The following is a 144,179-nucleotide window of genomic DNA, read 5'->3' as shown; positions in this document are numbered from 1 at the left end:
AAAGTAAGAGATAGGAGAGAGAGAGAGAAGAAAGAGAGAGAGGGGGGGGAGAAAGAAAGAAAGAAAGAAAGAAAGAAAGAAAGAAAGAAAGAAAGAAAGAAAGAAAGAAAGAAAGGAAGGAAGGAAGGAAGGAAGGAAGAAAGAAAGAAAGAAAGAAAGAAAGAAAGAAAGAAAGAAAGAAAGAAAGAAAGAAAGGAACGGAAAGAAGAAAGAAGGAAAGAGAGAAGAAACTTGCTGGAGGAGGTGTCACTGGGGGCAGATCTTTTAGTGCAACCTTAGGCGTGTAAAGAGCTGAGTTTGAACCCTGGCTGTTGGTCTCTCTGCTGTGGATCTATGGGAGCAAGTCAGCTTCTTCCACCATGATGAAGCTTGCCCTGGACCTATAAGCCTAAAATAAACCCCTCCCTCCCATAAGCTGCTTCTGGTCAGATGTGTGTCCCAGCAGTAAGAAAGTAGCTGCAACCGTGCTTGTCTTATGGGGTCTTATGAAAATTAACTCTATAAAGATGTGGGATGCTTAGAATGAGTGTATGTCCTCTGGGTCACCAGCATTAGAAACTCTTCATTTGCAGTCTTTCTGACTTTTGGGGGTAAATTATATTTCTGTCCAAATTCTTCCAGATATATATTAAATTTCATCTTAAAGTATTGTGTAGTTTTAAGGTAAGTTTCTTTTTATTCTCAGTTTGGGTGTACAGAAAAACTAAATTCACAATAGGGAATTCTTAGTACTGCATTTTCGTTGATTTTACTCCAAGCGCACAATGTGTAACCACAGGCCTTACACTGAACTGAAATCAGCCATCCTTTATTGAATTCAGTTTAATTCAATTCACCGTAAGAGACAGAAAGATAAAATTAAGGACCTAACTTTCTAATAATCTGTACAGGAACATTAGCATACATCTCCTGCATCCCTCCTGATCCCTAAGAGATTACTTCTAGTTCCCCCCACATTCCAATATCCACAGATGTTTCAGCTCCCTTATTGAAAATGGCATCGCACGTGCATGAAACCTATGCCATCTCAATCATCTCTAGAAAATCTAAGACGATGCTCCTGTTCCAGAAATTACTGCTCAGTGTTGTTTAGGTCATAATGTCATGGTAGTGTGCACACTAAAACTGATCTAGTATTGGAATCTGTGGGTGTGGAGGTCCCACTGCATAATCTTACAGAAGAATATACATAAGCATGTGCAGGGCCCATTTTACATAGTTCACTGGCTAATATCTGCTACCTGCAATGCCACACGTGTTCTATCTATGTATTGTATCTCCAGGCTTCTGTTCTCTACATCTCCCAGTCATTTGTTTTTAATGGTTTTGATTGCATTTGAAGCAGTTTCTCCATTTAATAGGCCCCATAGGACCCTAGCTACAGGCCGCAACCGTGTGCTTACTGAAATGGCTTGTGAAGTCATGAAATTGTGTCCCTTAGTCTTTAACCTCAAGGCCCGTGCCTAGTATCCATCTTCATCAAATGACTACCTCACTCCTCAGCAGTATTGGTGAGCTCTGGTCCAACCTGATCCTGCCCATCCTAGTTGAGACGCGGGGAAGGTTCCAGAATGGTCTCCTCCGCTGTGTCCTGAGACACATGACAAGCTGTGCCATTTCTCCTGGCTTCCCAGATCCCCCTGTAGACTAGTCTCCCCTCCACGCCGCCGTTCTTAGGAGACAACACTCACATCTGTTCGTCATTGTGATGCCCATTTAATTTTAGAGTTACTTTCATAAGTGTTTAATCAGGTGTGCAGGTGAAAAGATGGAAAGTGAAAGATGGATGTTTCTAAATATTTCTTCAGAAAACAAATTAGGCCATATTCACCCCTGCCTCTTCCCTGTCTCCTCGGATTCCTTGCTGGCCCCAGACACTTGGTCCTTGAAGATGAAGCCTGGAGTTACAGCTTAATACCCATGAAATTAATTGTGTTTTTTTTCCTCTCATAATAGTGTCTTCATCCCACACTCTGGATAAACAAACAAGCACTGAAGTGGTTGATAAGCCAGGCTTGTTTTACTTCTGAAAGATGATCCTTAAAGTAACTTCAGAAAACAGCAGGTCAACTGGAGAGATGAAACGAAGCTGTGATTGCATTAAAAAGCCTTTCAGTCAACTAAGGTTCCGTTGACAGAGCTGTAAAGTAATCTTCCACCAGTTGCTAATGATAAAGTATTTTAGAACAATAGGAAGTACAAGGAAATTGAGCAAAGATGCCTAAGGGGAATGAAGATGAAATAAAGTTCATTCATCATCTGATACTGGCTCACTGGAGGATATAAACCCTGGGTGTTGAACTCCTGGAAGGGATTTAAAGAATGGGGCATTACAATTTGGACCTTAAATGTTCTCCAAAGCTCCTGTGTGGAGGGCTTGGTCCTTCACACAACAATGTTTGAAGGCAGGGCCCTTGGGAGGTCATTGGCTCATGAGGTCAGAGACCTACTGGACATATTCATCCATTTATGGATTCAGGGCTTAATGAGAAAGGGGGAGGTGGGGGAAGACCTTGGGAAGGAGGGCTTAGCTTGAAGAGGTGACCCTTAAAGTAACTTCAGAAAAGGGTCCTGGGGGGAATGCCTTTGTAGGGTATATCTTATCTTTGACTCCCTCCTCCTCCTCCTCCTCCTCCTCCTCCTCCTCCTCCTCCTCCTCCTCCTCCTCCTCCTCCTCCTCCTCCTCCTCCTCCTCCTCCTCCTCCTCCTTCTTCTTCTTCTTCTTCTTCTCCTCTTTCCTTTTCCTCCTCCTGTTCCTCTTCCTTTTCTCCTCCTCCTTCCTTCCTTCTTCTGCCCCTTCTCCTCCTCCCCCTCCTCTTTCTTCTTCTCTCTCTGTTTCCATTCCTGACTTCTATGCCACGAGAAGCTTTGCACTCCCTTCCATAATGTTTATAGGCTCAGAGACAATGGTGCCAACCAAGCACGGCCTGAAACCATGCGCCGAAATCAATCTTTACTTATTTAATATGATTTGCTCAGGTTCATGGTCTCAGTAACATAAAGCTGATTAACATATGTGAGATGACAACACGGATGACAACAGTCACCACAGAGGTTCATTTTCCTGACAAGTCAACAGGGCTGACCGTGAATGGTCATAGACTTACTTTAGCGTTTAAACTTCATGTCTGGGGCACCTCGGGACAGGGATTATGGATCTGCTTTATTCAAAATGTGCTCGGTGCTTTTGGTCTCGGGTCTAGCAACGGCAGGGGAAGGAGCTGCACACAGATAAAAGCTCTGGCCTGGAGATGCTGGGCGGAAGGTCAGGAAGCAAAGAAATGCATTCCACATAGCTTGAGAGATGCTTCTTCCCTAGGAAGCCATAACCAATCCATGATCCCAGGGCTGAGCCGTGCCCTTCTCCAGATCACAGTGCAATAACCATGCACTTTATAAGTGAGAGGGTAGTGCATGATTCTCCTGGCCATCTCCCAGTGGGCCATAAAGTTGAGTGAAGCAGGACTTGAGATCACACACTCCAAAGAGTTCAAGGAGGTAGGCGAGAGCTTCATAAGCGGAGAGAGAAACGGGATCTGCAGTGATCTTTACCCATGCTGCCCAGCAAATCAGCTGTGCCAGGTGAGATGGCACTTTCACAGGACCTGAACACAGTTTGCCAGGATCACCTGGAAAGTGGAGTGTCTATCTGTTTTGTTGAACAAAGGCTCTCAGGAACTTCACTAAAGTAAAAGAGGAACCTATTTGATCAGCCAGAGCCAACTCACCATATACCTGAAGGGAAGTTAAAATCAATACTCATTAAAACAAAGGCCAGTTCCTTAGAGCCCAATGCAAGCCACGGCAACCCTTGCCAGAGGCAGCGAGAAAGAGTTCATACGTGAAAAGAAAACAAATGTGTCTGTGTCCAGTTCTAACACTTCTGCAAAAGGGGTGTCGATATTTTTTTAAAAAAGAAGAAAACCAGCGATATCAAATATTTTTCTATTACGTTGTTTAATCTTTCAACAGCATGTGAGGTTAGAGAAAAAGATTACATGGGATTGGAAGTAATCTGTGTGAAAGGCGTGGCTGAACCGATGCTAGGCAGACCCTTATGAACAAGACTGATGGTTTAATAAAAAAACAACAATAAGGACCAAAGTATTTCTCATACATGTTTGAAAACGTAATAATGAGGCTCATTATTTTATCATTAAAATATTTTAATTAAAAGGAAAAAACAACCAATAGAGACCACAAAAAAGAGGACCATGTTAACACTGAAAAATCAAGCCATATGTTGGGAGGTAGAAATCTCTACTAATTGTAGGTTAAAAGGAACCTTATTAAAGAAACATAATGGTGGTCTGTCTGGGATTTCCCTCATAAAGCAGAAAAGCTCCAGCAGCCAGAGGGAGATGAAAACAAACCTATGTGATTCTCTTTCGCAGAGGTACGATCCATCTATGCAGAATCTAATGTAATGGTGGGTGTTGTCTTTTGACGTAGACAGAGAACTGTTTCTTATCTCACCCTACCCTAAGTGTCTAGATCTCTTTGGAAGTTACAACTGCCCTAAAATGACATGGTGTGTGTGTGTGTGTGTGTGTGTATACACAGGCATGCATACAAGTAGTATACGCATGCTAGAAAGATAGCTCCTCATAAGTGTGTGAGTGGAAAATAAGCAATTATTCTAATAATTACAACCTTTTTCCTGATTTTTATTTGTTTTTAACATTTTCATCATGCTGTTCCCCCATTACTCTACCTTATCCTTCTTCCAGTCCCATCGAAACCCTACTTCTTACCACCACCTGCCTGGCCACACCATGGGGAAGAAAAAAATTCCTCCCCCAGAAACTATTGGCTGCCATTAGCTACTTAGGAGAGATAGGGCCTCGTGAGCCCTTCCCTTCTCCGTGATGGAATGTTGACAAACCCTGTCATGGGTATGCCTCCATGCAGGTAACCTCAGTTGCCTTGAGGTCTTAAGTGCAATGCCCATGTCATGTCCAGACAACAGAGTTCCACAGCCCTCCTCCATCTCCCTCACCTTGACAGTTCTTCTGCAGCATTCTCTGAGCCTTAGGGTGACACAGATGTCCCATATAGATCCGAGCCCTCCGCAGCCACTTATTTTCAACCCTCTGAGAACTTCGCCTCATCATTATTGTCTTTTAATGCAACTTGATCCAGCCCAATCCAAAATCCAAACAGGACTTTCCGAATGCTGACATGACGCTGCAGTGGGAAGTTGGGCATCGCAATGCTTGGTTGCATTGTCAAGATTATTAGAAATACTACATTACTTCTGATTAAATATATGAGCTTTATGTTAAGGATACATAAGTTCTGTGTTTAGATTTGGGTCCCAATCCCAATGCAGCTCAAGATGCCTATGCAAACATTCCAAGATCTGGAAGAAAAAAAAAACTGAAATCCAAAATAATTCTGGTCCCCAGCTTTTTAGACAAGGGAAAGTTAGCCTATCATAGTAAGAGGAGTGACGAATTTTTTACAGCACCTGCTTTAAGTCCTTTATACACTAATTATGTTGTAGCACAACTTAATTTTAGAGCGGCATCAATTAGATTGTGGGAAAAAGAAGCTGGAAACTCAAAACTTCCAGTAATAAGTTATCACAAGTTTACTTCTTGCTTATGCAAAAGTTGAGTCAGGTAAGCAGACACTCTCCTCTGCCAGGTAGCCCAAGGATTCTAGCTCATTCCACCTGGTAGTACCCCCCAAGGACACCACAGAAGTCAGCAGTCCAGCTCTGAACAAAGGCACGTGGCACTTCCACCCTCAGTCCATGAGCCAGATTTAGTCACATGGCCTCACTCACAGCAAGGGCATCTGGGAAATGAAGTCCAGTGAGTGCAGACTGTCTCTTCCTCAACCCCTGGGGAGGGCAACTGAAAAATCCTCAGAATATGTATAGATGACAGAAAACTAGCACAAGCAAAAGTTATCATCCAACTTCACACCATTAGTAAAGAGGCAGACGTGATATTTAAACTAGACAAACTGGTTACAGAGGACCTGCTTAATAAAAAAATCATATTGCCTTTTGCAAGTAACAGACAGGCAAATGACATCGCTAATGAATTGAAGCAAGAAAGGTACAATGATGAAGATGAAAAAGTCCTGTCTTGGTATACCGAACAATACTACCTTAGCCCCACCTAGACACTGAAAATTAAGAAGCAAAAATATTAGTGACTTGTCTACAAAAGGAATTTTCAGAGATGGAATTCAATACATAGGCTAATAGTCAATAAAGGCCAGTAAGGGAAATAGAGATGATTCCTGTGTCCTACCTATGACAGTCTAGACACAATTCTGGTACTGAAGTAAGAAGGGGAATAAATAAATAAATAAATAAAACCACCTGGAGGGGGTTGGGGAGATGGCTTAATGGCTAAGGTGCTTGCCTGTGAAACTTATGGAGCCAGGTTCAATTCCCCAGTACTCCAACCTGGAGTTCACTTACAGTGTCTAGAGGACCTGGTGTGCCCATATTCTCACTCTCTCAAATAAATAAATAAGTAATTTTAAAATCACTCAGAGACATACTGGGAAAGTACTTTCCTAAAACAAGAAGCTAGTATAAAGAGAATAATAGACTAGCAAATGCAGGAGTTTGTTTTCTAGAACAGGTGTGGGAAGATCATTTGTAAAGGTCTAGATAGTAAGTATTTTAGGCTTTACAGAGCCATATTATTTCAGTCATGATCACCCAGTTTTAGAGAAGAGCAAGAAACCAGCTGTAAACAGCACCTGAATGAACAAGGCTATGTCAATGCCCCAGCAAAACTTTATTTACAGAAACTGTCCGTGAAATCAGATTTGGCTCGTGGGTTATATGTTTGTCTAAATCTGCTCAAAAGAAAAGGGAACCAAAATGACATAAAATGAACAGTATGTCTGTGGGGAAAAATATCCAATTTAATAGTAAACTAAGAATTAAAAATCTAAATTGTAATATAATTGCTACATAAGAAACAATAGACAAGTATTTGAGGGTTTTTTTTTTAAAGGGTTCAGTTAGATGCTTTCACATATTTCCTTTTTAAAGAGAGGTTGTTTAAAGTTAAAACCAGAACTTTTATTTTTAACTTACTTCACAGCTATTAATTACAGTATGTGTATATATGTGTGTGTGTGTGTGTGTGTGTGTGTGTATGTGTGTATATATATATATATATATATATATATATATATATATATATGAAATATGTAAAAGTTTCATTATTTGGTTTTCCTGCAGAAAATGAAACTAATTCAAATTCAATCGTCTTAGTAGGTTTGAAGAATGATGCAGGTTAATGGTGGTTTTTGCATACTTCTGGTTAGCATATATGTAAATATAATTTCTCTTTAATAGGTTTATATGGATAAAGGATCTTGAAAGCATAATACCATTAGCATTTTACTTGTAATTCTCTAAGAAAATAAATGGGTTCCCAAGAGCTTTCTATAACCACTGTTATCATGGGAATAGGAAAATGGTTAAATATTATATGATACAACCATGAAATGAATACTGTATTTCATCAAAAGTCTTATTTTCAAAAACTTAGTAATAATAAAATAATATTTATACTGCAGTGTTAAGTAAAAATAGGATATAAAGCTATGTACATATGTATGTAAACTATATACATGCATAGCTATGCACTAACTATATGAATATGTATTGAAAACTGTAGATGACAGAAGAGAAACCATAAATATTTATAGTAACAGGATGTTGGGCTATAAAAGGAAGTGTCTTTTTCTGTATTATTTGCATTTTACACATACACACGCACACACATATATATATATTTCATAAACCAAAAAAGATAATAAGATATAAAATGAAAATCACCTTATGCCTTTGAACCTTAAATTTTTTCATTAAAAAAAATGGAGACAGAACTGGGGTGAAAGTTCAATGGTGAAAGGTGCTTGTATGTAAAACCTGCAGGCCCCGACTCAAATAAATACCTGGCACCCACGTAAGATGAGATGCTCCAAGTGTCTGGACTTGGTCTGCAGTGGCAGCAGGCCCTGGCACACACATGCTTCCCCCCACCTACTCTCTCTCTTTCTCTCATAATTACATGACTTTTTAAAAAAAGGTTTTATTTATTTATTTATTTGAGAGTGACAGACACAGAGAGAAAGAGGGAGAGAGAGAGAGAGAGAGAGAGAATGGGTATGCCAGGGCCTTCAGCCACTGCAAACGAACTCCAGATGCACGTGCCAACTTGTACATCTGGCTTACGTGGGTCCTGGGGAATCGAACCTGGGTCCTCTGGCTTTGCAGGCAAGCGCCTCAACCACTAAGTCATCTCTCCAGTCCTGCAGACAATTTTCTTGGTCATAGCTTAGCAACCTATTCTTAGTAGAACAGGAGACTGGGTTTCATCATAACTCAGAGACTCCTGTCTGCTTGACACTACAGGCCATGGGCTGTGCTGGGTGTCTCACTGCAACCTTTAAGGTGGGCGCTGCTGCTGGGGTTTCACGGATGACAAGATGAATAGTTTGAGTAAGTTGCCCAGCGTCATGCAACTCTCAGAATTTGAAAGAAGTATTTCTGTCTTGGCCTAAGGACGCTGCTAAGAAGCATGGACAGACATAAAGAAAGCGGAGATCAGCAAGAAAGCCCAAAACTTAGGAAGAGACCGAACCTCGAATTAGATGCTCAACCGTGATGGCAGATGACTTATCTAAAAAGACCAGGATCCGACTGGATGATTGATAAGTGTGCAGGCTTTGACAGCCTTATGTTGTAGTGGCAGCAACCCCAGACCTAACAGAACGTGTTAGACGTTGACCCCAATTAACTCCACGGGGCAGTGTGGGCTTGACTGTAATATCATGTAACCACTACACCATCCTTAAAGCTCCAGGTTTTGTTTTCCAGGGTCACTGATGACAGTTTTGTTTTCAGAGCAAACAGAACAGGAATAGGCACTCCCAGTGGACTTAGTCTCTGGAGAAGTCTATGAGTAAGCCATACATGAAGCCCTAGGAATAAATACCGTCCACTTGCCAAATGGTCTGCCCATCACCTTAGTTCAAAGATAAATCCAATTAGATATAAGCAACAAATTGAGGAAACTTGCTGAGTAGAAGAAAATTCCATACCACTGAAGAGACAGCACGACCAATGTACTTTTCTACTGGTTTAAGAAGGCCTGGGGTGAATTGGATTAACCCTGACATCTGTGCTCAAATTTGAACCTTTAGTGGAAGAAAAGCTTATGGCTTAATTTTGCAAGACCCAGTGTGGAACTTTTGTTGGCCCCTAGGGAGATGGGGTCTGGGAAAATTGGATTAGAGCTCCTGATATGAAGACCTGAGAGGAAAGCCAAGTTATATGCGACTGTAACAGATCAGTCTTCCCCCTGTGTGACGTTCCAGTCACAGACTATGACAGGCCGGGAAAACCAAATTGTGCCTGGCCTGTTCCAGCCAGCACGTGAACTAAGCCAAGGCTGCTACGACTTTTTCTCTTGGTAACTGGGAAAATAATCCCTTTAAAGACAATAATTTTGAACTCTTATTCCTCCTTTTAATAAAAAGAAACAGTCACTGGAGGTTAATTTCAAGAAGAAAGACTGCCCATCTTCTTGTGTTACGAATAATGCTCATGCCTCTATCTTTCCCCCCACTTGGTCAGGAGCTACTTCTCCCTTATTCCAAATATACCCATGAAATGCATCAAACTGTATCAGTAATTAACACAAACACAAATACATTGATTCTCTAGTCAATAGGTAAAGATTGTCAAGTTTTGAGCCAGGCGTGGTGGCGCACACATTCAATCCCAGCACTAGGGAGGCAGAGGTAGGAGGATCGCTGTGAGTTAGAGGCCATCCTGAGACTACATAGTGAATTCCAGGTCAGCCTGAGCTAGAGTGAGACCCTACCTAGAAACAAAACAAAACAAAACAAAGATGTCAGGCTAAATAAAGAGGCAAATCTATCTATATTTTATTTATAAGAGACCCAGTTAAAAACAGGCACACAATTTAGGACTAAAACAATGAAAAAATATTATCATATAAATATGAAATTAAATGTAAATTGTAATCCGAATAGATTTAAAGGAACAAAACGCTTAAAGACTATATTAAATCACTATAGCACTCAAAGTTATTAAGGCATAACAGTTATAACATTAAGAATTGTACCATGATAATGAGAGATTTTATTATCTCTCTTAGAAATGAATAGGTGAGTAGATGAAAGAATTAGTAATATGAATTAGATAGAGATCAATTCATCTAAACCTTGGTTAATCAACATTGCTTTCAAATGTACATAGAACTTAAGTGAAAAGCAATCATGTGTTAGAATTAAGCCATAAAAGTCTCAACTTGCCAGGCGTGGTGGCATATACCATTAATCCCAGTGCTCAGGAGACAGAGGTAGGAGGATCACTGTGAGTTTGAAGCCAGCCTGAGACTACATAGTGAATTCCAGATGAACCTGTGCTAGAGTGAGACCCTACCTCCAAAAAACAAAACAAACAAACAAAAAATCCACAAATTTTGGAGTGAGAATTCATTCAAATCAAGTTATTGGACTCAAATGCAATCAAACCAGAATCAGTAACAAAATACAATCATATCCCCTATTTAAATTTGAACATATTTCTAAATAAAATCAGAAAAGAAATTATGTAGAAAAAATTAAATATGAAAAGATAATGAAATCATTGTTATATTCTTAAAGACTACAAACTTGAAGTGCATTTCTATAAGAGGAAGACTAAATAGTTATCAATCCAACCATATAACTTAAGAATTTAGTAACATGGGTGGAGGAGATGACTCAGCAGTTAAAGCACTTGCTTGAAAAGCCTGACTGCCCAGGCTCTATGCCCCAGTACCCATGTAAAGTAGCACATTCATCTGGAGTTCATTCTCTCTCCTTGCAATAAATAATAAATTACATATTTAAAATATTTTTAAGGGCTGGAGAGATGGCTTAGCTGTTAAGGCACATGCCTATGAAGTCTAAGAACCCAGATTTGATTCTCCAGATCCCACATAAGTCAGATGCACATGGTGGCGCATGGGTCTGGAGTTCATTTGCAGTGGCTGGAGGCCCTGGCACACCCATTCTCTCTCTTCTCTCTCCCTCTCTCTGTCTCTGATATATAAATAAAAAATTAAAAAGCTAAAAAAAGAAATCAAGAGAAAACATAAGCAATGATCTTAATAAAACAAAAATCTTTTAAAAAATTTCAAAATGAATTTAGTAGCATAAAACCAGAGAACATATAAAGTAGGAAATAACACAGTCATAAACATAAACTCTATCCCTCTCCACAAATTTACCCAAGGAGGTGAAGGAACACTAACTGAAAGCTGCAAAACATTGAAGACAGAAACTGAGGAAAACATGAAAAACATGGACCAAGCCAGGTGTGGTGGCATATACCTTTAATCCCAGCCCTCAGGAGGCAGAGGTAGGAGGGTCACTGTGAGTTCAAGGCCACCCTGAGACTCCACAGTGAATTCCAGGTCAGCCTGGGCTAGAGTGAGACCCTACCTTGAAAAAAAAAATGGACTAATATCTTATGTTCATGAATTGGAAGAATTAATATTGTGAAAATGTCCACATGACTCAAAGTGATTTATAGATTCAATGCAACCCCTATCAAAAAATCAGCATTCTTCACAGAAATAGAAAAAGTCTTAAAATTCACATGCAACCACAAGAGATCACAAATAGCTAAAGCAACAAATAGAAAGAACGAAGTTTAAAGGCATCAGACTACCTGACTTCAAAATATACTATTCTACAAAACACTATTTGGGAGGTAGAGGTAGGAAGATCAGGAGTTCAGAAGTTCAAAACCTCAGAAACACAGACTACATGAGATCTTGCCTCAATCAACCCCCTCAAAATGAAATATATATGCTATAGTAACCCAAACAATACACTATGACATTAAAAAAAGACATAGGCCAATGGGACAAATTAAAGAGCCCCAAAATAAAACCGGGATGGAGAGATGGCTCAGTGGTTAAAGGCACTTGCTTGCAAAGCCTCCCGGTCTGGGTTCAGTTCCCCAGTACACACGCAAAGCCAAAGTCTGGAGTTGATTTGCAGTGGCTGGGGACCCTGGCACACCCATGGGATCTCTCTCTCTCTCTGATAAATAAAAGTGTTAACAGTAAATAAATCCATGTATTTATAATCCACTTATTTTTGACAAAAGTACCAAGAACACACAAATGGGGAATGAATGGTATGGAAAAACTGGATATTACTGTGTAGAAGAAAGTCCCTACATTTCATCTTCCACAGAAACCAATTCAAAACAGACCAAAAGGTGTCAGATCCAAAACTGTGAATCTAGGTGGAAAAAAAAAAAAAAAAAAACAGAAAAAATTCCGTGGCATAGGGCTGGGCAAGGACTTTTTGAATAAGACCTCAAAAATATAGTCAACAAGTGACAAAATCAATGAAGCTAGATGAAAATGACAAAATGTCTGCAGAGATGACAGTACTCAACACAGCAGCAGCCTACAGGATGGGAGAAATCGTCTGCATTCCTATATTAAATAAGGAGCTAATATCTGAAACAAACAAGGGACCCAAACTGCTCAACAGCAAAAATGGAACCCGATTTAAAAATGGCAGAGAACCTAAGAGACATTTTTCAAAAGCAGACGTGTGAAAGCAAGCCAACAGATATAAGAATAAATGCTCAGTATCAAAGAAATACGAATTAAAACCTCAACGGACCATCACCTCATGCCTGTGAGATTGGCTCTTGTCAAAAAGATGAGGGCTAGAAAAATGGCTCAGTAGTTAAGGTGCTTGCCTGAAAAAAACCTAATGACCTGAATTCAATTCCCCAGCACCCATGTATAGCCAGATGCACAAAAGGAATGCATGCATCTGAAGTTCATCTGTAGCATCTGGAGACCCTTAAGTGCCAATTTTCTCTCTCTCTCTGTTTGCAAATAAATGCATAAAAATATTTTTCAAAAGATGAATGACGCTGGGCGTGGTGGCAAACACCTTTAATCCCAGCACTCGGGAGGCAGAGCTAGGAGGATCGCCGTGAGTTCGAGGCCAACCTGAGAATACAAAGTGAATTCCAAGTTAGTCTGTGCTACAGCGAGACCCTACCTCGAAAAACCAAAATAAATAAATACATAAATAGATAAAAGATGAGTGATAACAGGTCTTAGAAGGGAAAAAATCTTTACATATTAGTGAAAGTATTTTTAATTAGTATAGCCATTTGGAAACAAGCTAAAATGAGAATCATCACATGATTCAGCAGTCCATGTCGTGGGTTTATACCCCAAAGAATTGAAATTAGCATTCTGAAGAATTGTCTGTTCTCCTTGTCCTGTGAATAGTGAAGACCTAGAAATTCCCTACCAACACGCAAGTGCTGAAAAGTAAGAGAAGAGAATTCTGTTATTTGAGACAACAAACATAGGGAACCATTATGCTAAGCGAACCATGCCAGAGCAAAACACTGTATGATCTCACTTATATGTGGAACCCCAACATGCTGGGAATACAGAAGTGGAGGATAAAATGGTGGCCACCTAAAACTGGAAGAGAATAGTGGAAGGGCAAAAGAGACGCTGATCGGTGAAGATGAGCTTACAGAAGGAAGAAATTCTGGTTTTCTATTGCACAGCGGAGTGTCTAGAGTGGGTGATGGTGTGTGGCAGATTTCAAGCTGGCTTCAAGGACTCCGAATGTTCTCATAACAAGGAACTAATAAATGTTTGAGGTGATGCACATGCTAATTCTGCTGACGTGATCATGACACAATGTATTCATGTATTGAAACATTATATAATATTCCATAAATATGTACAATTATCATGTATCAATTAATAATAATCTTAATTACTATCACTATTAATAATCCCAATAACGTATGGTGAACACTAACCATACTATTGATGTTGACTATGCCCTCTTCCTCAGCTTCTACCCTTCTGCCTTCTCCAGCATAGCTGCCTCCATGAACTTTGTGTTTCGTTTGCTTTTTTTTTTTTTTAATTTTTTATTATTTATTTATTTGAGAGCGACAGACACAGAGAGAAAGACAGGTAGAGGGAGAGAGAGAGAATGGGCGCGCCAGGGCTTCCAGCCTCTGCAAACGAACTCCAGACGCGTGCGCCCCCTTGTGCATCTGGCTAACGTGGGACCTGGGGAACCAAGCCTCGAACCAGGGTCCTTAGGCTTCACAGGCAAGCGCTTAACCGCTAAGCCATCTCTCCAGCCCATCGCTTGCTTTTTGAAACAAGAGGTTACAATATAGCTATTCCCTAGCAATCTTTGCTGATATCATGAGCATTGCTCATATATATCCCTGGCACATGAGCAAGTTTTAGCAGAGTGAATATACCCCATGGAGTGGTGGTGTTGGGTCATAGAACTGCCAGCCTTACCTATGCTAAATAATGCCAGGTTGTTTCCTGTTAAAGTCTCATCATAGGAACATAAGATCCTCTGTTTCAACATCCTCATCAAGTCTTGCTGTTGTCCATCCTCATAATTGCTCCTGCCCATGTGGTGGGTTATAAAATGACACATCTTTATTTCAATTTGCATTTCTCTGATTTCTAATGAAGTCTAAATATATGAATAGTCATTAGTGTTTCCTTTGAGAATTGCCTTGCCATGTCTTGGGTGCATTTTTCAATGGGTTTGTAAGTGTTCTTTTTTTTTTTAATTCTTGGTCCTAGCTCGTTGTCATTCACATACAACCTCAAGATTTCCTCACTGTTTATGGTTGATATTTTTACTTTCTATGAAATTTTTGGTTTTAAAAAACAGGTATTCATTTTAATAAAGTGAAAGTTACTAATCTCTTCTCTCTTGGTTTGTATTTTTCAACTGCATAGAGGAGGAGCTTGTATAAAGGGAAAGTCTTGAAATCCTTAAGAAAAAAGAACAGAATATCTTTATGGTCGCTACTGAGGGAAGGATTTCCTAAGATACACAGGGGCGGGGAAGGTTCAGTGATGTTACCAAATATGTCTAAGGGTTGTAACCAAGAGGGTGCTCTGAGCTCAGTCACTTTTGATTTCATCACCAACTAGGTTCTTATAGACTGCTGTCGGACATCAGGACAGAGGACCATCTACAGCCAAGGGAACCCAGTTCCACCCAGTCTCTCTTGCCCCCTTTGGCTGCCACCTTCCCAGCACGGCACGGAGGGATTTGATGTAATTTCTTTGCCCTTAGTTTTTCTTTTTTTTTTTTTTTTTTATGTTGTTCACAGCACTGCCGGGGGTCTGTTTCCGCTAAGCTCAACCATGGCAAAATGCTCCAGGATGTCTATTCTTCTAGCCACATACGGAATTTCCTGGACTTCAGTTGATTGCTTGGGATGGGGCTGATTAGATGCAGCTATTTCCAGGCATCTTTTTTTTTTTTTCTTTTCTTTCCTGAAAAAAAACAAGACCAATTGTATTAGCAACATATTTTTAGGTGGGGTTACAGTATTCACACAGTCTTTTTTCACCATCCAATTTCAAACCCAGTTTTTCTTTCAAGAACACAGCGCCCACATGCAAACGCACCTCCAGCTACCGCTGCTGTCAACAGTTCTGCTAATTATTACTTATACATTCGTTGTCAGTTTATACACCGTGACTCTCTACTTTGATCGTTTTTAGAATATTTAAGCCCATTTTTTTTTTTCCCCTGCGCAATTTCATGAGACTTTCTCCATCCTTCTCGGCCCCTTCCATACTTCTATTTTGGGGTCATTATCCGCTTCTCCAGCAACATCTCAGCATAGCTGAAGGTCCCAGAGGACCTGGCTGGTGTGAGGCTCTGCCATGATGAATGGATTTTTTTTTCTTTTTCTTTCACTCTTTGGTAACTGGCTGGCTTCCACCAGGGGCAGCTAATTTCTTTGTTGCTACTTGGGGCCAGTAGATTAGGTTACCAGTATTGCAGCTTATCTCCCTCTAGCATCAGTGATCCAATTCACATGGTCACCAACAATAAATCTGGGGAAACTATTACACAGAAGCCCTAGTAATTGATTAGTGGGTATTTCCTGAAACGAATCGTTCACAAAGCAATGTGATGGTTCCGAGCCTATTTCTAGGGCAAATAGGAGTTATGGAGTTATTTATTTGCTTACTGTTTGATGACCAGCGTTTTTTTCTAGTCTAACACCTAAAACTTACCCCCCATTTCTCAATGTTCTGGTCATCAGCTTACCGTGTCTCTTCTCTTTCTATTCCTCTGTCTCTTTCTCTTCTCTTTCTATTCCTCTTTCTCTTTTCTTTGTCTTTCTCTTCTTCTCTTCTCTCTCTCTTTCTCTTTGTGCTTCTCCTTCTGAAACCATTTTCAGCTGACTCCCAGTTTGTGACACAATTATTTTCAGCTTCCATCTTTGAGGTCCGCTAGCCCACTGTAAACCTTGGGTCAAATTGTAGCAGGATCAGCTGCCTCCTGCCGCCGCTTCTTGAGTCTAAAGGCTGAAGGAGCTGAGGCAAGGACACGTGCTCAGAGCTCCCTGACTTCTTCGCGGGAATGGGGCAGGGTGACAGAGGAGTCATTTCTTCCGTGTTGGGGTCTGCTCGAAGCTGGAATCCTTGTTTTTCTTTTCCAATCAGATAAGCTTGAAGCATTAATGAGTTTTGGAACTTGGTCCCACCAAATTACAGACTGTACCTTAAGAGCTGGACAGAATGGAAGTTGGGTAATAATTTCTACTAAACCCCAAGTGCTTTCTCTGAACAAGATGACTTGTGCTGGGTTTTACCTAAAGCAGCTCCCCATTCACACGGATGACTATCGTACACCTGAGTGCCGTCATCCACTGGACAAAAGCAGATCTGAGCAGGACTTGTGCATCTTCTAGGCCATTCTATCAATATAGAATATCAGTTCAAACACAGATTTAGCTAACTCAAGGGTCCTTCTAGTGACTATAGTGTCCTACCTCCTTCTTTAAAAAAATAGATGATAGGCTAGAATTAACATGGAATCTTTTGAAATGAGGTCATAAAAAGAACCTCATGGTGGGCTGGAGTAGAGGAAGGCTTTCCTATGTAACCTCTTCTCAAACTAGTTTTTCTTATTGCAATGAAAACATAAGAAATATATAGAATACTTCATGAAGCTGCGTGTTAATTCCTTCACAGCGGCTATGTAATACCCCTCACCATATATATCCAAAACCAGCATCCCACATTTGTGAACTTGGATCCACAACACAAAATCATTTTATATCATGAATCAGTACTCACATATATAACTGAAACAAAATTTTACTTTATAACGCTTGTCCTTATTCTATGCATGGGTATTTGTCTATTTTTAACTCCTTTGCTAAAAATAATTCTGAGGGTTAAAGAGATGGGGCTCTGTGGTCATTGTTGCTTGCAAAGCCTGAGGGCCTAGGTTCAAGTTCCCCTGTACCCACATAAAGCCAGGTGCGCAGAGTGGTATATGCATCTGGAGTTTGACTACAGTGGCTGGAGGCCCTGGCGTGCCCATTTCTCTCTCTCTCTCTCTCTCTTTCTCTATCTCAGCTTGCAAATAATAAATGAAAATGTAATCTTAATAAAGTTCTGGCCATTGCCGATGAAAAGGACTTTTATGAGCCAGGTGTGGTGGCTCATGCCTTTAATCCCAGCTCTAGGGAGGCAGAGATAGAGGGATCACCATGAGTTTGAGGCCATGCTGAGAATACACAGCAAATTCCAGGTCAGCCTGAGCTAGAGTGAGACCCTGCTTCGAAAAACCAAAAAAAGAAAAAATGACTTTATAACCTATAGAGTCTGATCTCTAATCATCAAGAGATGGGGAAACTGAGGCTCAGATATGCATTGAATTCCTAGCACAGCATCCTGGGAATAATAATCCAGGTGCCTTCACCTGATTCCTCTCTCTCTCTCCCCAGTCCCAGGCAGTGCTCTTGCAGAACAGGATGCACTCCACGCCACTTCACTCCTAACCCAAGTATTTTCAGTCAAGGACAGTTTGCCACGGAGGCAGGATTCTCTCATGGAAGTTTCTCCACAGGGAACACATGCAGGAGGGAACTGTGAAGGTGGGAAGAGTCTGCCCTCCATGGATCTTGCCCAAGGTCACAGGATGTGAGAGCAGACGGACTCACTCCAACGCCACACTCTCTGTGGTCCTCTACCTTGATTGCTCAGTGAAATCTCATGGGCGATCTTCCACCACACCAAGTCTAGGCTATATCAAATCAATTGAATGAGACCTTTACTTAGGACTAGGGTGTTAACATAGAGCTGCCACGTCAGTGTGACATAGAGAAAGAATATCGCTTACAATTGTTCTCATTAATCCTTCAGCACATCCCCCCCCCAATAGTTCCCTGGGAACCCCAAGAAGTCAAAAGTAACTGTCTTCTGTCGATTTCATCTGGCATTCACAGATCCCTTTAGCCTGTGTTTATCCCCCTGCTCAGCGATGGACTTAATAAATGCGGGGCTTATGCCTTAATCAGGGTCGTATCCAAGGGTGCAGTAAATATTTACAGAATGCCCTCTGCCCACACAGACGGCTCATCTCTCCATCCCATCCAGGCTTCTGGAGTCTACTTCCATCCAGCTGTTACTCCTAAGATGGGCGATTAAAATGCTCCCTTGAGTCACTTCTCCCAAGGACCAAAGAACACTTGATTCTTAAGAGTAGCTGAATCCTGAGCGGTGAAAACAGCAGTTGCTACAGATGGTGAGAATATGTGAAACAAGGCCCCTACCCATGCAGACGGGCTTTCTCTTCCCGTCCATGCCCCCACTTATCTCCTCTGGATGATGATGATTATTGTACAAATAGTGTCATATATTTGCTAGCGAAGAGAGACAGAGAGAATGGGTGTGCAGGGCCTCCAGCCACTACCAATTAACTCCAGATGCACGTGCCTCTTTGTGTATCTGGCTTTACGTGGGGACTGGAGAATCGAACCCCAGTCGTTAAGTTCTGCAAGCAAACGCTTTAACACCTAAGCCATCTCTCCAGCGCCTCCTCTGGATTTTTAAGTCCTCTGGAGTCTCTGACCAGAAAGTGTTGCCCAGTATGCAAAACTCTAGACAGGAAGTAGAGAAGGACTTGCTGTCCTGGCTGTGCCCATCAGTGTACCGTGGGGCTCGGGGCCCTCCCCTGTCCATTTTTATTAGCTGGGAATGGCAACATTCCCAGCTCGATTGTCACCCCCTCACTCCTTTGTCCCTTGGGGATTACATAAGACCGCCTTATACATAAAAACAAGCTTCTTTCAGGTCCTTGAGCTTTCTTGAGGACAACTTTGTATAAATATAAGATACCTTTTGTTATCGTTAGTTGCCCAAGGGATTAGTAGGAAGAAGTAAAGGAGCCAGTAATGGTCATTTTTATAGGCAGAAAATAGCTGTTGGAAAAAAAAACAACAACCTGATGTGTGGAGCACAATGTTCTCATCCAGTGGACAGAATTATCTTTCCCGGGCAGCCATGAACAAAAAACACCTGGGACACACGTTTCCTGACCCTTCACAGATTTTGAAAGAAAGAGACCTTTACCCTGACCTGTCAAGCGATGCTCTCCATGAACTTCTGTCCATGGACTCCGGCCGTTGTCTTGGCCCGCTCCTGTGGCTTGAAATGGTAAACATCGCTGATCCTCGCTAATCAGACATCTTCTTCTCCAGCTATCACTCAGGCCTTATCAGATGCACAAATGCATCTCTCCTTCCCTCGGATGGAGCAGACACTGGATGGGAGCTCTTCCCTGAGGGCAGGAGCGAGGCCCAGCACCCTTAGCTTAGGTGCTACTGGGGAGACAGGGATTCACGACTTGGCCTTACCCTGACAATTGGTTAAAATCTTTTGGAAGCAAACAAAACAAAAACTAAATTCACTGAAAGCCTTGAAGGAATAATATAAATCTATTCATGATAAACACTGATTGCCTGGGGCTGGAAAGATGGCTCCACGGTTAAGGCATCTGCCCGCTGTTGCAGTCAAGTTTGCATTGCTGGCAGAAATCACCCATTCCAGAGCAGCTTATGAGGAAGAAAAGAAAAATCAGAAGTTTATTTTTGTCTTACAGGCTTGAGGGGGAAACTCCACCACGATGGCAGGGGGAAATGATGGTATGAGCAGAGGGTGGACATCACCCCGTGGCCAACATAAGGTAGACAATAGCAACAGGAGAGTGTGCCAAACACTGGCATGGGGAGACTGGCAAAAATACCTATAAGCCCGCCCCTAACAATACACTGTCTCTAGGGGGTGTTAATTCCCAAATCTCCATCAGCTGGAAGCCTAGCATTCAGAACACCTAAGTTTATGGGGCCACCTGACTCAAACCACCACAGCTGCAAAGCCAAAGGACCTCAGTTCGAATCCCCAGGACCCATGTAAGCCAGATGCACAAGGGGCACATGCATCTGGAGCTCATTTGCAGTGGCTGGAGGCCCTGGCGCACCCATTCTCTCTCTCTCTTTCTGCCTCTTTCCCACTCCTAAATAAATAAATAAATTTTAAAACCTGATTGCCTACCTGAAATCCACTTCTCCCCACCCGTGGAAGGCAAGGCCATGGTATAGCGGAAGGGGCTCAGTGAAGCAAATGAAGGAGGCATGAAAGGGGTGAAAGACCCCGGAAATGGTGGGGGAAGGAGTGGAAAGCCATGTCTGGGAACACCATGCACACAATGATGCTGCTTTGGACGCCAGCAAAACAGAGTGACTTCAGGGTGTGCCCCTGGTCACCTATGTGACGCTGGGAAAGCTCTGTAGCAACTCAGCACTTGACTTTCCTCTTCCACAGTAATTAGCTCATAATAATAGTGGCACTTGCACCACAATTTTGAGGAAGACTTAAGATAAGCTAAACACAGGCAAAGCTCTCAGCCAAATGCCAGGCATAGAGTACCTGCCCAAAGAGTGTTTGTTATTGCCGTGTATTAGTGTTCTTAAAAGCATGAGGGGGTTGGAGAGATGGCTTAGCAGTTAAGGAGCTTGCCTGCAGATCCTAAGGACCCGGGTTTGATTCCCAAGGACCTGCATAAGTCAAGTGCACAGGTGGCACGTGCGTCTGGAGTTCGTTTGCAGTGGCCAGAGGCCCTGGCATGTCCATCCTCTCTCTCTCTCCCTCTCTGCTTCTTTCTCTCGCTCTCAAATAAATAAATAAATAAAATATATTAAAAAAAACATGAACACCTTTTCCAAAGACAAAAGTTGGTTTTTCTTCTCTTCCTTCCTTCCTTCCCCTTCCTTCCTCCCTCTCTCCCCCTTCCTTTCTTCCCTCCCTCCCTCCTTCCTTCCTTTCTTCCCTCCCTCCCTCCTTCCTTCCTTCCTTCCCTCCCTCCCTCCTTCCTTCCTTCCTTCCTTCCTTCCTTCCTTCCTTCCTTCCTTCCTTCCTTCCTTCCTTCTCTCTCTCTCTCTTGCTTTCTTTCTTTCTTGTAGTGCTGTAAGTGAACCTAAGGCTTTGCCCATGCTAAGCAAGCGCTCTACCACTGAGCCACACCCTCAAATCAGGAATGAATCTCTATAGGGGAATTCTATACTTCCTTCATAATAATAAAATAATCAAAATTCTTGGTACTGTGACTTCAATGAATTTGGACAGTGCCTTCTTACTGTGATATTGTATATAAGAAAAAAATATATAGACTTTTTTTTAATCCCTCAAGCTTGGATTTCTTTCTCTTCTTTTCATCCACCCCGTTCCCACCACTTCCACTTTGCACTGCTCCGCAGGGGACTCACCGTCTTTCTTCTCAGCCTTCCCCAACCCCTGTGCTCTCCCCTCCCACCAGAACTGCAAACCCCATTCCCAGGCTATCGAAGAGCCTCATGAGTCACAGGGGAGGCGTCTGCAATGCTGGCACCTCAGACAGTGATGACCGCATACAAAGCCTAGAAACAGAGATTCCCGTGGGTGCTTCTGGACCCATTAGCAGTATACAGGTAACTACCCGCTTCTAAACCAGGAAGTATTTGGCAGATTTTTATGGCCCTTTACAAATCCATTTTTCAACAGGGAAAGTTTAAACACTTCTTCATTTTCCTTCCAGGAGTCACGTGAATTGGGCCACGGAAGATGTAAGTACACCATGAAGCAGCAGGCCATCCAGCTATCATACACTGATGTGGACTTAGTTGCTTTACTGCACATGAAAGCCTGATACGACATCTGCCCATCAGGCTCACTGCTGGGAGAGCCCTTCCCTTTCCCCTCCTGCTTTGCTCTGTGGATCATAGTCATGTCCTTGCTGGAATGGTCTTGGCCTCATTGCTAGGTATGATGGGTTGAATGTAACATTTCCCTGAGAGCCTCGTGTGTCTGTGCTTAAGCCTCATGCTTCATGCCCAGCTGGTGGAGCCTCTGGGAGGTATAGCCTTGCTGGAGGAGGTGTGGCTTGGGATGTTATAGCCCAGACGCGCTTTCTGCACTTAGCTCACTCTCCTTCCTCCCTGCTGATGAGAAGATATGACACCTTGCTGTCTGCTCCTGCCATAATGAGACTTCCCCTCAAAACCTCTAAGCTGGAAAGAACCTCTTTTCTTCCATAAGCTGCTTTGGGTTGGGTGTTTTGTCCCAGCAATGAGAAGGTAGTTGATACTCTAAGGTTATAAGACTCTCTTGGCTCCAATCTGCAGGACAAAACATAAATGTCTGCGCCTGGCAGATAAAGCTCTTCATATCCATCTCTTCCTTTCTCTCTTCCTTCTTCTGGTCTACCTTGATAAATGTCTCCCTTATTTCCTCCAAGCCCTTTTAAGACACTTCAACATCTTCCCTATCCATCAACTCTCTCTGGATCACACTTTATCTAGCTTTTTTTATGGAAGGGTTCTTTGTCCAGGGTTCTTTTTGTTTGTTTGTTTGTCTGTCTGTCTGGTTTTTGAGGTAGAGTCTCGCCCTAGCCCAGGATGACTTGGAATTCACTATGTTCTCTCAGGGTAGCCTCAAATTCAGGGCAATCCTCCTACCTCTGCCTTCCCAGTACTGGGATTAAAGGAATGCACCACCACACCTGGCCCCTCAGAGTTCTTTTTTTTAAAATTTTTTTGTATTCTATTTATTTATTTAACAGAGAGAGGCAGAGAGAGAATGGGAATAGCAGGAACTCTAGCTGTTGCAAATAGACTCCACACCCATGCACCACCTTGTGCATATGGCTTACGTGGGTCCAGGGGAATTGAACCTTGGTCCTTTGACTTTGCAGGCAAGCACCTTAACCACTAAGCCATCTCTCCAGCCTCAGGGTTCTTTATATACCCAAAAAGTTTAAGCACATTAAGGATATGTAAGAAATATTTAAGCAAATGAGTTCTGACTTCAATAATAAGCATTTATCCTGATATAAGGCAATCATCCTATGTCTGTGGTTTCCTCATCATTCTGTGAGCTTGTCAATGTGGTGAGGGAAGAGGAGACTGTCTGGTTTGTCAGTTCCTCAGGCCCTAAAATAGTCATTCAAGTGGCAGTTTTTAAGTCAAAGTTTGACCAGTGAAGTGGGAGACGCTGCCTGTTGTAGACCAGAATCCCTTGGAACCAGAGGCCTAGATGGAAAAACCTTCTCCAAGTGAAGGTAGAGGAAGTCTTGGCAGAGGGCCAGTCAGCACAACAGAGCAGGGAGAATCAAAGCCCTCACCCCACACTCCAGGGGATCAGAAAGTATTCAGCCCGAGCCTACTCCCACCAGAAGCTCAGCCACTAGGACTGCCCCTATGGTCACACCTTGAAACAAGGGGCTAGGCCTTGAGACTTCAGGTTTGGGCGGCTGGCTGTAATACACACACAGGTGGGGAGTTAATTACCCAGGCATTTCTATGGGCCCCTGTCACCCGCACTCACAGTAGAAGGTGGAGGAGAAAGCTATCCCTGGCAAAGGGAGTTCAGATGCATGCTCCAGCCCCACCGCACGCACACAGTAGGCACTCTGCTCACACAGTAGGGGCCTAAGCAGGAGGAGCGCAGAAGCCTTGGAAATAAATAACTGCAAGGAAGCTATGCAGAAACAAGGATGCCAAAAAAGGCACCACAGTCTGGATTTTAGGGTTGAGAGCCCCAGAGGGTTGTGAATTAAGGAGAAGTCTCAAAAGATTGAGATATATAAAGATACACTAACCTGGGCCAGAGGGATGGCTTAGCAGTTAAGGTACATGCCTGCAAAGCCAAAAGGACCAAGGTTCAAATCCCGGGGACCCACGTTAGCCAGCTGCACCAGGGGGCGCACGCGTCTGGAGTTTCATCTGCAGTGGCTAGAGGCCCTGACGCGCCCATTCTCTCTCTCTCTCTCCCTCTTTCTCTGTCAAATAAATAAATAAAATTATTTTTAGAATTTTTTTTTAATAAAAAAGATACACGAACTCAAAGAGAAAAGGTTAAATAAGCTATGCCTGGCACTCTGTGTTTGGGACCATAAGCTCATGAGCAGCATTCTTTGAAGAGATTTCTTCTGAAATTTGGAAACTTAAGGTATGTGAATAATTACATGGTCATTGAATTTTTTTTTTTTTTGCACCTTTATTGGTCCCGCCAGGGATGGGAGGGGCTGTTTTGACTGCACACTGGGAATCTCTAATGCCCAGGGAATTCTCTGGCTCTATTCAGGCTGGGCCCTAACATTCAGACGTATTTAAAAGTTCTGACGGTCTTAATTCTACCTAGCATGTAGACCGAAAGGATCAGAGTGCATTGAAATGTTCTGCAGTCTCTGCATTACACATAGTTTAGGAGAGAGAGAGTCAGAGAGAGCGAGAGAGAGAGCGAGAGAGAGAGAGAGAGAGAGAGAAAGAGAGCGAGAGAGAGAAAGAGCGTACTAGTCAGCTAATCTGGCCTCAGACAAATGGAGGCCAAGTTCCTCCGGTCATTGACGTCGTGTGACCCTGAGCAAGTCACTTCACATCCGGGAACCTTCATCTGCCAAGGGGGAATCCTAATATTAACTATCTTCAGAAGAACAGTGATTGTATCACATATTATCCCAGTGCGTTTCATCACTGGTTATTATGCTTAGTATAGTAACAATATCATAAGACTGCCTCACCCGTCTGTCATGACGAACAGCTTAGGTAATGTACATAAAATTGCTTCATAAGGGGCAAAAGTTAAAAAATAAATAAAAGTAGAAAATTTGGAAAAGGACCTGTTTTGATCTCCCTCACCTTCCCAATGAAACGTTTGACAATCTTTCTGAATCCATAAACGAGTGAGATACCCAAAGGCTGTCATCTCCTAAGGGGCTATCATGTCACCATTCGCTTCACGTGTGTCCCGTGCTGGGACCGACCTGTCCCCCATTTCTCGCTCCTGTTTCAGGATGACTGCTTTGGGAGAGAACAGGCTCTCTCAGGAAGGACATTGCACAATCAGAAACGCTGATCAGCCAAGGCTGGAACTTTTTTTTTTTTTTCCTGGAGCACTTTCAGGAATGTGTCACAGGAGACAGGAGGTGGAGGAGATGGGCAGGGGAACAGAGAGTCCTAGGCACTGGCCACCAGGTAATAAAATGTCTGAGCATTCCTTCTCAAAAATTTAATGAAGACATCAATCTTCATTAAGTCAAAAGGTCTGGGGTCCAAAGCAGTGAAATTTTCTGCTTCAAGGAGATGAAGGGAACAACAACAAAAAAAAAAAAAAAAAAAAAAAAAAAGTTGACCAAAATACAGGTCATAGAACCAGAGGCAGAGAATTCTGGAACTTGGTGATACCTGTTTTCAACAAGGGTTGGCTGTGCAAATAGGTCTCTTTCTAAGCATGAGCCTTGGGCTTGGCGGTGGTTCTGACGACCCCGTGTTCACCAGTCACACTGGTAGCTTACACTCCACCCCAGCGGCAGTGTTGACACTAAGGAAATCAGCAGCTGGTGCAAGAAAGCTGTCCCTCTCTCCAACCCAGCCATCTGACCAGCATGCAGCCACTGAGCCTTGTTTCTGAATGTCATCAAGATGTGTGGGATCCCGAAATAGCTTTCAGAAAGGCAATGTTGTTCTTGAATTCCCATGAGCCATTGTGGGGAAAAGAGTGTGTACATATAATCAGAAGTTCTCTACTTTTATGCTCTAAGTTCACCCTCTTCATATGGCCTTTCTTTTTCTTTGGGCAAAGGATTGAAATTGGCCCTCTCCAGACTGAGAAGAGCCCAGGGCCCAGTTACCTCTGTGGCGCTGTGTTTTTCATGAGTGGGTCCCTGGCTCTCACTGCAGGTACAGTGGAGGCCTGCGGTCAGCATTTTTCCCCAGAGCTTGAATGATTCCCCATGAAAAATCAGTCAGTCAGGCGTGGTGGCACACATCTTTAATCCCAGCACCTGGGATGCAGAGGTAGGAGGATTGCTGTGAGTTTGAGGCCAGCCTGGGATTACAGAGTGAGTTCCAGGCCAGCCTGGGCTACAGTGAGACCTTTCTTCTAAAAAAATAAATAAATAAATAGAAATTTAAAAGAAGTAAAAAGTCAAGGTTAACATGCTGTTTGGAGGAATTTAAAAAAATATTGACAATTTTATATATACACACTTATGTTCATTTCATTTAAAAATATTACTGGGCATAAAGGGACAGATGAGTCAAGATACAACAGTAAGGGGTGCTTTCAATACCACTTTCTCATCAAAACATAGATTATCCAGACCAAAGAAAAAAATCAAAGAAACTTTAGGGCTAAACTGCCTCATAGATAAACTAGATTGAACAGATATCTACAAAACACTACACCCAACGTCTCAGAATATACATTCTCCTCAGCAGGTCATGGTATTCTCTAAAACTGACCACATTTTGGCCATAAGGCAAATCTTAACAAATACAAAATAATTTCTGGGTGGGAGAGATGGCTCTGCAGTTAAGGTGCTTGCCTGCAAAGCCTAACAATCTTTGCCATCTGCATCTCTTATAAGGGATTACTATAAATAGCTATAAAATTTAAATGCCAAACTATTCAGTCAATAAATGGGCAAATTTGGGCTGGAGAGATGGCTTAGCAGTTAAGCACTTGCCTGTGAAGCCTAAGGACCCCAGTTCGAGGCTTGGTTCTCCAGGTCCCACGTTAGCCAAATGCACAAGGGGACGCACGTGTCTGGAGTTCGTTTGCAGAGGCTGGAAGCCCTGGCGCGCCCATTCTCTCTCTCTCCCTCTGTCTTTCTCTCTGTGTCTGTCGCTCTCAAATAAAGAAATTAAAAATTAAAAAAAAATAAAAGGACAAATTAGCAATAAATAAAAACAGTCAATATCTTTAGCTACCACAGAAATACAGACTGAAACTACACTTAGACCCTGTCTCATACCAGTCAGAATGACTACCATCAAGAAAACAAATGAGGGCAGGAGAGATGGCATAGTGGTTAAGGTGCTTGCCTACAAAACCAAAGGACCCAGGTTCAGTTCCCCAGGACCCACATAAAGCCAGATGCACAAAGGTGGCACATGCTCATTTGCAGTGGCTGGAGGCCCTGGCATGCCCATTCTCTGTCTGTCTCTTTCTCTCTCTCTCCATATATATGCCTCTCTCTTGGATAAATAAATAAATAATATTTAAAGACAACAAATGACAAAAAAAAATGCTGGTGAGGATGTAGGAGGGATACATAAACTAAGTGAAACCACTATGGAAATTAGTATTGAGGTTCTCAACAAGCTAAAAATAGAATGACATATCACCCACAGATATCAGTGGATTTATACGCAATGAATCAAAGTCAGCATCTCACAGAGATATTTGCAAATCTGTGTTTACTTACTTCTGCCTGTTCACAATAAACAAGATATGGCCCTACACTCGCCGAGATGAAGAATAAAGAAACATGGCATATATATGTATGTACTCTCCCTATATATATATACACACATATATATAGCCATGAAAAAGCATGAAATTTTGTCATTTGCAAGAAAATAGGTGCAGGTGAAGATTACTACGTTAAGCAAAATAGACCAGATTCAAATGACCAATTCATTTTTCTCTCATGTATAAAATCTCAATATATATGTGATCTATATTACACATTATTATATGTATAGTCATAAAAGTCAAATAGGGACTGTTTGGGGAGCAGGGACCAAAGGAAAAAGGGAGGGGGAAAATATGAACAGAGTACAATGATCTCATATATGTGTGTGTGTGTGTATCATGAAGATGAAATAGTGAAATGTGTTAACTAAAAATAACATATTTAAGAAAGAGAGAGAGAGAAAGAACCAGAGTTAGATATGCAGAAACTCTGGAATTATCAGGCCAGGAATCCTTTTAAACTATGATTAATATGCAAGGACTTCAGTGGAAAAACAGTCCAGGCTAGAGATCAAGCCACTGTCACCAAATGAGGAATGTCCTTTCTGGGATCATTATAAACTGGGCATGCCTCCAGAAAGAATCTCCACGCTTGGCTACATGAAAATAAAAATCTACAAAAGTGACAGGCAAGCTGAAGAGATGGCTGAGCAGTTAAGGCATTTGCCTGCAAAACCTAAGGACCTGAATTTGATTCCCCAGTGCCCACATACAGCCAGATGCACAAGGAGGCACAGGAGGCTGGAGTTTGTTTGCAGTGGCCGGCGGCCCTGGTCTCTCTGCCGCTTTCTCTCTTTCCAATAAATAAATAAATAAACTATTTTTTTAAGTGAGAAGTAAAAATTAAAAAGAAGACTGAAGAAGATATAAAGCTGACATCTGAGAAATCATGCAAGCCAGAAAAGAGTGCAGTAAAATATTCAAGATATGCTCAGGCTGGATGGAAAAAACCACATCAACCTAGAAAACTATACTTCGTTAAACTATCCTTCAAAAATGATGGATAAGGAAAGATTGTCTCAGATGAAAATTGAAGACTGGAGAGCTGCGCAGTGGTTAAAATGTTTGCCTGCAAAGCCTCATGACCTGGGTTTGATTCCCCAGTACCCATGTAAAGCTAGATCCACAAAGAGGCACATGCATCTGAAGTTCATTAGCAGTGGCTAGAGGCCCTGGTGTGTCCATTCTCAATCTTTCTCTCTCTTCCTGTATCTACTTGCAAATAAATAAATTAAATACATGTTTTAAAAACATTGAGAGGATTTGTTACTAATAATCCTGTCCCACAAAAATATGTTATGAGGGCTGGAGGGATGGCTTAGCAGTTAAGGCATTTGCCTGCAAAGCCAAAGGACCCAGGTTCGAATCCCCAGGACCCATGTTAGCCAGATGCACAAGGGGGTGCACATGTCTGGAGTTCATTTGCAGTGGCTGGGGGCCCTGGTGTGCCCATTCTCTCTCCCTTCCTCTCTCTCTCTCTCTCTCTCTCTCTCTCTCTCTCTCTCTCTCTCTCCATCTCTCTCCCTCTTTCTTTGTCAAATAAATAAATGAATTTTAAAAATATGTTATGAGAAGTTCTTTAGAAAAGAAAAACTGTAGGTGAGAAAATCAGATCTGCATTCAGAATGCTGAAGCATCACAGAAGGACTGGGGGAGGTGAGATAAAAACTTGTATTTTTTAAAACTTTAAAATTTTTATTTATTTACTTACAAGGATAAAGGAAGAAAGTGTGTGTGAGAGAGAGAGAGAGGAGAATTGGTGTTTCTAGGTCTCTTGCCACTGCAAACAGACTCCAGATACATGTATCCCTTTGTGCATATGGCTTTATGTGGGTACTAAGGAAATGAACCCAGGCCATCAGGCTTTACAAGCTGGCATCTTTAACCACTGAGCCATCTTTCCAGTCCTTAAAAACCTTTTTTATTGACAATTTTCATACATAGTGCAGTTTGATCATAATGTCCTCCTATCACTTCTCTTATTTCCATCTCCACCCCCTGTCACTGAATTCTTACTTCTTTCCAACTAGTCCTTCTATTGAGAAGTCTTTTTTTCTCCACCTCTCTCATCCATGACAAAATGCTGATGGGCCCCATATTGTGCAAGTTGCTGTGAGGCCAAGACCACTTCCGGTATCTACAAAGCACTCCTCCCCAGTCCCTGGCTCCTACCTTCTTCTTGCCACCTCTTCTGCAATGTTCCCTGAGCCTTGGAGGGATGATAAAGATGTCTCCTTTGGGACTGAGCCCTCAGTAGTCACTTAATCTCAGCACTTTGACAAAAACAAAACATAATCTTTCAAAATTCAAACAGTAAAGTGGTGTGAATGTATTAGTATCAGGTAAAGGAGACTTTAAGAATTATTCTTAGATACAAAGAAAAAATATTTTGTGATAAAAATGTTCCATTCATTAAAATGACAAAACAGATGCTGAATATGTCTAAAGCAAATGGATGAAAGTAATGGAAGAAATTTTTTTAAATGACTACTGTCAGGCATGGTGGCGCATGCCTTTAATCCTAGCACTTGGGAGGCAGAGGTAGGAGGGTCACTGTGAGTTTGAAGCCAGCCTGAGACTACATGGTGAATTCCAGGTCAGCCTGGACTAGAGTGAGACCCTACCTCGAAACACACACACACACACACACACACACACACACACACACACACACACACACACACAGAGACTACTCTAAGTGGAAATTCTACCATTGATAGAAATCAATAGGGCTGGAGAGATAGCTTAGTAGTGAAGGCACTTATCTATGAAGCCTAAGGACCCAGGTTCAATTCTCCAGATCCCACATAAGCCAGATACACAAGGTGGCACATGCATCTGGAGTTCATTTGCAGTGGCTGGAGGCCCTGGAGCACCCCATACTCTCTCCCTTTCTGCCTCAAATAAAATTAAATTTAAAAAAATATTTTTTAAAAAAGGAGAAGATAGCAGAGAGGGAGAAGAAAAAGAAGAGCTCTTGATTTCACAATTTAGAACACATTCTTTTCATACACCTATAGAATATTTACCAAGGTAGACTACATCTTGGTTTAAAAGCAAATTTTAATAAAATCCAAAGGACTGAAAATGAAAAGTATGTTGCCTAACCAAAATGGAATTTAATTAGAAATGAATATAAAAAATATATCTAGAAAACATGCCAAATATTTGGGAATAAAGCCATGGGATTACAATGAAGCCTCCACTCAGGAATAAATCACAATTTGACACCATGTGTTTCAAGTCCATTTGCAACAGCTGGAGACCCTGGTGCACCCATTCTCTCTCTCTCTCTCAAAGAAATAAATAAAAATAAAATATTTTTAAAAACTCAGAAGTGAAATTGCTGAGTGAAAGATACATACATGTTTAACTATTTAAAATACATTCAGGGTTGGCTGGAGAGACGGCTTAGTGGTTAAGCACTTGCCTGTGAAGCCTAAGGACCCCAGTTTGAGGCTCATTTCCCCAGAACCCACGTTAGCCAGATGCACAAAGGGGTGCACACATCTGGAGTTCGTTTGCAGTGGCTGGTGGCCCTGGTGCGCCCATTCTCTCCCCCCCTCCCTCCCTCCCTCCCTCCCTCCCTCCCTCCCTCCCTCCCTCTCTCTCTCTCTCTCTCTCTCTCTCTCTCTCTCTCTCTCTCTCTGCCTCTTTCTCTCTGTCTGTCGTGCTCAAATAAACAAAAATATTTAAAATATATTCAAACTGTTTTTCAACGAGCATGTACTATTTCACACTCCCTCAATAGGTGCATAAAAGCTGTAATTGACCTAGACTGAGGGATGATAAAGACCCAAAGGTAAATATTTCAGGCTTTGCTGATCGTGTGACCTATTGTAATTTTTAGCTCTCTGAGGAATCAGCTATTGGCTTTGCTGATTTTTTTTTTGTTGTTATTGTCTATTTTCTATTTCATCTTTATCTTTCATTTTAAGTTTAATTAATTCTTTAGCATATTATTTTGACAGCTCTTTATCTTCTGAAAAGTGTTTCTAAAGGTTTGTCTAAGCATAACTCTAGGCACACTGCATGAATTTTGATTTGTTGTTTCGTGGTAGTAGTATTTCATTACTAGAAGCCAAGGTATATTCTAACTTTCTTTGTGATTTATTTCTGAGTGGAGGCTTCATACCCATGTACCACCTTGTGCATATGGCTTACATGGGTTCGGGGAATTGAACCTGGGTCCTTTGGCTTTGCAGGCAAGTGCTTTAACTGCTAAGCCATCTCTCCAGCCCACTTCTGAATTTTTACTCCAAAGAAATAAAAACTTATGTTTACAGAGAATATCACAAAAAAGTTCATAGTGGCTTTACTTATAAGAACCCCTAACTGGAAGCAGTCCAGGTATTAAGCAATATAAAAGCAAAGAAACAAGCTGTGATATACTCATAAAACAAAATACTAGTCAATAATAAAAATAGTCCAGACGTGGTGGCACACACCTTTAATCCCAGCACTCGGGAGGCAGAAATAGTAGAATTGCTGTGAGTTCGAGGCCACCCTAAGACTACACAGTGAATTCCAGGTCAGCCTGGGCCAAAGTGAGACCCTACCTCAAAAATAAAATAAAATAAAATAATAGTATGCTCAATAATATAAAGCAATAAAGACACAATGCAAAATTTTGCAAAAGTGTCATGTAAAGGGTAGATATTACATGATATCATTTATCCAAGATTCTAGAACTAGAAACTCTATCGTGGAAATAAAATAAGAATCATGGTAACTTTTCTTCAAAAAGTATTTTTTTTTTGATTTTTTTTTTGAATTTTTTTGAGGTAGGGTCTCGCTCTAGCCCAGGCTGACCTGGAATTCACTATGGAGTCTCAGGGTGGCCTCGAACTCTCGGCGATCCTCCTACCTCTGCCTCCCAAGTGCTGGGATTAAAGGAGTGCGCCACCACGCCCGGCTACTTCAAAAAGTATTTTTTATTTATTTGCAGTCAGAGAGAGATAGAAGAGAGACATAGAGAATGGGCATGCCAGGGCCTCCGGCCATTGCCAATGGACTCCAGATGCATGTGCCACCCTGTGCATCTGGCTCTCTGTGGGTTCTAGAACTCAGGTCATTAGGCTTTGTAGGCAATTAAGCACCCTAACCACTCAGCAATCTGTCCAGGCCCCATGGTTACTTTTGATGGGGTAGGGAGTTGGTTGAGATTTACTGGAAAAATATAAAACAACTTGCTAGTTTTGATAAAACTACTCTGTACCCTAAAATTGGTTTAGGTCATACAGTTACATGAATTGCCAAGAACATTGAATTAAAATTAAGATGTAGGCATTTTCTTGTTTGCAAAGTTTATTTTGAAAAAGTCTAAAACATACTAGATCGATCCAATGTTATAAAAACTGAATTAGAGAAAAACACAGAAATGTCTGCATTTTACTTTAGAATATGGTAAAGAAGGGCTGAAGAGATGACTTAGCGGTTAGGGCACTTGCCTGCAAAGCCAAAAGACCTAGGTTCAATTCCCCACAACCCACATAAACCAGATGCACAAGGTGGCACATGCATCTGGAGTTCGTTTGCAGTGGCTGGAGGCCCTGATGCACCCATTCTCTCTCTATCCCTCCCTCTCTTTCTCAAATAAATAAATAAATAAAAATAAAATATTTTAAAAATTACTCTAAAAATAAATAAAATCATCCTTTAAAAAAGAATATGATAAAGAAAAGATGAGTCAGGGGAAGGGTAGAGGGACATATGGATAGGCAATGAAAACACACACACACACAGATAAAGCCTAATGGTAGACATTAGGCATAGGATACATGTGTTGACTGAAAAATTGTTTCAAGTATGCTATAACTTGAAACTTTTCATATGAAAATGGTAAAATATTATAAATGCAAAAATTATCCAGGAAGTGGAGAGAGAATAGGGCAGGGAGCGAATGATTTTCTTTGATGAGATTCTTGCTTTATAGAGAGAAGAAAATACGTCCGCAAGAACTGAGTAAACAAAGATCCCGGTAGAGTGGAATTTTACAGGATATCTATATTAAGTGGTTGCCAATCCTTCCAGAATATTCCGGAAATGCTCAGGTTCCTGAAGTTGTAGGAGACTTCCTTGCCTTAATGTACCATGGCCTGTTCATGGCTGGTGCCCTGTTTGGAAGTGAATGAGCTCTTGGCTTCCAAAACCACTCAAGATGGGAGACCTTCTGAGGGGCTAGGTCTCCAAGTGGGCTTCTGAAAGGTTCTTATTCAAAGGAGCTCAAATAATGTTTGCCTGTACAGTCCTTGAATGGGTGCAATGAGGGGGGATCCCCCTGTACTGCAAGCTTTGCAAAGACAGAAGCACATCATGGCCCCCAAATTAGCATGGTGTCATGCACAAATCAAAGCCACGCTAAGTATCAAAAATTAAATTTATTAGGCTAGGGAGATAGCTCAGTGGTTAAAGGCACTTACTTACAAAGCCTGCTGGCCTGGGTTTGATTCCCCAGTACCTACAGAAAGCCAGATGCACAAAATGGTACATGCACCTGGAGTTTCTATGTGGGGGCAAAAGGCCCTGACACACCCCGCACCCATTCCCTCTCTCTTTCTCTCTCCCTCACCCTCTTCCTGCTCACAAATAAATAAATAAATAAATTTTAAAAAATCAAATTTGTTAACAGATAAATGAATGCATGAGAATCCCCCCTATTGGAAATTTTCATATAACTTTTAAAAGAAATGATCCACACATCTCACCTCCCCTTTCTACTCTGACCTACAGAAACAACTTTCCAACAGAGTCTTAATTTCTTGTTTATATTTTTATTTATTTATCTAAGAGAGAGGCAGATAGAAAGAAGGGGTTCACCAGGGCCTCCAGCCACTGCAAACAAACTCTAGATGCATGCATCACCTTGTACATCTGGCTTATGTGGGTACTGGGGAATCAAATCTGGGTCTTTAGGTTGTACAGGCAAGCACCTTAACTGCTGAGCCATCTCTCCAGCCCCAGAGCCTTAATTTTTTTGATATATTTTTTATCTATTTATCTGAGAGAGAGAGAGAAAAAGGGGGAGAGAGAGAGAAAAAGAGAATAGGTGCATCAGGGCCTCCAGCCACTGCAGACAAACTCCAGATGCGTGCGCCCCCTTGTGCATCTGGCTAACGTGGGTCCTGGAGAGTGGAATGAGGGTCCTTTGGCTTTGCAGACAGACGCCTTAACCACTGAGCAATCTCTCCAGCCCTCCAGAGCCTTAATTATTTGTTTTTAATTTTTTTGTTCATTTTTATTTATTTGAGAGCGACAGAGAGAGAGAGAATGGGCGCGCCAGGGCCTCCAGCCACTGCAAATGAACTCCAGATGCGTGCGCCCCCTTGTGCATCTGGCTAACGTGGGTCCTGGGGAATCGATCCTTGAACCGAGGTCCTCAAGCTTCACAGGCAAGCGCTTAACAGCGAAGCCATCTCTCCAGCCCCAGAGCCTTAAATTTTTAAAGATTTTAAATCTTCCTGTAAATGGTTAGGCCACCTCCACACTAAGATACCCAAAACAATAATTCCTACTGTTACTACAATTTGTTAAGCAACTCTAAAAGCTAGGGACTACATTAAGGACCTTGCCTTCTCAGTAATTCCCACGACACTCCTAACAGGCAGGGATGAACGAAAACCAGTGCTTAGCCAAATGCGTTATCCAGCATCCCACTGCTCTCCACAGCCTGACTCCAGAGCTGACTTGCCAACACCAGTAGAAAGGCCGAGAGCTCTGTGTGTCAGAACACCTACATACATTTCGAAAAGGCACAGCTCAGGCTGCTCCCCCGGTGCCCCGGGTGCATATAAGGAGCATGCTCTTGGCAGAGGTGTGTGAGTGTGCAGGAACGGCCCAAACAATTGCCAGGAGGAAGGAAACGCATCCTCCGTGGCCTTTGGCCTCTTCCTTCCTCATGCTCTAGTCAACACAAGCCCATCAGAGCCAGAAAGCTCTTCCCTTCTCCGAGAAGAAACAGCAGCCCTCGCGATTTTATTCTCCACTCGGCCACTTTTGTGGGTGCCTGTTGTTTTTTCCCTATGACTAGAGAACCCACCTCCGGAGTTTGATGCTTCTCCATGGACATTCCAAACCCTGTCCCTCCCCAAGGAAACTCTGTCTAAACACTGGGTATGCATGTCCCTGTCCTGATTATGACCATCCCTAAACAACAGCCCAGGAATAGCACCCACATGAGGGCTTAGGGACCTGGGAGGGGGTTAATGCAGAATTAGGAGTTGCCTGTAACTTGTCCACACTGTAACCTACCACTCTCTCCTTAGCACCCCTCTCTCCATGTTGAAGACCTTCCCATGCAATTGGAGAATCAAACCTGGGTCCTTTGGTTTTGCAGGCAAGTGCCTTAACTACTAAGCCATCTCTCCAGCCCCAGACTTTTATTATGTATGTAAATAGACTTAAAACCTAAGAGTTCTAAGCATAGCTCTCATATCATTACTTCTCTCTCGACCACCTCACTAAACCTATAGAATGAATCCTCATTGTTTCAGTAATATTTTTAAAGCTTGAACTATTTTGTAATGTTCTCCTGTACATATTTCCCATCATATGTTGAAATAGATGGATCAAAGACCCCCCTCTTCCCTCTGAATAAATCAACAGATAGGAAACTTGTGTATTGTTCATTGCGTTGCACCATTGACTTGTAGGAGTGTTTCTAAACCAATGTGGGAAATGACAGCTATTCTCTCTTCCTTTTCCTTCTGCTTTTCTTTTCTCTCATCCTTAAAGATTTCTTGAAAGCTGAAGGGTCCAGAAAGAGTAATAGCTACTTAGAAGGGGCTTCTCTATTTGAAAGGCTCTCAGGTATCAAAGGCATTTGTTCTCAACACAGACCAGCATGATGGTTAATCTCTGATTGTCAGTTTGACAGGATATGGATCACCATGGAAAAAAATCCCTCTAGAAATCATAGGTATGATTCTGTGGGACCTTATTTCTTTAAAAAAAAAAGGGGGGGTGGGGGGAGATGGCTGGAGAGTTGGCTTAATGGTTAAGGCGCTTACGTGCAAAACTTAAGGACCCATGTTCAACTCTCCAGGTCCCATGTCAGCCAGATGTACAAGGTGACGCAAGGTCGCATATGAGCACAAGGTGGCACATGTGTCTGCAGTTCATGGCAGTGGCTGGAAGCCCTAGTACCACCTATTTCTCTATCTCTATATCTGTCACTCTCAGTCTCTCTCGTGTGTGTGTGTGTGTGTGTGTGTGTGTCCAGTCAATTGGACTTGCCTCAAAAATAAATAAATAAATAAGGGACTGGAGAGATGGCTTAGCAGCTAAGGGGCTTACCTGTGAACACCAAAGGACCCAGGTTCGATTCTTCAGGTGCCACATAAGCCAGATGCACAAGGTGGTGCATGCAACTGAGTTTGTTTACAGTGGCTAGAGGCTCTGGTGTGCCCACTCTCACTCTCTCTGTGTCTCTGATAAATACATTTTTATAAAATTTTAAAAAGGAAAAAGCCACTGAGCCATCCCCCCTCTGCTCTGCTTCCTCCCTGCTGACCGGATGATGTGACTCCAGCCTCCTGTTCCAGCCATGCTTTCTGGGGGACACTGGACTTCTTTCTTGAAGCAGTGAGTTAAAAATAAACCCTTTCCTGCTGTAAGCGGATTCTGGTCTGATGTCTGAACAACCCGATAATACCATTGCCTCTTGGCATAAAAGGGAACGTGAGGCTGGGGAGTGGCGTCAGTGGGTAAAAGCACTTGCTATCCTAGCATCAGGACCTAAGTCTGATCCCCAACACCCACGTGAAAAACTGAGCCCAGCTGTGCATGCCTGTAACCCCCGGGGGGGGGGGTGCAGGTGGATCTCTGGAGCCCACTGATCCACCAGTAGAAAGGAAAAATGGCAAGCCCCAAGTTCAGTGAGAGACGAGTTCAGCGAAATAGAGCAGAAAGCAATAAAGAAGGACACTCAACATCCCCTTCTGGCCTCTGTACATGTGTTCACGGGGCACACACATCTGTGCACATATGTGCATAGACCACGTGTGCATGCCTCTCCCCCCCCCCACACAGCAAAAGACAATAAAAATCAGAGTCTCAAGTAGAAACGCCAAGGTTCAAACTGGCCCACCACTCAATCCACCCAACTTCAAGGAGTACAGCGCTCTGAGGACACAACCACAAGCCGTCCAGGCGCTAATCTTTCTCAGCCATGGCTGGGACAATGAACACAAGCTGTGGGCCGCTAATACAACGTCACAAGCCAGATCTAGGATCATTGTGGGAACCCGGGTCAGGCCAGCCCCGTGACTGACAGTTTCCGTGCCCTTAAACAGCGAGTGAGTTAATAATTGAATTGCAGTGTTTTATCTCAATGTTCCCTGCTGCTATTAGCTCTTAACTCCATTGTAATGTTCATCAGCTTCTGCCAGGAGGCAAGAGGGAGCCTTTATCAGAAAATGTAAAGATCTCAAGATCACTCTAGGCAAAGCTGCTCCTGAGTTTCCCCCCTACAGCTCCTAGTGGGGTATTATCTCCAGAAGATTCTGGAAAGGAGTGCCACCACATTTAGAAGAATGCCATAGTACCTGCCCCACACCCCCGCCACACTTTTGAAAAATGTATTGCCACCAGGCTGTCTTAAATCACACAAAATGACAATTGATAAGATATGGAGCAAGCTGTGTTTGCCTCCAGCATGGCCTGGCTGACCTGGGGACCTGGCCACTCCTGACCTCACTCCTGCTTGGTTCTCCTCCTCCTCCTCCTCCTTCCTCCCTCCCTCCCTCCCTCCCTCCCTCCCTCCCTCCCTTCCTTCCTTCCTTCCTTCCTTCCTTCCTTCCTTCCTTCCTCCCTTCCTTCCTTTTCTCCTTCCTTCCTTCCTTCCTTTCTTTCTTTCTTTCTTTCTTTCTTTCTTTCTTTCTTTCTTTCTTTCTTTCTTTCTTTCTTTCTTTTTCAAGGTAGGGTGTTGCTCTAGCCCAGGCTGACCTGAATTCACTTTGTATTCTCAGGGTGGCCTCGAACTCACGGCGATCCTCCTACCTCTGCCTCCCAAATGCTGGGGGTTAAAGGTGTGCACCAGCACTCCCAGCATCCTGCTTGGTTGTTGGGGGGCATAAAATTCTATGTTTCCCCAGCAGTTTATATCTCTTGCACAAAGTGCCTTAAATGTCAAGACAGTCATGCCATCATAGATTCAGCACGATACAATAAAGAGCCTAGTTCTCATAGACTGGCACTCAGCACGTTTCAGAGGCTGAGATGAACTTTTCTTTAAAAATATTTTTTTTTAATTTATTTGCAAGGAGAGAGAGAGAATGGACACATCAGGGCTCCTTGCCATTACAAATGAACCTCTCGATGCATCTACCACTTTGTGCCTCTGGCTTTACGTGGGTACTGAGGAATTGAACCTGGGCTGATAGGCTTTGCAAGCGAGTGCCTTTAACCACTGAGCCACGTCCCCAGCCCCTGAGGTGAACTTTTCATTAAGTGTCTGACCGGAGAGTCTCTAATCACTTAAGAGAACTCCATAAAGTTGCCATTATAAGTGATTCTGGTTCTCAAAATTTTCTCTCACATGTCAGTGGGCTGGAAGGTCTAGCCAGTCTCTCAACAAGGTGTGATGCCACAGTTTCCTCTGCAGTGAATGTCAACCAGATGGGCAGGGTGGACATTTTTAGTGTTCACATATTACTTACTGGAAGACTCCAGAAGAGACCAGAAGAGAAAGAATGTGTCAACAGATGGAAAAAGCACTATGCTGACCACCTACCCCTATGCAGACAGGGCTGCCTCCCGCAGCTGGCTTACCCTAACCGTGAGGGGGGGTGGGCTTTCCTCAAGACTCCACCTTGAAATCCTAATTTCTGCATCATCCCACCTTAAGTACTGATAAGAGACAAGGAATCAGGGGGAGTGGTAAAGGGGATAAAGGAGAGAAGTGAGAGAGGGTAGAAATACCATCAGCATTTGTTACATATCTATATGTATATATGTAAAAATGCCACAGTGAAATCCATTACTTTGTACAATCAATATACACAAATACATTCATACATCAGACATGTATGTAACATACACTATCCTACCCTGATAAAAGAAAGGAGAGAAAAGAAGAGAGGCTATCGTTTTTGTCATGCATTTTTTTTCAGTCCCAGTGGGGGAATAATGTTTCAATCTTTTGTCTGTATTTTTTAAACTTTTTTATTGACGACTTCCATAACTATAGACAATAAACCATGATAATTTCCTCTCCTCCCCCAACTTTCCCCTTCACAGATACACTCTCCAGCATATCCCCTTCCTTTCTCAATTAGTCTTTTTTTAGTTTTCCAAGGTAGGGTTTCACACTAGCCCAGGCTGACCTGAAACTTACTATGTAGTCTCAGGATGGCCTCGAACTCATGGCTATCCTCCTACCTCTACCTCCCAAGTGCTGGGATTAAAGGCATGCGCCACCACACCTGGCCCCTTTCTTTTATTGTGATGTTATTGTCTTTCAAGAGAGGCCATATGTATAAAAAAAAAAAAAATCCAAAGACAAGATTGTAAGTGTTTTTTATTATCTGCTCTATTTCTTTTTGTCAACTCAAAAAGTTCTCAAGCAACATGACATTAAAAGTCCCAGTGAATTTCAAAAGGTCAAGCTAGGGGAACTAGACAGAGGGACATTATTGTTAAGGCCTCTGCCAATGTATCTTTCTAATTTATTCTTAGTTGATCTTGACACCAGTTGGAGCTTAAAGAATGACAGAATTCTCATACTGGAGAGATGGCTTAGCAGTTAAGATGCTTGCCTGTGAAGCCTAAGGACCCAGGTTTAATTCTCCTGGTCCCACATAATCCAGATGCACATGGTGGTACATGCATCTGGAGTTCATTTGCAGTGGCTAGAGGCCCAGGCGTGCCCATTCTCACTATCTCTCTCTCTCTTTCTGTTCCTCTTTGAGTCTCTAATAAATAAAAATAAATCCAAAAAAAAATTTTAAAGAATGACAGAATTTTCCCTAAGACTTGAGAGATGTCACTAATGACCCCTGAAGTATTTGTTTTGAGCATGAGTTCTAGAATCAGCTTCAGATCTGAACCTGGATCCAGCAACTTGATAGCTATAACTTCGGATAAATAAATTAAACCTAGTTTCCCCATCTGTAAATTGGCAATCACGTAAGTTCCTATATTGAGGGTGAGATATCAAACTCCTAATGCTCACTACTAATGACTGTCCTGGTTCCCTACAGTTCAGCAGAATGTAGAGTAGGCTCTTAGTAATCATTCACGATTGCTTTTTATTTTTGTTTATATCGAATCCATAGACGTAAGAGCTCTGTGCCATCAGCTCATAAAGTGAGGGCTATTCAACAGCAAGAATTAAGAGTTAAGTCTCCTTTCTTCTGACAAGCCTGAATTGGCTTGTGAAACGCCAGCTTTCATTGGTTTGCCCAGCATCCACTTGCTGAAGCCTGCAGAGAAGACAGCCATCTGCCACAAGGGGCCGTGGTGTGACTTGGGGAAGCCCCCCTCACTGTGGAAACACAGGCTGAGGAGACCTGGTCCTTCATCATGGGGGCTCCCCCAAACCCTGCTTCCTTCAAGAGCCTAGTGGTGGCTGGAGCCATTGTAAACTCTCCCTTCTCATCCATCATCAGGTGCCATTCTAACAATCTAGCAGGAAAAGATACCTGCTCTCCACTCAGTGCTCCTGGGCAGACTCACTGTAATTTATGGGTCAGTACAACACCCCTTCCTCAGGATTTAATATGCTTAACAGCTAATTACATCTGTGTGGGGATTACACATTACATTGTCCAGCTTTATGGAAACAAACTCCGGGCTTCCTCAGGTTCCCTGAACCAGCGCCTTATCTTGGAGTGTGAGATCCTTATCGGGCGCCATATGTTCTAAGGCCTGGCAAGTTTCCCAATGACCCCAGGAAAGCCTCCTGATGCCTAATCAGTCTGCAGGCCAGAGGAGGGCCTGAGCCTACGGCTGGGGGAAGGAGGTCATAGCCAAGAGGGAGAGGACCGTCCCTGCCTTCTGTCCTCCATAAACCTGTCAGAAGTCAGGGTCTGGTCGGAGATGACCACACATCAGCTCCTCTCCTGAGGTGAGCAGCGCTTCCTGCGCCCACCTTCATGCAACCCGGGGCTTGTGGGTGCAGATCCCAGGGGAACCCAGGGCATCTACAGCCACGGAAGAGTGAAGTCTTTGCCTTTCCAAGGGCACCATAGGGATGTGTCTTTAGTTGTACCTTCCGGGTCAGCTAAGGTTTGCTGGCTCAGGAGAAACAAAGTCAATGTGACTAGCCTTTTCTCTCTTTGGAAGCAATATTTTATTTTTATTTCTTGTCAAGGAAAAAGAGAGAGAGAGAGAGAAGGGGCACACAGGGGCCTCTTACCCCTGCGAACAAATTCCAGATACATGTGCCACTTTGTGCATTTGGCTTTATGTGGGTACTGGGGAATCGAAGCTGTGTCGTTAGGCTTTTCAGGCAAGCGCCTTAACCTCTGAGCCATCTCTCCAGCCATGATGGCAGGGGCTCTCCACCATCAGGGTACTTTTTTTCAAGGTTTGGGAGTTTCCCAGCCTGGACAGCTGCTAAAAAACCCTCCTTCCCTTGGGTTATAACAATTCAGTTAAAAATCTTGTCTTGGTTAGTGGTGGTGGTGGTGGTGTGGGGGAGGGATTCTGGCGGCAGAGTACACTGGGCAGGAAATGTCTCCCTGAGAGGAGCCCAGGAGCCACAGGAACATCACTGCAGTTTTCAGATTGTGACTCATGGGCCCCACTTCCCTGCTTACCCCAGCCTGGATTCCAGCTTCTTGGCCACAGTGTCTCAGTTCCTCTTCCTGTCTCCATTCTACCCAGACCCCTCTGCACAGAGCCAAGGTCTGGAGCCCATGGAGGAGACTGAAGTGGTGTGTATATACTTGGGGTTCATCTGTGGACACAAACCATTCTGAAAACAAAAAGGAACTTCCGTGCCCTCAGAAGCACTTAGTGAGCTCTTAGAAGTGTGTACTTTACCCTTTGAGAAAGAACCTTGGTGCTCAGTTCTCAGAGAAAAAAAAAAACAAAAACAAAAAAACACCCAAAACACAAAAGACAAAAGACAAACAAATAAACAAAAAAAAAAACCCACCAGGTAGATTCCTTTTCATTGTTGCGTTTTTTTAAAATTTATCTTTACTTATTTATTTATTTGACAGCGACAAAGGAAGAGAGAGAGAGAATGGCCTCCAGCCACTGCAAACGAGCTCCAGATGTGTGGACCCCCTTGTGCATCTGGCTAACATGGGTCCTGGGGAATCGAACCTGGCTCCTTTGGCTTTGCAGGCAAATGCCTTAACTGCTAAGCCATCCCTCCAGCCCTGTTGTGTTTATTGAGAACCTATATACTCATGGGAACACCTTACATTTATTACCTATTTCATCCTCACAATAACCTGATGTGGCATTGTTTGCTGTTAGTATCTCCACTTAAAGAATAGGGAAAAGTGAAGCTAAGAGAATCTGCACAGTTGCAGTCAGGTTCACATTGCTGGCAGAAATCATCTGACCAGAGCAGCTTGTGGGAAGAAAGGGTTTATTTTGGCTTATAGACCCGAGGGGAAGCTCCATGATGGCAGGGAAAATGATGGCATGAGCAGAGGGTGGACATCAACTCCTGGCCAATATCAGGTGGACAACAGCAACAGGAGAGTGTGCCAGACACTGGCAAGGGGAAACTGGCTATAACACCCATAAGCCGGCCCCCAACAATCCACTGCCTCCAGGAGACAGTAATTCCCAAATCTCCATCAGCTGGGAACCCAGCATTCAGAACACCTACATTAATGGGGGACACCTGAATCAAACCACCACACACATGATCACCCAGCCAGTAAATGGTGGAGCCAGGATGCAAACACAGTTCTGTCTGCTGGGCTGCCTGGATACTACTTGGAGGCCTCTGAGTCCAGCTCTGATTTACGATGCCCTGCATCCTCTGCAGCAGCTTTAGGGAACAGTCACCACTTACTCCAGGGAGAGGAGGCTCCAAGAAACACGAAGGAAAGGGCATGTGATGGGGACTCAGATGACCCGGAGGGCTGCCTCTCTCATGGTTTCTGTTCATTGACTGACTTTTGCCCTCTGAGAAGACAAGAAAAAGCTGGAGTATTTTCAATATACATTCATACATATTATATATATATATATATATATATATATAAATATATATATAATACATTCATACATATTATATATATGTATATGCATATCTATGTAATTTTTATTGAGAGCCCTGGGGCTGAAGAGATGGCTTAGCAGTTAAGGCACTTGCCTGCAAAGTCAAAGGACCAACGTTCAATTCCCCAGGACCCAGGTAAGCCAGATGCACAAGGTGACACATGCATCTAGAATTCTTTCTCAATGTCTGGAGGCCCTGGCATGTCCATTCTCTCTTTCTCTCTCTCTCTCTCTCTTTCTCTCAAATAAATAAGTAAAAATTTAAAAAATAAAATATTTTATATTGAGAGTCCTTGTATATATATCTCTAATCTTCAGTCTATTTCTAGTTTCTTAGCTGTTCATTGTACAGTAAGACCACGCTGACCTCACTCCTCTGAGTCTGCTGCGGGCCTTTTCCTAAGAATACATCTTTGTAAAACAATGTTTATTTATATTTATTAGTTATCTGTGTGTGTGTGTGTGTGTGTGTGTGTATGTGTGTGTGTAGCCATACCAATGTCTCTTGTACCTGCAAACAAACACCAAATGCTTGCACCATTTTTGCATCTGGCTTACAATGGATAGATGGGGAACTGAATCCGGGCTTTACAAGCAAGTACCTTTAACCACTGACACATCTCTCCAGCCCCTTGTGGCAGCTCTTCGGCTTTGAATGTTACATTCCAAGTGGGTCTGTCCATCTTAAGAAACAGTAGGACAACCCCTGCCTTGTCTCCAACTTGCCTATCTAGTTAGAGCATTATGGTTTGAATGTAAAGTATCCTCAATAGGCGTGTGCATCTGAACATTTGGTCCCCACGTGGTGCTGTTCTGGAAGGCTAGGGAAGCTTCAGAAGGTGGGAACAATTTGTGAGAAGTGGGTCGCTGAGGGGGTTGTCCTTGAGGTTCATAGCCTGGCTTTGCTTCTGGCATTGTCTTTTTCTGAAAAAAATTATTTTATTTATTTGCAAGCAGGGAGAGAGAGAGGTAGAGAGAAGAGAGAGAAACAGAGATGGAGAGGGAAAGAACAGGCACACCAGGGCCTCAAGCCACTGCAAACAAACTCCAGACACATGCACCACTTTGTCCATCTGGCTTGACATGGGTACTGGGGAGTTGAACCCAGGTCATCAGGCTTTGCAGGCAAGCATCTTAACAGCTGAGCCATTTCTCCAGCCTGCTTCTGGCACTTTCTATGCTTACTTGACCTTCTAAGATGTGAGCAAGCTGCCACATGCTCTTGCTGGCACAGCCACGAGCCGCTACCACCACCTGCCTTCCCTACCATGATGGAATACATCCTCAAGTCGTGAGCCACAGTCGACTCCTCCTCTCTGTATTGCTTCCTACCAGGCTTGTTGATAAGAAAAGTAACTGATCCATGTAGCTTAAAATTTCCCTCACTTCTTTGGAAAACCCTCAAGAATAATCATACCCTAAGTTGAAATCAATAAAAACCTCTGTATTTCCTGGTGCTAAGAAAAGCAGACTGAGATGACAAAGCACCTTTTCCTTAAGGCCAATGGGCTAAGATTCTCTTCACAAGTGAACTGGTTCATCACTGTGTAACATAGATATTTACTGAGTGCCGATGTCACTCACTGCTATAGGTGCTAGAGACAGATTTGGCAACAAAACGGGCAAAAACACTGTACTGTAACACAAGTGCTCCAGCCACTTCTTAGTTCTTTGCCATCTGTTTTACAATCATATGGGGCAACCTTTCACTGAAGCATCAAGTGTCATCTAAGCTGTAATGTCACACTTCTAGACATTGGTGAGGAACAGACATCAGCATTTCATATGGTTGTGATTAGCTTGGACCCTTCCACAGAATTGTTATATTATCGGCAGATACATCTCATAAATAGGGCTGGAGAGATGACTTAGTGGTTAAGGCACTTGCCGGCAAAGCCTAAGGACCCATGTTGGAATGTCCAGATCCCATGTAAGCCAGACACACAAAGGTGAGGCAAGTGCAAAATCACACTTGCCCACTAGTTGGCATAAGTGCCCAGAGTTCAGTTGCAGTGGCTGAGGCCCTGGTCAATTTTCTCCCTCTCTCTCTCTGTCTCTGTCTCTCTAAAAGACAAAAGAGGGCTGGAGAGATGGCTTAGTGATTAAGCGCTTGCCTGTGAAGCCTAAGGACCCCAGTTCGAGGCTCGGTTCCCCAGGTCCCACGTTAGCCAGATGCACAAGGGGGCGCACGCGTCTGGAGTTCGTTTGCACAGGCTGGAGGCCCTGGCGCTCCCATTCTCTCTCTCTTCCTCTACCTGTCTTTCTCTCTGTGTCTGTCGCTCTCAAATAAATAAATAAATAAAATTTTTAAAAAAATAAATAAAAGACAAAAGATATACATATATACTATATTACATATATATATATTATACATGTACATGTATTAGAATCATATGCTAAAATGATAAGTCTTAAGGAACCATTGAGACAGTTAAATATATTCAAGGGAGATTCAAGTCTCTATCCCTTAACTTTTTTTTTTTTTTTTTTTTTTGAGAGCGACAGACACAGAGAGAAAGACAGATAGAGGGAGAGAGAGAGAAGGGGCGCGCCAGGGCTTCCAGCCTCTGCAAACGAACTCCAGACGCGTGCGCCCCCTTGTGCATCTGGCTAACGTGGGACCTGGGGAACCGAGCCTCGAACCGGGGTCCTTAGGCTTCACAGGCAAGTGCTTAACCGCTAAGCCATCTCTCCAGCCCTTTCCCTTAACTTTTGAGAAATAGAGCATTTAAGAAAATTGTGGGCTGGAGAAATGGCTTAGCGGTTAAGCACTTGCCTGTGAAGCCTAAGGAGCCTGGTTCGAGGCTCGGTTCCCCAGGTCCCACGTTAGCCAGATGCACAAGGGGGCGCACGCGTCTGGAGTTCGTTTGCAGAGGCTGGAAGCCCTGGCGCGCCCCTTCTCTCTCTCTCCCTCTATCTGTCTTTCTCTCTGTGTCTGTCGCTCTCAAATAAATAAATAATGAACAGAAAAAAAAAAAAGAAAATTGTGCTATGAATAATAAAGCAGTCCACAAAAACTTCACAGAAATCTTCAATATACATTACTATAATCTTTGTAAATTACTCTTAGGAAATTGTGATTTAGTAATAATATCAATTTGACAAGTCACTCAGCGGACAAATTCACCATTTGGCAAACTGACTTTTAGTAAATGGATCAGTGCCTAATTTTTAGGAAATGGAAAACTTGTTAGCCAGTTTAAGGCTGTTAAGTCATTGTCCTCTGAAAATTCATGAATAAAAATCAAGTTAACTTTTTTTTAACTCAGTTTCAAATCTGAACACTGAGTTCCCCCTAAACCCCAACTCCACCACAAACCTTTGCAGGCACGTGGCTTCCAGCAAGTGGTTCATGCTGCAAAAAGAGTCTTTGTGAAAGCCCATAAAAAAAAGGAACCCAAGAGCCTGGACATTCCATCTGATACCTCCATCCAGGTAGCCAGGGGAAAGTCACTGAACTTTGAGAAAGTTAACAGCTTTTGAGAACTGTTACTCAACAGTGCATAACTCTACCATCACCAATATCATCATGAAAACATGATTAGCTAACCTGTCTGAATTGTCACACAAAATGAGTTTCACCATGGCATCTGCACACATGCATGCCATGAACCTTGTCCGAATTTACTCCATATTACTCTGTCTCTCTCTGGTTCACCCCTTGTTCCTCAAGCAGCCACCTGTCCCCCTTGCCCCACCAAATAGACTCCCAGGACAGGTGTGGCACGCACACCTTTAATCCCAGCACTTGGGAGGCAGAGGTAGGAGGACTGCCGTGAGTTCGAGGCCACCCTGAGACTACATAGTGACTTCCAGGTCAGCCTGGGCTAGAGTGACATCTTACCTTGAAACACCCCCCACCAAGAAAAACAAAAACAAACAAACAAAAAAAACCTCCCTTCTACTTTCATGTCTTAGCAAGAGAAAACATATTTGTTTTTCTGAGTTGGGGTTATTTTGCTTGACATGATGATATCCATTTCCACTCCTGCCAATGCAGTTTTGTTCTTACTGGACACTGCCAGTGTTTTGCACACATCGCACTTAACCCTCACTCAGAGAATTCAAGGCTCAAAATAAATAAGCACCTTGCCCAAGACCACACAACTTTCAATAGAAGTTACATGTTTATTAGAACACAAAGCTTTTATGCTTACATCTTTGGCCTATGGATTTATCTTACAGATAAGTTAGTTTAATTGCCTTAAAGATGGGAATGTTAAAGTCGACATGTGCTAACAAGACAGTTAATGGGACCAGGCCACTTTACCATGTACCTGTCACATGGCTCAGTGATTTATAATAGGATGGATCACCTCTCTGTTTTCCATCAAGAACAAAGATCCCATTCTGGTTCTTAACATATCCCTGAGGTCCTAGAAGATGGGATTCCTGGCATAACATCGGACACTGATTCTTCAGACCTTAACTGACCATCTTCTCTCATATCGGTGATATTAGTGCCAAACATGAGGGTTCCTGACATAGGAGGCTCCATGGTCCGCGTATGGCAAATGATCAACATTAGTTCTCGGCTTTTTACGGTGCTCAGGTCTGAGTGAACACAGAGTTGCTTAAATGCCTAAATGCCTTCTAATGTGGAAAAAAAAGCCAGGATGAAAGTCAAACCTATGCTCTATGTTTATCTAAAAGTTCTATTGTATATGCTAGTCAAAGTTAAGGCTCACTGGAAGTTTGAACATGAGCATTGTTCGATTCTGGAAGGTCTGACTTAGGAATGCATTCTGACGTGGTACTTCTCATCTTGCTCCTGTGTCTGAGCTCTTACCAGTACAAAAGGGTACAGGAACGAATGTTGGACACAGCTCAGAAGTTCACTTAACAAGTTAGAAGGTAATGCAAGAAGGAGTATACTTTTTTGGTTTTCTACCCACATGACAGATGCTCAAGGAATTTTATCAACCATGTTGAACGGGACCGAGAAAGGGAAAGCTCAGAGATTATGGCACGATCCATTCGTGACACTCAAATTGAAGGCAAATCCAAGTTCACTGTTGACTCAAGTACAGGTTTCTTAAAGGATGCACAAAGTTATTCACACAGAAGCACGCTTCATGCAAAACGCATGTATTTGGGGTGCTCAAGGGGAAAATGTCCTATACTTCTTATTGAAGAATTACAACTTATTTCTGTTCTGGGTTTTCTTCTGCTGGAAAAGTTTTGAATGCAGAACACTACTATGAAAAACAATGCTGCCTTCCTTGCATAACGCCAGTGATGCTTCTGCACTGCTAATCAATCATTGCGCACATGGAGTTCTGGAAGGATTTCAGAATCACATGTTGTTTTACAAGTGCACAGCAAATTTGCCACATGAGATGAACCAGCAAGAGAAATTAATTCCCTCAGCCTTCAGTTCTTTCTGATGGTTCCCATATGTTCCCTGAGTCTAACATCAGATTAGGTGACCCCATGTTGACTCAAAATGTTAGTAAGAAATGTCTACATTTAGTCTAAATTTTTTTTGTTTGTTTATTTTTATTTGAGAGTGACAGAGAAAGAGTGAGAGAGGGAGAGAGAGAATGGTCGCGCCAGGGCTTCCAGCCATTGCAAACGAGCTCCAGGTACATGCACCCCCTTGTGCATCTGGCTAACGTGGGTCCTGGGGAATCAAGCCTTGAACCGGGGTCCTTAGGCTTCACAGGCAAGCGCTTAACCACTAAGCCATCTCTCCAGCCCCTACATTTAGTCTAGAATGACTGATCCAAACAGGAGGCTATGCTCAAGTCACTGAGATGAGACCATAAAGTGATCAAGAGGGGTCTGAAATATGACTGGAGTTTTTCCTCTTTTGGCTTCTGTTCCTGACCCTTAATTAACACCACTAAGGAAATGTCCTGAGCTAGACCTCTGGGATGTCTGACAAACAGTCATGTGGGTCTGTGACTGCACCCTGCCTTGGATAATCTTCATGACCCATATTGTGACACTCGCCCTTGTGATGGAAACTTAAATTCAATCGACAGGATTCAAAAATCATCTAGAGGGCTGGAGAGATGGCTCAGCAGTTAAAGCGCTTGCCTGCAAAGCCCAACGACCCAGCTTCTCATCCCCAGCACCCACATAAAGCCAGATGCATGAGGTAGCACATGCCTATGGGGTTCGTTTGCAGTGGCTGGAGACCTTGGCATGCCAATTCTCTCCCTCCCTCTGTCTATCTGTTTCTCTGCCTACAAATAAAATGGCTAAGAATATTTCAAAAATAAAATAAAATTATCTAGGAGACAAATTCCTGGGCATGACTGCAAGGGTGTTTCTAGAGAGGTTTAACTGGGTATTGAAGCCCTACCCTGAATGTGGGCCATACCATCCAAATGGGCTGCCGTCCCCAACTGGATAAAAGAGAACAAGCAAGCGGAACACCAACATTGGTCTCTCTGCTTCCTGACTGCAGATCCAACGTGACCAGGTGCTGCAGGCTCTTGCCACCACAATGGACTGGGTACCCTCAAACTGTGAGCCAAACTACACATCTCTTCCTTCCAGGTGCTTTTTGTCAGGTATTTTGGCACAGCAATGAGGAAAGTAACTAATAACAGATATTTACTCCTTTAGTGAGTTAATAGTAAGAAAATATTTGAGGGCTGGAGAGATGGCTTAGCAGCAAAGCTCAAGGGCCCAGGTTTGAATCTCTAGGACCCACAGAAGCCAGATGCACAAGGTGGCACGTTCGTCTGGAGTTTGTTTCTCAGTGGCTGGAGGCCTTGTGTGCCCAGTTGCTCTCTTTCCCTCTCCCTCCCCCCCCCAAATAAATAGATAAAATATAAGTACCTTTAAAAACTTAAAAAGACAAGAAAATGTTTGAAAAGAATACCTGGCACATTGTAAGTATTTTTTAATTTTTGTTGTTGTTATTCATTTTTATTTATTTATTTGAAAGTGACAGAGAGAGGGAGAGGGAGAGAAAGACAGAGAGAGAGAGAATGGGCACACCAGGGCCTCCAGCCACTGCAAACGAACTCCAGACGCGCGCGCCCCCTTGTGCATCTGGCTAACGTGGGTCCTGGGGAAACGAGCCTTGAACCAGGGTCCTTAGGCTTCACAGGCAAGCGCTTAACTGCTAAGCCATCTCTCCAGCCCACATTGTAAGTATTTTATAGGTAAAGTCAGGTATAAGCAAGCAAGTAAAAAGATTATTTGAAGTTTAGTATTAAGGACTGAGTTTGGGGCTCTGGATTTTCATCTGAGGCCTTGTTTTTCCCCCAGTATGAGCTACAAGGTATATTTGTACCATCTGAATACTTGTTAAGCTGGGGAATGATTATGGGGCGTTGCTGTTTACATTATAACTAGCCTGGTTTCTCTGCCTTATACCTGGACTTTCATTCGCAGCTATATTTTCCCTGTGACAATGAGGGAAGTAAGGAATGTTTTCAATCCCTCTGCCAGGGAAATATTATTTTAGCCAGAGATACTCTCCCATACAGAGCACCAAGATCCCACTAACCCTTTTCTGGTCACATCAGTTGAGAGAACTCCTGATGAGTTTGTCCCCATCCCATGTTCTGTGAGCCCAGTCTCAGACGTTGCGAGAGAGCCTTTAATTGAAAGAAGTCAGACTATTTTCTAGGCTTTATCCCCATGCTGTGGTTTCAGTATGACCCCTCAGAGTTCATATGTGAAAAACCTTAATCCTCAAGGGTCATGCATCAACGAATTTGGAGGTAGGACTTTGTTGTCACTGTTGTTTAAGTAGAAACTGTGTGGACACATCATATGTTGGTACCATAATTTCTGTCCTCCCTGTCCCCATTCCACTGGGGGCCCTCCTCGGTGGGATTACTGGGGTTCACTGTGGGGTTGTGAGTTATAAGTTGTGAGAGCAGCGCTCAGTCATTGTGGTGTGAGCGCGGGTGGATGCAATGCCTTTGGATATTCTCTTCCACCCTGTGGCTCTTAAATTCTTTTCGCCCCCTCTTCTGCAAAATTCCCTGAGCCTTGGTGGATGTGTTTTAAGTCTGCTTCAGTGTTCAGCGGTTTCTGGATTTCTGATTTGATGCATTTTGAGTATCCTCAGCATCTGTCTCCTTCACCCTGACGCTGACTTTCAGGCTCGCCATGGAAGCAGCTCTCTTTCTCATCTCGCCGGTTCCTCTGTGATTCCACCTGGGCCCTGGCTGATGTGTGAGGCGGGGTGGGCATTCATCTCCTGACAAGGAGGCAGCTACCTGTTCTTGTCTTATTGACAGATTTTAGTTGTTGGAAATAGAACTTTTAGGAGGTGACTAGGATTAGATGAGGTCATGATATGATGGCGCTAATGGGTTTACAGGAACAGCAAGAAGGATGTAGGTTGACACACTTGTTCAGTTTGGCCACGTGATTCCCCTGCCATCTTATCATGTAGCAAGAATGTCCTCATCAGAAGCCCGAGTCTTGGTATTAGCCCTCCCAGCCTCCTGAACCATGGGCTAAATAAATTTCTTTTCTCTATAAACTACCATGCCCATGGCATCCAGTGATAGTAACAGAAAACAGACCACAAATCCTCCCCCCTCAAATATTATTTCCTATTCTAAAAAAAACACCAAAAAACAGCAAAATCTAGGACAAAAAATTAGAGTAAAAGGCAAGTCTTTAAAAAAAAACTTGCCCTTTTTATTTGATACTGTATGTGAAAGTTGAGAGTTTCATACACTTTTATCAGCAAATACACTGATCATATTCCTAAAATGCTTCATATCAGCAATAACTGAAGTTACAATAAAGTGCTACAAATTTTCTCTTTATTCTGTTATGTTTAAACTTAAAACACACACACTCTGAAACCACTGAAGATACATTGGAAGCACCAGAAAGGTATAGAAAAATGATGTGTTGTGAGGCAGAAGGGAAGGTAGAGCTGATGTCTCCTCACTGACATTCACTTGATGTCAGTGACAGTTTACTGTAACCCTGTCTTATCAGGACTTTCCACTAGACTTCTCTCTCTCTCTCTCTCTCTCTCTCTCTCTCTCTGAGCTGGGCTCTTATCTCTGAGTCAGACTTCTGCCTTGGTGATGGAATGTTCTACTTTAGCTCCAGAATTTCAGGCCAACCTGGCTGTGCTAATGCTCTCTTGTGGCTCCTCCCAGATTCCATCACTTCCCTCCATTCCCATCAAAAACAGAGTAAACAATTTTACTTCACCATGTTAACTTTATTTTTTTTTTCACTGAGGAGTGATAAAGAAACTGTATCTTTCCCCAGAATTGGACTTAAAAGTTGATATTTTTAAAAAAACTACACAGATTATTATATATGTCTATACCTTCAACATGGAAAAGTCACTTAAAAGCAGAATTTTACAGCAGTAGGATAGAACCCTTCTGAACTGCCTACCCATGACTGCATGGGCATGCCCACTGTCTGTAAGGGAAAAGGGGCTCACAAGTTGCCGAGGGGTTAGACAGGGAAAGTGGCTTTGTGTTGCGATCTGAAATGCTGCAGTGTCCTGGGTTTGCCTGTGTTTTATTACCTGTTGATACGTATGAGTCAGAGGTAAGAGAGATGGCAAAGGAGCCAGAAACCTGGGTCAAGTCATGGTCTCCTTTCCTTTCATGGAAAGGAATGTGTCTTGGGCTAGCTCAGCAGTTAAAGGTGCTTACTTGCAAAGCTTAACAGCCTGGGTTCAATTCCCCAGAACATGTAAAGCCGGATGCACAAAACAGTGTACGTGCCTGGAGTTTGTTTGCAAGTGACAGCAGACCCTGGTGTACCCAATACTTTCTCTCTCTCTCTCCCTCTCCTCTCTCTTTCTCGATCTCTCTCTGTCAAATAAAGTTTTAAAAATACTTTTGTAAAAAGAAAGAAAGAAAGAATGTGCCTTCACAGGGAAACTTAGTCCAGAGGTCATGAACGTGAACTTTCCCTACCACTGTCTGCTCTCCTGGGATGCTGTCTGCAGAGGAGAAAGGCAGCTGTGTGATGGGGTGAGGAGAGGAGAAGGAAGAGGGCAGGAAAGTGGGCAGACAAGGCTTTGAGAGGGGAGGAAACTACAGGCTACAGAGGAGAGCAGACAGAAGCGCAGGGGAATTAAAGCTTTGAACACAAGACCATGCAGGAAGCACCTCGAAAAGCCACTGCATTGCTCTTCAGCATGGTGGTTGGGGGAAGGGGCAAGCTAGGGGAGCAGAGAGCCCAACACACCAAAGACAGGGGCCCAGAAAAGCCAACCCTCTCCTGATCATTCCACCCAAGGCGCATTTCTTAATTAAGTGTGACGGTTGAGCTGGATCCAAATTCCTGGCACCACAGATGACGCCGATGCCAGGAGCCATTTCGGAGAAACACCTTTTCCCCTTTCCTAAAGTGATGAAAGCTCTGATTTTTCCCCGCAGCCTTCCCACCCAGAACAACCTAGGCTCTTCGTCCATTCTTTACTAGGAAAGGCTCTAATAAAGGAAGAATGAGGAAGTCCCTGCAAGGCCTGCCCTGCCCCCCATTGAACAAAGTTTGGCAGACTACCCCAGCTGAAGGCCCGGCTGTTAGGTGCTATCCTCAGGAGCCACGCACCTCCTTCCCCACCATCAAATTGTGCAGAAGATCGGTGAGGTGATGGGGACTGGGAAAGGATGCATCACGGAGGTCTCTCCAACTATAGGGTAAAGAGCTGTACTTCAAAATCAGCTTGGAAAAACATAGTTTGGGGGCTGGAGAGATGGCTTAGCGGTTAAGCGCTTGCCTGTGAAGCCTAAGGACCCCGGTTAGAGGCTGGGTTCCCCAGGTCCCATGTTAGCCAGATGCACAAGGGGGCGCACGCGTCTGGAGTTCGTTTGCAGAGGCTGGAAGCCCTGGCGTGCCCATTCTCTCTCTCCGTCTATCTGTCTTTCTCTCTGTGTCTGTCGCTCTCAAATTAAAAAAAAAAAAAACATAGTTTGACCCTTTCTCACACCATGTATAAAAATATTAACTCCCAGTGGGTGTAAATGCAATAAAAGAAGTTAAAATTTGGTAATTAGATTTAGAGGAAGAACCCTTAAAATTCCAAACAAAACCTAGAAGGTAGTTACAAAAAAACAAGACAGGTATATTTGATTAGAAAAACACTTAAACATTTCAAAATCTTGTATTTATGTGTACACTCAAAAGACATGGTGCATGTGCTGGAGGGATGGCTTATCAGTTAAGGTGCTTACTAACTATGAAGCCTAAGGACCCAGGTTCGATTCCCAAGTACCTACAAAAGCCAGATGCACAAGGTGGTGCATGCGTCTGAAGTTTGTTAGCCGTGGCTAGAGGCTCTGGCACACCCATTCCCTCTGTCCTTCAAATAAATAAATTTTTTTAAATTTTTCGGTAGTTATTTTTATTTATTTGAGAGCGACAGAGAAAGAGGCAGAGAGAGAGACAGAGAGGGGGAGAGAGAGAGAGAATGGGCGCCCCAGGGCCTCCAGGCACTGCAAACGAACTCCAGATGTGTGTGCCCCCTTGTGCATCTGGCTAACGTGGGTCCTGGGGAACCAAGCCTCAAACCGGGGTCCTTAAACTTCCCAGGCAAGAGCTTAACCGCTAAGCCATCTCTCCAGCCCATTTTTTTTTTTTTAAAGGCATGGTACCACATGCTCTGAAATCCTAGCACTCAGGGAGTAGAGGCAGGAAGATCAGAAGTTCAAGGTCATCCTTGGCTTGCACAGGGAGTTTGAGGCTAAGCTAGGATAAAGACCTTGTCTCAAAACAACCCACAAGATGGGGACACTTACTGGTGCCGGTGATTTGAATTGGGGGACTTGCTCTCTGAATTCAGGCAACAGCACTCACTCAAAATGTCAGTAATTGAGGCTGGAGAGATGGCTCAGCCGTTGAGGGACTTGTGTGCAAAGCCTAACAACCCAGGTTCGATTCCCCAGGGCCCACGTAAGCCCATTTGCACAAAGTGGTACACGCATCCGGAGTTCGTGTGCTATGGCTAGAGGCCCTGGTGTGCCCATTCTCTCCCTCCCTCTCTCTCTCTCTCTCTCTCTCTCTCTCTCTTTTCACTCTATGTCTCTCTGCTTGTAAATAAATAAATAAAAATAAATCTTTAAAAAATGACAGTAAGAGATACGAGACTCTGGCCCTGTGAGTGGATGGATCTGGCCACCTGAATATATTATTATAATGAAGAGAGGAAGGAAGAAAAATTATACCTCAAGCCCGATGTGCTTATTCTCCAAGTAGTTTTGATACTTTTTTAATTAAACATATTTTATTTATTTATTTGCAAGGAGAGAGGGAGAATGAGTGTGCCAGGGCTTCCAGCTGCTGCAAACAAACTCCAGATGCATGCACCACCTTGTGCATCTGGCTTACATGAGTACTGGGAAATCAAACCTGGGTCCTTAAACTTTGCAAGCAAATGCCTTAATCGTTAAGCCATATCTCCAGCCCCACATTTTGTATTTTTTTTTACTGTATATTAGTGTATTATTTTACTATGAATACCTTTATTGGCTTATGAAACATGCAGAAACTTGATGAAACATTCTTTTAAACAAGAATAAGGAACAAGGAAAAATGGAAAACCACCGCTTTCTATCCAGCCCCTTTGCCTACTGCACTTCCTAAGAAAATGACAGGCATGGTAACGCCACTGTATAAAAGGATTCCTTCAAGCTTTTCAATGTTCTTTTTTAATGAAATGACATCAGTTGTTGGAAGCATTATAATCTTTGTTATGCTACATAATACTGATACAAAATGCAAATAGTACAAAGTTCATTATATATAATATAAAGTTTTAATATATTACATTTGTTCTACATAACAGACTATAAATATATGTGCCACAGCATGTTTTGTAGTCATTCTTTCCAGCGTCTCACACTATGGTACCAGATGAAAAAAATACAGTTTCTTTTTTTGAATAAGGAAAGAAGGGGGAACAAATCAGTAGAAATAGCTTTATATGTTAAAAGTCTAAATAATACAATAGATGTTATCATAACTTTGGCTATAAGGTAATTTTGAAATCTGGCTAACAATCGTTTACTTAGAGAGTGAACAAACCGAATCAGGTTTTCTGGAGTGTAGAGACACAAAGCTAAAATACTGATGGACTGGGGGACGGTGAGAGGAGGTTGGGGGTGTAGGAGAAGCAAAAGGATTCAATCCTTCTCGAAGCTTTGTCACCACAGTTTGACACAGCACCCACCGCACGCCGTCTCAGACATATGCCATCGAGACAGATAACCAAAGCTGGTTTAGACAGTCAACTCTTCAACATGACAAGGAGCCTCCTCGGGGGCCGAATGTCCTCTCTTTGTGATGCTCCGAATAAAAGATCAGCCCGGGGGTCGGGAGGGGGGGTGTTGGAGGGGGGGGCACAAGGGGCCAAAGCTGCATCATTTCCTTCCTGGGGCTCAGCCAGGAGACACGTAAGGGTCCGGAAGGAACTCTCATTAGGAGTCGGAAACGGCACAGGGAACTCGCCTTTAGTCCAACTGTGAAGAGCACGCAAGCTTCTAAAACCAGACCAGAGAGCTCGCCTGCAGCCTTAGCATTTCCTGACAGGCCACATGCCCACCTCCACCCGAGCCAGCACAATGCATCTGCAGGCTCCAGGGCGCTCTCGGAGTAAGCTCGGCCTTCCTTTCTACCAGTCCAAATCCCACACTTAAGCACTTGGCTCTCAGCCCATCTCTTCAACAGAGCCTCTTGGATAGACTCAGCCCTAAACATCTTCAACGCCCAAAACACTAACACCGTCTGATGGTCCCAGTGTTCCAAAGGTGCCCACTGCCCAGGTGTGGTGACTTCTTAGATGGCAGAGCCCCTTTTGCTTAATGTCTTTTGCTCTTTCCCCATGGACAGAAGCACAGCAGGGCACATTTATACATGCTTCTGAAATGAATGAGAGAGAGGAGAGTCCATACATTCTTGGATCACCAGTATTTTCTTGGGGAATGCCCAGAAGACTAGCTCCCTACAGTCTGAGTGAGGTCCTTTGTCCTAAATGAAAATCAAATGTGGCCACTTCCTGGTGGTGGTGGTGGGGGGATTTAAAAAAAAAACCAGTTGGAATCAGAGCAGCACCTCTCCCATGCCTTCCAGGAGTGGGGGTGGGGGTGTGGACACCTCTTTTTAAGTGGAAGGAGACAGCAGTGGGGTCCCAGAGTCAACTTGCACCGCAGCCTCCACCAGCTTTAAAAGCTCTGCCTCCTCACTGGAGTACACTGGGGTGTCCGTATCATCCGAGTGGTATCCGGACTGGTAGCCACTGGTCTGGTTGGAGCCTTCAGAGGCCACTGATCCCCTGCTCTTGCCGGACATTATCCCGCTGTGGGAGGGGGGGAAAAAAGGCAAACAAATGAATTGGAAGGGAGAAGACAGCTCCTTGGTTTGCTTTGCTTTTTCACACTCTCCAACCCCAGCTTCAGAGATGTCAAATATCTCTGGAGACACAGGCCCCTCATCTCTCCCAGTCGCTGATCAGCCCATCAGACTGACTCAAGACAGCCTCTACTTGCGGGTACTTGCGCGAATTAGTAGTTGCAGGTAAATTCTCTTATTCCAGTCCAAGTCTTCTTTCAGGCCCCGGATGGGATGAAAAAAAGAGAGCTATGTGGGGTTCTGCAAGGCTCCGACCAACGGAGCAGTTTTACAGCCTTGAAGACTGACAAGTTTGTATACAGTTGCAGGAGTCAAGGGGCCTCTTCTCGTGATATTCAAGGAAACCAGGATCCTTGCAAAGTTCACTTGTGCTTTCCCCATTCGGTCATTTAGGGGGACTGCAAGGGTGGGTGTTAATAAACCCGTTGAGTAACTTTGCACTTGAAAAGCGGGAAGAGTGAGCACAATCAAGCCAGCCCTGTCAAAAACTGCTTTTTCCCTCATCCAAACCGCATTCTTTGGATGGACTGAAGATCCGATCCTATCAGTCAGCAGCAACTGCAGGATGGTTTCAATAGCTTACAAATGTGGGCTGTGTGGATCTAAAAAGTTCAGGACTCGCACTTTCGCAAGCCATTCTGAGGGGGCCTCTCTAATCAGTAGATGTTTACCCTAATTATTCGCAGTAAAACTACAAAAAAGAGATTTTATTGACTCTATATTCTTATATGGTTTACATTTAGCCAAAAGGCCCAGAAGTGACCATATCTTGGTTTAAAACTTGTTTCAAAAAATTAGAAAATACATCTTTTTCGATCAATCCAACCCCCCCGCAAAAAAACTAGTTAGTGTCTCAGTCAATAGCACTTTGTGGTTCTGAACAAATAAGGCTTGAATCAATGAATGAAATATACAAATGTCTCTCACGGGTTCTTATTTGGCTTTATAAAGAAAACAAAGTTCTACAATGCTACATTTGTCATTACTGCATAAGCATGACTTGAAACTCTATGGGCATTTTCATTTCATATAACAGTTACATTACATGTAGATATAATCTATTCTGTTCTTAACTAGAATAAATCCACTGGCTTATACATAGCTCCTCTTATCCTATTAGAAAATCTCTTAGAAAAATAGACTTTAATTAGGTATTTTTTTGTTAAGAGCAAAAGTACATCTATTCAAAGCAACAACAGAAATATAGATTTTCATGACTTTTTGTTAAGAGTAGGTACATCATTTATTCAAAACAACAACAGATGTCTACTGAATCACATCGGGAAAGACTATACTCCAAACCTAATTGAATGCCTTTTTCACAAGTAAATATGTAATGATTCAAACAGTAACACTTTTAACAGCTTTTACAAAATCAATATGCATGTACATACCATCTTCCTTAAAGACCGACTATCCATTTATGTGCTGCTTTGAAAACTCTACATAATCTATGGAGATTTTAATACATTGATAGTTTTGGTGATCATATCCAATGGCCAGCATCATACTAAGTATTGCCTACGATAAATTGTTCCCAAGTCTCCTAGTCTTCATAAAGTTGGTCACTGAAATTGACCAAATCCTCTCATTTATTTCAGATGATTTTTTGACTTGTCATTTAATTTCACTGGTTTGTTTCAATTCTTTGTTAGCTTGCTCATGTAGGAAGCTAATTTCACCAACCTTCAAACACATTAAAAGGGGAAAGTGAACTACACCAAATGTCCTTTACTAGCTCTTCCCAAAACTTTTATTTGAAAGTGCTCTTGTTATTTGGCCAAAAAAAAAAAAAAAAAGTCTTACCTAAAAGATGGAACTAACTTGGTTCTGTCTTCCAAAGTTTTCAGCTCTTCTGACGCAAGAACCATCCCACTGTCTGTCTGATTGTCCTTTTTAAAGAGACAATGAGATGACACGGTTGAATTGAGCATATAGACCAACCAACTATTCCAATCAACTGACTTCTTAATCCATCTAGCAGACAACACGGCCCCGTGTCCTGCCGAGGAAGGTCAGGGTATTATAAGCCAGAGATTCTGTGAGCCGTAGGGCAGCAAGTGCCTGCTAGAAGTAAACCTCGGCCAAAGAGAAGAGGAAATGACTGCAGTAGCCGAGAATGCCAGTGCCCACCTTTCTCCTCACGACACCATGTGCCCTTGAGTAAAGCTGGGCAGCAAGTCAAACTATCTTGAGCCTTGGACTAGGTACCTTCCTTGTGGAAAAGCCAGGGTTCCATTTGCATCGTGACCCCATGGCGCACACGCCCCCAAGGACAGCCTTCTGATGAGGCTCCAAGACTCAAACGCTTAGGCTAATATTGACCTAGCTAGCGTTTCGCCCTTGGTATAATTCCTCAGAGTTATTTTTAAAAGACGTACTTACATCTGGGATTACTTTTACTTCAGGTTCCTCCAGTGGAATATCGTCAAATGTTTTCACACTCACTGGTCGGCTCTTTCGCTTACTGTTCTGCAGGTACTGACTGCAAAAGAAGAAATATTTGTATTTGAGTGGTGGTCTGTTTGTCTGTAGATACCACAAGTGATATGTAAGCTCACGATTGTTCAACCACAAGTTGAATAGCAGCCTTCAAAATATCCTTTGAAAAAAAAAGAAAAACAATTTTCAAAAAAAAATAATCTTCCTTTGCTACCACACAATGAAGGTTTAATTTCCTGTAAAAGTCCATTTTAAAGTATAATATAACTGAAGAGGGGAAAGGAGGCCCCATTACTTAGAATCATGATTCCGAGGCCCATTGCGGCCTGAAAGACAACAGCAGACTCAGCAAGTGGTTGCCTATGCTTGTCCTCCTGACTCATTTGGATTCCTGCACTGAGCCCTGGTCACACTGCTACCCTCTTCACGTCACCAAAGAAAATTGTTCCAGGGCTGGAGAGATGGCTTAGTGGTTAAGTGCTTGCCTGTGAAGCCTAAGGACCCCGGTTCAAGGCTCGATTCCCCAGGACCCACATTAGCCAGATGCACAAGGGGGCGCATGCATCTGGAGTTCGTTTGCAGTAGCTGGAGGCCCTGGCATGCTCATTCTCTCTCTCTCTCTCTCTCTCTCTCTCTCTCTCTCTCTCTCCCTCTTTCTCTCCCTTCTCTCTCTCCCTGTCTATCGCTCTCAAATAAATAAATACAAATAAACAAAAAATTTTTAAAAAAAGAAAATTGTTCCAGCTACTGTTCCCAAGGTAACCTGAGCAGGTGAAACATGCACCAGTCTCCCTAAAACCATACCAAGTTGACCAGGATCTCAAGACAGCCTCTCCCTTCTCCATACCACATCGTCACATACAAGAAGTGATCTGATCCCCAGTACTCAAGTAAAGCCAGATATGTAAAGTGGTGTGTGCATCTGGTGTTTGTTTGCAGTAGCTGAAGGTCCTGGCACACCCATTCTCATTCTTCCCCTCTCTCTTGCAAATAAATAAATAAATAAAATATTTTTAAATATATATATATATACATATATATATATATATATATATATATATATAAAGTGATCTGAGTCTCACCTCTCACTGACCTATCTCACTGCCTCTGGTCTTATCCAGGCCAATCCAGAATGACCTTTCTCAAAGGCATATCTGCCTCATCAATTCTGTGCTTAAAGTCTTTCAGGGGTGGGTTGGAGAGCTGGCTCCGCTGATAATAAAGGTGCTTGATTGCAAAGCTTAATGGCCTGGGTTCGATCTCCCAGGGCCCATGTCAAGTCAGAGTTGCCTTTTCAACAATAAGCATTGGTAGCTTCAAGGGCTCAAGATAAATGTGTCCATTTGGGGGTGGGAGACTTAAGGCAGGACCTCCTTCTAGCCCATGCTGACCTAGAAAGTTGCTCTGTAGTTCAGGTTGACCTGGAACTCATTCATGGCTATTCTCCTACCTCAGCCTCACAAGTGCTGGGATTAAAGGTGCGAGCCACCTCACCTGGCTTGGTGCATTTGAAGTCAATCACTGACTACAGGAACTTGAGAAAGTCGTAACTTATTTCTGCCCCTCTGTTGCCTATTTTTCAAGCATAGCAGCTGTCCCGCTTCAGTTCGTGATGATTTTGGAGAAGATGAATGTAGTGAATGCTTTTCTCCGTGTTTTAGGAAGCCCAATGTTCTATCAGCCAATCTTGTCCCCTCGCCCCCTTTGAATTCCAAAAGGTCCCATTTTCCTTCAGGCATCCAAAGAGTGGGATTTGTCATACAATATGTCATCTCCTGCTAGGGCTTGCTCCTTCCCTGTCATGTGGCTTTGGGGAAGTCTAGAGATTCTATCAAAACCTCTTGTTGCTGGCTGTGGTGGCACACACCTTTAATCCCAGAACTCGGGAGGCAGAGGTAGAAGGATCACCATGAGTTCGAGGCCACCCTGAGACTCCATAGTGAGTTCCAGGTCAGCCTGAGCTAGAGTGAGACCTTACCTCAAAAAACAAAAAACAAAAAACCCTCCTATAGCCCAAGGAAAGGTGAGGGAAGTCTTGTTCACAGGAAAGACCCAAGTGAGTGCAGCAGCATGTTCTGCTCTCCTCTCTTCTCAGCCTGCTCTTGATGACAAGCACCCCAGAGGAACCGGGCACAGGCTCTGTGTCGCCGTGGGAGAATGGAAGCTCAGCGTCTCTCCACTTGCTGAGAGCTGGTTCATCCCCTCGCAGAGTTGAGAATGAGGTTTGCCAGTGACATCCCCACTCAGGAGACCTCACCTGAAGAAGGGCATGGAATACTTGGAACAAGTATCGCCATTCTCTTCTAAGGCCTGTCGCTAAAAGTAGTGGTTGTGCAAAACACCCTATATGTAATCATTCACCCAGTCAGGAAGCCTTTCTGGTAAAATCTACCACGTGCCAGGCACTGTGCTGACTGCTCTGCAAACATCACAGTGTCTTCGCAGTGCTTTCTCTCCAAGGGTATGTGTTGTCACACACACTTTCAAGGGAGGAGTTTAAGGTGCAGAAAGGATGGACATGCCAGGACCTTCTACCACTGTGAATGAACTTCAGATGCATGCATCACTTTGTGCACCCAGACTTGACATGGGCACTGGGAGATTGAACCCAGGCCATTAATCTTTGTAAGCAAGCACCTTTATCAGCTGAGCCAGCCCTGCAGCCCACCCCTGGAAGATTTAAGCACAGAATTGATGGGGCACATACGCCTTTAACAAAGGTGATTCTGGACTTGGGATGAATAAGACCAGAGACGGTGTGATTGATGACAGGACATAACACTTATCTGGGAGAAAGAAGAACAGCATGCTTGAGAACCAGGGAATGCCACAGGGTTTGGATCAATGGTGAATTCAACAGGTATCTGAGCACTGAACCCATCATGGTCAAGGAGCTTGGGCAGAAGTACAGCTGCCTCAGAAGAAAATTCCCTGCACTCTGAGCCCAATAACTGAAAAACTGACATGATCCTGACTGTGTTTTCCAAGACACTGTTGCGTCTGCTCCTCACAATGCAACCAAGCAAGATCTTTTGATTATTTCCCCCTTGAAGAAGAGGAAGCCAAGAATGGCAGAGAAAATGGTTACTGAGGAGTGCAGCTGGACCACACCTCCAGGTTTGCAAGCTCCAAGGGCCATGGGGGGGGGGTGCTCTTTCTCACCCCACTCCAGACTAACCCCCTTGGGAGACTTTCAGGAAGAGAAAAGCTATAGACATGGGTGCTTACGACTCAATTAAGCATCTATTCTGTGCCTGGCACTGTTCTGACTCCCATATGGTACGCTGACCATCTTATGAATACGTGGAGTAAGATATAGTGAGAAACAGATGAAAGGAAGAAAGGATGGATGCCCTTCAAGCAGTCTGAACACAGAGCCAAATCCTGGAACATCTAACCAGCATCCATCCACCACTGACATTGAATCACCACTAGAAATTAACCAAAATGAGGAAAATTGTAAATACCAAAGCCTTTCTCTTTCTTTGGAGGAGAAATGCAAAGAAATGTTCAATGAGGGCTAGAGAGATGGCTTAGTTGTTAAGCGCTTGCCTGTGAAGCCTAAGGACCCCGGTTCGAGGCTCGACTCCCCAGGACCCATGTTAGCCAGATGCACAAGTAGGCGCACACGTCTAGAGTTCATTTGCAGTGGCTGGAGGCCCTGGTGCACCATTCTCTCTCTCTCTCTCTCTGTCTCTTTCTCTGTCTGCTGCTCTCAAATAAATAAATAAAAATAAACAAAAAATTTAAAAAAAAGAAATATTCAATGAGCTGCTCAGAGTAGGAGGTTTAACTCCCAGAGGAAATGGCAAAGGAACCACAGATGGTACCCAAACTACCCCTCGCGGGAGCTGAGTTACGTGTTTTCTTGCAGGAAGCATGCCCCACTGGGGCCAGAGCCGACCCACGGGGGACAAATCTGAGACAAAGTTAAGTCTAGACACAAGTGGTCCTTTCCGCACACACTTCCCAGCCTCTCCTCTAAATAAATGCTGAACAAATATTTTCACAATAGTTTAGAGGGGCAACAAGTCATGGGGCTGGCTCCCGCAGGGGTGTCTCTGTCCAGCTCTATTTATAATGCAGTGGAGCTGAAAATTTCCAAGTGAGAAAAGATTCAGTCTTGCTTCTTGGCTGGAAATGTGAAGATGATTGCTAGAACAATCTCCAAGCGGTGTCCCAGGCTCAGTCCGTTCTCCCCACATTCGGAGGCATACAAAAGTCCCACTATAAAGTATGTGGTATGCTGATGCCTCTCGCCTGCATTTCTTTGAACTCAAGAGGACTGCAAGGTAGCTGGGAATGTGGTTTTTATAAACAAAAACAACAAAAAAAGAAAATAGGTGGGGGAGTTGGGAGGGATCCTACACAAATGATCTCCATTTTATTTTTCCAGTTTCTGCATGGCTAAAAGAAAAACGAGCCTGGAACGGCCTATTTCAAAGTCACAGAAAATCGGAGCCAGGCCTGGGCTGCCGTGTGGTGTCACATGTGTCCATGCTTGTGAGGATAAGTGTTAGCAGTCCTTTTTTAGAACCACATCGACAACTGGCATTTCTATCACCCAACCATGACTTCATCTCCTGCTTAACACCATATGCAAAGCAACCAAGAGCCAAAAGCCTCCGGCTCTGATGTTCACTGCACTCGGCCGGTCACAGGACATGAAAAGAATGCTGTGCCATCAAACCAGCCTCTGATGAAAGAGAAGTCGATGACGGTGTGACAAGAACCGTGATGACGCCGGAAGCCAGTTGAGCTCGGGACTTGTCTACACGGAGCCATGGCTCCTTTCTTTGAGAGGCTCTCTTTGGAACAGGAGGAAAGAGCACCGAGCTGGGTTTCGGGAAGCAGCTTACTCCACAGAGATCCTGCACAAGGTGCAGGCAGGGGCCAACACACTTAAGACATCCGTTCTGTCATTTCTATCATGCCATTTTCCCAAGCAATGACTTCCACACATCTGCAGTGGCCTTGCCTCAGTTCTCCCATAAAGAAACTGAGAGGGACGTGAGACTGTTGGGGATATGTCACACAGCTGCTGATACGCCTGGCAGTCCCAGACTCTTGTGTCTAGATCTTTAACTGCAATATCCTATTGCATCAGGTAACTGAGCAACCCTCGTGTTCAGCATCTCACAGATGCCACCTTGCCTGTGCCTAGAGTTACCACAGGGGCAGAACGCAGACAGTGGGCAAAACAATTCTTGGGAAGACGCTAAGTGCTCCTGAGTAGCTCTCTGGCTGGCATCTAAGCATCCCATGATTTCTTCTCTCTCACTGCCCTGCAGGATTCCACAGGAGGAAAAAAAAAAAAGTCCCCCAAGGTCTCTTTTTTAAATTTTATTCATTTATTTGCAAACAGAAAGAGAGAGAAGGGAGGCAGAGAAAGAATGAGCAGCTCAGGGTCTCCAGCCACTGCAAACAAACCCCAGATGCATGCACCCCCTTGTGCATCTGGCTTACGTGGGTCCTAGAGAATCAAACCTGGGTCCTTTGGCTTTGCAGGCAAACACCTTAACCACTAAGCCACTTCTCCAGAGCCCCCCAAGGTCTCTTTTTACCTTTGCTGCAGGATGGCAACCAGGCCTACTACCTTCTACACAAGATGGCTGCCTGGTCCTCCTGCAACCTTAGCAAACGGAGAAGGGCGGACTGAACTCGTGATGCCAGGGATTCCAGTTATGGGGTAACAATACCCCCAGCAAAACAGAGCAGTTCCAGGCTTATGAAAGGCCAAGTTAACGTCTCACTGTAGAGACCCACACGAACACCTTCCTTCAGCACAGGTGCTGGAAGGAGAAAAAAGTAAGCTGCCTACAGGACCCCTTCTCAGAACTGCGAGGCATGTGTTTCAAATAAGCTTAGCCATCCCATTATGCAAATAAAATGCTGAAAATCCAACTAGGGATGTGCATCTGAGATACTATGTCCAGTCCAATTCAGGAAACAGCCAGTAGCATGCTGAATCCTGGCCAGAGAGCCCAAAGTGTGTTTGGTATATGCACTGAATTCTTCCTATTTTTCTAATTCTATTTAATTCACCGTAATAAAAACGTACAAGGAGATCATTTTAGTGCAGATGTCTCCCTGAAACTGCTCCTTCTTACTGGAGATTAACTAACTGTGGTATTTCAGCTATTTGCAGCCTCAAAGCTTAGAATTCTTAAGGGCAGGGCTGCAGCTGTATCGTGGGCCACAGATGGGAATTGATCACCTAACAGGGCCTTCTTTCGGGGAGCACATCCCTATGTGAGCACCAGGTTCTAGTTAGATGGAAGTAAGGTGTGGTAGCCCTACAAAAATGTCTACCTGGGCTGGAGGGATGGCTTAGCAGTTAAGCGCTTGCCTGTGAAGCCTAAGGACCCCGGTTCGAGGCTCGGTTCCCCAGGTCCCACGTTAGCCAGATGCACAAGGGGGCGCACGCATCTGGAGTTCGTTGGCAGAGGCTAGAAGCCCTGGCGCGCCCATTCTCTCTCTCTCTCCCTCTATCTGTCTTTCTCTCTATGTCTGTCGCTCTCAAATAAATAAATAAAAAATGAACAAAAAAAAATTTAAAAAAAAAATGTCTTCCTGGGCTTGGGGGATGGCTTAGCGGCTAAGGCACATGCCTGCGAAATCTAAGGATCCCGGTTCCATTCCCCACGTCCCACATTAGCCAGATGCATAAGGGGGGTGGCATGTGTCTGGAGTTCATTTGCAGTGGCTGGAGGACCTGACACGCTATCCTCACTCTCTCTCTCTTTCTCTCTCTCTCTCTCTCTCCCCCTTCCTTTCTCTGTGTCTAATTAATAAATAAAAGTAAAATCTTAAAAACAAATGTCTTCCTCTCACCGCCTCTTATCTCCCTGAGCTGCCCTTGAAGCCCCTCCCCCCAGAGGCCACCGGCCTACACAGTACCTGATGCGTGCTGCGTTGTCATAGTGGAATTTGGGGTCACACGCTTCCTCTTCCTCCATACAGGAAACAGGTGAGGTAGGCAGAGAGAGTCCCGAATCCTCTTCCATGCTCAGGGTCTCTGACATGGGGAGGACAATGTAGTCTTTGCCATCCTGAAACAATAAACATGGAATGCTATTGTTAAGGCTGCGGTCCTTCAAGGGCCTTTTCATAAACTCCAAAGCCATGGCGGCTCGGTGGATTGAGCATGTTCCTTTCATATGGGAACTCAGGACTCAAGGCAATATTAAAAGCGAAGGGGCACCTGAGAGGGGTGTGTGTGTGTGTGTGTGTGTGTGTGTGTGTGTGTGTGTGTGTGGAGGTGTAGTAAAGGAGCTAAATAAAATCAAGATTGGCAAATAGACAGCAGAGCTGCGCAACATGAAGGCAAGGCAAAGTCTCGTCATGAGAAAAAGGCAGAGCACACAGAGCTACACAAAGCCCAGAAACCTTCCTCCACAAAGCCCTCTCCACAGGACCCAGGGCTTCAAAGCACGGGGCATCCGGTTTTCAGCCTCTATTTTCCAGGGTAATGGAAAATCAGATGACAGTATAAAGAAATGTAATAAATGGGCAAGAGGACAGGAATTCTGAGGAAAGGATCTTTACACTTTAACATTTTCTCAAGAGGAGGAAAAAAAAAAGGACGATTCAATACATTTAAATGCTTGGAAGGTTTATTGATAAAAAACACATTTGACCCTCAACTGTTCACAAGGAAAGAGAAGGAGAATGGCTTCCATTGTACTAAGGGATAGTGACCAGAGATGGGCCCTCTAATGGTGAGTCACAACTCCGTGTTATTGGAAGGAGTTGGAGATCTTACAGAGACAACAAAAACATTGATTTTTTTTTTTTTTAGAAGCTGGATGTTTTCTTTTTTTCTGCCTGTAGAATTTGTTCAAATTCCCTTGAAAGTCCTTCCACTGTTGATATTCTATGTATATATAAATATGTATATAAACCATTTTTATCTTTTTTTGGAGATAAGGTCTCACTAGGTAGCTCAGGCTGGCCTTGAATTCATCATCATCCTTCCTCAGCCCCTTGAGCACCGAGATTACAGACGTGCCACCACACCCAGCATACGTTGTAACTTTAGAAGAACATTGAAGACGTAGCATGAAGATAAGTGGGTGGGAATAAGAACCATCTACTCCAAACTATGAATTAGAATGTCATCTGAGAGGCAATTACAGCTTTTAGAAAGCATTGCCACACAGATACGGAAGCGTGTCGGTCCTTATTCGGCGACTGATAATAATAACACAGTGTCAAGGGAAAGTTCAGGCAGCAGAGTCTTTCCACCTAAGCACTCCTTGGATGTACTTCTTGGCCAGATATACACACCTGCTGAGCATTTGCTTGCAGAAGATTTCCTAGATGTTCCACCAACTCGGAGAAGGAGGGTCTCTGGTTCGGTTCCTCATGCCAGCAGTCAAGCATGGTCTGATACCTGCAGAAGCAAAACACCGCTATCATCAGCTGCCCCTTTCCTCCTGGAGCTAGTGCTCCAAACAAGCACTTGCACTGCAACTATTTAAGAAGAACCCACCGGGAGCTGAGATGCTAAACAAAGACACGAAACGATAGGAGAGAGCCGGGCGTGGTGGCACACGCCTTTAATCCCACCACCTGGGAGGCAGAGGTAGGAAGATCGCCATGAGTTCAAGGCCATCCTGAGACTGCACAGTGAATTCCAGGTCAGCCTAAGCCAGAGTGAGACCCTACCTCAAAAAAGAAACAAACAAACAAAAAACTATATGGGAGAAATGTTCCCATACGTGGAGGTCCAACTATGTATAGAAAGAAGATATTGCACATCAATATCTAATAAAAAAAACTCTTTGGTAAAGATATTAAAGTGATCATTGTTCCAATAAACAATGATTGCTTTAGATTACCAAGGAAGGTTTCAAGGAAAAAGCTGGCCACAAACTAGTGAAATATATATATATATATATATATATATATGTATATATATATATATATATATATATACACACACACATACATACATACACACACATACACACATACATACATGCTTATATATGTGTCTATATGATAGAAAGCCTTCTTGGGAAAAATTTGAAAGTAAAGACAGGGAAGAGAAGAACATTTAAGAGCCATACATTTCTGGTGTGGTGTAGTCAGGGGCCCTCATTCTAGTTCCTTCTTTCAATCGCCTACAAAATTCTTCATCAATTTTGACCCCAGGATATGGAGAAGCACCTAGAATAAAACACAAAGAGACATTATGTGATGTGATTTTTCTCACTTTAAAAAAGTCATTAAGGGCTAGAAAGATGGCTCAGCAGCTAAGGCACTTGCCTGCAAAGCCTAACAACCCAGATTCAATTCCCCATAGCCATGTAAAGCCAGATACACAAAGAAGCCCATGCATCTGGACTTCTTTTGCAGAAGCCTGTGCCCATTCTCTCTGTCTACTTTTTTCTCTCTCAAATAAATAATAAATAAATAAATACATTTTTAAAAGCCATAAGCCTGATTCTCATATATCGTCACCTGCATAGGTTCTTTTTTATTATTATTATTTTCCTTCAGTTTACCATCTAAAGCTTCCAAGAAATTCCACTAGACCGAGGTGAAATACGGGGGAGGAAAGGACATGTGGAAGTCATCTACTATCAACATCTCATGAGTCCTTCTGCCAGAGGGACAAAGAGAGGTGACTTACCTAGGGAAAAGATTTCCCAGAGCAAAACACCGAAAGACCACACGTCACTCTGAATCGTGTAGACTCTGTCAAAGATGGTTTCGGGGGCCATCCATTTCAGTGGGAGTCGGGCCTAAGGGGGTCACAAGGGGGAATCAGAACCCAAATTAGCAAATGTCTGAAGAAAAAAAAATGCTTCCCGTGTTCCTTCAACTTAATAGACCACAGGGTTCGTCTTGGAAACTCACATCTCCTTTTCTGACATAATCTGGGTCTTTATAGATGTCCCGGGCCAAGCCAAAGTCACAGATTTTAACCACATTCTTCTCCGACAGGAGGATATTCCGTGCCGCCAGGTCTCTGTGGATACACTGGGAAAGACAGTGTGTGTTAGCCTTCTGCACAGATGATCTTTTTTACATCTGTGGTGACCTCATGCTTCCAAAAAAAAAAAAAAAAAATCCCATTTCAGAGAACTAACTGATACACAAGGACTGCAGCAGTATCTTATAGCATCATGTCAGGAAAAACAAATTTGTAAGCTTTGTTGAGACACACATCTGTTTATTCCATACACAGCCCCGGGCTTTGGAATCAAATGATGAATTCAAAGTGTGGTAATGATGGACACATTTAAAGTGTGTGTTTCTGGTCACATCCACACATCCTTTTTTTTTTTTAACTTGATGGTCATATATGGCTAGAACCATGTCATCGGAGGAGGTCCCAGGATGGATTCTGAATGAATGCACGGAAACCAGAAACAAGTGGATCTCAAGGATCTGGTGTTCTGCGTTGCTTCCTCTGCTACTTGGAGCTGTGGAGGCAGTCCCTAGTGGCTCTCATCCTACTTCCAATAGGTTCCTTATCCCCATGAAGGTCAACCAAGGCAATGGCTGCCCAGCGTGAGCTGGTGGATTTCTCTAGTGTGCCCACAGGCACCCAGGAGCTCGCCTCGTCTCTTTTAAGCCTTAGAGTCACTTCAGCTCCTGAGTGCTCCATCCTCTAACTTACATCCCACTGTGAAGCAACCCTCATGGTGACGACCATAATTCTCACGTAAGCTACCAAGTACAAATCTGTGAGAGACTAAGAGCCCAGGAAACACTAGAAACGAATGAAAGGCTCACATAAGAATTTCAAGTCCAGGATAGGAGAGATCCTGGGAGCTGAGCAGTACTGACCCCACCCCACCTGACATCCCAGGACTATAAAACAGTCTCCCCTGAACGAGATATTCAAAACCACATTGTCTGACATGATTCAGGAAAATCAAGAGAGTCTGAAAATCACACAGGGCTTCCTACTCTGCCCCAACCAACAAGCTTCCTTTTTTCACTCTAACAACTAGGTCGTGTTCAAAAAAGTCACCTGGGGGATACAAGAAAAGTTAAAGAGGTCCCATTCTCCACCCTCCAGTCACGACACCAGTTCCTGTCCTAGTCACCAAGGGACTCGGAGACTCAGTAGTAAGCTTCAGACTAAAAAGAAAAAAAAAAAAAAATGAAATACCACAATCTTGGGCTGGAGAGTTAAGGCTCTTGCCAGCAAAGCCAAAGACCCAGGTTCGATTCCCCACTACCCATGTAAAGCCAGATGCACAAGGTGGCGCGTGTGTCTGGAGTTTGTAGTGGCTAGAGGTCTTGGTGCACCCATTCTCTCTCTCTCTCTGTTTCTTCTTCTTTTCTTCCTTTCTTTCTTTCTTTATCATTTTTCTCTCACAAATCAATCAATCAATTAAAAATATAAATATCATAATTTGGGCTGGAGAGATGGCTTAGCGGTTAAGCGCTTGCCTGTGAAGCCTAAGGACCCCGGTTCAAGGCTCGGTTCCCCAGGTCCCACGTTAGCCAGATGCACAAGGGGGCGCACATGTCTGGAGTTCGTTTGCAGAGGCTGGAAGCCCTGGCGCGCCCATTCTCTCTCTCTCCCTCTATCTGTCTTTCTCTCTGTGTCTGTCGCTCTCAAATAAATAAAATTTAAAAAAATATATAAATATCATAATCTTATTTTAAAAAGCTGTAACTCATTTCTCTTTGGAAAGACCCTGTAAAACCTCGGTTCTGACCCTTCTTGGGAAAGAGGATACAAATGCTATCTGGCAGAAGCATGTACGATCCTGAGGTTTGGAAACTGGGCAAAGCTTTAAGCTCCACATGGAGGGACATGAGTTTGGGATTTCACTGAAATTTAAGAAACCAAACTCTGAAGTCTTTCATCCCCCAGGAGGCTGCAGCAAGTGCACTCGGCCACCAGACAGCGTCTTCTGAACATGAATTTGAACTTTCCCTTTGGAATGTCAAACTGCTCATCTTCCTTTTCCCAGGGCCTGTGGTAACTTCCACCAAACCTCCCTCCCCATCCCAGCTCGATGGTGTTTACAACCCTTGGAATATTTGTCATTTGTCACGTCCCCACCTTAGCCTTTGTTTGGCCTACTTTCTAATTTTAACTTTTGGAGTCGCTCTCCTCTGAAGCCCCGGTCTTCCTGATTTCTAATTATAGTACCAACAAATACTTTCTGATGGATGACGATGAATGTAAAATAAATTAAAAATAGACTCTCCTACACCAAGATGTCTACGAGGCTCTGCCTCGTCTCTTCTAGGTCACTGCTCAGATGTCCCATTCTTATTAAAGTTTTCCCCATCCATCTTGTTGTACGTGTATGTAACCATATTCACATGTAAACATGCTGTTTCCATATACTCTCCAAGCTCTTCCTCACAACATCTCCTCCCCTCTTATCTGCTAAATATGTTACTGTTTATTACTTGTCTCAACCACTAGAATGCACATTTCATGAAGCCAGAGAGCTTTCTTGGCTGGCTCACCACACTTAAGATTGCCTGGTACTCAGTGGTTACCCAGTATTTATTATATACATTCATTTCATGAAGCCTCTAACCACCTTTCATTAACAGAGACAGAGCCTTCTAGGGGGAGAGAGCTCAAGAATCCTAGAAGTGATGCCTGAATTTCCACCCCAAACAAATGGGCATCTCCTGCAGAGCCCATGGAGAGAGCTCACTCCCTCCCGATCTGTCTCACCTTCCGCGATGCCAGGAATTCCATGCCCTTGGCCACCTGGAAGCTGTAACAGATGAGATGCTCCAAGGTCAGAAAGTCCTTGTACAGGTCTTCAGAAGCTGTCACAAGAGGCAGGGGGACACGGTCAGTATTCCCACCAGTTCCCAGCGTCCCTTGTAAGTCCGCGAGAGTGATTTAAGACTTGTGAAGTGAAAGTCAGAGGGGAAGTGCCTACTGTCTGTCAATTTGCTGAACCCAAATGTTGTTAGCCTTCATCATATCTTTTGGGAAAAGTACTGATGTCTCCATTTTAGTCAAATTGAACAGTAAATCCAGAGGGATATAAGGCAGCAGAATTGGCACAGACCATAGGGAAAGCAAGAAGACTTCCTCAGTTTTGTTATTTACAATATTTTTATGTGCCCAGAGGGATAAACAATACTTTCATATCAAGAACTCTAAAAATAAAACAACAATATTCAGGGTCATCAAATCTTTTCTCTCCGGGCTTTGTTCTAGGATAAAGACCAAAGTTCAAACTACAATCTACAATGAAAAACTAAAAATATCAGAGTTGCTCTTCTTCTTAAACTTAAAACATGCTCAAAGTATATTAAATCTGGCCTAGGAAGATGCTTTTTCCTCTGAGGATATGCATGAGAGATAACAAAGACATGAGAGGAAAAAAATGAATTTATGTAAATTGGTAATATTTACTATAGTGAGACCAGTACAAATAAACACGGAGACATTCATGGGTGTTTCCACATGATTCTCCTAACTTTGGTGAAGATCAGATAAGCCTCTTTCCTGAACACAGTAACAACGTAAACACAAACTTAGTTGTAGTAATAACTTAGTATGTATTCAAAAGGCTGAGAGACTTTTTCTCAATGACTCCTATGTCGAGGACTCATCAGAATGAGCAAAATCCTTTTCATTTTCTAAATAAACAGAGGCAAAATTGCAGACCCACAATTCCAAGCTTGTCTACTCTGACATACTTCCTCAGTCCTTTGGAGTTCTAGCTCACTGGCTACCATTTTGGGAGCAAGAAGAAACTGGACCCCACTTGGCTGGAGACCCCCTTCCGTGAGCCCTGGACTGCCCGTTCAAGATCCTCGAGCGCTGGTCCTAGCCTTTTGCTGCCTGTATTGCTTCGAAGGGGAGAAAGTTCAATGTAAATTCTACTGGTAGGTTTATGTCAAGGAAAATACATATGGGCTTCTTCTACTTTTTCATGATTGGGCCCTTCTAAACTCACACCCCAAGGGGATCCAGGGTCAGAAAGCCCCCCATATCTATGTCCACGGTGCTGTGTCTTCTGAGAAAAAAAAACAGACACACAGTGCATCCCGAGGCTGGCTGAAGTCTTGGACGCAAGGCTAAGGTCCCCCACTCCACCCAGGAGGAGCACACTGTCACTGGGAACACAAATGAACAAGACAGATCTGAAGCATGGCTGGAAGGGAGATGAGACAAACCAGCTGGAGTGGAGCGGACACACCGATGCATCTTCCCTTAGGGAAGGTCGGCGTGATGAGCTATTCATTCTCCTGGTGAGGTTTACAACAGGGGTCTGAACCACGTAGGGCAGTTGAAGGTCAACCCACACCAAACACTCCATCCCCATTCTCCTTCCTGAACACAGTATTGAGCTCTCCAGTGAATACTTGTCCAATGTTGGTTTAGAATATTGGTTTAAGGGGCTGGAGAGATGGCTTAGCGGTTACGCACTTGCCTGTGAAGCCTAAGGACCCTGGATGGAGGCTTGATTCCCCAGGACCTACATTAGCTAGATGCACAAGGGGGTGCATGCGTCTGGAGTCATTTGGAGTGCCTGGAGGCCCTGGAGTGCCCATTCTCTCTCTCTCTCTCTCTCTCTCTCTCTGTCTCTGACACCATCATATAAATAAATAAATATAATAAACAAAGAATATTGGTTTGATTGCTAGCAACAGTTAGCCTACGTGGCTTACCTACATGTCTCGGATATCCCTGCTTTGCCTCCAAACCTACCTCACTGTTTATTTAGGAGTTTCACACTTTTGAGGAGACTGACTGGGAACTCTCTCTAGGAAGTCAGATTTCTTCCAAACATGAAGTTTTTCTTATGACCAAATCCCTCGCCACGGCCTGTCACCTCATCTACTCCTACGGGAGCCCGAGTAGGCAGCAAGGACAGGTAGGTACCGTCTTCCTCCTCCACATCGCTGAGGGATTTCTCCTCCACGAATCCCGAGCTGGCAGAACTCTGGCTACTGGTGATGCTATCCAGACGGCGTTTCAGATCCACAGCGATTTCTCCCACGTAGTCCTTCCCTTGACGGTAGCGGGCGCCTTTGCTCTATGTGGAAGTCAGTGAGCAAATTCCTTAAGTACAAAATGGGTCTCTAAAATACTGCTGACGCTAGAAACAACTGGACTTATCAGAAGCAAATAAGAAAGACAACTCTGTAGTCTCAGAAGTCAAATTTGGAGCAAATGTGGTGCATCATATTTTTTTTCCTATAAAGCCAAAGTTATTCTTTAGCTTAAAGTAAGAAATGCTTAATTTCCAATATTGTTGTCCCATTTACAGAAAGGCATACTCCGAAGATCCTCATATAATGGGGGGGGGGGCTAAAATAGAGTCATTATCCCCTCTGCTTCTCCCTTTCTTTAATCAAATCTGCCTTCTCCCCAACTGGCACCATCAGTAATGGGTCTGGGAAATTAAAGTCTTAAAAATAAAACATAAATACATAAACTTGAAAACATAAAACCCCCAAAAGGAAAACATGAGTTCCAACAAGCAAGAAAAGATTGCGAGAAGATTCCTTACAAGCTCCTTGTGGAATTACTACTCAGTCTTCATGGACGCGTATGTACCGTTTTACAACATGGCCAAAGTTGAGATAGGAAACGACATACCTTGTAAGGAACAAACTCGGTTCTCTTGCCCCGTAGGTAAGTTGATAAATTTCCGAACTTGCAGAATTCCACAATCACCATGAGGGGTCCTGCAGAGAGCACCACGTGTCAGCAAGGGAAAAGCAAAAAGCAAGGTGTGTCTGCTCTCACGTTACTCACAAAGTGCTACAAAGGCTGATGAGCTCAAAAGCACTTTGCAAGAAGGCCACAGATAGCCTTTCACTGGAACTGGAGTTCAGAAGTCAACTGATCCCAGGCCCTTTATAGTCTAGCTTTACTTTTTCTTTTTCTTTGTTTTCCAAAAGGCAATTCTGCAAGAGTGACCAAAATGTCAGCATTCCCACTGAGATAGCTCTTGACATCTTTCGCTTTAGATTTAAGGAAAATTTAATTTTCCTATCTCAACATCTTTTACACGGGTTTCAAACTGTACCACAATGATGTGATATTCTTGAATCCAGAAGAAGCTTTAGATATTCGGTGACCCTCCAATTATAATGCACACTAAATGTCTAGGAGCTCTGTGCACAATGAGGCATCCACAAAGGCTTCTAAGGGAAGGAGCCTAAGGTGATGATTACATGGGGTTTCCTGTCCACACCAGCATGGAGGTAGGTGTTAGCATCAGGCCAGCAGAACCACCCGCAGTTACTCACCTCCTGGCTTGGTACAGGCACCTAAGAGGTTAACCACATTGAGGTGGTGGCCAATGTGAATGAGGATCTTCAGTTCAGACATGAGGGCCCGGTGCTCACTGTGGGTTGCTCCTTCTACAAGTTCATGCAAAGAAAGAACCCGTCAGTGTGGATGTTATCTTAGGCTGAGGGATGCATACAACTGGGCAACTTACCCTCCCAGGGTAATGCATTTGGAGCCTCACAGACAAGCTGCATTTTTAGGAAAACTTAAGTGTGATTTCTAGTTATCTTTATTTATTCATATGAGAAAGAGAGAGAAAGAATGGGCACACCAGGGCCTCTGCTATTGCAAACAAACTCCAGATGCATGCACCACTTTGTGCATCTGGCTTTACTTGGGCACTGGGGAACCGAACTCCGGTCCTTGGCTGTACGGGCAAGTGCCTTGACTGCTGAGCCACATCTCCAGCCCTGAATTCTAGTTTCTAATTGAAAATCAGACTGTTTACTTTAAGAGCATCCCAAATGTTTGATATTTAAAAGGAACTTATTGTGGTGGCTTCTGCAATGGAATTCCACCTATTTTCTCTGCATATGCAAAAACAGATTTTTGTAGTTCAGACTGGCTACCCTCCTGAGGGCCTGATCCTGCCAGTGCCTCCTCACAGGGAAGGGATGCATGTGCCAACACCCGCGTGTCTACACTGATGAACCACCAGGTATGAGCCAAGTGAAGAACTCAACAGGACCAGCTCACACAGCTGTCAAATGAGACTGGTGGAACTAAGACTATACTTGAGCCTGAATAAACTGCTGCAGCTCACTTTAATTCACTGGCAAGGCTCCCATCTCAGATGGTTCCTCCAGACGTTACATCCACCCCCTTAGCTACTAAAGAAAAGGAAAAAGGAGACAGAGAGCTCTCAAAGGCACAATTGTGAAGGGTCTGCAGCATTGTGTCCCCCTATCAAAGCATGTCACAAGAGCCTTCGTGTGTCACCTTCCCCTTGTCAAAATGGCAAGGCTTGGGTTCTATGATGATTAAAATTAACAATTATTTACAAATCCTTTACTTTTTTATTAGATTTTTTATGTTTTATTTTTATTTATTTATTTAAGAGAGAGAGGGCAGATCGAGGGGGGTAAGCCACTGCAAACGAACTCCAGACGCGTGCGCCATCTTGTGCGTCTGGCTTACGTGGGTCCTGGGGAATTAAACCTGGCTTCTTTGGCTTTGCAGGCAACTATCTTAATCACTAAGTCATCTCTCCAGCCCCTATTTATTTATTTATTTGAGAGAAAATGGATGTCTCAGGGCCTTCTGGCTACTGTAAACGAATTCCAGACACAGGCTCCAACCACCATGTGCATCTGGCTTATGTGGGTTCTGGAGAGATGAACAGGCAAATGCCTTAACCACTAAGCCATCTCTCCGGCCTCTATTTACAACTATTTTTAAAGGGACTACCAATAACTCTTTGAACATAATCATACTTATTTTACAAAGTATCTTCTATGGGAAATAATTTATAAATTCCAACTCTAGAGAACATGCCACTTCTGCATTCTACTGTTCTGAAACAGTGAAATTCCTTTCCATATTTCTACAGGGTCTACAATCATCTTACACCATAATATAGTGAATAATAATGTTGATTAAAAAAACCAAGTGCCTTTTTCCTCTTCAAGCCAGAACCTCTCATTACAATTGTGTGGGCGAAGCCTTGCATAAGGGTTCCCAGGCAAGGTGGATAAAGTCCCTCCCACCCCAAGGCATGCATCCAGGTATGAGGGTCCAAAGGAAGAAAACGTTCTCCATTTTACACAAAGGCCTTTTGTAGGTTACCGGCTTGTTGGCCCCTAGGCACACAGCCATTCATAAAAGCCACCTATACCACAGTTAATGATGGATGAAACACAGAAAGACACATCACCATGTTATTTTTTTTTCTTTTTACCTTTCAACATTTTCACAGCCACCGTCTTGCAAGTTGCTGTCTTGTCGATTCCAAAGGCATCTGCCTCAATCACTTGGCCAAAAGCTCCACGACCAAGAGGCTTGCCTAGAACCAACGAGAACTCATGTCATCATGCCACCAAAATGACCCGCAAAGGTCCTGCTTGGCTAGGAGGAGCATACTTGTTCAACATCATAGTCCAGTTTCCTCCCTTGTAAGGGCTTAGTTATTTAATGCATCTCTCCTTGATGCCCCAAAATGTCCTTGTACAGGGCCTACCTGAGTGATTATACACATGCAAGTGAGAGAAAGAATATTTCTCAACCGGGATACAGCGTCTGAATAGACTAGATTTGTCAGCATCTGCAAGGGGGAAATGATGGCCTGGCAATGCAACCTCAAATGGACATAATTGACTGCTCACCTAGTTTCAGTCGGTCTCTGGGGAACTCCCATTTGCTGGCATCGTAAGGCAGGCGTTCACAGCGTTCGTCCAAGGGCAATTCATCCGGGTCCATGACAATGGACAAGTAGCCCGTCTTCAGTTCCCCTCCATTGGCCTGGAAAGCATCAGTCCCTCTAGTCACACACTCCCCGTTGTTTAGCTGTTGTTGTGTGTACTTATTACTGTTATTTAATAGTGGCCTCATTCCTGACATCTCGTTTTCCAATAAAACCCATGGAGTTTGAGAGTAGTTCCATTATAATCCCGCTTTTAGCGTCTCCTTAGTTCCCAAGTGGGTGCAGAATGAGGTTTCTAAATCTTAATTACACTAGACAGCCCAAACCCTTTTCCCCTCTAGTGGGCTTCTATCAATTAATGCTCCATGGCTCAGCCAAAGAAAATGGGCAAGAATGTCATTGTAGTGAAGTAAAAATGTGCCCATTGAGCCAACGACAATGGGGAGAAACAGCTGAAAGGAACCCTAGTCAGCTTTCATCAATCATGAAAACGAACAGGCAAGGGCAGGAGGGAAATTATTTTGTTACCCGCTTAACGGTCCGTAGGACGATGACGAGAAGCAACCAAAAAAACATGGCAATCACCGCAGTGCCCACCAGAATGATGACTTCCAAGTTGGTCTTTTCCTGGGCACCTTGAAGACACAATTGAGTGATCATCAGCACTTGGAAACCCGTAGCCTTTGGTCGAAGGTGACAGGGTATAACATGAAAGGCAAGGCTCAAAGCTTATTCACATCCAGGAATCCTAGACTTTAAGGGCCACCCCCCACATGCCCACAGTAGGTGGGTCTACAGCCAGGGTAAACATTGCTCATGAAAATCTCCAGCAATAAAATTCTCAAGCAATTAAGGATAGATGTTGAAATGTCATAAGAGATGAGTATAGAATGTGCCTGAAGAAAGCACTCCTTGGATGAACAAAGAAAACCAAGCCTGGAGAGATGGCTTAGCAGTTAAGGTGCATGCCTGTGCAGCCTAAGGACCCAGGTTTGATTCCCTAAGACCCACGTAAACCAGATGCACAAGGTGGCATATGCATCTGGCGTTCATTCACAGTGGCATGCCCATTCTCACTCTCTCCCGCTCTGTTTCTAATAAATAAATTTAAAAGTCTTTAATAAAAAAATAGAAAAGAGGGGAGGTAATATGATGGAGAATGGAATTTCAAATGGGAAAGTGTGGGGGTGGGGAGGGAGGGAATTACCATAGGATATATTTTATAATCATGGAAAATGTTAATAAAAATTAAAAAAAAATAGAAAAGAAAACCAGATGATCTCCCACCAAGAAGAAATGTATTTCTAGTCCAGGGAAATAAAATCTGGTTTAATACTGACAGTCATTGTCTTGATGTGGCATTTGAAGAAAGGCTCGTTAAGAAACTACATAGGAAAATAAAGTCTTTCGACCAGGCAGACACTAGTGACCACATTGCTCTCATTGCACTCATTGCTTTAAGTACATCACCCACTTAACTTTCTCAAAAACGATCAGTTTTCAGATGAAGAAATGGAAACATCTGAGAAGCTAAGCTGCTTGACTGGAGACACACAGGCAGTTGATGGGCCATTCAAGAATTAAACTAGATTTGGGATGGAGAGGTGGCTTAGCAGTTAAGCGCCTGCTTGTGAAGCCTAAGGACCCTGGTTCAAGGCTCGATTCCCCAGGACCTACGTTAGCCAGATGCACAAGGGGGCACACGTCTGGAGTTCGTTTGCAGTGGCTGGAGGCCCCAGCACGCCCATTTTCTCTCTCTATTTGCCTCTTTCTCTCTCTGTCTGTGTGCTCTCAAATAAGTGAAAATAAACAAAAAAAAAGTTATTTAAAAAAAGAATTAAATATATTTACCCAACGTATACTGACCAATATTCCACCCTGCCTCTGTGTGTGTGGCAGTAGCCAGGGTGAAGATGAGAGAGCTGAAATGAGAACAGCATGCATGGCCCAGGGATAAGAGTGTAAAACTGCATATGAAATGAAACGGAAAGAAAAGGTTCAAGGAGGTTATGAAAGCCTTGGACCTCAGGGTTCCAGAAGACAGCCCCAAAGGAGAAATGCCATGCAGAGAAAAAGGCTTTCAACCTCAAGTGATTAACACCGAGGTGATAAGGTGGCCATTATCACTTGGGGTTCCCATCTCTCCACTCACATTGTGAAGTGGGAGTCAAATTGGGCCTCAAGGTGAAAGAACAGCCCAGAAAGCAGAATTAATTAGTTGGCAAAATTCAGAGTTGCCAGTTGAAAGACAAGCCCTGGGTGCTTCAGGAAATAAGAGTTTGTTTCCCTTCTGGTCTCAGGGATATAACTCTCTATGAAGATAGAGAGATTTCAAAGTCCAGTCATATCACAGATGTAACAGGAAGTTCAAAGACTCCACTGCCTCTATAAACTTACGGATAGGTGTTAACATTGGGAGCTGAGCAAGTGCATTCGATGTCCGTATCTCCCTTTCTGGCTATTCTGTCCATATAAGAGGTCACTGAAAGCCCTGTGTCACTGTGTCCACTTAGGCATAGTAACAAGCACAGACAGGTGACCAAAGGAGGCAAAAGTCCTAGAGAGGATCTGTATGTCCCTCCTGGGATTTGTGCTAAGATCAGAATCCCTTTGAAAGTGATAACGCTACCATGGCCTTTGAAACTTTCATTTTCGACTGCAGTTTATGAAATAGTAATAACCCTGTAGATTTGGAATGATGTCTAGATGGCGATACTCAACAACACAGGTTTGACAGATTTAAAGAGAACAACATTTAGACTTTGAGAGACGAGTTAAGATGAATTCACAGAAATCCATCAACCCTCCTTCTATCACCGCCTGCAATCTTCCCCTGGCATTCCTTTCGCTCAACCACATAACACAGTTTTATTGTTCTCCTGATGACTTATAATAACAGACACAAGAATACACTCTGAATGTGAAGTATTCTATCATAAATTACTTTTCTGGCTGAGAAAATGCCACATTCCACATCAACCCTGCGCACGCGCGTGCACAACACACACACACACACACACACACACACACACACACACACACACACATTTCCTTTCACAGGTCAATAAGAGCCCCCAAATTTCCATATCACAAAAGCAATGGTCTGTTGTTGATGAGTGACTCTTAACTGCCTCTAGTGAATTGAAAATTCTGAATCCTTGTCACTAAATGAATACTGCTGACCTGCCTGACTCAACAGCTATTCTATTTTTTTTTTTTTTTTTTGGAAGCAAATAAGAAAGTGTCGTTTCTGAAGGTTGGCTGGACTATTCAAATACCGAATCAGAGACAGGAGGATATTCATCTTGCCTAGCTGGGACGTTTTCCACAATGAGAATCACGTGGATAAAAACGTGAGGTGAGCGTGTTGGTTAAAGGAGCACTTTTTTTTTGAGGTAAGCCCAACAGATTGGTCTTGTTCGATGAGAGACAGAGGTGGTGGGGAGAGGGAAAGAGAATGGGTGCACTGGGGCCTCCAGCCACTGCAATCGAACTCCAGACACATGTGCCGCCTTGTGCATCTGGCTTACATCAGTCCTGGGGGATCAAACGGAAGTCCTTTCGCTTTGCAGGCAACAGCCTTATTTGCTAAGCCAACTCTCCAGCCCAAGAATAGATTCGTGTTGAGAACAATGTACAGAGTGTGGATTGAGGATTCTTAGTCCAAAAATGGCCAAAATTTGAAAACTCTTGAGCTCCTGTATCTTCCCTCATACAATGGACCACAGTCGAAAGGAAGGTGCATAAAAATATTGCATAAAATTATCCTTAAACTATATATATAAGGTTTATATGAAGGATAAATGAATTTTGTGCATAGACATAGGTCCCATCCCCAAAGTATCCCATATATATATGTATGTGTGTATATATATATATATATATATATATATATATATATATATATGGACTACATCTAACCCCACACATTTTGCATAAGTACTATTGAGCTCCCGCAAAGGACATTAAAAATCACCACTAGCCATCCTCCCCAATAGAAGTATTGAAGTATTTATCAGATACAAGCTAATCATTAAAACTACCCAATGTGTCTGTGACTTCACACTGACCTTCTATTATGAAAAAGGTCTCTGCTCTTGCACATCCAAGGACGTTGCAGGCCTGGCAGGTATAGAGACCTTCATCCTCCTTCCTCACCCTGCGGATAGTTAGGTTCCGGTTCCCATCTTTCAAAACAATGCCTAAAGGAGGAGGGGAAATGATCGTTAGTATTTCCCATGATGTGATCCATGGAGGGTTGTTTTTTCCAGGAAATATTTTTTAAATATTTTATTTATTTACTTGAGAGAGAGAGAGAGAGAGACACGGAGAGAGAATGGGTGCACCAGAGCCTACAGCCACTGCAAATGCACTCCAGATGCATGTACAACCTGTGCATCTGGCTTTACGTGGGTACTGGGGAATCGAACCTGGGTCCTCAGGCTTGGCAGGCAAGTGCCTTAACATCTAAGCCATCTCTCCAGCCCTCCAGGAAAAGTTTTAAAACTTTAGCTTCTGAACTTCATCTTGGGGTGTTAACAAACTGTAAAGAGTCAGCCACTACCAATGGATTACTCATGAGACCTCTCTGAGAACCCAACAAGGCTCCAAAGACTGCTTCTGACTATGAAGTGAACCAGACCAAGCACAAAATTACCACCTTTTGTCTACCTTAAGGCAGATCAATTCATACTATTGTTATTACCTAACATCCTGGAGAAGATTCTACAACCAAAGAAATAGACAAGTTATGTTCACCTGAATCTTCTACAAGAGTCTCGTTGTCTTTAAACCATGTAATCTGTGGAGACGGGTTCCCAGACGCTATGCAAGCGACTTCGATGGTTTCGCCAATACTTGTAGTCTGATTCTCTAGGTTCCCTGTGATCGTAGGGGCCACACGTTCTGTGCACGTAAAAAGAGCCTGGGGTTAGAACTTTGGGAAGGGCTTTGGCATTGTGCAACTTTTAAACAGTTTAAACTTAACAAACAGCAGCCTGTTGAGCTGGTTAGCTCAAGCAACTCATAAACTGACCTCAGCAGCTGTGGCTCAATGACTGAAATCAATGATGACATGTCAGTTCAGAGGCACTCATGATCCCAGAAGAAATCGCAAAATAAAGGCTCAGGCATTTTTTTTTTTTTTTTTTTTTTTGAGAGAGAGAGAGAGAGGAAGAGGCAGAGAGAAACATAGAGAGGGAGATTGGCATGCCAGGGCCTCCAGCCACTGCAGATGAACCCCAGATGCATATGCCCTCTTGTGCATCTGTCTTACATGGGTCCTGGAGAATTGAGCTGGATAACTGCTAAGCCATCTCTCCAGCCCAGGTTGTTTTTTTTTTTTTTTTTCAGGCAATGGGTTTTCCTTCTAACCACACAAGGCTTTCTCTGAGAAGAATCCTCCCTCTCAAAGACATTCCACCCACTAAGACTCTAGAATTCTGTCTTGTTTGCTCTTGGAAAGTGTGAAACTTTAGCATGATTCCATAAAGAATGCCTTATGTTTATTTTCTAACCCCCTAAAAACCTCCTCACTTATACTCCTTCCTTATGATAGTATCAGTCATATATGAAATGCTTGTAGTTCAAGGGTTTGAGTGTCCTGTCTAAAAGTCCCCACAACTAAGTAAACAGTTGAGTTAATAAGAGCATGTGAGTCTAAAGTCCAGTGCTGCTTCCAATAAAATACAAATAACATATAAACCAAGAAATCAGCAATGCCCAAGGAAAGTCTAAGAATTGAAAGAACAGGGCACCCATGGGTATTTGATAAACGTACAGCAAAAGATTACATTTATCCTTTTGCAGAAAATCATCCAAGCGCATGGATCTATCTTATCCAAATCGAATGAGCATCCGGAGGAACCATGTTGAAAGAACTCACATGGGCACTTGGCAAAAGGAGATGAACTTCACCACACACAACACTAGAGCTGAAACAAATGTGCCAGGCTCCAGCCTATTTCTAAGAATAGATTTCAGGAAACAACTTAGGCGTCCTTAGAGAAGCAAACAACTAATTGTAAGCATGCTGTTTCCTGGGCATAGCTAAGCCAGGAGCTTCCTTCTAGAACTTCCAGACCTGGACCAGCTACCATTCTGAACTGATGATACATGGTTATACATGTGATATTATTTCAAGGGCTGTGGCTGATGATCTGACTCCCCAATGTCCCTTTCCTGCCTGATTCCTTAAACCAGCAAGCCCAATGTTAGTGTCTATTTGAAGAGATGTCCCAAAAGTGCCAAGGCCCTCAGCAGATGCTAGCAAAACCTTTGGTGTAGTTAAGTTAACTTGGGGACTTTTCTTTCCTAACAATCATTCACATAGGGCAGATCCCTCGCAGTCACCCAAAACAGGCACTGCAAGAAGAAAATGGTATCAAGAGAAGCTCCCCAAATTTATCTGACCTCCCCAGAGAAAGAATGGTATCTGTCCCGATTTTTTATGCAAGGAACAAGGTCAAGTAGGGCACAGAGCAATTCACAGGGGATTTACCAAGCTTTATCATCTCACTGGCTCCACTCTAGACCGCATGGATTCCCACTGACAGTACCCTCAGTGAGTGAGTGTAACTCCCCTCCCATGATTTCTTCTAGATCTGCAACTCACCAAGTAGCTCACCGAGCTTCTAGTATATTCCACAGTGTTCAATGACAGAACTACAGTGGAAACAATCCCTGTTCTCATGAACTTGGGGGCCTCACTGGGCTATGAGTAGCTGGTGATTACCCCTATGCTTATCCTGTCCATCTGGAAGTTGACTTCTGGTACCACGATGCCATGAATTTCTGGCGCTTGTCCATAATAGGTAGTCTACAAATGTGTGATTACAATAAGCCAATGTCTAAGGATAAGCCAGAAAGTCCCCTCATTCAAGGTAATCCCTTGCAGATACCAGTGATCTATCACCTCATAAAGGTTGGAAAGAGCCAACTTAACCTCTAGATTTAATGCGCCACCTCACCACCACTAGCTTTGCTCTGCCTCCAGAACTTGCAGTGGGCAAGCGTACCAGCCTGTTTCCTCAACTCCCACAATTCACACATCACCTGAACATACCCTGCATGAGAAATTCCAAACGGCATCACCCAAACTTGCCTCCTTACCTAGGACTGTGAGCTGCCTGACCATGCAATGTCTTTTCTTGGTCTTCCTGTCTTGAGCAGAGCAGATGTAGTCGCCTTGATCCTGCAAGGAGACATTCTGGAACTCCACAATCAAGACGTCATTTGTGCTGTTAGAGAACATGGTGGCATCCAGTTTCCAAAGAGCATCCAAGTTCTTGCACACGGGCGTGAGTGGCTCTCCCGAGTGGGAGGGTGCTGTCTGGGAGCCAAGCCTGTACCACGTGAGGTTCTCGAATGTGGTTCTGTCCGCAGTACACCACAGGGACACGCTCTCCTTCTCGGTCGGCTGGGGAGTAGGTTGAAAAGTGATCTCGGGACCCTCTGAAATGTAAAGCCATAGTCAGAGCATGGTGGCTTAACTCGGTAGTGATGTTCTCATCTTCTCGTTGCCTTTGGACTGCTCCGAAGTACTAAGACATGTTCCCGCAGCCCTCGATCCCTGCTACGAGGACAGTGCCAAATGGGGGTGACTCACTTCCCAAAATGAATCTGGAAATGTGAGTTTATTCCCCAGATATTTATTCAACTTCTCCTTTTGAGTTCTAAATGCCATTTTTAGGATAAAAAAAAAAAAAACAACCATGCCCAAAGTAGGGCATCTACTCATCACAGAATTTTACAGAACAAATTAGTTCTTCATTAAACACATACCATTCAATGACATTAAAACTACATTTGTTACAATTAATTAGCCCAGACTGAAATACGGTACCCAGTACAGTCACGTGCGCTAGATTACACAGGCAAGACCAGCAGGGCCGGAGAGGGGAGGGCACTTTTCCCACGCTACTTCGATTGCTTTGAGAAGCCCCAGCCCCACTGTCTGTTAAGATACTTAACGAACCTCAATAAATTATGAATCGTACCAGACTGATGAGCAAACTGTTATACATGATACAGAGTTTGTCGTTTAAACCGTGCAACCATCCTCTCTCCAGGAAAGGATACGAATGGCTTTCACATAAGCCCAGGAGCTACCTGCGCGTGTTTACTTTAAGCAGAGCTCACCAAGTCCATCCAAGTTCATCTTCTAGACAACACATCACTCACATGAATGGCAAGGACAGTTGAGACCCTCACGGCTCCCTACCCACAGTTTACATGTCTTTATTTGCACAAGTGGTGTGTGCGTGCGAAGGCACACCAGGGCACGTGTTGCTACTGCAAACATCAGATGCTTGCGCCACTTTTTGTGACTGGCTTTATGAAAGTGGCTGGGGAGTGGGATCCAAGTTGGGGGCTTTTGCAAGCAAGCCCTTTGAACCACAGAGAGACCTTGCCCAGCCCCTTCATCGTCGCGTTAGGAGAGATCCCACTGCCCTGCACAGAGGGGTACTCACTGGTCACGTGGAAGGAGATCACCCTCTCTCCTCGGCCGGCCTTGTTGACCGCTTCACATTTGTACAAAGCGGACACATTTGCAGCTTGGATGACGAGCGTACTGACAGTCTGGGAACAAAGAAATCCCAGGCCGTGGTTTTGAGCAATGCAGGCTATGTTTGTACACATGTACGGAGTCCCCCTAAGTGCAGATGCTCCACCACCTACCCCATTCATACTACAGGCTGACCCCCTCATTTTGGAAATCACCCAACCGATGAGGCACTGTGATCTAATGTTGGGAAGGTTTCTTTACCCGTTTCATATTTAAAAATCCAAGAATTGGGGGCTGGAGAGATGGCTTAGTGGTTAAGCACTTGCCTGTGAAGCCTAAGAACCATGGTTCGAGGCTCGATTCCTCAGGACCCACGTTAGCCAGATGCACGAGGGGGCGCACATGTCTGGAGTTTGTTTGCAATGGCTGGAGGCCCTGGCACACCCATTCTCTCCCTCCCTCCCTCCCTCCCTCCCTCCCTCTCTCTCTCTCTCTCTCTCTCTCTCTTCCTCTCAAATAAATAAAAATAAACAAAAAAAGAATAAAAAAATCCAAGAATTGCCTTTCAATGGATCAAATGATTTCATCTATTGTCATAAACTATTTAGTAAACTCATAGTACTGCTGAAAATCAGCAGACTTTACATGTTAATATTTTATCTTCTGTTCCATTTTATTTTTGTCTTTTTTTTAAACTCACACGTAATTGTACACAATAATGGGTTTCATCATGATGTTGTCGGGCATGTATATAATGTACTGGGATTTTATGCACCAGCATTTGCCTGTCTTTTCCTTCTCCTCACTCCAGCTGGTTCCCTTCCCCTTCACAATTACCTTCCCTTCCTACCTTAGTATCCTCTTTAAATCAACAGTCTAAATAACATGTGGTACTCGTCTTTCTAAGTATGGATTCTTTCAGTTAACATGATGCTCTCCAGTTCCATCCATAGTACACCAAATGAAATAATTTCATTCTTCTTTATTGCTAAATAATACCCCATAGTTTATGTGGCATTTTCTCTATCATGCCAGAATCCAATTATTTTTTAATTTTTTTAAAACTTAAAGATCTATTTATTTATTAGTGACAGTGGGGGAGAGAGGGTGGGGAGAGAATGAGCATGCCAGGACCTCTAGCCACTGAGAAAAATGATGCATGCGCCACCACGTGCATCTGGCTTATGTGGGACCTGGAGAATCGAACCTGGGTCCGTAGGCTTCGCAGGCATGCACCTTAACCACTTAGCCATCCCTCCAGCCCCAGAGTCTGATTATTAGTCTCTAAGATGCTTTTACATATTACTGTATCATCCTTCTATCAAAGAGAGAGAATTGGAGAGAGAAAAATTTCAAATTAAAGAACTTAAAACTCACTTTGTTTTTTCCTTCAATTAGGGCATACTGATTTTTGGTGACTTCAATCTTATTTCCCCCTTGGGAATCCTCGACATTTCTCCATTCTTTACAAGTATATGGATTTGTTGTTAAGATTCCTTGACTGTAAGGGGAAGAAAACATCACATGTCACGATTTGATTTTTCTTCAATTGAAATCAACAGTAGGGAAAGGGTCAGACTTTGGTCATCATGTTCTTAGAAACAACCTTCAGTGTAACCTATCTCTTTATAAGACTCGGCGCCAATTAAAAATAGCTGTCTGCAGAGGGGGAAAGGTCCTAGGTAGATTCATTCAGGACACAGGAGGGAAGCAGCTATTCTGGGAACAAACTTCCATTCATAAATTGGATCCACAAGACAATTCAAGTCATTTCATTTAAAGGAAGGTGAGGAAATTTAGAAGCCACTGGGCTTCTTCAAGTCACTTCTCTGAAAGCCTGGCTTTTGTGTAGGAAGTGGCCAGCATCTGAGGGAAAAAAGCAACAAAAAAAAAACTAGTGATTGCTGTTTCAAAAACAACAACAGGAAGTGGACTGCTTGGGGTGTGGGGGGGTGGAGGTGGTTGTTGTTTTCCCTGAGGATGTCTGTACTTGTGTTAGAACTTGATAAGCCAGGCCTGGGACTCTGGAGGTCTGGGCTAGGTTTATCACAGCCTCCCATCCATTAGCACTTCCTCTGAGAGATGGACCTTCCCACAGATAAGGAGGAACAATGTGGAAGAAGACCCCAGCGTTCCTGTGCAGCAAGATACTCCAGGACTACCCAAGAGAGAACTGGCTAATCCCCTAGTGGGACACTCCTAGGAAAGACATCTGCTATAAAGTAAGGCACAGAGAAAGACGGAGGAGATCTCAAGCAGCATTTGAGGGATGACTTTCTCAAGGATGGTCTTCTGGGCTTAGGATGGCCAGGAGGAAGGCGAGACGGCAGGAGATGAAGAGCACGTGGTCAGGCTGACCTGGGCTTGTAGGAGCACTGGTCCTCAAACTGCCAATACCAGTGGATGGGATCTGGGGGAGGGCTGGCGTAGACCGTGCACGTCAGTGTCTGCGTCGTGCCGTACTCATAGGAATCCATGGGGGAGATCAGCGCCTTCTCACCTATCTGGGGAGGGACTGAAAACGGGAAAGACAGCCTGTGACTTGCCAATCAGCCTTGAGCGATGAACATGATTTGAAGCAACCCAGAGCTACCATTTGTAAGCATAGGATCTTGTCCCCCACCCACCCCCGCCCACACACACACCCGCTTGCTTTTCTAAAGAACATCTGGACATGGAAACAGGAGACCTGAGTTCTTGTGGCATTTACATTAACAAGATGCTAATAAGAACAATGGAAACTAATAAGCAGAGTGACTTTATGCAAGTGACTTTATGCTCTCTTGTTCACATCCAGGGGCAGTGTTGCCTGACCGCCAGCCTCCCAAGAGTGGAGTTCGGCTATAGAGAAAGAGCTGTGGGACTAATGTAAATGCATTTACTATGTGCCAAACGTGGTCCTAAGTGCTCTTCATGGATTGCCTCACTTGGTTCTCACAATCACTGCAACTGTCCCCCATTCTACACACGAGTAAAATGGAACAGAGAAGTCAGAAGACTTGCCCATGCTCAGTGAGTATGTGGCAAAATCCAGGGCAAAGAGATGCTCTAGCTTCTGAAGACAAACTCTAGTTAACCACTGTATTTTACAGGAGGATGTAAATTCTTAGTTATTTGACAGAGAAAGAGGATCAGGGAGAGAGAGAAAGAGAGAATAGGCACGCCAGGGCCTCTGGCCACTGCAGATAAACTCCAGATGTGTGCACACCCCCCCCCCCCGCCGTGCATCTGGCTAGCGTGGATCCTGGGGAATTGAGCCTGAGTCTTTTGGCTTTGCAAGCAAATGTCTTAACCGCTAAGCCATCCCTCCAGCCTGAATGTGTAAATTCTTAAAAGAATGCATTCTGAGCTTTTTTTTTTCTCCTTCTTCTTTCTCCACCTTTCTCTTCCTTCCTTCTTTCCTCCTTCCATCCCTTCTTCATTCTCTCTTTTTTGTTGTTTTAGTTCCAAAATCAGTAATTGAAGCCTATCACCTTATCACGTGAATATAAAGTCCCTCTGAGACTAGAGAGAGAGAGAGAAGCCGGGTGGGGGGAATCAAGGTTAATGCCCACAGGGATGCACTCCATCGAGATTTACACTTCCCAGGGCCTGGAGACATGGCTTAGACATTAAGGTCCTTGCCTGCAAAGCCAAAGGACCGCGGTTCGATTCCCCAGGGCCCACGTATGCCAGATGTACAAGGTGGTACACGCGTCTGGAGTCGGTTTGCAATGGCTGGAGTATGGCACGCCAATTCTCTCTCTCTCTCTATGCCTCTCTCTCTCAAATAAAATTTAAAAAGATTTACGCTTCCCAAATACTTTGCAAATCTGACTTCGTTTTTTGCGTTTACTGAGCTTGATGGGGTAAGCACTACACTGGTTAGATGTTTGGTGACTTTCTGAAATGATGCCATGGGTTTCTTCAGCCTGTGATGCCTGATCACTTCCTTCTCGTTCCACTAATCCGCTTTTGCCTTTCTCCCCCACTCCATGTGCCCCTTCCTTGTCCCTGAAGAAAGAAGTGAAGGCATGCTCTGCAGACATGCAGAGGAGGATCAGAAAGGCTGGGGAGCACCTTGACATAGTGAGAGAGCATTTCAAGTGTTAATGTGCCAGGTCAGTAGGGCACACAAAGAGTTACAACAGAGAAGCAATTCTTAAACTGTGTGTGGAGCAAGATATTAATGGATTTGTTCGGAAGGAGGGGAAGGCAGTGCTTTGGTCAAATAAGCTTGTTAAACCCTCAATGTCTCCCTTCACTTCAAATATTTATTTCTATCTTCCATTTAAATAAAAATCTTGGGCTGGAGAGATGGCTTAGCAGTTAAGCGCTTGCCTGTGAAGCCTAAGGACCCCGGTTTGAGGCTCGGTTCCCCAGGTCCCACGTTAGCCAGATGCACAAGGGGGCGCACACGTCTGGAGTTCGTTTGCAGAGGCTGGAATCCCTGGCGCGCCCATTCTCTCTCTCTCCCTCTATCTGTCTTTCTCTCTGTGTCTGTCGCTCTCAAATAAATAAATAAATAATTTAAAATAAATAAATAAAAGTCTTAACCTAGCCAAGCATGGTGGCACATGCCTTTCATCCCAGCACTCAGGAGGCAGAGGTAGGAGGAATGCCATGAGTTTGAGACCAGCCTGAGACTACACAGTGAATTCCAGGTCAGCCTGGGCTAGAACGAGACCTAGCTGGAAAAACAAACAACTGAAAAAAAAATCTTCAATGATCTTTCCTCTACCGACTCAATCAGACCTTGGACAATAAGCAAACCAGCAGTGCCAGCCTCCGGAGACCTTTTCACGAGGGCATCCTTGCCCATTTATCCAGGATACAGCAACTGCAGCAGCAGACTAAAGCTTTGGTCAGAAAACAAGAGTCTCCCGTGTCTGCATATAGTGTGCACGGGACAGGGAGAAAGGAACACAGCCTAGTAGAAACCTGATCCCATAGGCATCTCTTCCAAGGATTTGGCCAAAGGGGAGTTCCTGCTTACTTTCACCTTGCACGTGGTTGCCAAGCAACTCATTTACAAGGTTTCTCGAGGAAATACAGCCAGAGGACCTCGTTGGGCATCTCATTTGAAATCCAGCCCTCTGGGTCCTGCTTCATATTTATAGTTTGCGATACGAGCGAGGCGGCAGGAGACAAGGGAATGATGACTCGGTAGTTTATAGAGACATGGGTCATACTGTTGCGATAAATCCTGGGCAGAGGGGAAAACTGAGTGAACTCACCATTCACAACCAGGGAGACCACATGGCTCTGCTTATCCTTTGAAATGGGGTTGGTAAGGATGATGGTATAGTTGCCCGTGTCTCGCTCATTCACTTCCATGATTGTCAGCGCATGGCCCACTCTGATTGTGTAATTGGACTCAAGGAGTCTTCCATGTTTGTACCTATGGGGGGGGAGGGAGAGAATTCGAGAAGTCAATGCAACCAAAGGGTTCACTTCACATCGAGCAGTATTGTGCATTTATTTCCAGCAATTACCATTTGATTTCGGGAGTTGGGTAGCCCAGGTACTTCACGGGGATCCGGACACGGTCGCCCACCGTGGCTTCGACCACAGATTCCATACCGCTGCCAAAAGCCACGAAGGGTTTTGCTAGAAGAAAACAAAAGCAGTGGTGCCCATAAATGTCAAGTGACCATAGTGGTCTGTGGGTGGAGCCTCCCATCAAGTGAAAGGCCAGACAGTGAGGTACAGGCCCTGGAGTTCTGAGAGCCCCCGTACCGTCCACGTGGGACACATTTCCTGTTTCGGCACTTCTCTTCCCACTGGTACCTTCCCACAATCCATAAGTATTCACTCCTGCAAGCAGCATTCTAAATGCCCCATCTTTCTCCACCTTCTATGCCTAGGATACCCTCTACCCACCCCCAGGTGCTAACTGCCTCAGTCCTCAGACCTTTCTTCTTTTTGTGGATTCTCTTCTAGATGCAGCTTTGAAGCATCTATGAAACGTCTAGCTCCGTCCCTGATTCCTCTGGGGTCTGGGTTTATATACATTACATCTCCAGTGGGATGTGCTTTTTTGAGGCAAGCCTAACAGACTGGCTTTTTTATGTGAGGGAAAGAAAGAGAAAGAGAGGAAGAAAAAAGGAAACAAAGGAAGGAAGGAAGGAAGGAAGGAAGGAAGGAAGGAAGGAAGGAAGGAAGGAAGGAAGGAAGGAAAGGAATTGGTTGCCAGGGCCTCCAGCCACTGTAATCAAACTCCAGACGCATGTGACTTTGTACATGCATCATCTTCTCCATCTGGTTTACATGGGATCTGGCCAGTCAAACATGGGTCCTTAGGCTTCACAGGCAAGAGCTTCAATGGCTAAGCCATCTCTCCAGCCTTCCACTGGGATGTTTAACGGGCTCCTCCCTATAAGCATTTCCGACAAACCCCACTCCCTCCTCAGTGAGTGAAGCCACCATTCAGTCTCTTGTGCTAAAGCCTATGCTTTCTTCTCTTTTTGTTACAACCAATGAATGACCCCACATCTCTTCTTCCTACCTCTTCCTTGACTCCCTTGACCCAAGTCTTCCTCTTGGATTCTGGCAATCTGCCTCCTAACTGGTCTCTCTTGTTTGGCCCTTGCTCCCTTAAAGATGCCGTGTAATGGCAAAGATACAGCTCTGTGTAGACTACTGTCTAGCATGTGTAAACTAAAACCTTTAGGGCTGGAGATATTGCTCAGTGGTTAAGGCGCTTGCCTGCAAAGCCTAACAATCCTGGTTCAATTCCCTACCACCCACGTAAAGCCAGATGCACAAAGTGGTGCATGCATCTGGAGTTCATTTGCAGTGGCTAGAGGCTCTAGAACGCCCATTCTGTTTCTCTCTCTTCTCTCTGTCTCTGTTTGCAAATAAATAAATACAAATTAGAAAATAAATAAACTGAGCTGGGCGTGGTGGTGCATGTCTTTAATCCCAGCACTCAGGAGGCAGAGGTAGAAGGATCGCAATGAGTTCGAGGCCCTAAGACTACATAGTGAATTCCAGGTCAGCCTGGGCTAGAGCGAGACCCTATCTTGAAAAACCCAAATAAATGCATAAGTAAATAAAATAAATAAACTAACAAATGTATCTGAATCAAAGAGAACAAGTAAACAATTAAGATGAATTGCCCGAAGCCATCCAGAAAGTAATTGATTGTGGGTTTCCCAAATTTGCAAAGTTCGTGCTTATTCAAGTAGACCCTTGGCCCTACTAATAAACTGAAATTTTAAATGAAAAACTACCTTAGATACTAACACTCTCTTATTATAGTAGTAATTACAACCTTGACTATAGCTCTAACCAGTAATATCTAGTGGGCATTGACTCTACTAGTTTATATAATTTAAAGTTGGGACTTAACCCTCAACTCTGACTCCAAAGCCATGCACCCAACCTCTGGGTCTTATTCAATCTCTGGGTCTTATGTCCACCTTTGCAAGAGTTCAAAAGTAGCTTATGAATGAACAAGATGACATAAGCTGATTTGTCATCTCTCTCTCCCAAGCACAAAGTACATCCTAAGAAGTCAGCAACATACTGTGCACTTGGACAAATGTGCTGTTCTTCTTGGTCATCAGGCCACTGGACACCGCACAGGTATACCATCCTTGGTCATTCCTGGTCACAGTATCTATTGTCAAGGTGCTCAAAAATTTCTTCATTGCAGTCCCAGGCTGAGGTTTTAGGTCCCTGTTTACAATTTTCTTATGCTGAAAGAAAAATAAGAGCTAATTAAACTTCCAAAGGCCAATGGAACATTATCCAATAGCTTCTAAGATACCCACACGGAGACTTGTCCCTTGGTGAACATGATTTAATGTCAATAACAGAGACTTTGAACATCATGCAAACAGAAAGTATATTTGGGTTCAAGAGACCTAAATAGAACTGGAGTAAGATTTTCAAACGCTCACTTGGTGAGAATGAGGAGGATATGGATAAGAGAAACACAAGGAACTATGTCCATTGTTTAAGAAGAAATGTGTTCTCAGGTCACCTCTTAAAGAAAAATTCCCTCAAAGGGAAAAATAGATCAAGGGATCAGAGAAATACCACAATGTGGAAAGACACTGTCACCTGGTTAAAAAATATATAGTATTTACAACCCAGTCACAGCAGCCTGGGACAGCCTCTTGGTACTATATCTTTTTGTGACCTGCTATCTTTTCTCAATTGTAAAATGTGCAGTGTGGGGGAAGGGAGACATGTGGGTTTTAAGGCCTTTATATTTTATCTGGCCAGAGAGAACCCTATCTCTTAAGCGAACTTCACCAGGGGGGCTTATTATCAAAGTATTCAAAGGTCTGGCTTTGAATTGTTAACGCTACCTTCAAAGAAGGGCTTTCCCAGTTGAAATCAAGCCCCACATTGAGCTCAGTTCTTGCTGTGCAATTTAAGACAAGCTTCTCTCCGGCTGATAGCTCGATTCCATGAGAAGGACTCAGAGTCACATCATAAATCCTGTACCCTGGAGCAAGTAAATTATAAAAACAGAAAGTAAGAAGGGGGAAAAACTATCTAGGACTTGGCACACTGTTTTTGATTTTTTTTTTTCTGATGGCGGTGTAAAGTACGCTACATCATTATTCTTCCCCAGGGCCTGCCTCATCCATACTTAGTAGCTTTCAGGAACACTGCTTTACAGAGATCTACAAATAACTACCACAGGCCATCTCTAAGATGTCCTAAGCTGGCAAACAGGAAAGTCTAGGCAAATGGCACCCTCTTTAGTAAACTGCTGAACTTTCCATAAAATAGATATAATTCAAAGAATGGGGCGCCAGGAAATGTTCTCAATAATGAAGTTTTCATAAAATAAGCTCCTGTAATAGCACTGTTTTTTTTCATCCTTGGTCTTGGCAAGAAAGGAGAAAACATCAGTTCCCACGTTCGTATATGTGGTAGAGAACGGCAGATGTAATGAATTTCTGGGCACCATATCATGAGTTAATATATTTTTCTTGTCCTCTGCCCTACACCTTAATCTCTAGGATTGTCATCTAGACAGTCACTCTTTTAAAATATATATTTTATTTATTTATTTTTACTCATTTGAGAGAGAAAGAGAATGGGCATGCCAGGGCCTCCAGCCACTGCAAACAAACTCCAGACGCATGCGCCCCCTTGTGCATCTGGCATACGTGAGTCCTGGGGCATCGAACCTATGTCCTTAGGCTTCTCAGGCAAGTGCCTTAACCACTAAGCCATCTCTCCAGCCCTAGAAAGTCATTCTTTATTGTCTGGCTGTAATGATATGTTAAGAAAGTGTGTGCTTACCCACAACCACAACGATGTACATAATAGACTGGTAGGTTTCATCATTAATCTTTGCTTCACAGAAGACCATGCCGGCATAACTGATCATGTAACTAGGGATAGTGAAGCCCTCTTCACTATCCCAGGAAATTCTGTTTCCATCAGGAACAAATCTCTTTTCTGGATACCTCTGGATAATAATAAAAAAAAATGTGTGTGTGTATGTCCATATATATATATATATATATATATATATATACACACATATATATATATGTATGTCAGAATTTAATCCAGTGCTCCAAACATGAAAGCCATGCACATTGACTAAGGACTCACTTTATTTTCAAGAACATAACTTGGTTTTATTCATTATCATATTGACTCTCTCAAAGGGGTCTTTACGATTCATGGTGGATAAATAAGATATTGGAAACAAAATATCTATCCATCTACATACAAGCTGAAAATTACGGAAACTGAAGAGATGATTGAAAAAAATGGAACTTACGGCACACAGCGACACATTGAGGTTTGAAACCGTCCCCCGACATGGAATCACCACCGTTCGGTTTTTGTTCTCGGTGATGTACACAACTCCATGTTGGTCACTCACAGAAGCAATGAACGGTGACCTGTAGTCTAAAAGAGAAGCACATCCCATCAGGAACTGAGGAGCAGAAAAGTTCAGGTTAAACACTCTAACCAAGGGCTGGAAAGATGGCTTGGTGGTTAAGGTGCTTGCCTGCAAAGCCAAAGGACCCAGGTTCGATTCCCCAGATGCACAAGGTGGTGCACGCATCTGGAGTTCATTTGCAGTGGCTGGAGGCCCTGGCATGCCCATTCTCTCTCCCTCTCTCCCTCTCTGTCTTTCTCCCTCTGTCAAAAAAATAAATAAAAATTAAAAAACAAAAAACTCTAACCAAGTAAGTGAAAGATGAGCAATGGTGCCTTGCACAGGTGACTCTGCACAGAGAAGTCAGACCCCCAAGATCTGCTCAGGAGTGTGTGTGTGTGTGTCTGTGTGTGTGTGTGTGTGTGTGTGTGTCTGTGTGTGGTGCAAGCGCTCACGCGCAATTTGAAAGAAAGCTCCCCAAATGAGATTGATTCCCTTTCACACAGAACATTAACAAGTTGAAGATAGTCCATAAATTCCACATTTAAATAGATTATTGGATTTTTTTTTCAAAATGAAGAAACATTTCTTTTTAGTCTAGACATTTAACCTATGAGCTTTATGGTGTTAAAATTTTTCATATTCTCTATTGTTAGACAAAAATGTGAATAGCACAGGAACAAATTAGGTTGTTTAAATGAACAGAAAATAAGTATACATCTGGTGATTCAGTGTTTCCAGAATGTTGTATGCATCATCTTTAAGACTGGGGAGATTATAAATAAGGAAGGGCACACAATAATGTTTATCAGTGTGCTCTGTTTATGGGGTTCGCAGATATTAGCATGTCAATAACAAATATTTGAGAAGGTCACAATGGCAAGGGTTGAGAAGCCAAGGACAGATTTTGCTGCCATTCTGACATTATGTACTGTGTCAACACATGGCTGGCAACCCACTCCACTCTCCAGAGGTAGACCTGAAGTCATGCCTGAAATCTGAGCGATAACGTCTCACCTTCTATGCCCAACGCATCTGCTCAAGGCTTTTCCGGAGGTGAAGGGAGAGTTAATTAGACCGAAGGGGAGCAGAGCAGATAATTGCCTGCAACAGCAAAAGTCTGATTTCCTTCCCAGCTGGAAGGAACAGAAGAACAGCCACCAACCCCCCCCCCCACCCCATCACCACCCTCCTCCCACATGCCACAGGCATTATCCCAGGCCAGGGCCTGCTTCCTGGCTCCACTGCTGACGAGAACAAGGTCAGAAGACGGAGGATGCCAGGTGGGGACCAGGGGGGGACCTTCAAGACCTGCCCGTAGGGAATACTCCACTCGATGTTTTCTTTCCTGTTGTTAAAACTCCATGACCAAAATCTCAGATAGCTCAAGGTAGAACTTAGAATGCTAAGCTCAGACAGGAAGCAGAATTTCGTGGTATCCCCAAAGACAGCTAGGTTACAATGAATCAGTGCTGGAGACTTGTTCATATGTGGCTTACTCGCTGTCAACATTAGTGAACATCTTCCATACCTCGTTTCCACAGCGTGTCTTTGGGAGCAAGATTAACCCTTTGACCTAAGACTGAAACAATTCAGGGAGTCTGTTCTATTTCGGTTGCCCCAAAAAGGGAAGTCAACAAAGGGAACCCAAACAACCACCCATCCTCTGAAAATAAAATATTTACTGTAACTCATGGAATGACTTTTCACATGTCTCCAGGTTTCCTGACTCAGGGGAGAAGGAAGTAATGAGATATTATGGGAGAGGTTCACCTCGTAGCATTTCCAGACAGGCTAAAAGCAGGAAATCCTTGTGGTCTGCTGAGAACCACGGCTTCCAAGATGGCCAGATCAAAAGGAGCCAGAAATTCTCCAGGATCCGAGCCTGAGCCTTGTCTCCCTCAGGGGAGGGGAGGAAGAGGGCACAAAACTGTCTTGGAACGATCTAACCCAGAGCAAAGCACGTGACATTCCAAGGGACTTGGGCAATGCGGTCCCCACTTTTTTCTATGGCATTGGCCCATATGGTCCTATCAAAATGTAAGTGGGGGCATGCAAGTGTGTTCCCCAAAGCTGATCAAATTCCTTCCTGTCCTGTTATAGTTGCTTGTGGAGAAAAACTTCTAAGCTGCTTTCACCTGTCTCAAAATCCTCTGAGAGTATTTTACCATGTAAATGGGTAAGTAAAATGTCTTCAAAATCCATCCTTCACTGAAAGAAACATAGACAAATATAATGCAGCCCTTATATTCCCAAATAATATGAAATTATAGGTATCACATTAGTTAAGACAGGTTGTGTAGAAGAAAATTCAGTTGGTAGGAGATTTTCAAAATATAAAGCTTAATTTAATTCACATTATAAATACTAAATACATATAGAATTTTATATATACATCTATATATGTCATTGGTCTCCCTGGTATCAGTTCCAAGTCGCAAGCCTATCAGATCGACAGGAGGCACAGTCCTCACAGGGTCCTTTTGAAGTAGAAGGCTGCGTACCAGCATGTGAATTCTCATTTACAAAGTGTGAGGAGGGGAAGGGATGGTCCCACGGGGGAGGAGTCCTCCAGAGTCCTGAGCTGCTTCCCTGTGCATTCCTGCAAAATTCTCCTCCCTTCTACAGCTACCCTATCTCACCACAGAAACCACTCTATAACTCATGCCCAGTCGTTCCTGCTTTCAAAAATTGTCTTCAGGGCATTTCTCAAATAGCAGAAGGCTTCTTTATGCATCTCCACAGCCGGTGAGGACCACAAATTTATCATGCAAAGATCAGGACCAAACTAATTAAAGAAGAGCCATACACAGTCCAGGCTCCAGAAACAGCCGTGAGTCACTTCTCAGAGGACTCCTGGAGAGAGAAGAATTTTGTATATTCCGCTTGGCACACCGCCTTTCCCAGCAAGCCTTTTGTTGGACTCAATTCTCCTTGGGGCCTATTGTGCTTTAGAACTGGTAAGTGGATGTGGGGAAATACATTCGACTCCACCACTTACCTTGAACATAGACGTAGACGGCCGAGGTCACGTCAGTGTCCCTGTAGAAACACTTGTAGGCTCCAGTGTCATTTCCCACCACTTTTGGTATTGTGAGCGTCTTGCAGAAAACGCTATCGCTGCACTCAGTCACCTCCACCCTTTCCTCGGAGCCACTCTGGTTGTTGGGCCAAAGCCAGTCCAAGTCCCGCTCTCCCCTGAAAAATTCATTTCAGGAAGGTATTAATGTGGAGTGGCATGCCACGAGGCTGCAACCAAGAGACCAGAAGGTCTGATTGCCGCCTGAATGCAGCAGACAATTCAAAGCGTTCTACCAAGGATGACGATTTGCCTCGCTATACATCAAACAGCCTCAACTTCAGAAATCACCTAAAGAGAGTCCTGTATCTGCTATTAACCCGCACACTCATTCCTTTCACAATACTTACAGAACATTTATGATGTGCTAAAAACATAACAAGAGGGGCTGTTAACAGTTGAAGTGTTTGCCTGGCAAAGCCTAGGGACCCAGGTTCGATTCTCCAAGTACCCACACATAAGACAGATGCACAAGATGGCAATGCATCTGGAGTTGTTTGCAGTGGTTGGAGACCCTAGTGTACCCATTCTCCCTCCCTCTCTCTCTCTCTCTCCCTCTCTCTCTCTCTCTCTCTCTCTCTTCCTCTCATATAAATAAAATAAAAACAAAAAAATCAATGTTTTTAAGGACTGAGGAAACACCCCAAATACGCAAGACCCTATTCTATGTTCTACCTCCAGCACTGAACAAAAGAAGAAAAAGAACTGATTGATTGCCTTTACAAAACCTCACTCTAAGGAGACCATCAAAAAGTCAGCCGAGTTCACCGTATCAAAGGTGATACGCAACGCGGCAAAGAAACATGTCGACTGTGCAAAGAAGCCGGTGAACAGTGCGGGGGGGGGGGGAGCATCTGATGAAGTTGACTGGCTCTGGCGTCGCATGTCACATCTGGACAGGCAGCCCTCCAGGTGGAGGGAACAGTGAAGGGAGAGGACAGCGCCAGGTGTGCATCTAGAATACTTGAACAGCCATGAATCCAGACGATCCAGGTTAGTATGGGCAAAGGGGAGAGTAAGAACTGAGGTCAGGGAGGAAGGCACTTGCAGGTTCTGGTAAGGATCAGCCTCAACCAGGACAGTCAACACCAGGAAAAACGTAACATTCATTCATTCAAGAGAACCTGAAGCTGCCATGACATCGCAGCTTCCAGCTTCGCAGCTGTGCCTGCTGAGACACTTCACGCATTCATGGCTTGCTCAGAACCTGAGAAATGGTTGCGCGGAGTTTCAAAAGGCGGGTGGAACCTTTGTCAATTCTAAATAGCCTTTGTCTCGGAGGGGAGGCAAGAGGACAATCTCTGGAAATGTCATGAATTAGAAAAGATTAAAAAAAAAAAAAAACAGCACCTGCTATTGTGTATTTTTCCCAAAGGCTGTGAATTGGTGACTTTGAGAGACCCTTGATAAGGAGCCTGGGGGGTAGCCCACATTCTGCAATCTAAAATAGAACTGAGTCATTCTGTGGGTGCTCGCTATTCTCCCAGCATGAGTCAGTGACATCAAGCTGCCAGGGCTCTTTGTGGCATCCCACACTCTTCTGAGAGGGCAACATTGCCTCGACCCCTCATGGCTCCCATCGAACACGTGCTAGTGCCGAGAAGTATCTGCGTCTTTGAGTCTGCACTGCATCATGCCCAGGCTCTTCTGGCTTCTTGCTGGCAAGTGGCAAAAAGAGGTATTCCAGAGCACCAGGGCACGCCACGAAGCCAATGGCCTGTACAGGACACGTGCTCAGGAGTAGTACTCACTAACAACAGATTGCTGCTACAGTGAGAATTTCAAGTGTGGAATAAAGTTCCTATGAAGGCTAGGAAGAGGCCTAGAAGTCATGAAGAGAAAAATAAACATAGTTCAGAAGTTCTCCAATTCTGTTTCCTAAGAGTATGTCCATTACTTACCTTCCAGTAGTCAACGGTCGCAAATATCTACTCAACGTGAGTTTCTGGTATGTGCGTGTTGTGTGTATATGGTGTGTATATTTGTGCCTTTTGTTATGTGTGTTGGTATGCATGTATGATGTGTGTGTTATGTGCTTATGGTGTGGGTATTTATGACGTGCATGTGGGATGTATGTATACGGAGTATGTGTCTGTGTGGCATATTTATGTGTTGGAATAGTGGGGAAAAAAAAAAACCAACAAAATAGTATGAAGTTTTGGGAAGATCTTTCTCATTGCTTCATATTGCATGATTTCTTAGAAGCCTCGAAACTTATGAACAATTACACCGACGCTATTATCATTCTGCTGCAATGGAAATTGTTTCTCCTTTAATAAACAATGAGTCCCTTTATACAGGAACTGTGGATGTGCAGTGAGACCTTACCTGCATGTGATCTGAAGAGTTGTGTTAGCCAAAATGGTGAGTATGTCTTTTGGTGTGCTGAGCCTGGGCGGGAGGAGGGCATAGCCAGGCAAACCTAGAAACAAATTATGCAAGTTAAAGAGCTGAACCCAATAGGAAACACCTTCCATAAACAATGTCCACTCTAATCTGTAAAAGGCCTCTTCAGCAATTCATTGTATGAGACTGGGATTTACTCTTCCCCATTCCCAGTAAAAGTTCACAGGCTGTGTCATAACAGGAAGAATGGGCAGATGGTGAGAAACCAACACAACGGGGCTGCGATTCATGGCGCTAGGGTGGAGTTCCTGTTTTCCTGCCTTGCCAACTTCAAGGTCTTACAAAAGGATATGGGACATTGAAACCCAATGAACCTTCATCAGATGATCTCAGTCCCTTGGGAGAGGACCCACTGACATTTCTTATAAAGCATAGGATGCACACATCTGACTAGATTGCTGATTAATGAATACTACTTAAGAGACATTTCTGTATAGCTCATCTATATGCCCTAAAAGGAGTGAGAGTAAATTGGACCTAGTCTCATTGTTCTTTTATCGTATTATCTCGCACACTTCCTTAGGTGACTAACTACAAAGGTTGAAGTCAAGGCTCATAAAGACAGTGCATTTAAATGGAGAGAAAAGACAAAAGGAAGAGAAACATTTCCCCGGGGTACATGTGCATGTTAGTATGTTGCTGCTCCAAGAACAAGACTGAATACAGTGTAATGCTAATGAACACAACTGGAGAAATCTCTTCTTAAATTTTTATTTATTTATTTTCAAGCAGAGAGAGAGAGAATGAGAGTACCAGGGTCTCTGCAAACAAAGTCCATATGCATGGTCACTTTGTGGGTCTGGCTTTACCTGGGTACTGGAGAATCGAACCCAGACTGTGAGGCTTTGCAAGCAAGAGCCTTTAACCACTAATCCATCTTTCCAGCCACCAAGGGGAATCTCAACTCATTAATCAATGTGCTGAAGTCACTCTGACACAAAACTTGGGGCGTAAGAAATGTGTTATTACTTAAGGGATCAAGAGGCAGAAGAATCCTATGGGAGCTATTTTTCAGCATAGTTCATTTCACAGCAAGAGAACTGAGTTTTCAGTCAGCTCGATGTGAAGAGCTACCGGGGCACAGGGGAAAGGGCCTGCTCTGATGAAGAAATATCGGTATCTTCCAGCCATCAGTTTGAAAAGTCACTGGCCAGCTTGACATGGAAGCACACTCCTGTCATCCTAGCACTCAGGTGTCTGAGGCAGGAGTCCAAGACCAGCTTGGGATATATAATGAGACCTTGTCTCAAAAATTATTTAAAAAGGGGGGGCTGCACACAAGTGCAATAGTGGCACACAGCCATGGTGGGGAACCAACTGCTCTTGATTTGGCTAACTGATCCCCTCAGTGGTACGGGACCCATAGCTGGAGCTGGGAAACAAGTCAGAACCATATCCAAACATAAGCCCACTCCCCAATATCAAGCTACCATCAGTTATGGACTACAAGAGGGCCTACACCTATTAAACTCTCTATAAAAAAAAGTAAGGGTTAGCTCATTGTCCTGGTGCTAACTTACTGTCCATTGGAGAATCTGCTTCTCTTTTTCAGATAGATGCAGATACTAAGGAGAGAGCCACCCCATCATACCTCAAAAGGGCTCCAGCTGAAACTAAGGAAAACTGGCGAAACAAGCAAGGGTGTTGTTTTCCTGATGAACCAGCTACCAGCACAAGGGGGAAGGAGACCAACACAGAGAAAAATCAACTCCTACCAAATCAGAGAGCCAGAGCCTCAGAGGCCCCCAACACCTCATCACTGAAGCAGACCAAAAATGAACCCAACATGGCTCAGGGAAATTTTGTGGAAGAGGGGGCAGAAAGAATGTCAGAGCCACATGGTGGGTCATGATATGCAGAGATATTTATCGTACCAATAACTGTGGGCTAACCCCACAATGCACGACCCATGTACCTCAACAAGGAGAGGCCAATGGGGAGGGGGTAGGCCGTGGATGAGCCTAATAATGGTACTAAACTGCCTGTATTTGCTGAATACAAAACTAATAAAAAGGGAGGGGGGCGGAGAGATGGCTTAGCAATTAAGGCGTTTGCCTGCAAAGCCAAAGGGTCCTGGTTCGATTCTCCAGGACCCACATAAGCCAGATGCACAAGGGGGTGTATGCGTCTGGAATTCATTTGCAGTGTCTGGAGGCCCCGGTGCACCCATTCTCTCTCTCTCATAAATGAATAAAATATATTTTTAAAAATAATTGATGCTACGCAAGCATCATGCCTTCAAATTCACGCCATCTAATAAGAGATGACCCCCTAAGCTGCACTGACATTGTTGGGCAAATAAGTGAACCTGGACAGATGTGACCACACGCGAGGCCCTGTGAAGAGAGAGAATAAGTTGACAGTCAGGGCAAATACCCAGCACATGGCTTCAGGCTCCTTATGTGAACAACAGGAGGGATGGGGACAATTGACTGCGCGCATGCTCAGACACCCACACAGATGTACAAAGCAGTCTATGGCCATTTCACTCTGAGAGCATCCCATCTTGTCAAATGTACATATGTCGCTGACAGAACTAGAGATTTATTGATCAGTAACATATTTTATGCAAACCACTGGAAATTCAATTGCATCAGTTCATCTCAGAAACTAGTTGACATTGGTAATGATTACTGTTTGGACAGTAGCCCTGAACTTGATGTTACACTATCCCTAGACCTCCAAAAATGCATTTTAATAACAGTATCACAGATGGCCTATAGGACACCCTGGGACAGCTACTGGTCTGGGTAGTCATGTTCAATTAATTACCGTAACACTTTTCAATATGTCATGAGTAACTGTCCCCTAACATAAGCAAGCAATTAAACAAAATGTTCAAAAGCAAGTCTTCCAATAATGAGATCCAACTTTGTCTACGAAAAGGAAAACGAAAGCGACTCGTCTGGATAAATGGATTTCAAACATGACTGGGAAACATTACTTTGAGAAGCATGCCGAAAACAATAGCTTAATATAATTCATACCACGATCCAAATGAGAAAGAATCTATAAGCTGGGCATATTTGTGTGAGGGGGAAAAGTAAAATAACTAACTTCAGTAAGTGTTGCCCACTCTGCCACCAAAGTTAAGAAACTGTTTTGTATTGAGTCTAGAACGTCACACACGCTCGGCAAACACTCTACCACTGAGCTACATTCTACAGCCCCCAAGAGACTCTTGAAGGTATCAATAATAAAATATCCCCCCAAAGATCATCTCAACCTGTACACACATGAGCTATGAAAGTTTCTCCATTCATAAGAAGCCAAGACAACACCAAGACATATCGGTAACATGGATATGTCTGTAACCTGTCTATGACAAGATTACCAATAATGACTTTGGATTTACATTGACAGGGCCAACTTTCTTATCTCTTCTAAGCTCCGTTCATTTTCATTGGCAAGCTTGCTCGCTACTCCAGCAAGTTCATGCTGCCTGTCAGAGGTGCGTACGCTACTGCTCAAGAAAAAGCCCTTTTATGCTCCAACTCCACAACCACATTAATTAATTTTGTGCACTGTTACCCTTCCAGCTCAAAGAGGAGAAGGAAAAACAACAGCGCCTCTGTCTCTAGAATTTGATGGCACCAATTATAGTCCAATCCAGTTAAACAAGTCACACACTCCAAAAGGGCAACCTCACCATTATATTCAGGGCAACCAGATTGCTGTTATAACCACTATTCTAGGAACACCCCGGGCTTCAAAGCAACTCACTTCTCTGTGGGATACACAACAACCACGGGTTCCAGGCCTTCATTCTTGTCAGGGACAAATGAGTGTCCACGGTGGAGCTGGCCTCATGAACCAAGTCATTATGAAGAAAATTCAATAACTGTAGACAGATGATCTTGGTACCGTATGTGGTTGCCACTGTCTTTTTAAAACATGTGATTCTTCTCTTTTGATACAAGAAATTTTTTTTTTACAGAAGGGAGTTTCTCCACCACCCCCCTTTTCACCCTCCAACGTATGGAGATTTGGAAATGAGCAAACCGTGGCTACAGAAATGAGACTGGAGTAGAGGAGAGAAGAGGAGGAGAAAGAGAGAAAAGAAGCAGTGGCATTGCATCAAAAATATTTATTCCTAATCTTGAAGGAGGAGAACAGTTTTAGGTGAGGGGGGAAAGCGGAGCCACAAGTAGGCGCCAAGCGGTGAGGGGTTTCAATTTCTGGCTATGCCTTTCCTGCAAGACCAAAACGTTTAGAGCAACGCTGCTTTGCACCGAAAGTCCTGGAGAAGCTGTCAGAGGACAAGGGACAGGACCCAGTGGCCACCTCTTCCCTGTACACTGAAGCTTTCGAGGAGCACATCGATGCTGGGACTTAGGGTGCGGAGGGCCAGACGGGATCTCGGAGGCCGGAGGCCGGGCTTGCACTGGGCTCAAAGTTCCCTTCCCCGCGCGCGCGGGAGCCAGGCTGGAGCGCGCTGGAGTTTCAAAAGCAGTTTGAGCATCTCTTGCCAACCCGGGGCCACTTTCCGCCTCCCGGCCCCCTCCCCGGAGCCCGGGTGTGAGTGTGTGTGGGTGGGCTCCGCTGGACACGCTCCAGCCGAGCCCCAAGGAGAAGATACAGCTCCGAAGATCACCGAGCGCTGAGTTACCAAGAGGCTAGTCTCGGAGCCTCAGTTTCCCCAATGGGCAAGTGCGAGCACAGAGGGTCGAGTCCCTTGCAACTCTCTCGAGGTAGGATTCCAAGTTAGGTGCTCCGGCATCCCTACCCTCCGCCGCCCTCGCCCGCCTGACTCCTGGCCAGTGCGCTCCTTACCCACGGAGACCGCCCGCATCTCCACGCAGAGCCACAGGGCCACGGCCAGCAGCGTCCTGCCCTCCATCCTGCACTTCGCGCTGGGCATCGTGCCCGGACCCCGGGCGCAGGCTCGCTCTCGCTCGCTCGCTCGCTCGCTCTCTCCGTGGAGATGGGACGCGCTCCTCTGCGGGCTCAGCAGCTAGAAGATGCCCGGCACCAGGCTCCGGCCTCCGGCTGCAGCGGGACCTGACCGGAGTTTTCTGCGGTGCCAAAGTGTCCGGGGCGATCGGAGGAGGCGCAGCGGGGCCGCGCACCGCCTGCTCGCCCGGGGTCCCGAGGACTCCGCGCTGGGTGCAAGCGCACCGCAGATCTCCCGGAGCTGGGGGGCGTGGCCGGGGAGGGGCGGGGACGTGGGAAACCACGCCCGGGCCCCTCTCTGGGTACCCCGACCTGGATCGCCCGCTTCCCACGCCCACTCCATCTCCCTAACTCCTCCTTGACTGCCTCCTCTGGGCCCGGTCCCAACTCGGCTTTGGCTGCGAGCGGAATGTATCCCTAAGGGACACGAGTCACTCTCCAAGGTCCAGGCGCTGGGCCGCGCATCCCTAGTGACCCGCGGGTCCGCCGCCGCAGGTGGGAGAAAACGAATACTGAACCTAGGTATATCTGGGTGGTCTCACCCTGGCAGTTAGGAGTTTGGGATTTTGTTTTATTAGTACTTTCTTTGGCCCAAATAACCGTCTCTATAAATTAAAAAGAAATAAAAATAAAATAAAAGCACTCCCCATCTGAACGCCTTTGATTGGGGAATGCGCTGATCCATCTCGTCAATATCTCCACAGTTTCTTAGTCTACCTGGGAGAAAGAAGTTAAGCTCCTAACCCCGGAAAGCATTTCCTTTTGGACATCCTGTCTGGCCCTGGTCAAAAATTTATGACCTAAACCCGGCGTGGTGGCGTACTCCTTTAATCCCAGCACTCGTGAAGAGGAAAGGTAGGTGGGTCGCCGTGAGTTCGAGGCCACCCTGAGACTACAGAGTGAATGCTAGGTCGGACTGTACTAGAGTGAGACCTTACCTCGAAGAAGAAGAAAAAAAAAAATCTATAACCAGGGAAGGATCTCGAAAGCTAGAGGTGCCCGTGGGTTCCAGCGTGAAGGTCACCGGCCCTTCTCCAGAGAGGCTTTTTGTCTGGGAGCTTCAGAGAGAGGGTCCCCTCATTTAGACTAGGCGCCTTTTCAAAGTTGAACTTTCAGCCGCGATCCCCTTTGGTGGAGGAGAAGGGACCCTCAGTATCCCTACCCCCCACCCACGCCGGGGCAACGAAGAGAATTCACTCCGTGGACTTCGTGCAGAGCTGCTCGGAACCGCGCCCCGGTTCCTTCTTGAACGCATTTGCTCCGTTTGGGTTTCTCTCCATTTCTTCTACAGCCAAGAAGTGACCGTCCAACATCTTCCACTTGTCCACATGTCCAGCTTCTTTTATAATGATACCTTAAAAACACCATCCTGCAGCAAGACGCAGAGACAGTGGTTATTTCTACATCTATTCCAAACTCCATGAATACACACCATTAAGTAATGTGTGGCCTCTCTTCCTTTACTTAAAAATAGGACCTGTCGGGCTGGAGAGATGGCTTAGCGGTTAAGCGCTTGCCTGTGAAGCCTAACGACCCCGGTTCGAGGCTCGGTTCCCCAGGTCCCACGTTAGCCAGATGCACAAGGGGGCGCACGCGTCTGGAGTTCGTTTGCAGAGGCTGGAGGCCCTGGCGCGCCCATTCTCTCTCTCTCTCCCTCTGTCTTTCTCTGTGTCTGTCGCTCTCAAATAAATAAATAAAATTAAAAAAAAAAACTTTAAAAAAAAATAGGACCTGTCATTATCTTCTACTTTCCCAGGTTGACAATGATATATAAAATATATATATGCAATATACAAAATGATATATAAACTATAACGAATTTATATGGTTAAATTGCATGGAAAAATATGGAAATGTTTGGGGTGAAAATGCCCTACCTTTGGTAAAGGTAAGCATGTAGATGTTTTCTTTTTTTTTTTTTTCCAGTAAATTCTCTGCACACTCAGGGTCAGGCATATTCCAATACTCTTTCTTCTAATGGGGACTTGGTGCAAATGCTGTTGGGAGCCATAGCTTCCTTTGCTTTAAAACATACCTTGGAGATCAACCTGTGTCAGCCCTGAAGGGTCCACCTCGCCCTTTTCAATGGTTTTCCACTGTAGAGCTATACTAATATTTATCTAAGAGGTACTCATTGGTGCATAATGGAGGGCAGGTTTAAAGAAACATCTCTTCCTGCTTAAAGGGAAAGAAAACACACACACACACACACACACACACACACACACACACACACCCTCAGCAAATGAAGCAGGATGGGGTCTGGATCCTGGCTGAAGACTGCGTCAATTTGTCCATCCTCATCTCCAAACAGGACTTCCGTCACAGTCTTATTTCCAGTTCAGGACACTTCCTCTTCTCCCTCTCACTTAAGAAGATAGTGTCTCCTCTCAATGCGAACCAGAACCTGGCCCAATTGTAATTACCCTTCGAAACCATAGAGGAAATGATGCGTCTTTGATGGCCATGGGACCTGAATTTGGCAACATCTCCGCGATATAAGTCTACCACCACATTCCCTATTCCCTCCCACACAGCCCTGAGCAAAGTGGCAATGCTTGTTTGTTTTTTAGATGTGTTCCATGTGTAATGGCCTTCCATTATCTGGCATTGCAAAGGACTGTTGTGTGCACGTGTGTGTGTGTAAGAAACAGAGAGAGAGAGAGAGAGAGAGAGAGAGGGCATGAGTACATCCAGTGGTACAAGATGGCCATGCCTCACACGGTGTCCTGAGTATACTTGGTGTCCCCTGGATGGTATACACACACATCGCCTGGAGAAGCATCAGAACCATGGACCCTGTCCACATGCCCAAACTCTGAGGCCACACTGCCTGGGTTTGCCTCCAGATAGATCCACGCTATCTACGCCATCTCAGCCAACGTGCTGGTTGTTTTGCTACATAACGTGCAAAAGACAACATTAGTGTCTTCTTGGTAGGATTTTCATGGGATTGAATGAGTTCACTAAACGTAAACACTTAGGTCGCTCCGTGATAGAGTGAGACCCTACCTCGAAGAAGAAGCAACACTTTAAGAGACCTGCCGAGGAAGGCATGCTCCGTCATATGAGACTCTTGTGTGTCAAGATCTAAAGGGCAGACAGCCCCCTTCATTGTACATCAGCTTTTGAGGACCTACTATGAGCTTGGCACCATCCTATAAACTGAGGTTGCAATGGAAAGAGAGAGGCAAAATGAGCTCTCATCACACAGCTTCCTCCAGAGTCAATGTGATTTCATCAGAGCACTGTGTTCTTGTCTCGTTCTCTGGGCTTGTGCATTCAGAATCAGAACACACTGCCCGTGTCCAAAGCATAGTGTATAAATGTCCCTACGATCTCCACATTTGGTTCCACCACCACCACCAAAACTTCAGATGTCATATCTCAAATAAAAAGTTCTGTAACGGGCTGGAGGGATGGCTTAGCGGTTAAGGCGTTTGCCTGCAAAACCTAAGGACCCAGGTTCAATTCCCCCAGGACCCACGTTAGTCAGATGCACAAGGGGGCTCATGGGTCTGGAGTTCATTTGAAGTGGCTGGAGGCCCTAGAGTCCCCATTCTCTCTCTCCCTCTCTCCCTCTCTCCCTCTCTCCCCCTCCCCCCCCTCTCTCTTCCTCCCTCCCTCTCTCTTTCTCTGTCAAATAAACAAATAATAAATAAAAATAAAATATTTTAATTTAAAAAGTTATGTAACTATGGAAGCTGCAAAGTAGATACATAAACAATTTCATTGTTCTCTGTACGGTTACTCATTTGACATTTTCCATAAGTTTCTTATATCTGTTTACGACTTTGCACATCTATAATCCCTGCACTTGGGAGGCAGAAGGAAGCTGAGTTCAAAGTCAGCCTGAACTATATAGCAAAACCTTTGCCTCAAAGACAAAATCTGGCTTTAGTAACTATAGTCAAAGTGGAGCTCAACTCAGTATGACCTCACTGGCTTTCCCACTGTCGTGAGAACAAAGATTTGGAATGACCAATAAACATATCTTTTCATCACTATCAGTGTCCCCACTTGTAAATGAGAAAAATAACTTGCACCCAGCCTTTCACAAAGATTACAATGGGACTCAAGTGAGATAATCACATGAAAGTGTCTTAGAAACTGTAAAATTCTTTATATCCATGGTGGTGGTGGCAATGAAGGCTTTCTCCATAGATGCATACTCTCTTCTCGAAATACTCGTTACCAAGTCTTTGAATTAGGTCACTGGTCTCCCCTACACATCCTCATCACCTTGAAATTGTTTTCAACATTAAGAGTATAAACTAGGGCTGGAGAGACAGCTTAGCGGTTAAGCGCTTGTCTGTGAAGCCTAAGGACCCCGGTTCGAGGCTCGGTTCCCCAGGACCCACGTTAGCCAGATGCACAAGGGGGCGCACGCGTCTGGAATTTGTTTGCAGTGGCTGGAGGCCCTTGCATGCCTATTCTTTCTCTCTACCTCTTCTTCTTCTCTCTCTCATATATAAAGAAATAAAATATTTTTTTAAATGAAAAAAGAGAAAAAGGGGAATACAAATTGTTCAAAATCATTTCCCGTTCTCCCCATATATACATATGTGTGTGTGTGTAGAGAGAGAAAGAAGGTATGTATATATTATATATATTATCATATATAATTATTATTATATATATAATAGAAAACTTCACAGACAGTATCTAGAACATCACATTATACTAACTCCAGGAAATTCTTGAGGCAGAAGAGCAGGTGGATGAGAAGGAATGTTTGTTTCTTATATTTCAATCACAATTTCTTTCAAAACAAGCACGATTTTCACAACTAAAAATGTCAAGCCACCCTTTTCCACATTGCCATTCATTGATTGCGTATTTACATGTTTACTTCATTAATTTGTTTGTTCCCCACATTTGCTTGCATTGTCGCTTGCCATAGCCTGACAACAGTGCCAGATGTTGCTGTCTCATAGCACATCTGCATTCTGCCTGCAAGATCACAGGCCCGCCTTTCATTTCTCATTATTGGCCTTCTTCGTGTACCAAAGTTTATTTTACTCCCTTAGGTGACTTACATTTTTTAATATTGTATTTATTCGAGACAGAGACAGAGCAAGAGCGAATATGGATGCGCCAGAGCTTCTTGCCACTGTAAACAAACTCCATATGCATGTGCCACTTTGTGCATCTGGCTTTATGTAGGTCCTGGGGAATTGAACCTAGGCTGTCCTCACCATCATCCTCTATGGACCTGCATTCTGGAGCTCCATCTTTGCTTGAGGGCCATAGCCCCGTGCACGCTGCCTAGGCAGACGAAGGCCTTCACTGGCATGGACTCCTCTGCTCGACCCCAAGGACACAGATTCTCACAATCTATCCTCCTTGGGCTCTTTCATGACTTTCTCAATGAGCTCTCAGTGTCCTTTGTCCTTCAACCACCTTCATGATCAAGGGAGCTTGCCAAGTTGTCTTGTCCAATTCTGATTTATCCTATAGCTCGCATTCCAGTCTCCAGTCTTTCCCTGGTGTCTCCATGGATATATGTCAACTTCTTGAACTCAGAATAGCCAAAACAGAGTGCTCTGTCTCTTCACTCCTAATCTTCCTCCTCCAGCCCTCTGGAGCTCAGAGTTCTTATGCATGCTTACATTCCCTACAGTAGGTCATACCAAAATTTTGAAGTGTCTCCTCAATGTTTTTCTCTGCAACTTTTATCAGTCCTGTCTTCAAGTATCTTCGTCGGCACCTATTGAGAAACAGAGGAAAACTCTGCCCTTAACAATCAAGATGTCAACATCAGGTTTCAGGCAACACACTAGGCTCAGCAACCTTCAGCCGGGCTGGACAGAGACCTGGCCCTTGAGTCCAGGTAGTAAATTGATGAGCCTTCTCCACTCATTCGGCAAGATATTAACTCATTATTTTTATTTTTTTTTTGTTCATTTTTTATTAATTCATTTGAGAGTGACAGAGAGAGAGAAAGAGAGAGAGAGAGAGAGAGAGATTGAGAACAGGTGCACCAGGGCCTCCAGCCACTGCAAACGAACTCCAGATGCGTACACCCCCTTGTGCATCTGGCTAACGTGGGTCCTGGGGAACCGAGCCTCAAACCGGGGTCCTTAGGCTTCACAGGCAAGCGCTTAACCACTAAGCCATCTCTCCAGCCCTTAACTCATTTTTTTAAACAAGAAAGTGATGATCACATATGTGCACAAATGCCAGAACTGTAGTGATTTGAATTAGGCATCTCCCTTAAACTCATGTGTCCTGGAGGCTAGGTCCCCAGCTGCTGGCAATGCGGGTGTTGGAGCCTTGATGGAGGAGGTGTGTTTTTGGTAGCAAGTTTTGGATTTTACAGACAGCTCCCCCTTGCCAGTGTTTAGCTCACTCTCCTGCTGCTCTTTCCCACCTCCTGCAGCAGAGGTGAGGTCCATCTTTTCCCTGCCCTCATGGAGTTTCCCCTCCACTCTGTAATCTGCAACAAAAACTCTCCCCCCATCAGCTGCTTTTGGTCAGGCGCTTTGTACCAGCAACATGAAACTACAAACAGAATGGTAGACTTTCTAAAAGAATCACTCAGGCACTAGATATTCTGCTCCTGTTATTTGTTAGAGAATTTATGAGACATTTATTGTCTTGTTTTATTTTACATGTGTGTATTTAAGATCTGTGAGAGAATCTGTTCATCAACATTTCATCAGATTAGCATTTCTTTGGGTTGAGGAGCTTTGCAAAAACCCTAACACCTAGCGCCTTTCTACATTTAAATTAACATCTCCAAGAGGAAAGTTTGATTAAGAGGTTTATTGGGGCTGGAGAGATGGCTTAGCAGTTAAGCGCTTGCCTGTAAGGACCCCGGTTAGAGGCTCGATTCCCCAGGACCCAAGTTAGCCAGATGTACAAGGGGGCCATGCGTCTGGAGTTCGTTTGCAGTGGCTAGAGGTCCTGGCGTTCCCAGTGCCCATTCTCTCTCTCTCTCTCCCCCTCTTTCTCTCTCTGTTATTCTCAACTAAATAAATTAAAATGAACAAAAGTTGTTGTTATTGTTGTTGTTTTTTAAAAAAAGGTTGGTTTGTTTCATAATTTGATTCTCTTATACAGCCAGAGAGACGTTGTGTTAAACTCTTTTTTTTTTAATTTTTTTTTTGTTGTTCATTTTTTATTTATTTATTTGAGAGCGACAGACATAGAGAGAAAGACAGATAGAGGGAGAGAGAGAGAATGGGCGTGCCAGGGCTTCCAGCCTCTGCAAACGAACTCCAGACGCGTGCACCTCCTTGTGCATCTGGCTAACGTGGGACCTGGGGAACCGAGCCTCGAACCAGGGTCCTTAGGCTTCACAGGCAAGCGATTAACCACTAAGCCATCTCTCCAGCCCTGTGTTAAACTCTTGTTACAAAAGCAGGAAAGGATCCTTCCAAAATTTGGAAATAGAAGCAATGCCACTTCAGGACTATGCCAGTCTTTGGTGCTAGAATCCGAGTGAGCCTTCCATAGAGTCCCAGAAATACAAGAGATACTTTAAAAGCCTCAAAACTAAGAATATTTTGGGCTGGAGAGATGGCTTAGTAGTTAAGATGCTTGCCTGTGACACCTAATGACCTGGGTTTGATTCCCCAGTACCCATGTATATAGTCAGATGCTCAAGGTGGTACATGCATCTGGAGTTCCTTTGCAGTGATCTCTCTCTCTCTCGCTTTCTCCTTGTAAATAAAATTTTAAAATGTAAAAAGTTTTTTAATTGGGAATATTTAAAAAATATTTTCCACTCCTTAAAACTATTTCATGTGAGTTGCAAGTGGATTTGAATGTGTTTGCATGATTCAAGACAAATCTTCTACTACAAAAAACACTCTTAACAAGTCTTAAAGCACCTTTGAATATTTCAAATGCCTATTCGATATTTGACTACATGAAATGCTCCCATTTACCACCATAAAAATGTTAACAAAGCACAAGTTGGAAACTAACCGTCTGGAAATACCAGTACATTTTGATAGAAAATTACAGCTTTCCTCATCTTCCCTTCAAACAGAGGATAAGCTTGTTATGTTTATTGAAGCAACTTTCTCATTTTTTCCCTGTTAAGATTCTTGTTAAATGCTGTTGTGACTGCAAGAAGAATTATTTGAGAGGCAGTGTAGGAGGAATACACCAAAATCAAGCTGCAAGAAAGATAAGTCATCTAAATCGGTTTCTCTTATCTGGAAACATTGCTGAACACTGTGTAGTGTGTAACGTCTTTCAGCCTTCCTAGCTCTTGACATCAAAAGCCAAATTCCAATAAATTGCAGTAATATGTGGAAATAGCTCTTTTAGCTAGTTAAGATTCTTCTCGTGTTTAAAGTAGGGACTCCAAACTCTACCCATCTTTAAAATTCTTTATCAGCTTGTGTTTTAAAAGATTAAATGTGTTGTGTTTATTTATAGAATGCAGACTAAAAATTTACCCTTCCAAATTTAACAGTGATTGCCCCTCGGTGAGAGAAAATATAGGTCACTCAAATTTTCCTCAATAATCATGTAATACTTTTATACTCATCAGAATAGACAAATAAGATGGCTTAGCAGTTAAGGCATTTACCTGCAAAACCAAAGAACCCAGGTTCAATTCCCCAGGAACCATGTAACCAGATGCACAAGGGGTATGAGTGTCTGGAGTTAATTGCAGTGGCTGGAGGCTCTACACGCCCATTCTCTCTCCTCCTCTTTTTTTCCCTCTCTCTCCTTCTTTCTCTCTCAAATGAATAAATATGAATTTTTTAAATTTATTTATTTGAGAGCAACAGACACAGAGAGAAAGACAGATAGAGGGAGAGAGAGAGAATGGGCGCGCCAGGGCTTCCAGCCTCTGCAAACGAACTCCAGACGCGTGCGCCCCCTTGTGCATCTGGCTAACGTGGGTCCTGGGGAACCGAGCCTCGAACCAGGGTCCTTAGGCTTCACGGGCAAGCGCTTAACCGCTAAGCCATCTCTCCAGCCCAATATGAATATTTTTTAAAAAGACAAAATAAGGGCTAGAGAGATGGCTTAGCAGTTGAGGCACTTGCCTGTGAAGCCTAAGGACCCAGGCATGCGTGTGCATATGGAAGCAACAACCTGAAGGATTATTTCTTAGGTACTGTACGTGGTTTTTCTGTATCTGCATTTGTTTTTGAGATGGGGTCTCTCATTGCCCTGGAATTTACAAGTAGGCCAGACTGGCTGACCAGCGCCAGGGGTCTCTGCCTGTCTTCAATTCCCCAGCACTGGCATCAACCTATCTTTAATTTTTTCGTGTTTTTTTTTTAATTATAAGGATGGGTTCTGGGAATTGAACTCAGGTCCTCATGCTTGCAGGGCAAGGCTTCACATGCTGAGCTATCTCTCCAGCACACTCTTGGTGTCTGTAACAGGCATCAATGACAGCAAGTGGAAGGATTTCAGTCCATATTGTTCAAGTCTTCACAAACCAGCACTATAGGTGCAAATAAAAAGTGTGTGCACAATATTGGTCCCATTAACATATCAGTCACCCTGGAGGACAGAGGGCAAAATCAAAGACACCAAAATAGAAGATGGATGGGTGATAAAGATGGGGCTCCAAGGACCCTGGTTCGAGGCTTGGTTCCCCAGGACCCACGTTAGCCAGATGCACAAGGGGGCGCACGCGTCTGGAGTTCATTTGCAGTGGCTGGAGGCCCTGGTGTGCCCATTCTCTCTCTCTCCCTCTTTCTCACTCTGTCTGTCATTCTCAAATAAATAAACAAAAATAGCTGGATGTGGTGGCATACACCTTTATTCCCAGCACTGAGGAGGCATAGGTAGGAGGATTGCTATGAGTTCGAGGCCACCCTGAGACTACAGAGTGAATTCCAGGTCAGCCTGGGCTACAGCGAAACCCTATATTGAAAAAAACAAAAATAAATAGATAATAAAATAAGTAAATAAAAATGAAAATAAAAGATGGAGCTCAGTGGAGGGAAAAAAATGAAAGTATGAAAATTTGTCGATGAAATGCAAGAACGTGGGATTGGGGATTTAGTCCAGTAGAGGAGTGCTTGTCTAGCAAGAACAAGGTCCTGGGTTTAGTCCTCAGCACGGGGGGTGGGGGGAGGGAAAGTGAAACAACTGGGAAATTTGGACATAAGTAGATACCAGTTGAGTATCAGTTTAGGTTGCTGATATTTTCACCCACGTAATTCCTTCAAAAACTCTAAGTCCCCTTGCAATTCATTTTGAGATTCCCACCATTTGTCAAAATCTGCATCTACCAATCTTTTTGGGATAAATATTTCTCCACATTGGGTTTCCATTGAAACTGTTATATTAGCCTCAAATTTCTTAAGAGTCGTCTTGCTTTACTGTGTGATTCTCGGGGGAAACGCTTTGAGTGTTTCTACTGTACCGTATTGTACCTGCTGTTTCCGTGGTCCAGTGACACTTGCCCACACTTACCTCTATGACCCACTAGCAGCTTATTCAGAAACCATAATTCTTTCACTAAAAATCTCCTCAATGCTTATAGTTTCTCTAACATGCTTCTTTTTTTACAAAAAAAAAAAATATTTATTTGAGAGAGAGAAAGAGAGAGAGAGCGTAGGTGGGCCAGGACCTCAAGCCACTGCAAATGAACTCCAGATGCATGTGCCACCTTGTGCATCTGGTTTGTGTGGGTACTAGGGAATGGAACCTGGGTTCTTAGGCTTCACAGGCAAGTGCCTTAACTGCCAAGCCATCTCTCCAGCTCATCTAACATGCTTCTTAAAGTCTTACCACCATCTTGGAGCACCCCAACAGAAGGCCACACCAACATCTAAAAAAGTACTTGTTATGACATCTCACCACCAAGCAGAACCCATGTTAGCTTATAACAAATGATGCCCCAAAACCAGTGGCTTCCACAAGAAGAATATGTAAGCACTTCTCTGGATCAGTGATACAGGAGCAGTTTTATTGGGTGGTTCTGGCTTGGGAGTCACTTATGCATTCGACTGTTGTCAGTGAGAGATGCAGTTGTGTGATGAGTTGGCTGAGATTGACTCACCCACATATGTATTGGAAGGACTCACGTCCTCACTGAATATTGAGAGTCCTGATAAGGTTACTCACGTGTCCTCATGTCATGGAAGTTGACCTTCCCCAGAAGAAGTGATCCAAGATACCAAGGTGGAAGCTATGATGGCTTTGTAACCTAGAACCTCACGTCACATCCACATTACCCTGGATCTTCACAAGCCAGCCCTCTTCAGTATGAGACACCATCATTACAGGGCTGAAGCAGAAGAAGACAGAGGTCACTGGTGGCCATCTGGGAGTTTACCACGTTGCTCTCATCATGGGTGTTTTACAGGTTGCAATACCAAATGTTGACCATACTTTGAGAGACGTATCCCAAAGGGTTGATGTCCTTTGATGCCATTGTTAATAGTTGTATTATTTTTCAAGTGTTAATTTTTGATTGTTCTTTGTTACTATTTAGACACAACGAATATTTTATTCTTTTTCTTTTCATTCTTTGTCAAATGTACCCTTGGTAAAGTCACATTTTAGTTTTAGTAGTTGTGGGGGTTTTTTGTGTGTGTGTGGACTTGTTGAGACTTTTCGATGTAATTATCATGTTCCTATAATAATAAAAGCTTAATTCTCCTTTCCGATACATATGTCTTTTATTTGTTTGCTGAGATAAATCTTTCATCAGATGGGAGCCAAAAACCATCTCACTTACCCACATAACCCTACTTAATAGTTGAGGAAAGACCCACAAAAATAAGCAATTTTTCCCAAGTCACTAAAGCCAATTCGTAGGAGTGTGTGTGTGTGTGTGTGTGTGTGTGTGTGTGTGTGTGTTGCTGAGAATCAACCTGGGACCTTGTACTTGCTAGGCAAACACTCTACCACTTAGCTGTATTTACAGCCACAGAATTATTATTCTTTTTTTACTAATTTAAACAATTCCTTTGGTTGTTGTTTTTGTTTTTGAGGTAGGGTCTCACTCTAGCTCAGGCTGACCTGAAATTCACCCTGTAGTCCCAGGGTGGCCTTGAACTCATGGTGATCCTCCTACCTCTGCCTCCCAAGTGCTGGGATTAAAGGCGTGTGCCACCACACCCAGCTTAAACAATTTTTAATTAATTTATTTTCAAGCAGAGAGAAAACAGAGACAGAGGAATGGGTATGCCAGGGTGTCTAGATGCTATACTGCAAGCGAACTCCAGATGCATGCGCCACTTGTGCATCTGGCTTACATGGATCCTGGGGAATTGAACCTGGGTCCTTTGGCTTTGCAGGCAAGCACCTTAACTTCTAAGCTTTCCCTGCACCCAAGCCACAGGATTCCTAATATAGGCTCTTCTCATGACATCTGGCTTCATGACTTTAATAAATTTTCAACATTAAGGCAAATTAGGGTCCCCATAGGAAGGAACTATTTCACAAAACTCAGTGGGCTTTCATTAATATGTTAAATTATCAGTCTTTGCAAATGAAAAGAAAATTGGCAGAGAAAAAAAGTAGAAGGGCTGGGGGGGTCATGCTTGGAGTGGTGAAGTAATATCAGATCACTTCCTATGCGCAGACGCCCACTTCTACAGAGCATGTACTCATCTCAGCCTTCTATGAAGTCTGTACAATTGCTATATTCACCTAAACACCAGGAAACACAAAAAGTTTAGCAACTTGTCCACAGAGACAGGGAATGCATTTCAATTCCATCTAATGGACTTGGTATAATTAATCCCTCAGTTGCAACCGAGTTCTGCCAGGAAGAAGATGCAAGTAATATTTTATGACTACGTAATATTGCAGAATCCTTCAAAGCCCTCCATCATGTCTGGAGAGCTTCACAAACCTCACTGGGATCGTTGGAAACAGAAGGAAATTTAACATTCCTTCCTCTATGCCTGTTAAAAACTCATTTAACAATTTCTGTTCTCACTAGGTCAAATATTAAATAAAAATTGTTCGTCTAGCAAGTGAATTCCTGACAAGATCACAAAGCTTCACTGGTGTGGAAGATGTGCAAGGTACACACACAGCCAGACACGTGCACATACAAGGTCACGAGTAAACAAACATTACCTTATACCCCAGGAAATTATTTTTAAGTATCTTTGACCAAACTGGTTTTTTCACTTGGCAAACTGCAACTCCCTGCAGGTGGTACCTATTCTCTTGAAATGTTTCCTTTTCCCAGAACCAAGACAGTGGCACCACCTTGCCCTCCCCAACATCTGTTTCTACTCTGTGCCAGCTCGGGCCACCTGACCTGTGGAAGGAAACAAAACAAAAGTTCATGGGCATTGCCTACCAAAGTGTCATGTTCTGGTCCACCCAGAAACTGGAAACACAGCTTGAGAAATTCACTTGGGAATTTGGTCTACAATAGGAAACATTATGAAAAGCAATATATCTCATTTTTTTTTTCTGGTAGTGTTAATTAGAAAATAAAGAGGACTCCAGAGTCTAGAGAAGTGAATTCACAAGATGACTAATTATTCAGAAGAACATCCAAGGCATGGCACATGCTACAGGGAGCTACTAAGCATACAGAAGGGTAGAACCCTTACCCTGAAGAGTTACCAAGAAATAATGTCCTGTAGGATCCCACTTAGCCAAAACAGAAAGGACATCTGTAGTGCGTGCACACACACACACACACACACACACACACACATTTCTGAGAGGCAATATGAGAAATGATGAACAATGTTGATACCTGTCAAATTGGCAGCAGATTTTTTTTTATTGCATAATTTTCTGTGCTGGTAGAAAAAAATCAGTACATAGTACATCCATAACCTTTTAAAAATAGTTTAACTAATAGGTATGTCTATTTTTATTTTAAAATTTTTTTATTTAGTTATTTGAGAGGAGAGAGACAGAGTGAGTATGGGCATACCAGGGCATCTTGCCACTACAAACAAATTCCAGATGCACACACCACTTTGTGCCTCTGGCTTTATGTAAGGACTGGGAAACTAACCCACGCCAGCAGACTTTGCAAGCAAGTGCTTTTAACCACTGAGCCATGTCTCCAGCCCAGGTTTGTATAATTTTAATACTTCAATTTTTGCTTCTGAAGTTCTCTGTTTTGCCAACAAATCCCGAGAACTCAAAGTGTGGCTGACTGATCTATAAGTCTGTAAATATCAACCACGAAGTCTAAAGAAGGGTCATTATGACAGCTTATTTGTACTTAATTGAATTTAATTTGTGCACTGCCTTGCAGGAAATCAAATTTTCCTCAAGCAATAGATGAATAAATATTTTGACTTTTTTTTTTATGGTGCTCACAGATCATTCAGGGCCTCAAAATCGTGCATTAGCAGAGTAAACAGACACGGGGCTCATGGAAGTGATCAGAACGTGTGGGTGGGAAGCTGAGTTTCGAGAGGTAGGAAGCGGGTTGCTACGGGGTGACCAGATCCCCTCAAAAGTTCTATGACAGCTGACAGGCCTTGAACAAGGAGGAGCAGATGGAGAAACGGAGGTGGCCTTTCTTCTCCTTTGCCCGAAGAGCTCCGGGCAGGCAGCTGGTGGCCGTGAACTCCACATTTGGGATCAGGAGACCAGCGAGTTCTGCTGAGGCATCGGTTCAGGGAAAGTTCGTTGACACAGCCCTTTGCCTTCCATTTGGCAGAGATTAATCAGGAAAAGTGCTTTAGACTCAGTACTTTCACTACCCTCCTCAGCGTCCACATGTTTCCTGATCTCTGGCCTCTTTTTAGTGTCCAGGGGCAGTCACCTGCACATGAGCTTAGTTGGCAGGGACATTCTGCTCAACTCCATGGCCTGGATCATCGCTGACGCACCTCAGGCCATCCACATCTTCTGCAGACAGTCTGCTTCATGTCATTGCCTGATGACACCATCCTCTGACCATACAGCCAAGTTGGTTTGCTTATTTAGCAGGGATGGAGACCTACAAGGTAGAATTGGAAGGAAACCAACACCCCCCACCCCTTGTGCAAGCTGACTAGCTAGCTTAGATAACTTATATTGTCCACTTAATCCTGGGAGATCAACCGAACTTCCATATACTTTCTGTTCAGATTCTTGTTTAGGGTTAAATCTTAAGACTGATGGGAAAAACATTTACCCACCACTGACTGGTTAGCACTTTCTTTCCTTGTAGACAGGGATGAAGAGATGTGGGAGTCTCCAGAGACAAGAGTGGGTCAGTGCTGTATCTGGTTACATCCGACAGGAAGCAAATGTGTGTCATAAACAACACGATCCTAAATCATGATGTAGTGGAAAGACCTGAGGGTCAGAAAACCTAATTTAATGGCAGCTCTGCATGCTCTGGGTCCGGTTTCTTCATGAGTAAATGAATGGAGAAAGTGACTAAGGCTTCCTCACGAAGTGCTTTGGTTCTGTGGGTCAGTGGCAAGAGGCCATGGGTTCTACTCCATCCTGAGATCTACGGTCTGTCACCTACCACACATCTCCTGGAAGAAGTCCACCTCCCTCACACTGTCAAAGAACCAGAACCAGTTAGATCACCTGCCTTTTGTACTGTTCTCTGGAAAACTTAGTGTGCTCTCAGAAATTGTACTTTATCACAAAGATGAATACAAAACAGTGGTCTCCACCATGACAGTCTGAGAACGTTGCTGTGGGAAAGAGGGCTATAGCAGTTACCTTCTTGTTGCGAGATGAAACGCCTGACCAGAAGCAGATTGAGGGGAAGTTTCATGATGACAGGAAAAGCGGAGCAGAGCAGACAACTGAGTGTCACATTCTTACCACATCAGCTGGGGGAAAGCATCGAGGGTGAGTATCCAGTGGGCTGGACTAATATACCTCAAGATCTACCTGCAGTGGCACACCTCCAGCGAGATTCCTCCTCCTAGAGAGACCCTACAACCTTCCCAAATTGTCACCAGCTGGGGCCTGAGTATTCAAAACACATGAGCATGTGGGAAGGGGGATATTTCATTCAGACCACCATTGACAGATGATAAATGATACATAGATGATAGATACATAGATAGTTAAGTAGATAGATAGATAGATAGATAGATAGATAGATAGATAGATAGATAGATAGATAGACAGACAGACAGACATATAGACAATAGACAATATGCACATTGTATATAGGAATGTAGGTGGATGGGAAGATGGATAATTGGAAGGACACATGGACTGATAGAATCCAGGTTCTTTGCATGGTTTCTAAAGCAAGGCTACATTAAATTAGATTATAGCACTACAATTCTATGACAATATCATTTCCAATGAATCACCTATTTGTAATTCAGTGAATCTACTATCAAAATTTAGGTAATAACAATTCATAGACTACCAGAGGATAAATGCTCCATAAATGTTACCAACCATTCTGTCACATTTAGGAAATAATACACATTGTCACCCCTTCACCTTCATTGCACCCATCAATCACCCAACACCTCCACATATGCCTTGAAGCAACCACAGCTGGTAGTTTGTGTGTGTGTTTTCTGTTACATATAGAAAGACCTAAATACACCTGAACATACATGCAACACCTCACACACACCTTTTCTGGGTACTGCTTCCAAAAGTGAGTGGGTTGTTATAAAAAATATATTGTTTTTGAGATACTTTCTTTTTTTTTAATTTTTGCTTTAGCACTATGCCTTACAGAACTTTGTATATTGGGTATATCGTCCTCACACCGAAACATTCCTCTCCCTATGGATAAACGTCTAAGTGCGCTGGCCGTAGTGACACATGCCTTTAATCCCAGCTCTTGGGAGGCAGAGGTAGGTGTATATGGATCACTGTGAGTTCGAGGCCCTCCTGAGACTACATAGTGAATCCCAGCTCAGCCTGGGCTAGAGCAAGACCCTACCTCAAAAATGAAAAAAAAAAAAAAAAAAAAAAGTTTAAGTGGCTTCAAATCTTTGAGTGGATATATTTTGAGACATCTTTTTCCTTGTGTGTGACTGCTTATATCAGGCATACCCTGTCTCACCGACTCATAAGCACTAAGCTGCTACAGACGCTGTGCACTGCCCCTAAGACTGTTTATACTCCTGGTGTGATTAGAAGTAAAATGTCCCCCGTGGGCTCAAGTATGCCAACACTTGATCTCCAGCAAAGTGTCCCTGTTTGGAAGGTTGTGGAACATTTAGAAGGAACCGCCTTCCTGGAATAAGTGTGTCACTGGGGCGGGCCATCAGGTTTTAGAGTCCAGCGGTGTGTCCTAGTCTCTCTCTCTCTCTCTCTCTCTCTCTCTCTCTCTCTCTCTCTCTCTCTCTCTCTCCCTCCCTCCCTCCCTCCCTCCTTCCCTTCCTTGTCTGCTTCCTGTGCAACAATGTGACACTGACTTCTGGCTCTCCCCACCACAATAAAGCTTCTTCTTGAACCATAAACGGAATCAAACCCTTCTCCTTCCATTAGCTGCTTCTGGTTGCGTATTTTGTCCCAGCGACGTGAATGTAATTGATACAACTCCCATCGGCAATTTGCGAGTTAGGAAGTGTCTCTGCATATTTCTCTGCTCATGCTGAATGGTGTTTGCACTTATATTTTTAACTCTAACTTTATTAGTCACATGAGGTATTTTGATTTTATTTTTATTTTTTGGTTTTTCAAGGTAGGGTCTCAGGCTGATGTGGAATTCACTATGTAGTCTCAGGGTGACCTCGAACTCACAGCGATCCTCCTACCTCTGCCTCCCTAGTATTGGGATTAAAGGCATACGCCACCATGCGCAGCAAGTATTTTAGTTTAGTTTAGAATTTCCTGATTGTTTTGAGATTGTATATCTTTCCTGTGTTATATACTCCTCTACACCACAAATATATACTTGGAACTGAGGACATGCAGGAACAGGGGACCCCCAATATCCGTCTAGGAAGGTCATCACCAACCTGGGTCCTCACAATCTCGTTCTAGTACCATGGAAGGTGGGAAAAGAGGATAGAAGTTTTCCACTGGAGTAGTTCCCTCATTACTCCTTTCTTCTCTTACGTTCTCTCAGTCATTTAACTTGGAAATCCAAAATTTGAAAGTGAGACTATTTAAAAAAAATTTTTGTTGTTGTTCATTTTTTTATTTATTTATTTGAGAGCGACAGACATAGAGAGAAAGACAGATAGAGGGAGAGAGAGAGAATGGGCGCGCCAGGGCTTCCAGCCTCTGCAAACGAACTCCAGACGCGTGCGCCCCCTTGTGCATCTGGCTAACGTGGGACCTGGGGAACCGAGCCTCGAGCCGGGGTCCTTAGGCTTCACAGGCAAGCGCTTAACCGCTAAGCTATCTCTCCAGCCCTGAGACTATTTTAATAACACTATTTGATGGGCAGATACATAGGGAAAAATCAAATAAAACCTAAATGATCCTATCATGGAAAATTTTCTTCAGGATCGCAACATCAAAACTCACTGCTGGTGGGAGGAAGCACAAAGAAAGGGGTAAAGATCTGAAGCATTGCAGCCTTCAGGGTCAACAATCTGCTAATGCAGTTATTAAAATTAAAAGCATGCTCGGGACCCTAGAACTTCACAGCTTGGAATCTGACGATGGGTATGCTGGCACTAATATAAAATGTCATGTGTAAGAAGTCTGTACTGACTCTTCAGTTTAAATATGAGCTCCCAGGGTTCTTATTAAAACGCAGATTCTAACTCAGTAAGTTGGTTTGAAACTTGAGATTTTGGATATCTAAGAAAAACCCTGCCAGGTAAAATCAAAGTGCCAACTCACGGACCATATCCAAATATGAAGGATGTTAATGGTAGCATAATTGTCCACAGGAAAATGAAATTAAAAGCCAGAAACAGGGCTGGAGAGATGGCTTAGCAGTTAAGGTGTTTGCCTGCCAAGTCAAAGGACCCAAGTTTGACTCCCCAGGGCCCACAACCCACGTAAGCCAGATGCACAAGGCATCTGGCGTTCATTTGCAGTGGCTGGAGGCCCTGGTGTACCAATTCTCTCTCTCTCTCTCTCTCTCTCTCTCTCTCTGTCAGATAAATAAATAAAAACCATAAATAATGAATGAGTAAGCTGAGTAAGTGATGCGCTATCCACAACATTGAAGATTGTATTGGCATTTAAAATAATGAAGTAAAAGTCGACTGATTAACTTCAAGAGAACGTCATATGAGTGTGGGATAATATTATTGTGACAAACAGGAGTGACTATTAAGTTGTTAGAAACTCATGAGGAAACAAATGCACTACAGAAAAGAAGGTGAAAATATGCACCATGGGGGGATGGCTCAACAGTTAAAGGCCCTTGCTTGCTTGTGAAGCCTGCTGGCCGGAGTTCAATTCCCAGTGCCCATGTAAAGCCAGAAGCACAACGTGGTGCATTTGACTGGAGTTTCATTGCAGTGGATGAGGCCCTGGCATGCCCATTCTCTCTCTCTCTCTCTCTCGCTCTCTCTCTCTCAAAAAAAAGAAAAAAAAAACTAATTTAAAAAAAAAATATGCACCAAAAAGAGGCAAAAATCTAAATCCTGGTGTACTAAACTAGCATATTCACAATCATATTTACAGACACCAGTGTGAGTACGTGTGTAAAGAAATAAACATTGGGCTGGAGAGATGGCTTAGCGGTTAAGCGCTTGCTTGTGAAGCCTAAGGACCACGGTTCAAGGCTCCATTCCCCAGGACCCACATTAGCCAGATGCACAAGGGGGCACACCCATCTGGAGTTCGTTTGCAGTGGCTGAAGGCCTTGGAGCGCACCCATTCTCTCTCTCTCTCTCTCTCTCTCTCTTTCTCTCTCTTTCACTGTAGCCGGACAAGCAACATCACAAATGCTCACTCACTGATGAGTTGTGAACAAAGTGTGTTCTATTCACACAACCAAATATCATTTGGCAATAAGAAAGAACAAAGTACTGATTCATACCACGGGAAACTTGACAACGTTATGCTGTTGGCAAAAGGCCAGTCACAAAGGACCGAATATTATATGATTCCATGGGGTTGAAATGTTCGGAGCAGATAAATCTAGGCAGAGGGAAAGTAGATTGATGGCGCTCTAGGGCCAGGGAAGAGTGGAATGTGTTGGGGCGGGTAGCTGATGAGATGATGTCAAAAGGGGTACCAAGCTCCTTTTGGGGGTGATGAGATTCTTCTGAAATTGATTGTGTGTATCTGTGAATAGAAGTCATTGAGTTCTATACTCTAGATGGTTGAGCCCTGTGCTGCGTGGATGATACATCCATAAAGCCATCAAAATCCTATGGCTGAAAATAACTATTTTTCTTAGTTTTTTTTTTTTTTTCTTTGTTTTTCCAGGTAAGGGTCTCACTCTAACTCAGGCTGACCTGGAATTCACTATGTAGTCTCAGGCTAGCCTCAAACTCAGCGATCCTCCTACCTCTGCCTCCCAAGTGCTGGGATTAAAGGCATGTGTCACCACGCCAGGCTGAAAACAACTTTTCTAAAGTGAAATAGCAACTAACTCCTTTCACTCCTTGAGACTGAGTTAAACTTGAAGAAGTAAAGACATGTGTTAGTAATTTCTAAACTGTTTCACCAGTTCATCTCCAAGAACAGTATATGAACACCTCCTCTTGCCCTTGTCTATATAGGATGTTGACAATAATTTAAACTTTCACCAATATAATGGGAGCTCGGGAGATAATGATGTAAATCTGGAGACCTGGGAGGGATTAGATGTCCATCAAAATGCAGGAGACTCCGGGCCAGTGAAGCTCATCTTCTGGTCCTTGTCCAAGTTATCAAAGAACTGAAAATATGGACTTGGAAAAGCATAAATTATGAATTATGAGGCTTATGTTAGGAAGAGTTAGGAGGGAAAGAAAAGCACATAGAGAAAACTCTCTTTTCAGAGAAGAAACCTAAGGGGCTTTAAGGTAAGGGGCTTACCATGTATGGAAAATAAACCAGGAATGAAATGCTCCCCTTCCCAGAAAGGGGGAGAGGGTGGGGCTGGAGAGATCTCTTAGCAGTTAAGGTGCTTGCTTGCAAAGCCAAAGGATCCCGGTTTGACTCTCCAGGACCCACATAAGCCAGATGCACAAGGTGGTGCATGAGTCTGGAGCTCGTTTGCAGTGGCTGGCGAACCTGGTGCACTCATTCTCACTCTCTCTCTCTCTCTCTCTCTCAAATAAATAAATAAAATTTTTAAAAAATGTTGCCTCAGGAAAAGATACTACTTCACAATATCGATGTGTGCTTTCTTTTTTTTTGTATTCTCTCAGTAATATTCTGGTGGCCATTTTCCTGTCACTCTGCCACAGCCTGTGCTCCCCCCAATGCAAAAACAAACACTCAAGGACACCTCAGGTCCATGGGCAGAACAGGAAGGCTTTAGTGCGTCTTTTTCCTCTCCCAAAGACTAGCTAGGCTGACGCCTGGAAAAAGCAGCCCATGTAAAAGGGAAGCCAACAGCCGGGCGTGGTGGCGCGCCCCTTTAATCCCAGCACTCGGGAGGCAGAAGTAGGAGGATCGCTGTGAGTTCGAGGCCACGCTGAGACTCCATAATGGGCTAGAGTGAGACCCTACCTCACAAAACCAGGAAAAAAAAAAAAAAAGATGCCAAAGATGCAGGCTGCCTGGAACAGAGAAAGGGGCAGAAACACTACACGGCCCTGTGGGAGGGGGAAATACCAAGAAAACCAGAACACAGAGCCACAGGAAATCTGATTAAATCACAAGTGTGGCTTAACCATTACACTATTCGATGACAATCCAGAGGAATTCACATCATCCTGAAAACAGGAGAAATCTATTCAACAAGGCAGAGATCTCAGAAGACATGAAGGAAACACATTGATCTGATCACACACACACACACACACACACACACACACACAAACTTAACCTCTATGGATATAACACCATGACAAAATCAAAAGTCCAGTGACTACCCTCCCTCTCCACATCTCCCTCCCCCATACTGAGAGCCTCCCACCTGGAAGTCCTGGCCATCTGTGGCCTGGAAGCAGGAGATAAAGGCCTTCCGGTGAACGGGTGGGCAACGACCCCTGTGGGGAGGGTTGAAGTGGGAGGAGGAAGAGAAAGAGGTACTTACAGGGAAACCTTAGTTCTCTGATGAAACTGAACAGAAAAAAAATCCATTGGGAGTTTCTCTAAACGCCAGTGAGCCTTACACATTGCCACCGTCCTCTTTTGGTGACTATCTGCCTTGCCTGTGAATTACCAGCTCATGTCTATTGGCCAACTTTTAAATGGCCTATGTTGATGTCATTTGACGAAAGTTCTTGGTCTGTTACAGATTATAGCCCCTTCTCTCAAATATATCACATATTGATTCTAGGTTAGTCACTGGACTTTTGATTTTGTCATGGTGCTAATATCAATAGAAGTTTTGAATTTGTGTGTGTGTCATCAGATCAATGTGATTCCTTCATGTCTTCTGAGATCTCTGCTTTGTTGAATAAATTTCTCCTATTTTCCAGATGATGTGAATTCCTCTGGATTGTCATTGAAGAGTGTAATAATGTTAGAAAGGCATTATGCAGATTTTGTAATCCAGCTGTAAGTTCATTTTGTATACAGTGTAAATTTCATGACCTGGGTTCAAATCCTGGCTCTAACTACAGAGTTATTTAATTTTGAGCCCATTATTAAACCCCCTATGTTCCCATATTTTCATCTGCAAATGTGGATGATAATAGTATATATGGCAAAGGGTTATTTTAAGGATTGACTTAATATGTGGAAGCCCTTAAGATAATATCTGGTGGGTAGTATATATTCATTACATGCTATTACATGCTACCCGACCCAGCTGAGCTGTATTTTCATAATTTGTTAAACAATATTTTCAGTCAAAATGCAGAGTACAGTAACAAAGCTAATATTTATCCTTTGATCTGTTTCAGGATTTTGAATTCCATAGACCTACATAGAAATGTCACAATGTTTTATTATTAGCTTTATAACAAATTCTAATATTGTCAGAGTTATGTTATTAGCATATAAAAAGTATTATCCTTATAACAAATTCCGGAGTGGCAATTCCCTCTCCTTCATCCCTTTTCAGAAACTTTTTGGTCGTTTCTCACAGCATTCATCTAGATATAAATTTTAAGGCCATCGTCATACAATATTCATCTACATAAACTTCAAATGACTTTAAGCAATTTTGGATGAGGAATGAATTTAGGACTCCAGATTCATCCTGTCCTGAAAGAAACTGGTGTCACATTAGCATCAAACTTGTATCAAAAGAAGTCATCAAATGTATTGAGATCTGGTCCAAGTCATTCATAACTTTTAGCCTAAAGATACAAACAAGCTCAAAAGGTTGTGGGGAGTTGGGAGGGTGAGAATCATTTGTTCATTCACTTATTCCTTGGAACAAATTCCACTGTTTTGCTCTGCAAAGTCTTTGCTCCATTATAGAAGCTTAAAGGCTAACGCTGTGAGGACAGACAGGTGAAGCAGGGGACTCTGGCGTCACTTTCTCCCCAGCTTGTCCTTAAATGAAGCTCCCTCCGTTGGAGCAACGTAGGGATTTTCTTGTGCTCACTCTGAACTGTGTTTGGTACATATGCTTTCTAGGATAAAATAGTTTATCTGGGTTTGCAAAATCATTTCCTGTCGTTCCAAGATCAAGCACCATCTTGACTTGTAAACATGTGCTCTTCTGTCAGCCCGAGCAGCTTAGAGGGCACCAATTCAGGTTTCCCTTCCGTTGGCGACCAGGAAGAAGCCCAATAAATATTTCAAACATAAAAGGATTGTTATAACAAAGGGGTTTTAAAGTCCTCCTGGGTTATCTGAACAGCTTTCCGTTTCATTTTGTTTTTACCTCTACCCTCCTGAAATGGAAAAGAGCTTTTTTTCTTCTTCTTCTCCTTCTCCTTCTTCTTCTTATTGTTTTGCACCGTGAAACACAAGTTCGCACAGAGATGGATTGAGATTAGAAAAGAAAATGAGACAACAGTAACCCAAACCATGGAGATGGAGATCTCACAAAGATGTGGATATTAGAGGGAAGTGACAAGTGATGCTAAGAAGACAGTCTGACCACAGGCCAGCCCGGGTAATCCCCACCGAGCTCGGAGGATGCGCCTCCTGATAGCGAGCAGTCCCCCTGCCTCAGTGACAACTCCATCCTCTCCTGCTATAAACACAAACCTATCAGGGCATGCATTACACACACCTTTCTGTGACATGGCAGATGGTGCCTGGCTTCCAAGATAAGCTTTATGGAGAGTTAAGAGGAATTGACAGAAGAAGGAGGTGAGAGACACAGAAAAAAACACTTTTCCTTAATCCTTTGATGTCTCCAAAGTGGTCCGTGATGAAAGAAGCACCTTCCTTACTTTCTCTCCCTTCCATAGATTGGAATGGATGGCTGAATATCATCAAAAGTGGTCTCTTGTAAGGGACAGTTGCTGGTGGGCCACAAATGGAGACCTGAGGCAAATGGCAATGGATGTTTTTAATCCACGCTTTTATTTTCATTTGGAATGCAGTGATTATACATGTATATGAGGTACAGTGTGAGTATGACATTTCAGTACATGTACACAATCTATAATGATCAGATTCAGTGCATATATATGCTGTGTAATGATCAGATTCAATGCATGTGTACAATGTGTAATGATCAGTCAGATTCAGTACATGAAAACAGTGTATAATGATCAGATTCAGAACATGTGTACAGTGTGTGATGATCAGATTCGGAACACGTTTATGGTGTGTGATGATCAGATTCAGAACATGTTTATGGTATGTCATGATCAGATTCAGAACATGTTTATGGTGTGTGATGATCAGATTCAGAACATGTATATAATGTGTAATGATCAGATTCAGAAAATGTATAATTGTGTAATGATCAGATTAAATGCATGTATACAATGTGTAATGATCAGACTCAGAACATGTGTACAGTGTGTAATGATCAGATTCAGTACACATACATGGCATGTAATGATCAACTGGCATAGCCATCATCTGAAATATTTCTATTTTGTTTGTGTGTATGTTGGCAACATTCAAACCTCTCCACCAGCTATTTTGAAATATATAGTTAGTTGCTGTCAATTATAATTAACCCAGTGTGCTACTGAATATTTGAAGTTACACCTCCTGTCTAAGGACACTTAAAAGTGAATATGTTGGCTCTATGTGGTTGTAAGCCGTTTGTTTATCCAGCATTATTTCTTAAAATTAGCTCACAATGAACTACTCACAGTGAAGTGCCCCTGGGAAATTGTGTTAGAAGCCTGGCAGACGAAGGCAATTTATAAGAAATCTAAATTTACAAAAAAAAAAAAAAGTACCACTTTACAGTGGAGCTAACTCAGGGGTAACAGTATTTGGCCCCAATGAAATTGATAGACTCCAACATATATGTTAGGGACTAGTTGGGGATCAATTCGGTAACAGGCACTGGGTAGAGGGGCGTAAGAATGAGCATACTACCTCTCCCCATGGAACGACCTTTCTAGCTTAGCATAACACACAAGCATAAATTTAGGTCATGACGAAGTATGTGGTTACACTTTTACAGCTATGCAGAGACTATGCATGCAATTAGACTTCTAGTGAGGGGTAATATAGATCCTGGAGATTTTTGTGATAAGATTATAAAAATGCAGAATACACACTAGGGTTCTCTACAGCAATAAAATATTTTAACTAAAAGATATTCCTTTTTCTGTGGGCTTTTTCTTCCTTCGAGGCATGTAATACCATTGTTTCATCAGGGATTTTTATCCTCTCTTTAACCTCTCACTTATGTACACATTTAGTATAGTTAATTCTATTCAACTCTTTGAAAATAAACTAAGAAAATCATATTTTTCTGTGGTAAACTTAGCAGTCTTTGATAGTGATTACTTGTACTTCTAAGTAAATTATGATAATAATAAAAGAATAATAGGCATAGAAAAATCACATGGAAACAAAGCCAGTTCGTCAAGATGCAGGGGTGTTCTCCATAGGAAAGAGAAAGGTTGACAGGCAACCGTGGAAAATAATGTAATGCAAGACGGAAGATGTGTCAGGAATCTGTGCCCAAACCTCCCAAGCCACTGACAAAACGATGGAGGATGCTCATGTTAGTCAGACCCATTGTCCGCACTGATGATGCCTCCTTGCAATAGCATTCATGTGACAGACATGTACAGAATTGAGCTAGATAATTATAAAACTCTCCATTTTGAGTATTTAGTGCCTAAAATCCTGGGATGAATGAGACAGCCACACTTGGTCACTCATAGCCAACTTTCTCTACTAGGAACTGCTAAACAGTACCCTGCAAGGAAGATAAGGGTTGCTCTTATCTTTATCTTAAAGGGAAAGAAGCTGAGCTGGAGAGATGGCTTAGTGGTTGAGGCGCATGCCTGTGAAGCCTAAGGGCCCAGGTTCGAATCTCCAGGTCCCTCGTAAGCCACATGGTACCACATGCATCAGGAGTTCATTTGCAGTGGCTAAAGGCTCTGGCATGCCCATTCTCACTCACACACACACACATACTCTCTCTCTCTCTCTCTCTCTCTCTCTCTCCCCCTCTCTCTGTCTCTAATAAATAAATAAAATTAAAATATTAAAAAATAAAGAGAAAGAAGCTGAGTCTCATAGAGGTTAAGACTAAGGCACCTAAAGTCACCCCAGATTTCCTGACACTGCCATTCTCTCTGGCTGAGTCACCAAAAAGAAAAAAAAAAAAAGTCCTAGGATTTCACACCTCACGCCTGAGTGACTGTTGAGTGACTCGGTTCATTTTCAAATAACTGCTTCCATGCTAGAAAGGGCCTCCTTTGGGCTGGAGAGATAGTTTAGCGGTTAAGGCATTTGGCTGTGAAGCCTAACAACCCAGGTTCGATTCCCCAGGACCCATGTAAGCCAGATGCACATGATAGCGCATATGTCTGGAATTCATTTACAGTGGCTAGAGACCCTAGAACACACATATTCTTCCTCTCTCTCTCTTAAATAAAAAACTAAACGAATAAATAAAATATTTTTGAAAATGAAAGTTCTTCCTTTATTTTCTTCTATGGCTGATTCCCCTTGCTGGTGAGTGAATAAAAGTCTCACTTCAGCTAGCTCCTTTCCTTCCTCCAGTCTAGGGTGGCCATGGGCGTGGAGTTCCAGCTTGAAGTAAGGGGTGAAGTCCGCGGGCAATCGTGGGGGGCGGGGGTGAGAGCTACTGTGCTCTGGACTGCGGTGACCTGGGCTGCTTGCCTAACAGGAAGACCCTGCTACGTCACTACCCCCACATTTCACCCTAACCCCCGCCCCCCCCGCCACACACACACACACATGGTCTCTTTACTCTGCCTTTCCCTTCTTGCTCACCTGGCTCTTGGTGGCCTTTCAGCATGGAACAAGATCTCAGAAAGTTCTCTGACACCAACCAGAGGCTAAGTTGTTGGAGTGAAATACAGAGGCTTGGCTTTGTAATTTGTTTCCTTGCTAGGCTTAGCAGAGTATGGCAAACGCAACAGCTTCTGGATAAATTATTTTCTAATATACCTAATTCTTTCCCAAGTAAAGTTTAAAGCCTATTTATAAAGAACTTGATATAATTTCTCTCTCATATTCATATTCTGTGGGTATGTCCCTCCTGCCTCTTTTATTCCTTTCATTATAGATTTGAAATGGCCCTTATAACCGTAGGTAAACTTTTACAACACTCCTAAAGTAAGAAGCAATTGCTTTATGTTTTATGAAAGTTGGACAATGTGAATATGAAGCTCGAGGGCACATAACTTCTTATCCAGGGCATGAGGTTCATTAAACCTTCCTACAATTACAGTATTACAACCTGTCACGCCCATAGTTCTTACTATGCTCTGGACCGTGGTTTAAATGCCATGGGAATGCTGACTCAATGGCACATTATTTCATTTAATCAGCCTCAGATTCCTTTGGGATAAGAAACCTCAATTCCCCAATTTACAGATAAGAAAACTGAAGCCACAGGCTCGTAGCTAAGAAGGGAGCAGGACCTCATGACCTGTCCTTAACATTGCTGCACAGTGCCTCTCTGAATTTATGACTTGGGAAAATACAGAAGTGATCTCTTAGGTGATTTTCTGTCAGTTATATTCACAGAATTATCACATTTATTACAGTGGTATTCCTCAGCACCGGGATTGGTAAAAGGCTTAGGGGTATCTTGGATCATGTCATTTAACTACAAAATCTTTCCCTCCCAACCCCACCCTTGAGGATCATATGAAAACTGAGGGCTGGAAAGATGGTTTAACAGTTAAGGCGCTTGTCTGTGAAGACTAAGGACCCATGTTCAACTCTCCAGACCCCACATAAGTCAGAGACACACAAAAGTGAGGCAAGCACAAGGTCGCATATGCCCACTAGATGGCGCAAGGGCCTGGCATTCAATTGTAGTAGCTGAGGCCCTGGGGTGCCCATTCTCTCTCTCTCACTCTTTCTAAAAGAAATGAAAAAAAAGGAAAACTGAAACCCCATTGTACAGATGTGAAAACAGCAACTCAGTCATGAATTCCTAAGTGACAAAGCCAGACCCACAAACCCAGCTCAACCTGGCAGCAGACCCCGTGCTCCAAACCATAATATGTGGGCTCCTGCTGAGATCTGAACACAGTGCAGTGTCTAGCTGCCTGAAGTAATTATCGATGCTATTAAAAGTTAGAGCAGGGCTGGAGAGATGGCTTAGCAGTTAAGTGCTTGCCTGTGAAGGCTAAGGACCCCGGTTCAAGGCTCGATTCCCCAGGACCCATGTTAGCCAGATGCACAAGGGGGCGCATGCATCTGGAGTTTGTTTGCAGTGGCTGGAAGCCATGGCGCACCCATTCTCACTCTATCTCCCTCTTTCTCTCTGTATCTGTTGCTCTCAAATAAATTAAAAAAAATTTTTTTAAAAAGTCAGAGCAGGCTGGGGAGATGGCTTAGTGTTTAAGGTGCTTGCCTGCGAGCTAAGGACCAGGTTCAATTCCCCAGAACCCACGTAAGCCAGATGCAGATGGTGGCGCATATGTATGGAGTTTGTTTGCAGTGGCTATATATATATATATATATATATGATAAAAATATTTTAGAAAAAGAGTCAGAGGCCACAGACTGGTCCTCCTGGGGTTGCAGCCTTTCAGGGAATGGACAACATGGTCATGTTAGTTTTCAGTTCCTAGTCTGGGGAGGGCTTCACCTGACTATTGCAAACTGGTGCCGGATAGGAGAGAAATTCCTGTCCACCGAGCTGAGTTTTCCTGCAGTGTAAAGCTAGACACGTGGAAGCAGGGAATTCCTATTTCAGTGCCTTCATGACTCTCGGCCAGTTTTATTTCGCAGCCCCACATTGCTGGTCTACGGTTTGACAGCCCTGTGTCCCCCGAGAGCATGAACGGTACTGGCTCTGGAGACTTTCTTTCTTTCTTTTTTTTGTTTTTTTGAGGTAGGGTCTCACTCTGGCTCAGGCTGACCTGGAACTCACTATGTAGTCTCAGGGTGGCCTCGAACTCACGGCGATCCTCCTACCTCTGCCTCCCGAGTGCCGGGATTAAAGGTGTGCGCCACCACGCCCGGCTTTTCTTCTCTCTTACCACCGCTCTCCTTTCCCTCAGGACCTGAACAGCCCTGGATGCTGGGCACAACCTGCAATGTCAGTGTGGTTTCTGCTCACCTGAAAAAGGAGAGGTGAACTTCGGAGCTCCAGCTAGGCAGTGGGACATGCACGAGAGTAAAGACCAAAAAGGGAGAAAGACACCAAGCCTTGGCAAAGCAGAGACAGGGCTGAGCATGATCAAGTGAGAGAGAAGGGGGAATGGTACACAAACCGGGCTAACTGAACACCACGTGGTTCTCAAGAGTGCATTTAGGAGCTGGAGAGGTGGCTTAGAGGTTAAGGCACTTGCCTGTGAAGCCTAAGGACCCAGATTCAACTCCCCAGGACCCACATAAGCCAAATGTACATGGGGCGCAGGCGTCTGGAGTTTGTTTGAAGTGGCTAGAGGCCCTGGCACACCAGTTCTCTCTCCCTCTCTCTCATAAATGAGCAGATAAAATTTTTTTAAATGCAAAAAGCTGGGCATGGTGGTGCATACCTTTAATCCCAGTGCTCAGGAGGCAGAGGTAGGAGGATCGCCATGAGTTTGAGGCTACCCTGAGAGACTCCATAGTGAACTCCAGGTCAGCCTGAGCTAGAGTGAGACCCTACCTCGGAAAAAAAACCAACAAAAAGCACTTAGGAGGAGAAAGAAAAATGTGATTTCTCATTTGGGCATATTTTGAAGACCAACCAATAGGAAGCCAGACTAACAGAGTATATAGCATCTTATTTGTATTTTGATGGATCCTTCTCTTATGAGTGTACAAGAGTACTTACAATTTCAAATGACTGAAATTGTTTGAAGTTCAAACTGGGGTCTGGGGAGGTGACTCAGTGGGTACGATGGTTGCTGGGCAAGTACAAGCGCCTGAGTTCAGATCCCCCAACACAGGTGAAATGCCAGGCGTGGTGGCACAGCCCTGTAACCCCAGCACTGAGGAAGTGAAGACAGGGACCCCGCGGGCTCACTTGCTAATAGTCTACCTCAATCAGTGAGCTCCAGGTTCAGCAAGAGACATGGTCTCGAAGAATAAGGCGCAGGGCTGCAGAGATGGCTTAGCGATTAAGGCACTTGCCTGTGAAGCCTAAGGACCCAGATTCGATTCCCCAGGACCCACATACGCCAGATGCCCAAGGGGGCGCACACATCTGGAGTTCGTCTGCAATGACTGGAGGCCCTGGTGTGCTCATTCTCTCTCTCTCTCTCTCTCTCTCTCTCTCTCTCTCTCTCTCTCTCTCTCTCTCTGTGTGTGTGTGTGTGTGTGTGTGTGTGTGTGCTTCTCTCTGTCTCTAATAAATAGATAAAATAAATAAATAAATCAGCCGAGCGTGCTGGTATATGCCTTAAAAAAAAAATAAGGTGCAGAGCGACAGAGGAAGCTCCCCAGTGTTTACCTTTAGCATCACATATTTATGAACACACACGTGCTTCCACATACACACACACACGTGCATCCACACATATGGAAACCCGCACAACACACCTCTCAAACTGGCTTGGGCTAAAAAAGACAGAGTCTATGTCTTTCTTTTTTTTTTTTCTTCTTATTTTGTTTATTTATATATTTGAGAATGACAGACAGAGAGAGAAAGAGGCAGAGAGAGAGAGAGAGAGAGAGAGAGAATGAGTATGTCAGGGCCTCCAGCCACTGCAAACGAACTCCAGATGTGTGTGCCCCCTTGTGCATCTGGCTAATGAGGGTCCTGGGGAATCGAGCCTCGAACCGGGGTCCTTAGGCTTCACAGGCAAGCGCTTAACCGCTAAGCCATTTCTCCAGCACAAGACAGAGTCTATGTCTGTCTTTATCTAATACATCATATCCACGAGGTTCTGTTTTGGCACGACTAGATCCACATACTCACATGGTGCCACTGGTGATGGGTGCCGTTCTCCTTGCTTTTTCCCTGGCCACAAGATGGCCTGCGGCAGCTCTAAGTGAGAAATTATGTCTTTCCCAAGCTGAGCAGGGTCCTCAGGATTGTCTCCTTTTGGTACAGTGTCGGTCAAGGGCACCCAGCATTAGCTACAGCGGCTGAGTGGAATGTACTGGTCACACTGCTTGGCTCTGAGACCCCAGGAGCATCAAGAGGTTGGGAGATCTTCATCCAAACCATAAGGTCGGCATAGGGATGCGATCCTCCTACAGGAAGGGCTGCATTCCAAGCGTAGAACGAAAGTGGGCAGGCCAAACCACAGCAGGTCATGAACTTTCTTCACTCAGCTCTTGGAGAGAGGAGCCTTCATGAACTCATCTTTCTTTCTCCTTTTGTCCTTTTTTTAGCACTGGCTTCTCTGAGCTTCTGCGTCCAACCCACAAATAAACCAGAAGAGTAAAAATTATTGTTTTCATTCAATCTCTGCACCAAATGCAATAAAATAGGAGCCAACAGATCAACAAAAGAACTTTTTATGAGATTTCCTGGCTGGTTGGAGACACCCAGTCGTTATCTCCAGGTGATAATAAACATCAAAATGTGATTCACTCGAGCTGCCACATATTAATTCTGAGGCTGTTACATTGCTGGTATGAAGCCAATTCTTAATTATCGAAGGGCACAGAATATGAGGGACCATGGATCAAAATTAACGTGTAGCTTTAGCCAACAGCACTGACATTAACTAAATTTGACTTTCACATCTGGTGAAGCGGCTCCCACACATACCTAGCTACACAGAGCTGCGGGTCATGGGCACAGCACACTTCTCAGAGTGTGATTAATTCCCAGCAGCTCATCCCAAATAACAGACAGGGAGTATGTCATCCTTTTGACCAAAAGATTCAATTAACCAAGAACTCCAAAAGCCAGTGGTGAAAACTGAATCCCAAGTTGCTGTTTTTAAACAGAATTCCTTCCCGCGCTATCCCCTTCACCAGGTTAGCCAAGAGCCTCAAGCATCTTTCCTACCAAAACACACAATGTCCTCTTCCCCATCTGTCCTTAATCATGCTGGTTTCTGTATTCATAAACCAGGGCCAGAGAGAGGCTGCAGATGAAAAGTAGAAAAATGACAGGAGGGCAGCTGAGGAGAGCAAGCCCAAAAAGCAGTCAGAGAAGCCAGAGGAGAAAGTGGAGGTGGCATCAGGAGAGGCGTCAGTGGCAGAGACCCAAGTGGCGTTCTGTCTGGTGGTCAGTTTCGTTTCTTCCTGGCTTCTCCTCACCCCGATCACCCCTAACCCCCAAGTAGCCTCATTTTGTCTTCCAGAGGGTGAAACCACACTCTTTTTCTTTTTTTTTTTTTAAATCTTCCATGCATTGTACCCGGCTTGATTGCAAACTGACTGTCTAGTCTTGCAACGGTTGGTGTTACTGTGCCCCTGATGCCAGCTAACCTGTGTCCATGCTCATGAACCACACGGGGGATCAAACATTGAGCAGGACTTGTTTCATACAGTCTTTTGCCATAATTCTACAAAATAGGATGCTTTCGTTATTCTCACGTTCTAGATGAGGAAACATGAGGAAAAATGAGGGCGTGTGGCTGGAGAGATGGCTCAGCCGTTAAGGCACTTGCCTGCAAAGCCTCCTGACCCACATTCGATTCCCCATTGCTCACATCAAGCCAAACGCACAAAGTGGTGCATGCATCTGGAGATTGTTTGCACTGACTAGAGGCTCTGGTGTGTCCATATTCATTCTCTCTCTCTGTTCCACCCCTCCCTTGCAAATAAATAAATAAAATATATTTTTAAATGGGGTAGTCACTTGTTCAAGCAGTTAATTAGTAATTACTGATTACTAAATAACGGGGTGAGAAAAATGGAAGGAAGAAGAAATCTGGAACGTTTATACCTGTGTCTAGTCAATGACTGCATGGCCAGACTGTTTCCACACAGTGAGCAAAGCTGTGGTTCTTTAGACCATCACTGAGCAAATACTTGATCAAAGGTATGGATCATGCTCTTTGATATTAATCACGTTAAAAAAAAAAAAAGACTAGGGCTGGAGAGATGGCTTAGCGGTTAAGCGCTTGCCTGTGAAGCCAAAGGACCCCGGTTCGAGGCTCGGTTCCCCAGGTCCCACGTTAGCCAGATGCACAAGGGGGCGCACGCGTCTGGAGTTCGTTTGCAGAGGCTGGAAGCCCTGGCACGCCCATTCTCTCTCTCTCCCTCTATCTGTCTTTCTCTCTGTGTCTGTCACTCTCAAATAAATAAATAAATAATTAAAAAAAAAAAAGACTAGGAATCAGGGCTGGGGTCATAGCTCAGTGGGTCAAGAGCTTGCTACTCAGGTGTGAGGACCCGCATTGGACCACCAGAACCCATGCATGCATCTGGGATACCGACACTCCTGCTGCTAAGTGAGAGGCAAAGACGGGACAATTTCCAGAAGGTCACAGGCTAGCTTGGCAAATGCAGCAGTGAGCAAGAGACCTCTAGCAAGGTGGAAGGAGAGGACCAGAGGTTGTGCTCTGAGCTCCCTCCACACACGTTACGGCACGTGTGCACTCCTGTACACCCACACATGAGCGAACACTCACAAAATATTTTAAAAAACACACATTATGAGTAATGCAAACCATAATAATAATCTTCAAAGATTTGTGGAGTCACCGCCCCCCCAGGGCATAAATCTCAATATTGGCTAAGAGAAAACAGAGACTTGATAACGGTTACCGACGTGGTGGTTTAAATCTCAACTCTGGCTCCAAGAATAAATCTCACAAAAACCTACCAATACGACTAAATAGCTAACATATGGTAGGGTTCACGCCGCACCTGCAATCAGGGGACCTGAGCTGGGATTTCGTGCGGGATTAGGACAAGTCACTTAACTCCCGCGAGCTGTGAGGATGATGACATGGCTATTTCCTGGAGCTGCTTGTGAAGCAAAATACCCGAGGAAACCAACTTGTCAAAGGGACACGTTTAGTAGGACTCGTAGTTTTGGAAGCTTGAGTGCCACTGTTTTGGGGCTGTGGTGGCATATCACTGTGGGGACATGTGAAATAAAGCCATAAAGCCAATGGCCAGAAGACAAGAGCAAAAGAGAACAAGACCTTGGTCCTAGCGTGTCCTTCAAGGGGACATCCCTGGTGATCTAAGACCCATGACATAGTTCCTGCCACTCCTCAGTGGCCCTGCGCTGTGACCAAACCTTCAGCCTCTGAGCCTTTGGGGACACTTATATAGAACCATGAGAGTTAAATACGTGACAAATAGGGAGTCTTTTGTTTGTTTGTTTGTTTTGAGGTAGGGTCTCACACTAACCCAGGCTGACCTGGAATTCACTATGTAGTCTCAAATTGACCTTGAACTCACACCAATCCTCCTACCTCTGCCTCCCGAGTGCTGGGATTAAAGGCGTGCGCCACCACGCCTGACTAGGGAGTCTTTTATACGTAACAGATGCCTATAAAAAAGAAAGTTAATTGAAATTTTATGTGGGGTTTGTTATTTGGGATTTATTTGCAGTATAGAGCATCATACCCAGGGCTCCAGTCATGCTCCGTGCTCTGCCACTGAGGCCCACACCCAGTGCGGCACTGAAATTTTAAATACGCCTATCTTCTGATTCAGCAGCCCCACTCCCGGAAAATAACCTGCTAAGAGAAAGCACAGATATTCAGTAAGCATCAAGACAGCAAAGAAAAGTTAGAACGCCTGACTGAACGGGATGCCACCCTGTGCACATAGGTACACGTTGCTGGATGGTGGAGTTGAGGTTTCTGGATGCTAGAGCCAAATTACCTGAATCGTATTCCTGATGCATTTTAAGGGTACATGGTCCTGGGGGAACATCACTTCACCACTCAAGGTCTCTCCTCTGCAACACGGGAATGACAGGCATGTTTATTTCCCACGTCACCATGGGAAGGAGAGTTAATACCTCTAAAGTGCTTACATAGAAGAAATAGTAAGTGAAAAACATGGCTAAATCTCAACTATTTTGCCATGCCTGCTTTTTTTTGTTTGTTTGTTTGTACGTATATTAAGGCACCTTCTGTATAACTCATCAGCCTCAGATTCTTATAGCCTGATGGGTTTTGATAAGTGTATGCAGTTGTGAAACCCCCAGCATAATCAAGACTTTTTTCCTGCTTATTTATTTATTTGAGAAAGAAAGAAAAAGAAAGGGAGAGAGAAAGAGAGAATCAGTGAGGCAGGACCTCTTGCCCCTGCAAACAAACTTCAGACACTTGTGCAACCTTGTGCATCCAGCTTTACGTGGATATTGTGTGAACAAACCCAGGTCATAAAGCTTTGCAAGCAAGCACCTTTAACTGCTGAGCTATCTCTCCATCCCATCCCGATCAAGAATCTTTTCTGTCATCCTCAAGGGCTTCCTGTGCCCTTCTGCGAGGTAGTTCTTTTCCATTCTCCAGGGACTACTGAGCGGCATGGTGACTTTTCTGGACTATTCAGGGGTATAAGCATAGCATGGACACCTTTGTGTTGGGATCCTGCACTCAACCATGCTCTTTCCAGTTGTCTGTGACATTGTGATTATTTATATTTTTTATTGCTGAGTCATATGCCACAGCATGCAGCCATCTGCTTTTCCGCTCACCACTCGGTAGACATTTGGGTGATAGCCATTAATTATTTTTGAACTGTTGTGAACAAAACTGCTATGATTTGTGCATACAAGAGTTGATGTTGCTGGGCGTGGTAGCACATGCCATTAATCCCAGAATTTGGGAGGCCAAGGTAGGAGGATGGCCATGAGTTCAAGGGCCAGCCTGACGCTACATAGAGTAATTCAGGTCAGCCTGGGCTAGAGCGAGACCCTACCTCGAAA

General features: G+C 43.8%; 1 protein-coding gene across 1 annotated transcript; it reads right to left on the bottom strand.

Annotated features, from left to right (window-relative positions):
- Window positions 1-56,597: 56,597 nt before the first annotated feature.
- On the bottom strand, window positions 56,598-108,188 carry Kdr (kinase insert domain receptor). Its single transcript, XM_045161467.1, has 30 exons — window positions 107,879-108,188; window positions 103,028-103,121; window positions 100,622-100,818; window positions 97,516-97,646; window positions 97,026-97,194; window positions 96,077-96,216; window positions 95,287-95,458; window positions 93,251-93,365; window positions 92,993-93,156; window positions 90,135-90,291; window positions 89,154-89,277; window positions 87,742-87,850; window positions 86,381-86,722; window positions 84,029-84,175; window positions 83,341-83,472; window positions 79,799-79,905; window positions 79,233-79,368; window positions 78,809-78,913; window positions 76,869-76,982; window positions 76,213-76,301; window positions 75,493-75,646; window positions 73,321-73,418; window positions 70,518-70,640; window positions 70,291-70,402; window positions 69,725-69,824; window positions 68,940-69,045; window positions 67,551-67,702; window positions 60,594-60,693; window positions 60,015-60,100; window positions 56,598-58,155 (listed from the first exon to the last, which is right to left on the bottom strand). Exons 1-30 carry the CDS (start codon window positions 107,964-107,966, stop codon window positions 57,960-57,962), a joined length of 4,059 nt encoding a protein of 1,352 aa, XP_045017402.1. The 5' UTR covers window positions 107,967-108,188; the 3' UTR covers window positions 56,598-57,959.
- Between the last annotated feature and the right edge of the window lie 35,991 nt (window positions 108,189-144,179).

Source organism: Jaculus jaculus, chromosome 11, assembly GCF_020740685.1.
Source record: "Jaculus jaculus isolate mJacJac1 chromosome 11, mJacJac1.mat.Y.cur, whole genome shotgun sequence".
Classification (NCBI taxonomy): domain Eukaryota; kingdom Metazoa; phylum Chordata; class Mammalia; order Rodentia; family Dipodidae; genus Jaculus; species Jaculus jaculus.
Note: the sequence above shows the minus strand (reverse complement) of the source record. Positions and strands in the feature narration are given on the sequence as shown.

Coding starts and splice junctions, on each gene's coding strand:
- Kdr (XM_045161467.1), bottom strand. CDS start 107,966: ATGCCCAGCGCGAAGTGCAGGATGGAGGGCAGGACGCTGCTGGCCGTG. Junction 95,459..96,076: donor GGGAAAGCCCTTCTTTGAAG/GTAGCGTTAACA, acceptor TTTTTCTTTCAG/CATAAGAAAATTGTAAACAG. Junction 58,156..60,014: donor AAGTTAGTTCCATCTTTTAG/GTAAGACTTTTT, acceptor CCCCTCCCACAG/CGGGATAATGTCCGGCAAGA.